This window comes from Hevea brasiliensis, chromosome 16 (genome assembly GCF_030052815.1).
Source record: "Hevea brasiliensis isolate MT/VB/25A 57/8 chromosome 16, ASM3005281v1, whole genome shotgun sequence".
Classification (NCBI taxonomy): Eukaryota; Viridiplantae; Streptophyta; class Magnoliopsida; order Malpighiales; family Euphorbiaceae; genus Hevea; species Hevea brasiliensis.
The window spans coordinates 67,981,207-68,100,576 of NC_079508.1; the positions used below are offsets into that span (position 1 = coordinate 67,981,207).

Below are 119,370 nucleotides of genomic sequence, written 5' to 3' on the forward strand. Positions count from 1 at the left end.
TCTGCGATAGTAAAAGGAGCTATCGCTAAGTATAAAAATACTCAGTGGTGCACAATAATATGTAAAATGCGTAATATAAAATATTTATAAACAATTCACAATTCAAAAATCTCGCAATCACATTTCACAATTTTTCAAAGCTCATTATAGAACAGTTTTGGTTAAATAATTTAATAAATACAGTATTACCAATTCATACACAACTTAAGCCATGACACAAAATTTTCGATCAATGTCGTATTGCACACTACGACAAAACAATCTACAACCTCACTAATCGAAATTAATGAGGGAGGTGGCTAGCTAGCTAATGAGTACTCATCCGATCTCGACCTCAACCGATAAACCAGAGAGGGAGGAATATAAACGATCTCAACCCCATAAATGGAAGAGGAATAATGTGGTACTATCATGCTAAGTGTGAATACAAAATCAATTCAAAATAATTTATTCAAATAATTTGTGAGAAATCTGGTCAATTTCCAAAGTCATATTCACAATCATAAATGGCAACACAATTCATAATTAACTCAAAAATCAAATTTTCAAGAATCATATATTTAAATAAAAATTACTTTGCACAGACCTGATATGAGTTGCCTCTAGGCTTTGACTCAGTCCCTTATCCCTTTCAGGTCTTTTTCAACTGAAACACATAATTTATAGTATCTCACTATCTTATCTCACAATATGTCCAATAATTAAATTCATGCATACTCAATTCTAGTCCTAATATGCGTAAACTAACTCTCTTGAAAATTTTCATTTCGGGGTTACTATCATGGTACTATTCAAGTAAAAATATTGACTTTCTTATGCTTAATAGGTATGGAAAATCCAATTACACCCACATACCACATTTTGGGTGCCTAATTTATTGGTTTTGATTGTTTCTTTAAATTTTAGGTCTCCTAGGCCCAATTGCAAATTTTCAGATTTGATGTCCTATTTTGCACTATTCTATTGGTCAAGTTGCTGTTAGAATTTTATAAAGTGTTCTTCATAAAACTTGTTCCTTACTGTCTTAGCTTTAATTCCCTTTTTAAATCACTCAATTTGGAGTTTTGTAACCCAAGATATGGCCATTTAAACATGGCTGATCGGATTGGTCTAACCCAGATTTTTGGGCACCTACTTTGGTTCTGGCAGTTTTGAACCACTAAATTTAGGTGGCAAAAAAACTGGGTTATGAGAATTTGGGTTAGTTTTCTTATGAAAATTGTAGTGCTAAGTCATACTTTTCCAATGCCACAAAAATCAGGTCATTTGGACCTGTATAGCCCAAGTTATGGCCAAATGAACAAATTCATTTGGTCATTTTGGTATAGTGGCAGTGCACTACACCCGGGTTTGAAATAATTGTTCACTATCCTAATGTAATTTTCTGAGCATGGTATCTAAATGAAAAATGTGTCATTATGTTTCTCTTTTCGTTCCCAATTGGCCTTATACTAATTGGGTTGGTAAATTTTCAGTTTTGATCCCTGAAATGGACTTAGGTTAAGCTGTCAGAATAAGGTCCTAACTGATCTGAATTGCAATCTCATTCTACCAATTCAAACATATCACAAATGGTCCTAATTGACTATTTCTCACCTCAATTAAGGTCAATTGCATCAATTGACTATTTTTCCAAAATTTTTCCCAATTTTCAAAATGCTCAAGAACCCTAATTACACAATTGTGTAATTTAATGCAATTAAAGTTTATGCTCAACCTCTATACACTCAATTCAACTTAACTAATGCTTCAATTCCATCAAAATCATAAAATTCCAATAACCTTATAGGCTGGCAAAAAATCCTCTTTGGTCCCCCAAATAGTTTTCCTTGAATTTTAAGTTAAAATCTAAGTTACTTGAACTAAAAACATAAGTGTTAAACAAAGAAATTTCAATTTAAACTACTAACCTCAACCTTGAATTTCAATCACCAAATTTTCTTCACTTTCATCTTTGCTTTCTTCTTCAATCTCCTTCTTAAGTTGGGATAACAAGTTTTAATGGAAATTTTTGGGGGATTTAGTTTTAATTGAGTAGAAAATCAAGTTTGTATTCAAGCTTTAATGGAGGTTGCACATAGAGGAGAGGAGAGGAGAGAGGAGCAAGCCGGCCAAAAATGGAGAGAAGACAAGAAATGAATTTTTTTTTTCTTTTTTGGTTATTTTATGTATAATTAATTTAATTTGACTTAGTCAAAATTTGTGAGAAAATAGTTATCACTTTTGACACCATATGTGGTGTCATAGGTATGATGTAATAAATCATATTTTCAATTCTTTTTCTATGATTTTCTCTTTTCTATTGTGTTTGCAGTAGTTCTTATGACCGCGGCGTTACAATTTTCGGTTCGAAATTAGGGTTTAGACTGACTTCGCAATCACTTCCCGGGAAGGTCACCCATCGCTGTGACTCCCGGCTCATTTAACCTTTTCTATTATATTTTTCTTATTTATACTTACCTATCAGGTAGTCACTATTTATTTTCATTCAATGCTTATCTAGGTGTCTTAAATGTGGTTCTAATCCCCTTAATTGTCCGGACCGACACTGGTCACTGGAACAGTAAAATATACCAGGCCATGCAAATAGGGGTATTACAATTATACTATAAAAATTATCACATGGAGTTAAATATTTTGTTATCCTATCACATAAAGTTAAATAATTTACCCTCTATCTTTTTTTATATATTTAATAAAATTTAACTTACCTTGATTTTATTTTACTTTAACACATATTTAATAAAAATATATTTTTAATTATACGATGAATGTTATATATATATATATATAATAAATTATGAAAAAATGAAATAAAATTTTATTTTCATGGTAATAAAAAATAAGAAATTTATGTTAATATTCAATTTTCATTATTTTTTGATATTTTTTATAGTATAATTAATAAATAATTAATATTAGCATTAATTATATTATATTATTTCATTATTATTTAGAAAAATTATATATATATATATATATATATATGCACACCTGCCCCTACCCCCTTGAAGTTTTATTTTTTATTAATTAATTATATAATTTCTTTAAATTATGATTAAGTTATTATTTTTCTAATTATGCATATATAAGTTACAAATTATTTAATTATTACACTTTAATACTATAATAAATAGCTATTATTATTATTATTATTATTATTATTATTAATTAATTAATTAAACTAATTTATTAATTTACCTAATAAAAACATATACTAATTTTATATGTATATTATATTTTCACTTTCTAATAAAGAAGTCGTCTGTATTTTTATAAAACAAATTCAAAAGGATGTAAGATTTTAAATCTATCATATTTATATTTATTGGTAATTTTTTAATTAAATTTATTGAATGACTATTTTTCTATATTTTCTGAAAGTTGTAATATATAATTTTATTTTCTAAATACAATCTTTATATATATATATATATATATATATATATATATATATATATATATATATATATATATATATATATATATATATATATAAGGTAGGAATGTATTCACAAGAAAATGACATGTAACACTTTTTTTAAAAAATTTGTCATGTGTCACTTTCTATAAATATTCTCTTTTATACTGATTACTATTTAATTTTTTATTTATCTTTTAATTATCATTATTATTTAAAATACTACATTAAAATTTATTATTTAAATTATTATTTTTTTAAATTTAATTTTTTAAAAATTAAGACATTTTATAATTAAATACAATATTTATAAATTATTTATATTATTCTGTAAATACTAATTATTATTTAGTTTTTAATTTTTCTATTAATTATTATTATTTTTTATAATACTACTTTAACATTTATTAATTAAAATATTATTTTCTTCAAAATCTAATTTTTAAAAAATTAAGGCCTTTTATGATTAAATATAATACTTAAAAATTATTTATATTATTTTTTTATAAATTTATTTATATAAAATATTATTTATCACATGTTACGTTTAATAATAATAATAATAATAATAATAATAATAATAATAATAATAAAAGTAATTAATGACCATTAATTTAAAAAATCTTGGCTATTAATTTATGATTTTATTATTAATCATAAATACTCTTCTTTATATTAATTATTATTTAATTTTTTTTATTTCTTTTTTAATTATTATTATTATTATTAATATTACCTTAGCATTTATGATTCAAATTACTATTTTTTTTAAATTAAAACATTTAGTAATTAAATGTGATATTTACAAATTATTTATATTATTTTATAAATACTAATTATTTTTTTTTATAATAATAATTATTATTATTATTTATAATATTATTTTAATATTTATTATTTAAATTATTTTTTTTTATTTTGATTTTTTAAAATTAAGATATTTTATGATTAAATATAATATTTAAAATTATTTATATTATTTTTATAAATTTATTTTTAAAAACATTATTTACCAAAAATTTCTAAAATCATTCAGAGTGGAGAAAGCAAATTCATATAGCTGACCCCAAATTTTTGGGATAAAGGCTTAGTTGAGTTGAGTTGAGTTGAGTCATTTACCAAAAATTTCTCTTTTAATTATCATTATTATTTAAAATATTGCCTTAGCATTTATAATTCAAATTACTAGTTTTTAAAAAATTAAAACATTTAGTAATTAAATGTAATTTTTACAAATTATTTATATTATTTTATAAATACTAATTATTATTTTTTTATTTCTCTTATAATTATTATTATTATTTATAATATTACTTTAATATTTATGATTTAAATTATTATTTTTTTATTTTGATTTTTTAAAATTGAGATATTTTATGATTAAATATAATATTTAAAAATTATTTATATTATTTTTTTATAAATTTATTTTTGCATAAACATTATTTACCAAATGTTACCCACTATAATAATAATAATAATAATAATAATAATAATAATAATAATAATAATAATAGATCATTGATGACCATTAGTTTAAAAAAAATAATCATTAATTTGTGATCTAATAATCAACTATCATATAATTTAATCTTAAATTATTTCATATCTTTAACAAATATTTTTATTGCATTGTTATATTTTTTGTTATAAAATTTTTGTTAAAAAATTTGAGAGAAAAAAGTGTATACATAAAAAGTTATAAAAATAAAATATAGGATTTGACTTATTTATAATTCCCACAAGCTCAAAGGAGCATAGATTTTGATGATATCAAAACTCAACTAGAATCAAACTAACATTGTTTTAAGTGTTGTGCATCTCAAAGAAAAAGACTCAAGGATTTCATGATGGATTCGTGCTTTTGAAGAAAGGATGACATTCTAAGGATAACACAGGACGAATCAAAGGAGATAAAAGAAGCAAAGATTACCTTCTAAGGCTGCGCTGAAAATCAAAATTGAAGGTACATATAGTATAGAAGTTAAGTTTTATTTTTACGATCACTTGTGAAAAGAATTGAGGAGTAAAAGTCAATAATGCTTATTTTCAATCCCTCAAAAGATTTTCTCTTTTAAATATCATTATTGGCCTAAAAAGTGTTTGACTATGATTTGGTGTAAAGTTTTATAGTTTTGAAAGTTATGCAGAAAAGTTTTCCTGGTATGCTAACTGGTTTGCTACTTATTTTAGTATGCTAACTGGTTTGCTATTTTCTCAAGTATGCTAACTGTCTCAACTCTGCACAACATCGCAGAAAACGACAAAATAACGGCTATTTTCTTGAAATTCGTATCTGTAAAGTTCAAATGAGTTCTCCAATGGTAAAAAATATTCCAAAGCTATAAATACACCTATCTTTGGCCATTTTGCACTTAATGAAAGACTCTCCACTGTTCAAAATCATAAAAGCTTTCATTCAAAGTGCTCAAAGTGTTTTATTGCTCATCATTGGCTTATTTACTCAACTCTTCTTTATAGATTCTGTTGTATTGAGTGAGAGTGAGTTTTAAACACCTTATTATCTTTTATGAGAGGTCATTCAAGCATCTATTGAAGCTTGGTTGTGAAAAGTGTTTGGGATAACACTTGGTACAAGTGTGAAGCTACTTGTAAAAGCTTTGGTGAGAAGATTTGTAAAAGGCTTTTTGTCTCTTGCATTTAAAAGAGAAGAATAGTGAAGTGAACTCAAAGTGGGATCTTTGAGAGAGTGGATGTAGGCTAGTTGAAGCCGAACCACTATAAAAATTTCAGTGTTCATTTTCTCAACCCTTGCTCTTTACATTTATGCATTTTAACTTTATGATTGATATGTTTTTGCTGATATGAAAGTTGAGGCCATTTGCTGTTAATCTTGCTGCAATATGAGAAAATCGCCATCTTGCTAAATCGCTTCATCGCTAAATCTGCGATATCCGATTTAATCGCTTATTGTTTAATCTTGTTAGTTAGTATATCCGTATATCGCTCTGGTTCTTTGTGTTAAAACTTATCCAGACATCGATATCTCTCTTTGAATGCTGATATAATTTGTTAGAACAGTATACTGATTGCATATAGCCTAACTTTGAATCAACTTGTCAATAGAGTTGTATTGTTCATATTTCACATTAGTTAATTGAGTTGAACCTAGCTGCAATTTTCAAAGGTTTTGAGCAAGAATCGAAAATTGTTTTTAAAGTCCAATTCACCCCCCTCTTGGACATATTTTGGGACATCAAGTATATATTATTTTTTATGTTAATAATTTAATATTATTTTTATTTTATTTTCTTAAAATTAATTAATTCTTATTATTAGGATTATTATAATCATCATCATCATTATAGCCAACTTATGGCCATTTAATTGAATGGTCAAGTAAATAAGAAATATTTTATTTTTAAAAAATTGAATTTAAATGTTTTTGTTACCATTTTTCAATTCAATAATATTTAGTTACAAATTATTTTTTAATTTAAATAATTTTCATTTGTTTGTCAATATATAGTATCATATGAGATTTTTGATACACATTAAGCACTTTTTTTTCACTAAGTATTTTTATTTAACCTAAATGTGCTTAAATATTTTCTATAATTTATTATTTCTTTCAAAGTTATTAGTTATCATTCTCAAATTTTATTTATTTAAATATATCTAATTAATATTTATTTAATTATTAATTTTTTAAAATTTCTTATTTAATATTTCTTAAACTTTGAATATCTTATTTCATTATAATTATATATCGAATAAAATTATAATTAATATTTTGATTATCTATATTTTATTATAATTAATTTTCATCAAAATTATTTTTAAATTTTAATTAAATATCTATATCTTAATGCATAAATTATCTCTTAACTATATTTTTATATCGAAATAGAATTTTAAAGATAAATTGTAAATATAATGACATTGAAAATTTAGCTACAAATAAAAATGATTAAGAATAATTAAAGTTACAATATTATAATAATAAAATTTGCCTTTTGAAAAATAGTATGTATTTATAGTATTTATATTAATAATAGAAAATTATTACATTTTAAAATTATAACTTTTATGAAATATATTTATTTTATATTACAAATTTATGTAAGGTGATAACTATTTTTGTCAAATAATTATTTTATAAAAAAAATTGAGATTAATAAAAAAATTTACATTTAGATGTAGCAATTTTAAAAATAATATAATAGAATATTATTTTTAATTTATAATAATATTATATATTTTCATTATTACTGAAATTAAACAATTCAATTCATCATTGGCAATTTGATAATTTTTTATATTATTAATAACAAAAAATATTATATTTATACATTTTTAAAATAATATTATTTTCTCATTAATTTAATATATTTTCTATAATTTATAAAAAAATAAATATCGATTTCTATAAATTATGAGATAAAATATAAAAATTTTATAAAATTTAAATTATGTTTTAAATAAAGTACTTTAATTACATTTTAAATAAAATAATCATGAAATTACTCTTAGTAAATGTATAAAAAGAATTAAATAAGTATTTTAATTAATTATAATATAAATTAATTAAAAATTTATTATTATGACAGGTAAAAATTTATTCAAATTAAATTAAATAAGAGAGAAATTTTAATTTAAAATTAATTTAATAGTAATAATTTATTTTATTTAAAATATAATTAAAAATTAAATTAAAAAATAAAAATTATAAATTACCCATGCCTAGTAAGTAATAAAGTAATGAGTAGGATATTATTTCCACGAGGACCGTGTTGAGTACCAAACTATAGTGATTTTAATTATCTAGATGATCGAATTGTATAGAAATAGTAATTAAATCTAAATTAAAAAAAATAAAATCTAAAACAATTAACTAAACTTTAATATTAATGGATAAAGGCATCTAGAGCTGGGGGTTCACACTTCAATCAATTATAGAATCAATCTAATTCATTCAATAAATGTGAGATTATTACATTAATTGAAATTAATTCTAAGTTATCTTAAATTTTTTCTCAAGGCACTCAATGTATATTTTAATTAACCTAAACCCTACTTTTGTGATGATTAAATTAATTAAAACCCTTTAAGATATTTGATTAATTTTGAAACTCCATAAATGTCATTAGTTTATCTCTAAGTCAGATTTCGTAAGTTCAAAATCTTGATTTTCTACTACTAACCTTCAGCTTTCAGTTCTTCAATTAGCATCTTAGATCATAGCTAGGGGATACCAACACATAGCATGCATTAAGAATACAAGAGATTGAATAAAAGAATAAAATTCCTAATGTATTAAATAAAATCAAACAAGATCCATAATTAAATTGAGATTGCTATACCCTCACCCTAGAATAAAGAAACTATTCATACATAGTGAGTTTTATGATCAAGTTTATAAAAATATAAAGAGAAGACATGATAAGAAACTAGAGTGAAAAAACCTAGAAAGAGAGTTGCAGCCTTGGATTTTTGAAACTTCAGCTGAAAATTCCTTCTAGCAATATTGCAGATCTTGTTTCTCCTTCGCATCTTTTAAAGTTGATGTATATCTTGAATGTAAATTCTCTTTTTTTCTTTTCCCTCAATTATCGACTTGTTATATTTATATTTGGTGTAAAAACCCTAATTTTAGAGTACTATAAGCCTTAGGAGTCTATCCGGATCGGGTTGAAAGCAAAAAAAGCCGCATCAGAATTGATGTCATGGGACTTTACATGGGTGTGTAACCGTGTAGTGATACACACCCATGTAACTTTTTATCACTTTGTTTTTCAAGTTTTCTTTAGTCCAAAGAGTTGCACGGCAAGTTACATGGCCCGTGTAATAATTCTGGCACTGTATTCTTCTGGCACTGTATTCTTCACGTTTCGACCTCCAAATCTCTTACACACTTATATTTGATTTTAGAATCACATAAAAATACCTGATAAAATATAAAAATTAATGAATTGAGTTGGATTAATATGTTTTCTAAAATAATAATAAAAACATATAAAAATAACAATAAAATGAGACTAAATGCTAACAAAATGCAATGAATGTTAACCTTAAATGTCTATATAATTTGATTTAATCAAAGGGTTCAGTCAATTCAGCTCAATGGAAGGCATTTCTGGGTAGACGCAGAAATTCTATGCTTCCAATCAAGGCCACTGCTGACCAACAAGGTTTGGATATAGTCTGTTATAACCCATCTTTAGTTGGTGTTAGATGTTAGTGTTTGAAAATGATTTGCTTGTTCTTGTAGAGATTAATCAAGTAATTGAAGAGTTAAATTTAGCATGTACTGATATGGATTTTCTTATTATTTTTTATGGTGTATTTTTCATTTTATACTGAAATGGATTACTCATAAGAGTGTTTATGATCTGAACTAATTCATTTCCGAACCTTGAATATTACTTGCTCTTAACATCTGTTATTTCTCTTGTCTCATTTCCTCAGAAATTTAATTTTCTTTCCAGGTAAGGTTGAAGAAGATGACGTTGTTGAAAGTAAAATTCTGCAATATTGTAGCATAAACAAGAAAGACAAAAGGTCAGTTGGTGAAATGGAGCAGGAGGTTCTTCAAGCATTACAAGTATGTAGATACCAATCTTTCCATTTTTTTCACTCTAAAGCATTGTTTTGGTGAATACATAATAATAATTCTACCAAAGCACGAGTTTCTGTTCATGAAAGTTTGTTTCTATTTTCTTCCTCAGGCATTTTATTATGAAGGAAAAGCTATAATGTCAAATGAAGAATTTGATAATCTCAAGGAAGAACTAATGTGGGAAGGAAGCAGTATTGTTATGCTAAGTATGGGTTAATTTATAGAGTCTAAACAACCTATATGTTTATGACATTTGTCAATTGTTGAATTATAAAATCTTATGTCCAAAACTTCGATAGTATTCCTATTTCAACTCTACAGGTTCTGATGAGCAGAAATTTTTGTAAGCTTCAATGGCTTATGTATCTGGGAAGCCAATTTTGAGTGATGAAGAGTTTGATAACATGAAGTTAAAATTAAAGGTTAGCACTCGGTCTTGAGGGATCCTCTCATTTTGACATATGAAGTGATTGCCGCTAAGTTAAATGAATATCTGTGTTAAAATTGGTTTCGATAATTTGATCTTATGCATGCGAGTTTAAGTTGAATCCGTGCCATAGGTAGTTTAAGGTTAAAGCCATATATATTAACCATCATACTATTTGCCTGTGTATTCTTTTGACCATAATTGTTCTGCAGCAAGAAGGCAGTGAAATTGTAGTTGAGGGTCCACGATGCAGTCTCCGTAGTAGAAAGGTATGCCTCGATCTAGATTTCTATCCTCTTATTGTGCTTGTATTTATGTACGTTGACCTCACACAATTTTGAATTGTAATTGTCTGGTCTCTGCAGCATTAGTTTTTCTGATGCTTAAAAATTATTTGCTGGTGCTGTTATATTATATAGACTCATGTTTAAGTATAATGACCAGAATCATAAGCATTTATAATTCTGACCTCCTCATGGAATATATTGCCGAGTTTAACCACTGTAACCAATTTTCTCTTCAATCTTCTACCGTTCCCCACATTGCAGTTATCCTATACGTTGCAGCTAATGTGTTTTGTTACAAAAACTTGAAAAATCAAGCTTAGCTTTTTCCAGGATTTTTAAGAATTTACAATTTAGTCAAAATCAACATTCTGTCTGATAGACTTTTCATTTCCAAGTTCTTGAAGACTTCCATCAATGCATGTGAAATGTTATCATTGCTTATCAACTAGTTTCTATAGTTATTATGTAACATATGGAAGACATTTTTTTGGGAGATCAGAAGATGTTATGTTCGATTATTATCAGGAATAATCAAAGATTCAACTAATCATGCCAATATATTAAGAATTAAATAGAATTATCACGTTATCAGATATTACAACAGACCTTATTTGGCAATTTTGTTTCCATTTTATCAGCTGCAATGTTTTACCACAGGCACATCTTGCTCTGTTGAAGTTTATGGGAGAACAACATATATACTATTACGGTTCAATCAATTTATCTGATTCCTTCTTGTTTTTGTTTTCCCTTTTTTTGCTGACTTGAATACCAACAACCCGCCCCATCTCCCTCTTTTTCCTCTTATGGTGGAATCTGCTTCTGCAATTCAAATGGAATGTAGATGTTAACCTAATTTGTGCTGCTCAACTGTCTTCCCTCAGGTTTACAGTGACCTATCTGTTGACTATTTAAAGATGCTCTTGCTGAATGTCCCTGCCACTGTTGTTGCACTAGGCTTGTAAGTGATTACTTTTCTCACACTAGTGCAGATTATATGTTCTTGAAGCTTTTGGGGATTATGAAATTTCGTTGTGAAACTTCTTTTTAGTTACTGGTTCTCTATGAATTCTTATTTAGTGCTCCCTGATAAAAGTTACCAATACCATTGTGACAAATCCTTTCCTTTTATTTGTTGACAACCTTTAGTGAAGGAGACTCCTATCAAACAACTGTAAAAGTCTGTAACTTGTTGGTTATAATCTACTTTGCCCACAGATGCTGAGGTTTGATTTTCATGTGTTTGTTCTAATAGGTTTTTCTTCTTGGATGATCTGACTGGATTTGAAATATCATATCTTTTGGAGGCAAACAACCATCACTGCTCTTTTCCTTCTCTTCCCTTTATGAAGCAGTATAACATATAAATGCACTATGCTCAAAATGTAAAACTTGATGACATATCTCCATAATTCACTAACTATTCGGTATTGATATCAGCACAAAGGAATGATTTTTCAATTCATTGAAGGGGTTGATCAATCATATTGAATTTACCCATTGGCAATATTGTTCATACTGCCAGTGAGGCCTGATAGACAATAAAACAATCATTACTAGGAGCTTCTTCGATACTATTTACCTTTGCTCTTTCAGTTTTAGTCATAGACTTTGTTCACTTGCGGCTTCCAGAGCCATTCAGCTTCATCTTCACATGGTTCGCTGCAGTGCCTCTCATAGTTTGGTTATCTCAATCTTTTACAAGTGCAATTGTAAGAGACTCTTTGATCTTGAAGGTAGAATCTGCAATTATGTTTCTTCTAAGCCTTTAATGAGCAAGCTCCTTGACGTTTACATCTTTCTAAACTGACAGACTAATGAATTACATCATTTTCTAGGGCCCCTGTCCCAACTGCGGTACTGAGAACCAGTCCTTCTTTGGAACCATATTGTCAGTTTCAAGCGGCGGTTCCACCAACAATGTCAAACGCTCGAAGTAAGTTTAAAGTTGGTCAATAACCACATTTACTTGATGGACCTTGTGATCTTGCATGATTTTGCATAACTGCAACATTTTGCTGCAGTTGTGGAACTGAAATGGTTTATGATTCAAAGACACGATTGATTACACTACCAGAAGGAAGCAATGCTTGATTTGAGGCAGATAACTTCTTTATCCTAGAGTCTGTCTGCTCAAACTAGCAAGTGTCTTGTAATTCTTATGATATAATTGGTGCTTCACATTTTTTTATCTTCATTGCTTTAATAAAATGATGTTTGCTAAAATATTCGACTTGATTCTCAGCAACTCATTTGTTGTTGTGTAACTGGCTGGAAAGTTTTGATCTAGTCTCCCAGTGTCTAGATTTAATACTACAATGCTCAATTGATAATGGCTATTGAATGCAGGATCAATTCAATTTATGGGAAGACAAAAAATACAACTGCAAACTAACTCATAAATTTGGAGTGAGAAGTGTCACCTCATGCATAACTTTGGGTGATCAGTAATGGAGGGAAAGGAAATTTTCGGATCGTGTACTCTATAATGCATTTCCATGGTGTGTTAATATTGTAACTTAAGCATACACTTAATAGTAATACATCGACCCATTACAGGCTCGTCCCTAGAAGATGAGAGCAGAATTGTAATTATGTTGTATAGCCAATCACAAGCCACTTATGAGTAGCCGTGACACCTATGTAATCATCATCACTGTATCCTTGATGATAACTCGAAATTTGCATTAATTTGCTCCCCATGACATTAGCACGGGCAATTAGCAATATCTGAATCACTCAAGATATTAGAAAATTATTTGGCACTGATTGCAAAAGTTGAGTTTCCTGGAATAGCTAGAGCCATCTGTTGTTTGGGATCAGGGTTGGGCATCTTGCATGACCTATTCAATTCTCTCTCCCTCGCATTTTTCATCTCTTTCCAAGAGCCCAAACATATGAAGAATGGCAAAACATTATAAGCATAAATTTAGCAATATCCATAACAATGACATTCCTACATGTCATTCCAGTATTCTAAGGAGTTCCAACAAAAGGAAGATAAAGCAAACTAAATAAAAAATTTTTTTAAAAAATGCTGGCAGGCCTCTCCAAAATTAACGAAGCACAGACCACTGTCCATGCACCAAAATTGACACTCCAGTCACCACCAAGCTTCCCCTCCTAAAGAATAGCCACATCCAAGTAATCTCCAATCTGTGGATCAAAAATGTGAGCGCAACAACTAAAGAATTTGAATGATGCAAGAGTCAAGAATGCCTTGATTTTACCTGGAAGCTGAGTTCACCCAATGCCATGGCATCATCTGGTCGTCTTGCACTTGAATGAGTCAATCCCACCTAAAAATAGAGTAAAATAAATAAAAATCTATAAGATTAAAAACTTTTAAAAGCAGGTGGAAATTTTGTCCATGCAAGCATTGGTGTGTAAATTAGCAACACTTATTTCTTTTTTGTTTCTTCTAACTATGGATGTACAATCCCTCCAGAGAAGAGCAGCACATACCACTCTCAACACAAAACGACCATGTTTATCAGGATATACAAAAGCAAATGATAGTCTTGCATTTCGTCTTCTTGCCTCTGGAGCGACCTCTTTGACCTGACAGAGCGCTAGAGTTAGCTACTAGGTAAATAAGGTAATTTTATTTGGTTAAAGATGGAATTGTTCTTGGGGATGGCAGTGGGGCTAGGGGGTGAGAGGGTGAAATAACATACAAGATCAGTTAATTCACGAAGCGTTGCATCTTTCCATGTATAAATTTGAACCTCATCTTTGGGTTCTTTGCCTCTCACTGCAAAGTCTTCAACCTTGTGGTGACTTCCAATCTGCAGAAGATTAAAACAGCAAATCAGATGAAATGTATGAAATTTTGACCCGGAGAGTGTTCAAGACTATTAGCATGGTTCAATTGTTAAGCTCGGTGTTGCCTTCACCAAAATGGTGTAAGCCAATTAGATTTGGCTCTCCCTTGCTTATATTATCTTTTAACTTGTAACTTTTCAATGTGGGACACTAACAAAATGTGAATTTAATCAATCTAGTCAGCAAAAATGGTCTTTTGTGCATTCAAATAAAGAGGAATAGATTTTTGAAGATGCACAATGACTTCTCATTTAACTTATGACATATAGGAAGAGGAGCATGGAGAGGATTCGTGTGGAAGATGGTAGAAAACCAATCAGCAAAAAATTTAGTTCCAGCTTAAATGGATCCGCACGCACCCTTCCACCCAATCTTGATCCAAGTAATGAGTCTTGGCTGTGATATCCTTTTAAAGTTCTCCATCTTTCTGGATTTACCCAAAATTTTTTCTTTCTTTCAGTAGAAGTTACCATCAAAACCATCATGAATACATAACAGTTATTTTTCAAATTTATGAACAATTCCTTTTCTAATATTATTTTCAATAACGACTTTCTAATAGATTTTTCCTTAAATTTACTGTTTAACGACTTATTGTATTAGTGTTATGATACTGTTGCCTGATATATTTAGAATTTAGTTGACTGAATTGCCAAAATTTTTATTGTTTGAGCACTTAATTATATGAATTTATTGTTGACGGCCACATCACAAGAATGTATACTTGAAGAAAAATTTTGGACTTTGGCTGGATTAGCAGATTGCCACCCTCAAGGTCAACCATAGGAAATCTTGCTAGAATTCACATGTTATCAAAGATGTTAGTAGAACACAAACTGTGCTATTGAAGTGAAATACAAGGGAATCAAGTTGTATCGTACGCATTAGCTTTTTAATTAATTCATTGAAATACAAGGGAATCAAATTGTATCGTACGCATTAGCTTTTTAATTAATTCATTGAATATATAAATTATTAAAACAAGTAAGGAATCCACTTGAACAAGTGCATACAATTTTGCAAAGAAGAGTGCATAGACAGACGAGGGGAAACAGAAATCAGAATTCCAAGCATAATCTAACATTACGTTGCATATAGAAAATGAAACAAAGTGCTAAAAAAGAACCCAAAGATTGTCGACGAAATAACTAATGACGCTGAAAAGAAGGGCACCTTTGTGAAAACTCGAAGCAATAATGGGCAAGTCTGCATTCAAAAGCAAAATATCAGCCAGAAATTGATCTACAATTTACAATGTACAAAAGTTTCTAAAACCCTAAACGCAACTGAATGAAAGGGGATGTGTATAAATGTAGTAGATATTACATGAGTAGGACAGGACCTTTTCGCGATCGATTAGTTCGGGAACGGAACGATGACTGGAAGGAAGGGCTCGGCTCGGAGGAGGGAGGGGTCTGTTATGAGGTGCTGGTGGTGGTGGTTGTGGTTGGCTGCGATGCTGGGTGGCCGCTGCTGCCATTTCTCCTGTCTCCTGGTCGCGCTTCTTCTCCATCCCCCGACTCGCCGCCTCTACTTGCTTTTTTTTTTTTTTTTTTTTTTTTCAGAAAGGCATTTGCTTGCGGGTCCACTAATATCTCTTACTGGTGGACCACGAGCCAATAGATTTTTTTGGCCCAGCAAAAAATACTGAACAATAGATGTTTTTCAAAATTGAAAAATTATTATTTAAATTTAATTTATTATAAATTTAAAACAAAATATATATAATGATATATGTTTATGTCTAAAATTTATAATAAAATAAATTTTAAAAAAATCGTTAAATATATGATAAATTCAAATTATAAAAATACATTAAATTAACTAAAATTCCATAAATGGGAAAAAGGATAAATAAGAAAAATTAAATATTCCATCCATTGTACATTCTAATTAGTCAGCCAAACGAGAACCTGCCTGCACGACAACCACCATAAATAAATCAGATAGAAACCTTTGTATTCCTTTTTTTAGAACACATTTGACTTCAAGGAGGGAGGCACTATCTTCGTGCTCTCACGAAAGCAATTGTTTTTGTGCAAACTGGAACACTATATAGGGGAAACAAATACAAGTCAATGAGGCATTCTACATTGCCATAAAGGCATTAGAAGAAGCTCAGCAATACACAAAAATCCGCCAAAAAAAGAATCATGGGTTCTGTTTTCCATTCATGGAGCATTAGCTTCTTCTTGGTAACATTAACATCAGCATTCGTCGGTACATCCATGGCCACAGGCTATACTACCGTATTCCGGCCAAGCCAATGGTCTCTTGCTCATGCCACCTTTTATGGTGATGAGACCGCCTCGGCAACTATGGGTATAAGCTAAAAGTTATTTGAATTTATATCATTGAATTATTAGTAATTCGGTATAATATATGATTTAGATTGTATGAATTCTCATTATTATTATTATTATTATTTTTATAATGGATAGGAGGGGCTTGTGGGTATGGAAACTTGTTTCAAAATGGATATGGAACAGATACAGCTGCATTGAGCACAGTATTGTTCAACAATGGCTATGCTTGTGGGACTTGCTACCAAATAATGTGTGCACAATCCCCATGGTGTTACAAAGAGGTATTCGCCACAGTGACTGCTACTAATCTTTGCCCTCCAAATTGGAGTGAGGATTCTAATAATGGTGGCTGGTGCAACCCTCCTCGTGTTCACTTTGACATGTCCAAGCCTGCTTTCATGAAAATTGCCCAATGGAAGGCTGGCATTGTTCCAGTTATGTACCGTAGGTGTGTCGTCTTTATTTCTTGGCTTTTCAATTCTTTCCCCTGGAACCCTCTTTTCTCTTCCACTAACCTTTTCAGGGAAAGATAAAGTTTTTACTGAAGTATATGTGGGCCAAATAGACTAATTAATGTGTTTGACCAAGTTCTTTTTTGCTAAGCACGTAGCTTAATAACTTTTTTTTTTTTTTTTTTTGGAGGAAGATGAGATTTTGTTGTTGCTAACGTGTCTTTGGAATCAACTTCAAGGACCTACATATGACTCAAAAGGCTGCCATAAAGATTCCTAAATAGCATTCTTTTTTACTATAAAGAAGAAGGAAAAACAGAGAGACAGAGAGAATTTCTTCTAGGAGATGATGATGAATAATGCTCACATTCCTGAGATGAATTTTATTATCTAAGAAAATGTTTAAAAACGAATCACTTTCTCATCTCATCATGCGGCCGGTATATTCTTGCAGGGTACCATGCATAAGACCAGGTGGGCTTAGATTCTCATTCCAAGGAAATGGGTACTGGCTGTTGGTGTATGTAATGAATGTAGGAGGAGCTGGTGACATTGCCAACATGTGGGTAAAGGGAACCAAAACAGGATGGATCTCCATGAGCCATAACTGGGGAGCTTCTTACCAGGCCTTTGCTAGCCTTGGAGGACAGGCATTATCTTTCAAGATAACTTCATATACAACTAAGGAGACTATTTGTGCTTGGAATGTTGCTCCTGCAAACTGGAATGTGGGGTTGACTTATAACACAAATGTGAACTTCCGTTGATTATTCACTAACTACGACTCTTCTCTTATGTTGTTTTTCACTTCTTTTTTTGGTAATTTTCTTTGTACTTTATGTCATCCTTAATTATTTGCTGAAAATGGAATTTCACCTACCATAATAGCATAAGATGCCATTATCATTTGAACCATCTTTCTTAACGCTATACTTGGTTCCCCCTCCTTTACTTGGTTCCTCTTTTCACTTTAATCAGATTGAAATCCACCAAACAAGTTCGAAGAAAGTAATCATTCATTGGTATATATAATCAAATTAATTATGTTATATGAACACAATTTCCAATTAAATTTTATAAGAACGCGAACAAAGAAAATGCTTATTGGTTGAGCTCCCATGTGAAATTTGGGCCCATTAGTAGGAGAAAACAATAAAATAAGTGTAAATGCTTAATTACCATCATGGGAGACCCACAAAGGCTGTTGAAGTGGGAGACATGTCATCAACGCAGTTAAGATCATTGAGCCCTTAAGAAGGACTATCACCTCATTTCATCTCATAAGCACGCCAGTCCCCTTTTGGTATGGAAAGTCATCATAAAACCTCGCCCCAAATCATTTATTCCAAACGTTCCCACCACCTTTTTACTTCTTCAAACTTTACCTTCCAAGCTTCTTCAAAAATCTATAATTGCATTCAACATATACTTCAAGTCTTCCTGTGTGTTGAGGCTTTTTATCCATTTAAATTCAAATTTTGAATGCTTAGTTTGTCATTGAATAGAATAAACTTTTCATTTTTCAATATATTTCTCAAGAAAAAAAAATCTTTATGGGAAATAAGATCACAGTATTACTCAAATTGCACCTATCGTATAAGAGTACTACATTCTATGGAAAGCAAGACAGGAACTTTCCTTTCCCTCTTAACTTTCTTCTTCTTTTTTAATCCACTGAAAGCTGTCTTTTCCCCATCATAAATTTCCCTGAACAGTCTCAGCTTTCTTCTTTGCAACTCCTTTCTTGTTACTTATCCACAGGAAGAGAAGTAGCTTCTCGGTGGAACTATTTTCCATAGAAATCATTCCCTTTTCCTTTAATTTGCAAAACCACTCTAGTCCTGACCAGCTCCTTTTATACCAAGTTCACATTCTCACATGGGCTTCCTCCTCTCTTTCTCCTTGATAACTCTACTGTCCTTGGCATCCATTAGAAATGAAGCTCAAGGGATCAAATCTGCCCGTCTTCTCGATCTTGTCATTAGAGATTACACATTCAAGTCCTATGACATAAACAACAAGACAGGTATGATACACACTGTACATTTACCTGCAAACTTCTCCGGCATCGAAGTGGATACTGTGAAGTTCCGATGTGGCAGTCTGAGGAGATATGGCGCTCAGGTAAAGGAATTCCATCTTGGTATTGGTGTAATTGTGGAGCCATGTGTGCAAAGAGTCATGGTAATTAGACAAAATTTAGGGCATAACTGGTCTTCTATATATTATGCCTGCTTTGACTTGTCAGGATATCAGCTTGTGTCCCCCATTTTAGGCCTTTTAGCATATAATGATGGTAGTGATGTGAATTTTAGCAATCCTGTCGAGCTTGGAATCCATGCTGGAGAAAAACCAATCACTATAGACTTTACCAATACAACCAGTATAGCCCACCCATCAGGAATTAGGCCACTCTGTGCTAGTTTTGAAAATGACGGCAAGGTGAAACTGAAAACCCCAGCATCGCATAATATTTGTGTAGTCACAAGGCGTGGACATTATGGTTTGGTGATCGAATCGCCCCCACCATCAGCAGGAGCACCAGGGCAAGCAAGAAAGAAGATCAGCCTATGGAAAGTGGTGGTGGGGAGCACGGTTGGAACTGCCTTGGGCGTACTCCTTTTGGGTTTGCTTTTGGTGGCAATGTTTGTTAATGTAAAGAAGAAAGCAAAAATGGAGGAGATGGAAAGAAGAGCCTACGAAGAGGAAGCTCTGCAAGTGTCAATGGTTGGCCATGTGAGGGCACCTACAGCAACTGTTACTCGGACCACGCCTGCAATTGAACATGAGTATATACCTTATCATCCTTCTTGAATTGTTCATTTCTCATTATGAACATCATTCTTTTTGTAATAATGTTTTAAAACTAAACGAATTCGTATTAATTTAAGAAGAAGGATAGAATCAACAGGTTTTTTTTTTTTTTATTAGGAGCACAGAAACAGGACAAATCTGTGTCACTCTGTTTTCCCTTTAATTCCTTCATTCCTTTTTGTAAACTGTCTAATTTTGTTTTTAGATTAAAACTTGGAATGCTTCATTCTGTGTAATTAGAATTTAGAATTTCCAGGTTCATTAATGACATTCAATTTCTTGTAATCAAATTAAGCAATGAGCCAAGAACCCAAAAACTGAAAAAAGAAAAAAAAAAGTTTTGGTCAGCATTTGGTAAAGGTGGAGTTGAAATCCAACTAAGAAGAAACCAAAAAGATATGATTTTTTTTTTTCTAAGAGAATGTCTGCTCGCTTGAAAATGAGAAGATTTAGTCCAGGAAAGGCATTAGCAAAATTCAGTATTCAAAACTCAAAATAAGAATGAGAGATTCTCAGACAATCTGTTTCTATCTTGGTCTTTCTCGTGGATTTTAGCCATTTAATGCACAAGTTGACAGGTGAAGAAGAGACTCACAGTAGACATAATCCAAAACATTTGCCTTTCTCCCCTAAAATTCATCTTGTTTTATCTTCGTTAGAGCCAAATCAACTTTGGCTCAATGCACTCAAATCATATTAAAAACTACGATATTATGAATTTTAATAGAAACAACTTGTTACATTAATTTTTAAAACATCAATCACGCCATGTAATATCATGAATTTTTTAATATATATATGAATTTTATAAATTTAAATATTATTTTACTAGTTTACAATTTTATAACACATTTTTATAAGAATTATATTAGATATTTATTTAAGTATGACATATGATGGATATGGATTAAATGGGTAATCGCGGTTTGAACTAATCTGACTATAACCGAGTCTTTATGGATATGAAAAGTCAGGGTAAGATACAATTTTGAGTTGATCTTGTTAGTTCCAGCACTTAGATTTAAGTGAAAGTCTAGCTTAAATTGATGAAAAGTAAATTGATGGAAAGTCAAGGCAAGACGTAGTTTTGAATTAGTCTTGCTAGCCCTCGCACTTGAATTTAAACGAAAGTTCGGTTTGAATTGAATTCACTAGTAGAATTTAGATTAAAACAGCTATACAGGGAATTAACCGCATATTTATATATTAATGAGATATACTAGATGCATGCATAATTTTAAATTATCTTCTCGTATAATTTTTATTGAATTATTTATTATACGTGTTAGATGTATATTACATGATAAGATTACACATTTTAGATAGTTATAAAAATTGCATCGATAATCAATATATAAACTTAATGAATCGAACATTCACTCTTTTTCCCATATTGCAAGAGGAGAAATTTTATTTTAAAATCTAACTTGCATTTTTTTTTGGTAAATTGTTGTAATGTTTAATTGCTAATTTTAATTTTTATTGTGTTTATTTATTTATTTATTCTTAAAATTTTACTTTGATATTAGTGTATAAATATATTTTATTAATTAATGATATTAAGGGCCTATTTAGTTTAACTGTTGAATACAGCTGATAACTGTTAACTGATAACCGTTACTGTTATCAATATCTAAACTCAATGAATCAAACATTCACTCTTTTTCCCAGATTGCAAGAGGAGAAATTTTATTTTAAAATCTAACTTGCATTTTCTTTTATAAATTATTGTAATGTTTAATTGCTAATTTTATTTTTTTTTTGTTTATTTATTTATTCTTAAAATTTTACTTCTATATTAGTGTATAAATATATTTTATTAATTAATGATATTAAGAGCATATTTAGTTTAACTGTTGAATACGGCTGATAACTGTTAACTGATAACTGTTACTGTTAGCTGATAGTTAGTAACTGATTTATGTTAAGTGTTTAGTAAAACTATATTTAGCTGTTACTGTTGATATATGAAATACCTAATAAAGGTATATATTATATAATTTATTTTATTATTAAAATAAATATAAAATTATAAATTTATTATATTATATTATTTATTTTATTGTTAAATTAAATATAAAATTATTAAATTAATATATTATATCATTTATTATATTATTAAAATAAATATATAATTATTGATCTATTATATTATATTATTTATTTTATTATTTAACTAATAAAATAATTATTTTTTTAAATAATTAAATAACTTTAAAAATATATATAAAATAATAAAGTAATTATTATTATTGATAAAGAAAAAACTTATAATTAATTTTAATGTTTTAGATATAAATAAATATTTTATATTATATTTTATTAATAAAAAATATTTTAACAAAGTTGAAATGTATTTATTAAAATGTTAAAATTATATTTAAAAAATATAAAAGTATTAATAATATTAACTTTTGAGTTAAATAAAAAAGGATAATATGGTCAAAATAAAAAAAATATAATCAAATTAGCTATCAGTTATTGAGAAACAACTCTAAAAATAGAGCTAATACAAACTGTAGCTGATGGGTATCATATCAGCTACCCATCAACTATCCTCTAAATGAATTATGAATATTAAGTATCAGGTTGAACCGAACTCTTTTAGTTTCTGTATTATTGATTAAGTTGAATTAGACTCTTAAAATTATATTATAATATTTTATATATTTGATTTCAGTTTATTTGGCCTAAAATTTTAGACTGATTATGGGTTTAGAAATATTAATACTTATTATAATTTTCAAGGGTTTTATGTTAATTAAATTTTAATGTTAGTTCGGTCCTTAGAATTGAGCAGTGATATTCTTTTTTTTTTTATTGATAATAGCCAAATTTTAATAAAACTTTTTATTTTTATTAATTGATTTTAATTTAAATAAAATTGACCAGTTTCAATTTAATTAATATTAATTTAATAAATTAAAATATGATAATTTTGATTTAATTTCATTTTTAAATTAGATTGATTCAATTTTAACTCTATTTCAATTTCAAACCAAATTTCTAATTCTTCCCTTCACATTTCGTAAGCTTTTTTTTTTTTTAATTCATCTGGCGTTTGTTTACCATATTTCAAGCAATGATTTTTTTATAAAAAAAAAAATTCTATGAATTTTTAAAAATAAATATTTATTATAATGAGAATTTGCAGTTTGAATCATTATAAAGTTATAAATAATTCTTTAAAAGATAGAATAATTTATTTTTTAAATTGGGAGAGAAAAAAAAAACCAGGATCCAGTACCGCCAGGCCTAGAGAAAGCCATTCTCCTTGTCCGAGATGGAACAAAAAAATTAAGGGGTTGTTTGGTTTACCTGTTTGGTGCAGCTGATAGCTGATAGACACCTAAACAGGTAAATTGTGGTGTTTGGAAAGTTTAAAAAAATAGAGTTGATAACTGATGGGTAACTGATATAATACCCATCAGCTGCAGTTTGTATCAGCTCTATTTTTAGAGCTGTTTCTCATCGGCTGATAGCTGATATGATTTTATTTTTTATTTTGACAATATTATCCTTTTTTATTTAACTTGAAAATTAATATTATTAATATTTTTATTTTTTTATTTATAATTTTAATTAACGTATTTCAATTTTATTAAAATATTTTTTATTAATAACATAAAATATAAAATATTTATTTATATCCAAAAACTTAAAATTAATTATAAATTTTTTTATTAACAATAATAATTATTTTATTATTTTATTTATATTTTTAAAATTATTTAATTATCTTTAAAAAATAATTATTTTTTTATTTCAATACTAAAATAAATTATATAATATATTAATTTAATAATTATATATTTAATTTAATAATAAAATAAATAATATAATATAATAAATTTATAATTTTATATTTATTTAAATAATAAAATAAATTATATGATATATACTCTTATTAGTCATTTCACATATTAACAGCAACAGCTAAATATAATTTTACCAAACACTTAATATAAAACAATTTATCATCACTATCGCTATCACCATCACCTAACAGAATAAAGAATCAGCTAACAACTATCAGCTGTATTCACCGGTTAATCCAAACAGGCCCTAAAAGGGGCTTACAGCCGAACGGTGCATATTTTCTACATATCATCCTTTATATATACTCGCCCACATGCAATTACCACTCTCATTTTCGAGCGAAAAAATCAGGCAGCTTAGCGTAGGTTGACAATTATTTCCCGGGAAAATTAACAGCCTGACACCAAACCCAATCTCACATATCTGTACGCTATACCCGCCAGCGCCTAAGCCCAATCCCACCCATCTTCTTCAACCTCAACCCCTTTCTTTTTATCTCTCTAGGGTTTCTGTGTTGTGCAGTGTCATAATCTCCAATGGATGATCCCACGATTTCACCATTGACTGTCCAATCAGTTCCTTCGTCCAAGCTGAATGTTCCTGCCATCATGCCACGCCCGTCTCTGAATCTCGAAACCCTAACTCCATCTGACCACGTGAGCCGCTTGATCAATTCCAACCACTATATATCTCCGTCAAGAACGATTTATTCCGATAGGTTTATTCCTAGCAGATCCAACTCCAATTTTGCCCTATTCAACATCTCGTCGTCTTCGCCTCCATTGTCGACGAATCCTCCGGCGTCTGACGGAGGAAAGGAGGACAGCTCCAGTGCCTACGCAGCACTCCTCCGCTCTGCTCTTTTTGGATCCAAGACGCCGGATAAAAGGGACTCGCCGGGACGCAATATTTTCCGGTTCAAGACGGAGACGAGACAGTCAATGCACTCGCTTTCGCCTTTTGGTTATGATGACGAGAGACCTGGCGTTAGCCATAGCCCTGTTAAGACTCCGAGGAAGGTCCCAAGATCACCTTATAAGGTAATTTTAAATTTCTTTTGAATATGGGTCTTTGAAATTTTTCGGAATATTTTGTTCTGGATTTATCGTGATTGACTTTCTTTTAATTGTTGGTTCGTTTAGGTATTGGACGCACCCGCATTGCAAGATGATTTTTATTTGAATTTAGTGGACTGGTCGTCGCATAATGTACTAGCAGTGGGTTTGGGGAATTGTGTGTATTTGTGGAATGCTTGTAGTAGCAAGGTCAGTACTGGGTTTTGAAGTTTGCTGCTGTTTGAGTTATTTTGGTGCTTTTCTAGTTATTGATTTTTTGCATTTTTACTCAAGTAGGTGACAAAATTGTGTGATTTGGGGATTGACGATAGTGTGTGTTCAGTGGGATGGGCTCAGCGTGGAACACATCTAGCTGTTGGAACTAGTAATGGGAAAGTCCAGGTTAGTGTTCTCTTTATATGCATATTGAATTTCCTTGTAAAATAGACTAGCAACAATATCTAAAATGAATTTGGGTATTGTTTATATCAGGCAAGAATCAAGTTAGTGCATTAACATGAAACAACTAACCTTCAAGAGTTTCTGATGTTACTAAGTTGGTTGTGTTCTTTGCTCCTTCGCAGCATCAAGGGAATATAACATGTTTATACTACACTTGTGCAAAACACTTCCATCAGTGTTCTCATTGGATTTTCGCTTGTTTCAATGACTGGCATTATTTCACTAATCCGTCTAATCATCTTGTTTATAGATTTGGGATGCATCTCGCTGTAAAAGAGTAAGAACCATGGAGGGCCATCGATTACGTGTTGGGGCCTTGGCCTGGAGTTCATCTGTGTTGTCTTCTGGTAGCCGGGATAAGAGTATTCTTCAAAGAGATATACGTGCTCAGGAAGACTTCGTTAGCAAACTCTCCGGGCACAAGTCAGAGGTTGGACTTTTAACATTTTGAGCCCAGAACTTCTAGACCAATTAATTTTACTCTTTTCATTACTACCTTGGACTTCACTCAGAATATTTATTCTGCTTTTGCATGCTTCTCTGTTGATTTCATTTTACCAATTACGATTTTTTAAATTTTTAGTTAGAAACTATATCTACTACCCATCACTGTACTTTGAATTTGACTATTCTTCTTGACCTAATAATAATGGGCTGTGGTTTAGGTCTGTGGATTAAAGTGGTCTTATGATAATCGTGAGTTGGCATCTGGTGGGAATGATAACAGAGTAAGTAATGGCACCTTTTTCATATATAGTGCTCATTGTTGAGATTGCTGAAAAGTATTCATTTTCCTCAATTGTTTATACTGCTGAAAGGTATTGATTTTTTTTTCGTTATTGAAGACTAAATTTTTGTCATCCATATGCAGCTTTTTGTTTGGAATCAACATTCAACTCAACCTGTGCTAAAATACTGTGAGCATACTGCGGCCGTAAAAGCAATTGCTTGGTCACCCCATCTTCATGGACTTCTTGCATCTGGTGGTGGGACTGCAGATCGGTGTGTAAGGTTCTGGAATACAACCAGTAATTCACATCTCAGCTGCATGGACACTGGCAGTCAGGTGAAGTACTTAATTCTTATTTTATATTTTCTATGCCCTTTTGGATATAATATATGCATGGCAAGGGAAACCGTAACAAGTAAATAAGTTATCATATTTATTTTCTTGTTCCTTTTTTTTTTTTTTCGCAAATTGATTCGTGCTGCTGATCTCAACTAATTTGAGAATAGTGCAACAAGTTCTCTTCTATTCATCCTCAACTAGTTGAGTTTGGTTTCTAGTTAACTGAAAATTAGTGAAAGATGTGCCATGAGATGCAGTTGCACCATTTACTTGAAAAAAATGTCCAGTGTTTCAAGTAATTACTAGAAAAGAACCCACAAATAGTATAAACTTTGAATTTCAATAAATTTGCCTTTCCAATAGAAGAAGAGAAGTATAGAAAAGTAGATGGGATGGGGGATGAGCAACCATGTTATGCTCTAGCTATCTCTTCAAGGGACCATAACACATTTTCAAGAGCCTATTTTAATAACTTTTTTTTTTTGCACTGTCCATAATGAAGCATTTCAACATGACCTAGAAGCATTACACATTTCTGAGGATTTAACCCAAAATCGTTCAGAGTGGAGAAAGCGAATCCATATAGCCGACCCCAAATTTTTGGGGATAAAGGCTTAGTTGAGTTGAGTTGAGTTGTCCATAATGAAGCATTTCCTCCAGTTTTACCCATAACACATTTTCTAGAGCCGACAAATAGATTTTTGTGTGTTTTTGTGCATGATTATAGAATTTCTAATTATGGTTCATTCCTGTGCTATGCATGTTTTATGATATTTTTTGTTGTGTAGTTTTTTCATAGTTAGTACCTAGTACCTCTTCTGTGAAGTAATATGGAAAAGAAGCTGCCATAAATATAGAACATTGCCTATTCAAAAGTTGCCTATTTCTCTCTCTATTTCTTCAAATTCTTAGATGTACTGATATCCACCTTGTAACTGTGGCAGGTGTGCAATCTTGTGTGGTCTAAGAATGTCAATGAACTTGTCAGCACTCATGGGTACTCTCAAAACCAAATAATAGTATGGAGATACCCCACCATGTCAAAGGTGCTAAATTTGTTGTGTTTTTTATTATACTCACAAAATTATCTCTTGTTAGCTGTGTCTTTAACTCTTAAGATTTATTCTGCTCTTCCAGTTGGCAACTCTTACTGGTCATACATACAGAGTACTTTATCTTGCCATCTCACCAGATGGACAGGTAGTTCATCCTCCATTAATTAACTGTAGTTGTTCTTTTTCTAGATATATAAGCAGTCATGCAAAGTATTTATTTTATGTTAGTTCTTATTCTTTCCTAAGCTATATTATATGCTTCAGACCATTGTCACGGGAGCAGGGGATGAAACTCTACGGTTTTGGAATGTGTTCCCTTCCCCTAAATCTCAGGTAAATTCTTTGTGAATATCATTAATTCAATCCCACCACAACAGCAGCTATGTTTGATAGTCCAATATGGTCTTAGTATATTTTACGATTCTCACCCAATTCTCTGTTCTTATGGATGTTTCCTCTAATACACAAAATTTATAGTTTCAGTTTATTTTCATAGGATGGGTGCAACAATAACTTTGGTAAAGAAAAACAATGGTTGTTTTTTACCAATAAATGGAATTGGAAGTTTCCTATAACTTTATTTGCTATCCCCCAAAATATCAGCTTACTGTATCATAGGTGCGGTTGTCAGAATTGGACATGATTCTTGTTACATGTGCTTAGAAAATCAAATTCTTTAATAATATTTTAGTTTGTATTTTTTTTTTTCTATACTAACTCATGTAAGGATGAACTACTATTGCAGAACACTGACAGTGAAATTGGAGCATCATCTCTAGGAAGAACTACAATCCGGTAATTAATGGAGACTTAAAAGAATCTGTGGCTGTTTCATCGGAGGAACAAAAGATCGTAGATATGTCTTCAGCTCGAAGATTATTCTACAAAATGGAGCCTCATCAGATTGATTTTCTTGAAGCAACCCTTGACCAGCGCGGAAATTTGCAGGGACCTGAAAGGGCTGAGCGTGTGAATGGATGTAATGATATTTCTAGTGGTTCCTGCAAATTATTAATTTTGTGCTGGCCCCTTTGTCCCTTGATTTATAAAGTGTATAGTGGGAGGTGTTTTCTTTGTATCATTACTAAATGCTAACATTTTGGTCAGCAAGTCTTCATAGTTTTGTAAATAAAACGGCATTTGTATTATTGTTCTATCCATGAGTAAAAGATCTGTAGTATTCGGGAAGGTTTGAGTAGTCTGGTTGCAACGAGTACTCTTTTTGAGTGCTCTTTGTTATTATCACAACTCCATTTTAGAATGGTAAATGACTTTCCATCGTCTGGTAATATATAACTCGCTCTCCATCATTCTCTGAGAATATTTCCCCGTTTAGGTTCTATTTGTTTTGCAGAAAGTATTTTATTTGAAAATATTTTTTATATTTTTTTTAATATTTAGAGTATTCAAGTGGTGAATCAATAAAAAAATATTTTTCGATTGAAAAGAAAAATTATATGATTTTTAATAAAAATAGGAGTATTTTTTTTAAGATTTGATAATTATAAAAAAATATAAATATATATAATTAATAAATAATAATAAAATATATTTTCATGAGCCGCAGGATACACATTTTTAGCCATTAAACCTTCTCTTTGCATTAAAATGTGCTACTAACCACGTTCCCACCCTATGTGACTCGTGGGTGGTAGAAGTAGCCATAGCTTCAAGTGTTTTTCTTTAATGTTTTTAATTCACGGGGCAAGAAAGACCCCATTTCTATAAAGAAAAGAAAATATGAAAACGATGTCAAAGATTTTTAACCGTGCCATAAAAGAATGTTCAAATCCTTATTAGGAGTAATGTTAAATTTTTTTTTGTCACAAAACTTTTAATTTAAACTCAAAACTGCTTTGCTCTTATTAAGTGAGATACATATGTGAAATAAATTAAATATTTATTCATTTTTTTATTTTTAAATAATAAAAATATTATATTTATATTTTTATGTTAAAATTAAAATTAGTTATGATTAATTAAAATTAAAAATATTCGAATATGATTTTTATATAACTAGTTAAAATTATAATTATAATTAATTGCAATTGAAATTATAATTTCAATTGCAATTGAAATTATATTTTCAATTGCAATTAATTAATCAAGTAAATTTTCGCTTGTTCTTCCATTAAATTTATTTATTAAATCATTTATATATGATTACGAGTAAAAAAAATTTATATATGATGGAACCACACTAATTATCACAAATTCTTCAGGATAAATTCGACACACATCCTACAATAAAACTAAAATAATTCCAATAAATACAAAAGAAAAACAGAGCTTGGAGTCTAAATGTATCCCAAGGAAGGCATACCATTTTCAATCCCTACATACAAATATACATGAGCAATACCTTCTGATAGAAAACAATCAGGCGCGACAAGACGTTAGGGGCAAATGGACAAACCATTTAGGGTTTTTGAGCTGCTTGTTGAATGCTCTGCTGGGTCCCTTCAGCTCTGTGGGGTGGTCTTTGTGACCAAGGGATTAAGCTCATTGGTGGGAAACAACACTCGCAGTTCTCTTTACATGGCTCGGGCAAGTCCCAATTACTTGCTGGGGTTGCCTGCTGGTTGCTTTCATGGGGTCTATGGACCCCAGAAGAAGGTGCTCCAGCATCCTTTAAAGGGCCCCAACACTCTGCCCTATTGAATTCTGGAATCTTTGAATGGAAATAAACCCAAACCAAAGCTTCTTGTAATTCTGGGTAATTGTTAAACAAATTCCCATCTCCGTGGACAAAGGCCTTCAACACCTATTTCATAACAAAATTAGAAGGAAAAGAAAAAAAAAATGATGATATGATCAAATTAGAAGATATTAAATCACTGATTAACAGAAGTTAATGGTAGATTTACCACAGGGAGTTCTTTGCAGAAGATGAAATATCTGAGCCTTGCACATAAATCTAATAAAAAATGGCCTCCACTTATATGACAATGAACATGAAGAGACATCTTTCCCTTCACTTTCTTCCATTCTGCCACAACTTCATCTCTGTACAATTTGTTGGACCATCCCTGCAACTGCAACCAAATCCTCACTAAAATTTCTCTTTCCTCTTGTTCAAGAATCAAAAGTTCTGATCAAGAAATCAAGCAGCAAATGTACATTTTTTAATACCCTGTTTTTCCTCTGTTTCTTCTATACACATCTTATTACCTTACATGAGATGCCTTTTGTTTTCCACTTCCTATTTCTCGTTAACCAAAAAGATTAAATAAAAAAAAAATTCCCTTCTTATTTGTTTATTTTAAGATTGAATAGAACTCGTAAAGTGCTCTGTTTTCTCTGTAAGATTCCAGCTCAATCAAAATATGATAACCACTTAATCAGACTGAAAAACCATGATTTAGCATCTGGGTATAGCAGATCAAGGATTACCTGAGAATTATTTATTGTCTGTGAGATGGCTAAAGTAAGCCTAGCAGTAATATCACTATGTGTTAGTGTATAAGTCCTCGGCAGCTTCGCCGGATGCTTCTCCTCATCAACCCCTACAAACAACACCTTCAACTTTGAAGCCTCAAAAATTGATGGCCCAAATAATCTTGCCACCTGATCCAGTCAAGACCCACTAATCGAAATCAATCTTAAAGCATGAAAAAATTGCAACCTTTAACTGAAAAAAGAAACTCACAGGACTGATTCTCTTCTTGGGTTTTCTTCTGGAGGGGCAGAGAGGGCTGTTCTGCTCAAACACAGATGGTCTTCGCTTTAAAGGAAGCAGAGAAACAATAGACAAAGCACCCATCTCTGACCCTTTCCCTGTTAGCTCCCAACTTTTTTGGGCATCCAGAAATAGAACTCAATTATGTTCAAGTCTAATTTTGGAGACTTGAAAACTGTAGGAGAAGAAAGGGGGGGAATATTTTATTACTTTCTCTTTTGCCTTTTTTTTTTTCACCCTCTTTTTTCTTCTATGTTTTCTCCGCTTTGGTTTGCTTTGCTTGTGTGCTTAGACTTGAAGACTTGGAAGATTCAGGTTAGGACCATAGAGAAGCAAGAAGTTGACGTTATATGGACTTGCAAGCTCATGAGGTTTCGATGCGTGTGGGCAATAGACTAATGGTAGTTTTCCGAAGGGGTTGGTTGTTGCTTCAAGGAGTTGCCTTCTTGACTGAACCAGGATTACAATTGGACACGTAGTGAAATTTTGCATTAAGCACATCTGTTGAGATGTTACTCTCACATGCATGTTGCACCTTCTTCACCTCTCCCTTTTGCTTCCCTAGGAAGTGGGGGCTTCAGGCCTGCAGCTTTAAAATTATACAATAAAACCAATTCATGTTCCTTCAACGATTAAATTTCACTATAATTAATGATATTACATTAAATAAAAAATCAAAATTTTTATTACTCTGTCCTCAGTTGCACAAGATCAGAAATGAGGGGATTTTTTATTCTTCCTTTTTATTTTTTTTCTTTAACATTGTTAACAAGGGGAGATATTTAAACTCATATCCAAATGACCTTTAATTCAGTATTTTATCACAAGCTGTATTTTTTAAAATATATTTCAATCATAAAATGTGTTTAAATTATTAATTAAAATATATAAAACTAAATAAATTTGAATATTATTTATGTATTAATAATTAGATTTAAGATAAATTTAAATAATTTATATGATAAATTTTAATTAAATTCAAAATAAATTCAAATATTAAATTATTAATAAATTAAAATATAATAATTTTTACAAGTACCTTATATATTATATATTGATATTCTATAATATAAATTCTATTTCTCTTAATTATAGCTCTAAATTTAATGAAATAATATAAGTGAAAAATACATAAATAACTCAAAAAAGAAATAAGGGGGAAATATTATCATAATTGACATAATGCCAAGCATTAATGATAGTAAATCCAAGAAAAATGAAAGCATAATATGAACATAAGCAATACAATAGCATACAGAGAACCCCAAACAAAATTCTCAGAATCAATTATTTTCATCCTGATAACAGAGCAAGCCAAACTATCGTGTGGTTGCACAACTCCTCTGCAGCTTTTCCTGTTGCCTCGTTTCGCGCGCCACCCTAAAAAGAAGATCATCCTCTTCGAAGCTTCAAAAATGGCCGGTCAAAGTAGTCTTGCGACCTGATAAATCCAGTAAAATCCACAAAATCAGAGGGAAGAGAAAGAAATTATTAAAACATCTGAATCCTGAACAAAACATATGTGAAAACTGATAATGCTTACAGGAACAAGAGATACGTTCTTCTTGATGGGTTTTCTTCTTGGAGGAAAGAAGGAAATGTTTTGTTCAGAAAGAAGAGGTCTTGGCTTTGCAATAATAATCAGAGAACCCATGTCTCTCCCTCGATCTCTCCTTCGTGCCTCTATTTTTTCATGTGACTGCAAATTTTCAGATTTTATACCCCCAAGAATCCAGATTTTTGGAACACGCCAACCATTTTAAAGAGCTCAAAACTGAAGTTATTATTCTTGATTATTTAAATATAAAATTTAGTTACGCTAACTATTTTTTTAATAAAATAAAATTACACATCAGAAAACTTAATTATTTTAACTTATAATTAAATTAGATGAAGGGATTAAAATAGAATAAATTATTTTAAAATAAGAATAAAATTTTAAATTATAAAATTTAATAAATCTTATTTTTTTAAGAAATAATAAATTTTAATTCAATAATAGTAATAGAATCTCATTACAATTATAAAATTTTAAATTTAAATTATATTCATAAATACATATACATATACATAAGAGTGGTCAAGGTCTGGTTTTGAATCGGAATCGAATTGAAATCGGTTCGGTCAAAATCGGATCAAAACCGATTAAAATCAGAATCGATTTCAAATAGGACCGAAATCGTTCTGCTGTTTGGTTCAGGTTCATATTTTTTAAGAATCGTGAACCGGCGGTTTCGAATCGGATTAAATCGGCGATTTAAATATAAAAAAATTCAATAAATATGTTATCTCATTCCTAATTCATTTATATATATCATTAATTCTCTATACAATTATTCTCTGCATTTTCTTCAATTCTTAATATTTTCTTAATTTTTCTTAAATTTTCTAAATAATTATTTTCTACACTCATTTTAATTTTCAATACTCTCTCAATTTTCCTACTTTATTATTTTATATACTTACTAAAATTTTTAATACTATCTCAATTATTTTGTTATTACTTTAAATCCTCAATAAAATTTCCAATACCCTCTATTTTAATTTTTTTTTCTCTTTTATACTTTTTAATTATTAATTATTATATAATTTTTAAAAAAAGGCAAGTAATAGAACTAAAAATTTTTATTCCTCTAAATCATAAAAGGATATTTAGGTAAAATTAAGTTCATACACTTTTTACTAATTTCATTAAAAAAAATTAATTTTATCTCTAATTTTTTAATCAGGTTCAAGTCTTTATTTATTAAATTTTTTTTAAAAATAAATTATTTTCTTTCTTTTTTTTTCTTATTTTATTTTGATTGAAAAATTTCTAAGAAAAATTAAAATATTTTTACAAATATAAATTAAATTTTGAATCAATAAATTTTTCTCTAATTTTTTTTTGTCTAAACTATCCTTAAAATAAGAATAAAATTTTAAATTATAAAATTTAATAAATTTTTTTAAATAATAAATTTTAATTCAATAATAATAATAGAATCTCATTGTAATTATAAAATTTTAAATTTAAATTATATTCATAAATACATATACATATATAATCAATCTGGAAAGATTAGCCACTCCTGTCATTGTCAATGCCGGTTGACGAGGTGTTTTCTATTTCTACTCCTCTTCTTGCTATGAAGCTAAATTTACATACCATGCCATAAAGTCTTCATCTTGCCCTTCTTCTTCTTTTCTCTCTCTGTCGATATGGGTTTGTAAAGAACGAAAATTTTAACTATCAGCTCCACATTTGATGTTTTAGCAAAGAAACTTTCAACATTAATGGAGGACAACGGTGTTAATAAAAATATTTGAATTATTTTATTTTTTGATAAAATTCTGACTTATCTCTGTAATGATGTGTTGTAATTTAAATAGTTTGATATACCAGATCATCCCTGTGAGTTGGTGCATCGGAACCATATAAAATCTACCATCAAAAGGTAATCACAATTTATAATTATTATTCTCTCTAGCAATAATATTCAAATATAACTTTTTTATTTAAACAAATCTACATTAATAGAATATATAATTCTTTTTATCAAAACCCACAATTTACTCTTTATTTTCAATTGATATTAGCTTTATATTTTTATGTAAGCGGTGATTGTAAATATAAAATTAATCTATAATTGTTTAAAAATTAAAAAATAAATTAATTTAAATTAAAATAAAAATATTAGATTGTAAATTTCGATAAAATTTTAAATATTAATTTATAATTTATCCAAAAAGTTCTAGCATCATCTGGAGCAAACTCGGAGAAAAAAGGACATAACATTTACACAAGGATGTAAAGGAATGGAGCTGGGCTGGGTTTGGATCGTTCGATGGCAACAGTGGTCGACTTGTCAGCGTGTGGTTTGGATTGTTCCATGGACGTGGAATAATAACAAAAACTCATGTGGGTAGCAGTAGTCACCTTTCAAAAAAAACTCTCAATGAATTCACTTTAGGCTATGAAATCAAATCAATATCAGAAGCACCAAGTTTTGAGAATAATATTATAACACTTTCATACCATAACATAGATACTCACACACAAGTTGTTTTACTCACTTATATTATAGTTTTTTGTGGCTCAATTCAACTCCTTTGGTTACATTTATGGCATATATTTTGGCAAAATTATTTCAGTTAGATGCAAATCAAAAGATGAGCTTTGTATTTAAGTGAAACTTTCTATAGTTTTTGGGTAGTTCGTGTCTCGGGTGGACGTGGACCTATAAATAATTCTGTCTCCACCTCCATGCTTTCTCCGTCTGCTATTTGTTGCTTCTCTTGTGTTGTTGATAAGTCCAATGGTTGCAACCCACACTATTAATATCAATCATGGACAAACCCATTAACTAAACTCGCAACCAAATCAATCTCATTAGTTGCTCAATTAAGATTTTTATTAAGGTTTTGTTCGGTTAATTTTGAATTAATAACAGTAACATTTGAATTAGAAAAAGAATACCTTGGCCCGCAACCTTGTATTTTCTTCTATCAGGATTTTCTCCTGAGTTGTTTCAAAACAAAATGTAATAGCAATCAGCAAATCTTTGAACACATTATAACCTAAGAAGTCTCGCACAAGATGCAGATATACATGCAGCAAAAATTTACCTCTTCCTTTAGCTTCTCGATCTGTTCCCTGAACAGCTGATTCTGTGTGCAAGCAAAGTAAAAGCGTCCTACTGTCAGTTAAGTTTCATTGAGAGATGCATTGTTCTATCTCCAGAAAACTACATCCCAGGAAGCCACATTAAAGTGTGTTGAACAAACGGGATGATGACATATATACCTTTCTTGTCCTGATTCTGGTTAAGCTTCGCTCCAGCTGATTCTCTAACTGCTGTAGCTCATCAATGGAACATGGTTCCAATTCATCACCTAGGAGTTTTCTGTAAACATATATCCAAACTCCAACAAATTAGAAATTATCCAACGCCAAAATACATGGAACTTCATTTAGGACAGTGTTAAATTAAAGGCTTGGACCTTTTAGAAATTTCAAGAAGCTCGATCTTCTTTGCCAAGCTAAACGAATCTTCCTTCCCATTCTGCATGCAAAATCAATAAAAGTTTTCATGCTAGTCATTTCTTTTTATCATGGGAAAGAGAGTAATAACTTGTCATTTTCATATAAATATTTGGTAATTAGATCACACAGAATAAGAGGTAGCTAGAGGGAAGGAAATTAAAGAACAAGAACCATATATACTCTTTTGCCAATTCACATATATAATCTTACAAGAATGGTTTGGTCCGGCCAACCTTATCAATTGCCATGCATGTGATCATCATCAAAAAAGAGTCTATCCTTTTCAATATATATAATGGAATTTTTAAAATTATTAGACGTAAAAAATATATTGAATGTAAAATCTCAATGTTATTCATAACATGTTAGTCTATCAAGGATATGGATATGTAAATGGAGGACTAACCTGCATGTTTTCTTGAACTGCCTTGATACTGATTCCAAGATCCTTGGCTTTCTTCTGATACCGCTCTATGGTCTTGTTAATACTGAAGCATGTCCCAGGCAAAACAATAACAAATGCGAAGGTGGTGAGTATAATTTAACATAAAAAAGCATACATATGAACCACGCACATCCATTTGTACATAAAATTCTAAGTTTATGATATACAAACAAGAGATTGTTAGGTATATATAAAAGCAAAATATTTCTTATACTCATATATATGTGAGTTTCTCCATAAATCATGAAAAATAATCTTATATTAGTCATATTACTCTGAATGTGTTCCTTGATTAACCGATCATGATATAACCATTGACTAATTTGACTCCATTTATTCTTAAAACAAGTTTTTCTTGAACGTTATTCAAGTTGGGAAAAAATATCTGCACCAAGCTAAATCTGTGAGTCGTATATCTAATCAAGACCATTGAAGCAATTATAATCAGCATTAAAAGCACAAATAAAAGCTTTCAACCCGTTCAACCAATATATGTGAGAAGCCCCTCCCATATTGTTTTTTATTTTTTTATTTTTATATATAATGCAACTACAAAGAGTTGGAACTCGTATGAAAATAAGTTTATCAACTGTTAGATTAAATATTTATATCTAAATTTGTGTATATAATGCACAAATCTAAATATAAATATTTAATCAAATGGTTATTGAACTCATTCTGATATAAATTCGAACTTATATTAGATGCACTTTTTTCTATATTATAGTTAGAGTGCACCAATTTAGGCATAAGTCCTATCAAGAGTTTTTATTATTTTTTTTAATAAGTAAATAAGAGAAATTTTATTAAATTAATTTATTACATGTTAGCTGTATATCCAAGTATTTTACTTCAAATAAGTAAAATATTAAAAGAAAACATAAATCAATTTATAATATAGTATATATTTTCAGTGATAAATCTACTACTACAATAAAAATAGAGTTAGTTGTTCCCAACTCAAGTAATTATTTTCAATTGTAAGTTCTCGTTTTTCACTCATCTATTTGCATAAGCATTTATTTACATTTTTTATAATACCAAAGGACCCATTAATTAGAATCTTAATAATTTTTTTAATCATAATAAGAATAAGAAGTTTAAAATTTTATTTAAAAATTTTAATTATTATAAAATTAGACAATTAAAAAAATATATTATTTGGGAATTTTATTATTAGGTCTATTATTTTCTAATTTATCTTATTTAGTATTCCTAATTAGAGTTAAATTAAGATTTCTATTCCTAATTTAATTAGGGTTATACAAGCACTATATATATGCATAGTGATTCTTATTATTTTTCAAGTTTTGTTATGACAATTTTTATGAGATTAATAATATTTTGAAAATTAGTTCTCTTTTTAAGGATTGATCCTAAGTTTTTCCTAGTTATTTATTCTTCTTTATTTATTCTACATTAATTTTGGTATAAGAGCCTAAAATCAAGCCAAATTTCCATCGCTCTCTGCAAAATTATCAAACTTCCTATTCAAATCTTCTCATTCCTTAGATTCCCACGATGTTTTTTATCCTTCGAAATCTTTCCTTGCTACCTACAATTCAAAAAGAAAAGAAAAAAAGTCAAAAACTAAAAGAACCTAGCAACTCGCCGTTAGCCGATCTGTCTCTTCCCATCATTGGAACTTCAATCCAACACCCTTGGAGCTTTAACCCGACAAATTAGGCATTCGGATCCACATCCACATCTAAAAAGCTCACCTAGCTTTATTATGAGCCTACAAGCAATAGATCAGGCCCAGCAACAACCCACATCAAATAGCCACATCAACTGCTATCACTACCATGTCATCACTGCCACATCAACAAAATTTTAAGAGTTTCTTTCCTTGCTAAGTTCGATGTCATGCATCTGATTTTATAGCCTATTTTCAATGGAAACAACTTTTAAAAGCTGAATTTTGAGTTTTTTCTTCAAGTAAGGTTTTTTTATTTATTTTATTTTTTACTTCAAATGTCCTGGAAATTTATATTGAGAGGCTAGAAGAGGAAATCAATTACTACAAAAATGTTCTCAAAGAAATTAATTATAATATTAGATTTCATAAGGGTCAATTACTATCTCTATATTATTGGATAGATAATTATATTTATGTACATGATTGTGATAGGTGTTCTTTTTTAAATGGTGAATATCAAAAAGTTAGATTTTACTAGATAAAGAAAAGGATTATAAAGATTCACAACAATTCTTACAAGTTAAGGAAAGAGAGCTTGAAGAATGCAGGAAAGAACTTGTGATTTCAAGTGTAAAAAAATTGAATGCACAATTAGATAAGTTCTCCAAAGTAAAGCTTAATAAGTTATCAAAAGTAGCGTTTAATGAATTATTAGTAGCTTTGCAAGGACTTAAAGACGAAATTTAAATTATAAATCAAGAAAGAAGATTCACGTTGAAGATGAACAAGAAGAAGAATTCGAAGAGCAGCTTGATGAGAACGAGGAACAAAAAAAGCAACCTCGAGAAAGTAAACTTGAAAAGTTTGAGATTAAAGAATCTGTAGAATTGAGTTTTAAACATTTACATTTTGCAGAGTCGATTCGAAAGCAAGAAGTTAATCATGTCTTAGAGCCCTCAATGGAGATTGAAAACAATTAAGTCATGGAGTCAACGAAAAATGATGATCCTACTGAGTTAAAGACCCTTTCAACTATTATTCTAATTGATTTTATACATCTAGATGTTTCAAGGAATACAAAAGAGAGTGTAAACTTTTTCAAGTCCATTTTTTTGTTACCATCCAAGAAGATTGTATTGTGTATTCTCCATATTTAGTTTGTGATCATTCAGCACTTCAAAACTCAAGGACGAGTTTTTTTGCAATCAGGGGAGAATAATACAGAATAGAAAGTTTAAAATTTTATTTAAGAGTTTTAATTATTATAGAATTAAAAAATTTAAAGAGTTTTTATTACTTAGAAATTTTATTATTAGGTCTATTATTTCCTAATTTATCTTATTTAGTATTTCTAATTAGAGTTGAATTAGGGTTTTTATTTCTAATTTAATTTGGGTTATACAAACACTATATATAGGCATAGTGATTCTCATTATTTTTCAAACTTTGTTATTACAATTTTTATAAGATCAATAATATTTCAAGAATTAATTCTCTCTTTAAGAATTGATTCTTGATTTTTCTTAATTTTTTTTGTTCATCGTACATCACTTTTTTCTTTCATTTACTACACTAAATCAACTAAAAAGCTAGGGGCATTACTTAAAAGCAAATCAAATACATGCTTCCTTTTGTTTTCAGGATTCTAAAGTAATTAACTAGTTGGCCGTCAAGCCGATCAACAAAAGCCTCAACATTGAAGTATGAGCATGAGGGAACTAATGCATGGCTTAGGTGCCCCACCCATCCCCTTTCAAGTGTGTAAGCTCTAGGACTTAAGAATCAGTTCGTTAATAGTAGCTTATCAATTATTTTACTGGTTATTAAATATTAAATATTAATAGTTAGTTGTTTATATATTAATTAAAGTATAAGTATTTTATAAAAATACTTGTTAAATAAGTTATTAAATGTAAAAATAATGGTATTATATTTTTCACTATAGTCAAAATATTAAATATTATCTTAAAAGTTAAGAGAGTAGCGTTTCATAACCTACTTTCTCAACCTTTAAATGGTAGTATAAATGTTTATGTCACCTAACAATATAAAGAAAAGAATAATGTTTTAACTATAATCAAAACACTAAATACTACCTTAAAAATTGCTGCTGAATAGGACCTTAGAAAGCTAGTTTGTGGCCCTCTCAACCTAGTTTGTTGCTAAAAAAATAACTTAAAGAATTAAAAAAATAGATTTTAGGACTGGTTTGACATTGCATGGAGATCCCTAAAAGAACACTCTTTCGGATATTGTTAAAAAAAAAAGATAATTGGACATAAAACACTAAACATTTAAGTGATTTTATAATTTTATCCAAACGTTTTAATTTTGAATTAAGTATCCCAACCTATACTTATAGCCAAAGATCAAAATTGATTTAGAGAAATTATAATTATGCTCACCAAATTTCATGATAACCAAATACCCTAAACTTTAAATTTTATTACTCAAATCCATAAAAATCTATCTATGTATGTTTTAAATGAGTTCATTTTATTTTTTTTTATCGGTGCGGTTATAATTTTTAAAACAATCAATCAGCTTAATTACTAAATTACAAAATCTTTTTAGGGTGTTTGGTTACCACAATTATAAACTTATAGCATTTGATTACCATATTTATAAATTTAATAGACAAAATTTAAATTTCTCTAAATCATTTTTAGGTTTTGGCTATAATTACACCAAATGTGAAAGATTGGGATACTTAATCTAAAATTGAAACAATTTTCGAAAATTGTAAAATCACGTGTTTTATATCCAATTCTACAAAACTATTCTTCCTTAATTAGGCAAGATATGGCTAATCCCTCTCCAACATAATCCCTATCATGGACACATAAACTAACAAAAAGTTCTTCACTACATCCATAGCACTCCATCAAACGAATGAATAACAATCACTTGTTATGAGTGTAAAGTATTTAAAGACATGTCATTCATTTATTGGCTCATGATTTATGGTATTTGTTCATTCATTTCATGCAGTACTTTTAGTGTAGTCAACTGATTTACTCTATCTAAGATGATGGTGGCAGCACGACTACAATATTAGTTGCTTGATTGATAATGATTGTGAAGCATAGTTATTTTGATAGTTATCAACAATTTGAGAGAGAACAAGTCACTTTTCGTAAGTGTAGATTAAGAGAGTATCATAGTTAAATATATTTGACATGATTAGTTAATCCTGTATGATATATCCTATTAAACTGTTGACAAGACTTAGTAATTAATGTAAATTGCCATGCAACCACTTAGCTAACGTAGTTGATCTAAACCCCAAGGTAGTTTATATAAAACCACGAGAGTTAGCCTAATTGATAAATGAGTTTGCTCCCCAATATCAAGATTCAAACAACACACCAAACTGCCAAAAAAAATACATTTTTTTTTTAAAATCCCTAATCCTGAAATAGATGGTACCTTAATACTGTTAATTAATTAGACAGAAGATGTATGATTAATGGTATGCACAAAGATAGCCTTTATTTATCAAGGTTCAAACTCTTCAATAAAATTTTCCAAGTATATATATCTGCCTAAGATTTAACACTCCCTTAGCATTTATGTTGGCCCTATTAACATTTGATAGCTAGTAACTAAGCAAAATCAAAACAAACAAAACTAATATGGCATAAATGTTAGTCACCATGGCACAGTTGAATATGCTGATGCATGAGGTAACTGAAAGTGCATTGTAGAGCTCACTCCAATACCGTAGTTGAGAATAAGTCTAAGCTGGATATTAAAATGAGAGACCAAGAACATATCCTAATGACCAAGGTAACATATCACAAGGTATGAAGTTCAATTGATGAGTAGTGTCTGCTGCCGATGGCAAGCTAGTTGCATGGACATATTTCTCAAAAAGCTTGCATTTGGAAGAGGCAAGCTGCATATAAGGATCCCTTGGCCACCTATGATTCCATGAAAGGAAATATGAGTGTGGCCATTAAAGAGAAACCTACAATGCAAAAGCATTTAGACTCTCAATAAGTTTCTATTTGATTAGCTGGCTAAGTTTTTCTTTATTTATTTTGTAAAAGTAGAAGAAGAAATTATTTGATTAACTAACAAAAACCAATGTTTAAATTTATAACAATCATTTTGTTATTTAAAAAAAGTTCGCTTTGCATTTTTGCTTTTTATACTTTTCTCATATTAAGGGAAATTCACATATTTATTTCTCAAACATGTTTTCTTATTATCCAATTCTCAAAGAAAAATGAAACACCCCCTTGGTAATTGAGCTTAAATTCCATCAAAATATCAAACACAAATGTGTAAATGGCAATTGGTCGAGGGAAAATATGTAATTGACGCAAATAAAGCATTTTTAACAATCTTAAATCTGTTTCTTGATAAAGCACATTTTCCTTTGTGTTGGTTTTAAACTATTTGTGAAGTCACAGTATTAAAGGAGATTAATAGGAAAAAATTGATGTACTATATGAAATGGAAAAGCATCATGCATGGAGAGCAATGTATTATAAATTTCTATGCGATGGTTGTAAATATAAAACTATTCTTAAAACTTTCATCTATAAGCTTATGTTTTTAGTTAGAATGATTTTTTGACATAATATTATAGCCTCATAAGCAAAAGAGTTCAGAGTTAAACACTTTTATATAAATATTTTAATACAAGGTAAAGAAGACCTATGTTTATTCATGTCTCGAGTCTAATAAACATACACGGGTGGGTGTCTATCAGAGATTTGAGCTCTCAACGACAGCCTTGAACTTTAAAATTGAGTGATTTCTTGACACCCATAATCAAGCAGTATTTTGCTAAAAATGCTATGACTTCACAAAATCCTCTTCAAATAGAAGTCGGATATATACTATTCTCTTCTCCCAAGAATTAAAGACGAACCTAACAAGACACCAAAAACAATGTAGAACAGAGATGTGTCTTACCCAATTTGCTTGTGGGATGAAAATCCTAATGTTTCTGTTGTGCACCGCAAAAACGTATAAACTATAAATAAATAAAGTAAACATACAAAATACTAATATTTACGTGTTTCACCCTCTCAACATAGAGTTACATTCACGAGCATGCCATCTTCCACTATCAACAAATAAATAATCATCATTACAAACTTAAAACTATACTACCCATAAATCTAATTACACCCAAGAAAATTCATATTACATCAAATTGCTTATAGTAAATATATTAGTTAGTCCATCTCAGTCTCTCTAGACATAACTCAATATATTTACTATTATAATACTATACCACAAAGAGTGTCTTCAACTATATGAGAAAAAGCCTTCTCACCAATAGACAAAAATTCCTTTCTCTTGAATTCTATATCCTTTCTCCATTTTAGGTCAAAATCTCTCTCCACTGCAATAGACAAGTATCCCTCATCAATGGGCAAGTATCCCTCATCAATGGGCAGAGTCAAATCCTCAACAATTGTTAAAGCTCCTCTCCATAATGGGCTACAACCTCACTCTATGAGCTGAAAAGCTAAATAAACCTTTTCACTATTCTTCTATTAATTCTCTCAATCGTAATCTGATTAGGAGTCCCACTCAATTTAGAATAACACTAAAATAAGAATTTTACTTTATCTAGGAAATATTCCTCTATCCTACTGAGGAATATTCTTCCCACTCAAATTAGGAAAAAGTCTCTCCAAATCTCACTAGGATTTTGAGTCATAATTCTAACAGTTTCATAGTTTTTCTTCTCATGACGATTCCTAATTAAGCAAGAAATGTTATGAATATTGAAGCAGCCAATATATAATTAGGCATTTTGAGATCTAAAGGCGTGAAGCAGCTCATTTATTTAATCATCTTAAATAGAAAGAACATGAAATTTGTTCTATTACATTTCGTTAGTTTCCTAAACCGCTCTAATTAGTTTTAAAACATCTTATAACAATGGTTTATAAAATTTTGTTACACTAATCTTACGAGTTAAAATGCAACAAAAACAAGGTTTGTGATTAGAAACCGAAAGCAAACAGCAATGTGTAGCGAGTCATCAGCCAATAAATTCAGCAAAGTTAAAGATACTTGGAGAAATTAAAGAAATGCTCATTAAGCATACGTGTTGCTTGTCCCGAGTTTTTGGGAGTAGGTATTAATTATTTCAGTTGATAACCTAGTTGCAAGATATTTTAATGGGGTTCAGTTAATCATGTGGTCACAAATCAAGAAATTACACTTCACATTATCATCAAGAACAAGAAAACTCTCTTACCAATGGATGGTGGTTGCCTTGGAGAAAGGAGTACGTTCCTTTTCAGAAGCAGTATTGTAATTTATAAACATACAAGGGCAGTAGACCATACAAGATATAAAACCACCACCTCGATCTATCTCAGAATATACCCCCGCAACATAGTCAGCCGGATTCCAGGTTCCTTTTTCTTACTAGGTTGAAATGAAATCCTTTTTTTTCTTTATTAGTAATTCTACTGTCATTCATTAACACCTTCCGATTAGTTCTAACTATCAAATGCTAAGTTTCAACAACTTATATTTCTTGTTATCATTAAGAAAATATGTTTATTGTTTTCTTTCACTTACTTGAAAATTGTGTTCCTGTTAGGGTAAACAGGTTATTACTCTTTGAAGAGTACACATAGAATAGCTGAAGTGCTCTAGTGATTATTTTGTTTCTGTGAAGTAAATCAATTGATCTAACAAATGAACCCTAATGGAAGAGGACTCTCTCTTTTCTTTTTCTGAGCATGCACCGAGACCTATGGACCCAAGAATTTGAATAGAAATGAAAACTGAAATAAGACGCAAAAAATACCAAGATTCTGACTAATCAACATGAAAACCAAACAGCACAAAATCACTATGTTAGATATGGTACCAAAGGAAAAAATAAATGGAAAAAGAGGAGAGATCAGACCCTTTAATTATAACTGATAAAAGCCTGAAAGCTCGTACTCTCTTCGTACCATCGCCTTTTTTTTTTTTAATCTAGTTAATGGGGGGCTTTTATACACAGATTTAATCAATATTTTTCAATAAGCTCCGATGGTCAATTTGATGCAGCATGATATTCATAGATTACAAAAAAATTATTAGAAAAGAGAGAGAAAGGAAAGAAAGATTTGCCATATGTTTGAACACATATCCGTATGGAAAGATAGAACTGTACCTGCAGCTGGAGAACTCATAGAGCTTTCCCCTGGGAGAGAAAATGATAAGTGCAACTTCAGCATCGCAGAGAACTGAAAGCTCAAAGGCCTTCTTGAGGAGCCCATTTCTTCTCTTTGAAAAGGTTACTTGCCTACTGGTTGCGTTTTCTATTCTCTTCATCTGAGTCCTTCCTCTCACCATATTTGCATATACCTGCAGGAGAAAAGAAATCCAAAGTATATTTAAGCAAAAAGGAAGGAAAATACGCTGGAAATAGCTCAAGATGGAAAGAACCAGAAACCAAATGGTAAATTTTTTGTTTCTAGGAATATGAAGAAACCTAATATCAGAGACTACTATACCAACTATGCAAGACCCAAATAAGGTTTCCAAAAATAGAAAGGAAAATAACAAAATTTTGGACAAATTTGGAAATGCCTGACAAGAAAACTGAAACCTTTATGTGCAAGAGTAATAGAAGAGAGAATGAGGGGAAAAAAAACAGAAAATTGCAACTGAAGGGTGCTGAAATCTTGGATACCCAGAAAAAAGAATTGAAAGATGACAGAGAAACCCTAGAAAGATAATGAGAAGAGGATGAGCAGAAAAAGATTTTGATTAAAGATTACCCTAGCGCAGTGGCTATAACCCTAGTAGAGGAGCATAAATAAATTGAAAAGAGAAATAATAAAGAAAGAACAACAAATCAAGAACCCAATCTCTTTCTCCTTTTGGTAAACTGAGAAAAAAAGCACGCCCCTCCCAAAAAAAGAAAACAGGGAATATGACTTAAACGGGTGAGCTAATGCCAATATCATGTGATTCCCATTATTTCCCCACCCAAGCAAAGCGACATCAGGATGCACCATAGCTTTGATGCCCAATCCTCCTTCTCTTGACACCTGCCCTTGTAGACTGACAACTTCTTTTTCCGGTATCCAGTTGAGAGGCAACACCCCATGTGAAGGCTAAGACAGCGAACATTCCTGTCGGTTGCCAGTTCCCCCCAGACAGCTCCCAAAATAAACAACCCCTCGAAGGTTGTATGTAAAATCTGAGCACTCTTCGGACACTTTAAAACAAAGTTTTGGTAAATAGTGAAGAGGGGGAACTATCTGTCCGTACAAGGTTTCAAGACACGTCGGAGTTTTTCCGTACTGTGAATGGAGAGTGCTGAACCAATTATGTCATGCCATCACGTACTGTCACGTGTCACCTCCTTGTTTGATGCATAGGGGTTGTTTGTCTCTCTATTCTCTAAAGCAAACTAAAAAGCAATGAAGTACCCAACTACTCACGGGCAAACAGGTATTTCAACCGTTGGATCAGTACTTTCTCTGGATTCAACGACAGAGATTCGCGGGTGCATGTGACCTTGCTGACCCATGATAAATTAACCCGATTTGTCATATGAGGTTTTTATTAGCTGGTTTTGCGTCAGAGGGTGCACCCATGGAGTTTTTAACTAGTCTTTTCAGGCAGAGGTCTTGCTGGGACCACCTGTGCTTTTGGTCTGATGATGGAAACCCCGATGATGGTGGCATTCCTTTTATTGATAATGGTGCTTCCCATTTTGCTCCTAATATTTATTTAATAATAATAATAATAATAATAATAATAATAATAATAATAATAATAATAGCCCTAATTATTCTTCTTTTTTACTGATGATCACAGATTAATTTTTACATATTTATATTGTACATGCGAATTGTTAAATTAATAATTATCGATTAATAAATTATTCAATTAGTCTTGTCACTAAATACAAAGTTGATGATGCTATTCCCTCCTTATTTAGTGTTCTAATTAATTAAGTCCATAATTCCCAGTTTGGGTATATGCTATTTATGAGAAAGTTAAGCACTGGTTATAAGAGGAAAAGCATTGAAAATCCACCATACAAAATTGTTAGCTTATGTAATCATACTATGTATGAAGTTGATATATATAATCCCCATCCATTCTCTCGCTGTTCAGAGCAGTTCCAGGCTCACCCATTGTACCATTTTGTATTAGATTGATGCTGATGTGGGCCTCACCACTATGATTAATAATTTTTAATTATTCGAATTTATATATATAATGATTTTTCAAAGATCTTTCTTTAATTTATTGGATGAAGTTAATTAATTGATAATTGAATTATACTTCATGTCCATTAGTATTTGATTAATATAATTGTCTAAGTCTTATATGTAAATTTTAGAAGAAAGAATATTTTATTAATAATTTGATTATCGCCCTATCAAATATTAGGCTTTTTTTGGGATATGATTCCATCTTCAAACTTTTTTTTTCTTAGAGAAGAAGCGCATGAATTGACTAAATAATAATATTTTGTGAAAGGTGTGATTAAATTTATTGAGATAAGGATACCTTTTGTTTTGATCCTTAATTGTGTATATTTTAAAGAAATTCTATTATTAAAAACCAAATTTAATAATATCTTTCAATATAATTAGCATTAGAGTATCGATAGCATATGTACGTTACTGTAGTTCATTTAAGGCCAATTGGAAGTTGACCAGAACAGCTCCTAGGGGAAAGCAGTTTTTGGTTTAAATCAAAAAATCGAATCGAACCGATTAATTAAGTTTAATCGGTTCGGTTCGGTTTATAATTTTGATAATTTCGGTTATTTTCATAAAAAAATAAAAAAAAAACTAATCGAACCGAACCGAAATTATTAAATATATATAAGAAATAAAAAAAAATAGAATCAAATTGAATCGAATCGAACCGAACTGAAATCAAAGAAAATCGAACCGAACCTTTAGATTTTTGAGTTTTGATTTCTAATTTTTTTTTGTTTTTATGTTTTTATTATTTAGATTTAATGTTAAAAATATGAAATTTTATAAATTTCGATTTGATCGGTTTAAAACCGAACCAAACCAAAATTCATCGATTTGATTCGGTTCAGTTTTCTCTTCTCAATCGGTTCGGTTATGTTTTTAAAATTTTTAATTTTTGATTCTCGGTTTTGTCAGTTCAGTTCGGTTTGAAACCGAACCGACCGTTTGCACACCCTGATGCATGTCCTTTCAAGCACAAAGATGCAAAGAAAGTGTCTGCCTTGCGTACAACTGCTAGGTTTTAGCCTTAGCCTTTTTAATTGGTATCCATGATTGTGGAGCTTGTGGACTCCCCCATGTGGTGGAGGGGTTCATTCATCTCTGTAAAGACAATGTTTTATACTCACAATTTTTTTTTTTCCCCACGTTCTTCAGTGAAAGAAATTACAAGAGTTTTTGTAATTGAAATGATACCAGTAAGCTACCAACACATCAGGGCCAGGCAGCTTAACATAGGAAAATTTCATGTGGGCCATCAAAATGTGGCACACTGTGGACATGGTCCATGAATTCATTATGATAGTCACTGCTTGCTTTTGCTCCAGCCTGTTTTCCACTTCTCTGACCCCCAAGTCCAACCAATGCTAGGCCATGGGCTGACATCTCCTAGACAAGCTTGCTCCCTAATCCAAATAATGCTTGGGTTTTGGTCCTTAACATCTCCTAGCACTCCTTTTTTTTTTTTTTGGAACGCCTAGCAGACTGATTGCACTATGTTTAACAAATGCAGTTGATTTGTAAAATGATAAAAATAATTCATATCTTAAGTAATAAAGTAAAAATAAAATATTAAAAAAATAAAATAATCATGAATTTTTTTTAATTAAACTATTAACCCACAAAGAGAGGAAAAAAATAATAAAAATTACTCTTTTGTCTTGAAGTATTATTAGTATTATTTTGTTTATGTATTTTTACAATTATATTAATTCGGTTTTAAGTTTAGTATTTGATTCTGTTAATTAAATTTCATTCAAACTCAAAACCAATCTCATCTCTGTATTTTTATATAAATAAACAATAATTCCTCTGAAAATAATACTTTTCTCCAATCCAAACGACTCAACTCCCTCCTTCATCACTACTATTTACTTTTTTGTTTTCCTTTACAGTGGTTCAATAATTGAATATATATATATATATGCATAAGAAAGCTTAAGAATGCACAAAAAAGTCTATCTCTAAAATAGAAAATGCTCTCAACTCTCTCTAAAAAGGGGGTTTATTTAGTGCCCCAACTCTTCCTTTACTTACGTTTTCTTTTGGGTTATTTTGGCCTTCTTTTCGTTCTTATTGTCTAGTTTTTTTTTTAATCTATGGCTTTGGAGTTCTGGTGCCCTTTTTAGATGGGGATTTAGTTAGTGTTCTACGAGATTGTTCTTCTTGTTGAAGGCGTCTCCCTTATTGATGCAGTTTATCAGAGTAGATTATCGGCTGGCAGTTTAGAAGTTTAGTGTCAATGTGGTCACCATATCTGTCGAGGTTACACAAGCATGCAAGGTCCTGGCACTGCTAAGCTTTTCCTGATTAGTCCGACATGATTATGGCCCTTAGTCTCATCCACTGTGAACGTTTGGTCCTCTGCATGGTTGTGCTGTCAAGCCTTTCCTTTTCAGAGGCAAGTGAAGATGTTGATGAAGGGAGAGGTCAAGGTGGTTGTTGCATAAGAGAAGAACGTCATTCCCATTTTAGTTTAGGGCTCATTGTTTTTGCAAGGGTTTAGGCCTTTTCCTTTGAGATTGGGTGGTGTTATGCATTATTTTACTTCTAATGGATTTAGGCCTTGTATCTCATTTTCATCCAATAAAATATGCTTTTCTTTTCACTAATTCCCTCGCTCCTATAGAAATAGACACATTCGTATATTTATATATATTTTTATAGTTTAAAAAAATATAATTAATGTAATTAAAATAATAAATATTATATATATATTTTTTAATATACTTTTGACTTATATTTTTAATTAAAAAATAAATAACTCATAATTAGAATCAATATTGATTTATGTTTTTCAATTGAGATAGATAAAAAGAAAGAAAATAAATTTATCTTTATGAGATGAGCCAAAAGCAAACTGTAACAGTAGTTAAGGAGTACATAGTAATTTACACAGGAGGCCAAAGCAAACGGCATTGGTGAGACCCTCGACGAGGGGGAAAAATGAAAACAGAAAATAAACTTCCCGTAACCGTATCCATCTTCATCTCCCTCTCCGTGCATCTGATTCTATAAGTCTCGTTTACTGCCTACCTTTCCAAGTTTTTCTTTTTTCCCTCTCTTTCTCTCGCTCGCTCTATCTCTGGATAGATTAAACGAGCCGTCTTTTAAAACATCGCAGGATCAAATTTCCATGGAAATGGCGTCTACTTCTTCGGTGAGCGAAGAACAAAGACAAGAACAGAATCAACAAGTGGCAGTGAAAGAGGAGTGCGTCCACAAAACGAAGACAATACAGTTCTTGGGTCGCACTACTCCTATCGTTCTTCAAAACGACAATGGACCTTGCCCTCTTATTGCTATCTGTAATTATCTCTCGCTTGCTCCCTTCCTAGGGTTTCTCATTTTCTTTAACTCTGTATCAAATGAAATCTTCATGCTAGGTTTAGGCCTAGTGCTGGTTTGGTTTCGATTACGTGAAAGCGCCGAAGGATGTTTTAATATGTAATTTAGCGAATTAACTCAAATAATCGAATGGTTAGGACTCCGTGTATTTATAGATACACGTTTTGCGCGTTTATGTTGTCTTTCAGTAGCCAAACAGAGCTTTGGTTTAATTTCTCGGAGATGTAAATTTTGTTCCCTAGAAAGTGTTAAATTTCGTTAATAGTGATTTAGGAAATTGATGCAAATTAATCAATTAGATATAGCTAAAGATTATGGCGCTTAAATTAATGCAAATTAATCAAGATATGGCAAAAGACTATGATGCTTACTCGTTAATAATGCAAATTTGAAAAATATGGTAATTTGATAAATTTCTTCCCCATTTTTAGGGTTTGAAAAAAGTTCCAATTTAAATCCAAAGCTTTTCTTTTCAAATATCATTTTTAAGATATCAAAGGAAGATTATTTGTTATGTCAGTTTCTCTTGTATATGTAAGTGGAACAGAAGAAAAAAAAGTTCAATGAGGATCTAGGAAAAAAAAGTTCAATGAGGATCTAGGAATGCTTTGGAGGAAGGAGAAAAAGAAAGTTTGATCGAGGATTGTGTTTCATGGTTTCTGGTTGTTTATAGATTACTGATTTCGTCTCTCTGTCACTAGTACATTATCATTTCATCTTGAATTGTCTCAAATGATTACTGGGAAAGGAGTTGTAGTTTATTGTAAAATGAGCATTCAGGATATGAGTTTTTTAGATACCAAGAGAGCTAGATTTCATCACTATGAAGCCAAGTGGTATTTAGCAGTTGAGTATTCAAACATTATAATTAAGGATTACACTAAATTATAGATAGTCCATTTCAGCAAAGCCAAACAAATGTTGTGCAGGCATAGTTGATTGGATACTTTGTTTTGATAATAACTGTGTTACTTTCTTGCTCGGTTTTGTACCGATGACTTTTTTTCATTATGTTACAGCAGTTCCCCTTAAGGCTGGACTACTTAAATAAGCTCTGTACTAATAGCATCTTTCATTCCAGTGGTTCCACTGAGGATGAAAAATAAGGGTTTATTTGTGTTATCATTAAATGTTGTATCAAGTGAAGATTACATTTGAAATGGAAAGATTGTGCTACAAGTTGATATTTGTTTATTTTTCGGACTAAGTTCTTATCTCCTGTTGTCTTCTCTATTTTCTTTCACTTGGTTGTTAATTTTTCAAAATATCTTTTTGCTATTGAAAGAAAACTAAGTGAACAGAAAGTGACTTTTGAATCTAATGTCAAACGCTTTCATTTGGTATTTGGAAATGCAAATAATATTAACTCAACTAAATGTTTGTATTTAATTCTTCTTTTAATTAATGCTTTATTAAGTTTCAAATTATTAAGAGTGAAATATTCAAATATAATTTTTTCTAAAGTGTACAATATTCTGTATATTAGTTAAAGTTTGATACTATGAAAATGATGTGGTTTCTTATTTATATATTTTTTTGTATTATAATATCAACCAACAGTCGTTTGTGTAACTTCCCTTTTTTTTGTTTTTTCAAAGAGGGGGGGGGGGGTTGGGGTGTGGAGTTTCCTTTTTTTTTCACCATTGTTTTGCAATATAGCACTTCGTAAAATTTTCAAACCAAGATTTAGAGGCGGCAATTCGGATTGATGGGTCGTGTTCGTTTCATGTTCGTGTCGTGTTAATACGCGACACAAGTATGATTAAGAGCGACATGAATACGAGACGAATAACAAATCATGTCAAAAATTTAAACACGAGCACGACCCTTCTACTATACAAGTTATACGACACGACATGATACGATTAATATTAAATTGTATCAGGTGTACAACATGATACGACCCATTTAACACGAAATAACTCATTTAACATGGTTTGACACAACTTAATTCATTTAACACGCTATATAAGTGGTTTTATGAGTCATAGGGGATCAAATGAGTTAGTGGGTCACGAGTTTAACACGTGACATGAATATTAAATCGTGTCATAAACGTGTCAAGTCGGGTTAACCCGTAACACGACACGATTACAACCGTGTCATAAATGGGTCGACACGAACACGAATAAGCCTAACCCCAAACCCTATATTTTCGTGTCATGTTCATGTCGTGTTTGCAGGTTGTGTCTAAAATTGTCAACCTTACCAAGATTGCATATGTATTATGTAAAGGATTACTCTTATCACTTTTTGTTGAGAATTAGAATTAGAGTTTTGTCTTCATCATCAACATGTGGGTTTTTGATAGGTAATGTTCTTTTATTGAGGAACCATCTAAATTTGAGCCCAGATATAGCCGAAGTTTCGCAGGAAAAACTATTATCTCTGGTTGCAGAACGCTTGATTGATTCCAACAGTAATGTAAATGTAATAACCATCAACATTCCTTGTTGGCTGCATCAAGAAATTCTGTCTTTGTTGGTGTAAGTTGATTTCTTGGCTGTTACTGTTATGCAGAATAAAGATGCAGGCTATGTTGAAAATCAACAGCAGAATATTGCAGATGCTATTGATTTACTTCCGCGTCTTGCAACTGGAATTGATGTAAATATAAAGTTTAGGAGGTTGTACTTTCCCTTCCTCTGTGTCTGTGTGCACATGTGCTAGTGCTTGTTTCTTACTTTTTTTATAAATATATGCATGATATGTGCAGGATAGACGATTTCGAGTTCACCCCAGAATGTGCCATATTTGATTTGCTCGACATCCCTTTATATCATGGTTGGATAGTTGATCCTCAAGTATGCTCTTCCAAGACCTAAATATAATTTTGTATTAGTTTAGTTAGATTCCGGTTCTTTGTGTCCTATTAGTGACAGTAATGCCTAATCGATCATATGATAATTTGACACACGATAATAGAATGTCTTATACTTGTTCCAAATGAATTGAATTCTTGCAAAATCACACACTTTTAGAGTGATTTCTTATTCTTGAAAATTCAATAAAATCAATTTGTATAGTGTTGAATTCTTGCATTTTAAGACTTTCCAAATACACTCTACTGCTTTTTCCTTGTAGATTGTAGATTAATCACTTGGAAAAAAGAAGAAGAAGAAGAAGAAGAAGAAAAAATGATTTTCCTATTTTGGTTTCAAATTATTTTCTAATTTTTCACAACTGAATTCTGTGAACCAATTGCTGTCAATTAAATTTGTAGTTACCTTCAAATTAGTTTGTTTTGTCTATACTGTGTTCATGTTGCCTGATTTGAACAGTTGTTTTGGAATTTTGCCAATGGTTGTGGGAATACATGATGCAATAGAAAACTCTGAATTCTATATGGAAAATTCTTAGTTGGAACTATCACTATCAGGGTATGCTGCCTGCTATATTACCTTTCTTGGTCCCTTGCTGTCCTGATTTCCATCAGAAGTAATGCACTCTTGTATGTCTTGATTTGGATTTTAGCATCTACTAATTTAGATGATCAATTTCATGTATGCGTGTGTACTAGGATTATGATACTGCAAATGCTATTGGGTCAAAGTCCTATAATGCTCTTATGGGAGAGCTTGTTGCCCTGGAAACACGAAACATGGAAGGTGAAAGTAAGAATAACCCTGAGGAAGATTCTGTTGATTTTGCAGCTGCAACCACTGCAACTCTGGGTGTTCCTTCTCCCTGTCTTTCCAAAGCGAGATCTTTTGATGATTCTCCACGTCCAGTATCTGATCACCAGACATTGAGGAAAGGGGACCTAGAAGAAGAAGCAGAGCTATTGAGGGTCTTAAAATTGTCAGAGAATGAATTGCCCACTTCTATGGGTGATGCTCTTGTAGCTGATGTTAGTGAAGGAGTTCTGCCTACTGATTCGGATGAACATACATGTGCAAAGGGGGCTGTGCCTATAAATTCTGTAGACTTGTCAGAGGGGCATATTGCCATTGATAATGGTCATAGTGTCTTGAGCAGTGATCACAGTAATCTCATGCATCTAGGAATTCTTCCAGGGGAAATGACATGTTCTGCTTCAAAGATTGAGCAGAGGAACCCTTCAGAAACTCTTCCTGGGGAATCGCTATGTTCTCCCTCAAAGGTTGATCAGATTAACCTGGCTGATCAATCAACTTATAAAGAATCCAGAGGTCATGGTTCTTGTAATGCTATAATTGAGAATTGCAGTGGTGAGACATCAGTCCAGATTGCAGGTGTACTGTTCTTATCTGGAGGAAAAAATGTCTTATCTCGAGGAGGTGAAGTGGTTGAGAGTCAATTGGCTTCCATAACTGATGTTCATGAACCAGCAGATATTTCTGGCAGCCATGACACAGCAGAAGTATCAGGGTTATCTACACCAAATCTGGGTTCAGATTCCTCTAGTGGCAGAATGCAGAATTTAGATGTATCTGAAACATTTACTTCGAGTGTTGATGGCAGTGAACCCATTTATGAAGGAGAAGAATGCATATTAGATTCAGGAGCTGCAGTTTTTGAACACCGAGAGCCTATGTATGAAGGAGAGGTGATTCTTGCAGAACAGGCCGATAAAACTATGAGGTCAAATGATGAAATCACACCACAAGAAGGTAAGTCAGCATTGGATATCTGTCATAGACTTGCTGCACATCAAGTGCATTTATATTTGTTCAGTGAATATGGTATTTGATTTCAAACGTGTTTTCTCATTGTTCGTGAATCACATTAGGGGAACTGATAAGGAACTTCTTGAAGAACAATGCTAGTCAGCTGACCTTTTGTGGGTATGTTGACACATTAATTGGCTATCTAATCTCCTATTTTGTTCTGGATTTCTCTTGTTCCCCTTTTTTGTGTTGGGTTTAGTGAATTGCTTTGCCTAGTTGGTTCTCTTTTGTGCTGGGCGCATATGTAATTCTTTTGAATTTTTCATTTTCAGCCTTTTTTGTTTACAAGATGGGCTCAAAGAACGTGAACTATGTGTTTTTTTCCGTAACAATCACTTCAGCACTATGTTTAAGGTTAGTTATGAACTAGGGTCTACTTTTGCAATATGCAGTATAGCTGTCAATACTGTGGTACTGATTTTCCCACCATTTTTATTATGCATTTCCAGTTTGAGAAAATAAATAGTCATTCTAGTTTAGTTTCCCTGTTCTTCTTAAATGCAATTATACAATAAATTTACTCATCTCTTTCGCAGTATGATGGTGAACTTTATCTTTTAGCTACAGACCAAGGTTACTTGAACCAGCATGATTTGGTGTGGGAGAAACTAAATGAGGTAAAACCGTCTATTAGAGCATCTTCTTGTTGAGGGACATGTCTTTCTTGTTGGTCACTGATTTCAGTTCTGTTGGAAAACAAAATGCAATAGACACTGCACATACAACATAAAATAATAGAAGAATTGAAATGTTTAAGCTGTTGTTGTTGATGGTCAAATGAAGAAATCTTTCTGCAATTTGGTTAAATATTTTGCTTAAAAAACTAGCATTTTATTGAAAGATAAGAAAGTGATACTTTTCCCTTTTTGTTTTATTAACAGATAATTATGGCTGTGCCATTAGTGGCAGTGTGTTGATAGGATTTTTTTTTAAATATTTGGCAATAAATCTTTTTTTTTTTTTGGGTTAACTTTCAAACGGCAAAGAATAAAATGCCTTTTCTCTGTTCCTTTCTGGCTATCTTTGTGACGTCCAAATAGAAAATAAGAATAATAAGCAAGATTGAGATTTCAAGTCTTGAATGTTGAACACTTTATTATGATTACTTATTAAATCTGTCTCTTTCTAGGGATAGCTTGTAAAGTTTGGTGTCCTAATTTTAACCTTCCATTCTGTTCAGGTCAATGGGGATACATTGTTCATGACTGGCAACTTCAAGGAATTCAAGGTGGAAAGTCAAGCAAATGATGCATGGGATGAGCACAATGCCATGGCCAGTACTGCTGTATGTATTTCTTTTTGGTCCAAAATATTTTTTATTTTTTCATTTTGTCTTTACCTTTACTTAAACTTGTATTGATTTTATATTCCTCAGGACTATATTGCCAGCATCGATACTGCAACACAAGCTGGTTTGGATATAAAGTAATTGTTCCAACTTTTCACTGATGCATAGATTTAATCTTTAATCGGAAAGCATATGCTATAGGAGAACTTACTAATTTTAACTCTACATGTAGCTTTTTAGATTTTTTTTTCCTTGTACTCAGTCCATAGTTTGCTTAAAGTCAAGAATTACATTCATAAATGCATTGTTGTGGCAGTTCTGATCTGCAATATGCAATAGCTCTGCAACAACAGGAGTTTGAGCAGCAGCAGCCGCAACGCCATGATGTGCAGCAACCTACTGTTAGTGGCAGTTCTGGACTGATTACAGGTCCCCAGGTAGGCTGTTAAAAGTGTTACTCTTGGATGTTTGGATATTCTGCTGATGCTTGAAATGATCAATTGCTGCTGTTAATTATTCATTTGATATTAGATGTCAACTTAACTTGTGCCTTGAGTTCGATTTCTTGGAAAGAAAAGGGGGATAAAAAACACATGGGTAAATGTCTATCCATAAGGGTCTGCAAGTATGAATTATATAAATGCTATTATCCAAGGAAAGTGACAATTTCTATAAAATGTAATTTCCACATTATGATGATGCATTCAAATAGGTTTAAAGAACGATGATTGTTAATTTGATGTCACATAACCATTAAATAATTCAAAGATGCTTTAGATTTACTGCAAGCACTGTGCTTGCAGACTTTCTTTTCTTTTTCTTTTTTTTTTTTGTCGACTGCTTGCAGACTTGATTGAGGTGTGAATTTATCTTTTGTCACTCATCAGGTAGATTCCCTATAGAGGAGACGGATTTGAATTTAAATTTCAGAATCTTAATGTCTTTTTTCGTCTAGGAATGACATTTGTGCCTGCCTTAAGCTTCTGCTAGCATTCCCAGTGTGGCGGAGCATGATTAACAAAAATAAAAATAAAAATAAAAATAAAAATCTTTAACAAAAAATGAATTTGTGCAGGTTGCTAGAGCTAGTGGGAAATATCCATCTTCATCTTCCAGGCCTGAAGCAAAATCAAAGGATAAGTGCATTGTGATGTGAGTTCTGCTTTAGGGCAACTTGGAAGTCTGCACTGTAAATGTTTTGTGCCTTGGCTTCATTTTGTCCATGACACTAATAAACTTAGGTAATCAATCATACATGTGATTTAGATAAAGTTTTTTTATTGCAAAAAATACATAGTACCATGTTGGTAGACTTTTAACTATGTTTCTCTCTCCATCTCTTTTGCTCCTATCTATGCAAGCTGCTTTATTTTGTTGGAATGGTAGATGGATAGAGGTCCGTTTATTTTGCTGCATTAGACAAAAGTGGAGGTTCCACTGTGGAGCAATAATGGGTCTAGTTAAGTGAATTGTCTTTGGAAGTGGCATGGGTAGGACCAGTAGGCGTTGCATCGACCTTATAGGGCCTGTGATCCCGATCCTGTTCTATAAGCCTATCCATGCAACTTTCATCTGTGTGAGAGCCCAGCGCACGCTTGAAAAGTTATGTAGGGATGTTGCTTTCAAATTGTTGTTGAACATGAGTTATGTCCGCATCGAGTGGCCATGGACCTGACCTAGAAACCTTTCGGCAACATTTTGACGTACAAAATCTAGAGGCTATGGGCCAAGAGATGATTTTGACTGGGAAGATAGCCAGGAAGCCTTGATTTAAATTTATCATCAAATTTTAATGCTGCGAGTTGAACACTAAAAAGTCCAAGGCGTAAACATTTGTCGTTTTTTAAAAAGCACACTGTGACATGGGTGTCTACAGAATTTAAATCAAATTTCATGTTTTTGTCGTGTTTCTCTGTTTCCATATGAGAGTTTCCTCACTCCCCTTTCCTAGAAAATTCCTTTGCTTCTAAGCACTTGTTTTGTAGACTATGTGCGTGGTAATACTTTTGTCCCTGCATCAGTTGCGGACTAGTTAGATATCTATTTCGTATTATATAGAAATTAATTATTTGTTTAAATACTTCATTCTCCTAAAAAAAATTTGGAAAAATGCTAAAAAAAAAAAAAAAAAACAATTTCATTCTTCTTACATTTCAGAATCAAGCCATTCGAAAAGCATCATTTTGAATTTATTTATTTATTGGTGTAATGGATTGTGATTGAAATTTGAATTTAAAAGTTCACATGAAAATGATTTCAATATCACATGAGATTAAAGTTGTATTTATTAAAATAAAATAACCAATACATCGAACGACGTATTGGAATTGTGGACCAGCAAGCTGTGTGAAGATCTGGGCAAGAGTGGATCCGACGCAGCACCGACGATATTACTGTGTTTTGTTATCCAATTATTCTCCCAAATGAATTATTTAGTATCGTAATTTGGATTAAATAGATGTTTATTTAATAAGCGGCGTGGCTAACATGATTATATATTTGATTGACTGAGGAAAAATGGAAGGGAAGAAGGAAAAGGAAAAACGATGAGAGAGAAAGAAGAAACAGAAAAGTCCCCATGTGTGGGGTTGATGAAAAGGACTACACCCTATTATATTATCACCTCCCTCCCTCTCTCTCTCTCTCTCTATATATATATATCTACGTATTTTGTAATTTTTATTTTTCTTTAAAAAAAAAAAAGAAAAAGAAAAAATCTAAAAGGGACCACGCTAAGGCTGTCTCAATCTTAGGTTGTGGAAAGAGGACAAAGAGACAGCTGTGACGGCGACCCCACCTCTACCTCTTCAACGACATTGCTTCTCTTTTTCTTGGAAATTACGTTTTTCGCGTTTTCTGCATCTGGCTCGGCTTCACCTTGCTTCTCTCTCTGTTTCTATTTTCCCTTTTTCTTTTCTTTTGTTATTATCCATAATTTAATTACATTATTTTTTTTTATCTTACTTAATAATGAGAGAATCAAAATTAATCTAAAAGAATAATTAAATATTTTTATTAAGATTTTTTTCTTTTTAAGGATTTTTATTAATTTAAATTAATAATATATTTTTAAAAAATTTACAATACGTAGTTGTAAGCTAGTTTTCACTATTTTTTTTTTTTTAAAAGTTAGTTCTCACTATTCGTCCTGTAGAAACTCTTTTTATCCATTGATTGACGGTTTGAGGGCTTAATCTCATTATTCTAACAATTTAAAAACTATTATTATTATTATTAATTTTCCCATTATCAGCATTATTATTAATTATTTGCTATATCATGATCCCTCAGTGATGATTAATACACAACGAAATCAAACTGCATGTATTTTTTAATATTTTTGATGGTTTTCACTTGAGAAATTAAATTTCACAAACTTCTTATGTAAAGTATTATTTAATTTTGTAAAATAATTATTTTGTATGAAATATATTAAATTATTTAAAAAATTCTAATAAATATTTAAAATAATATTTTTTTTTAAATTGACATAATAAACATATTATACCATGATAATTAATCATAATAATAATTTCTTAAATCTTTCATAAGTAATGTTATATATCAAATTTATTGTATGAGAAATTCAAATATTAATTAATAACCTCATTTTCTTAGAGTTTTATTTTTCATATACTAGAGGTAGCCAAAAATTCAAATGGAATACCATTTAAAATATGTAGCGTAAGCTTGTTTATTAATCTTGAATTAAGCAGGATTTATAATCGTAACAATATGCTTCTTACGTTGGGTGTACGAGGCTGCGTCTTTCTGATTTGAGTTGAGTTTTTTTTTTTTAAGACTTTTTTTCTTTAATAAAATTATTAATTTTGAATAAAAAACAGTAAGCTTCCTAGTAAATATAATAGCATGATATATACTGTTGAAAAGAATAATAATTGATTGGGAAAGTTGCATATAAAAATATATATATATATATATATATATATATATATAATAAGAAAGTTTGTTCTTTTAATGATTCTTTATTATCCATGTTTGGTTAGAAACGTAATCAATTGAAATTTTGCAAGAACAGAAGAAAAAGAAAGAGTGTAAGAAAAAATAAGAGAGAGATATCCCTTCACAGAATCACTTCAACTTGTGAAATTGCATACAAGTACAGATAAGAATTTCTCTAAATAGACATAGTTTTTATTCTATAAATTTTAGATATTATTTAGAAACTCTTATCACATGATATTTAATAATATATGGTTTCTTGCTTCCAACGTAAGAATATTATTAGTTCCACCTAAAACAAAAGGAATACATATTATGATATAAAAGAAATATAAATACAAAAAAATATATATATTTTTTGATTCAATAAAAAGATATTTACATATATTGTGCTCATTAAATTACTTAAGAATTAAATTTTTCTTAGAATATATCACAAGATATGAAATTCATTGCTTTATGTCTATAAAAAATATTATTTTTTAATTTTTAATATTTCATATGCATATTAAAATAGATTATTTTGTTGCATATGCCTTCACGCATACCCCAACAAATCTCTAGAAACATAAATATATATATTTTGGTATGGAAATTATCCATGCAATGCAAATGAAGTTTTCATAGTAGTTGTTCATTAAATGAGAATGGACTAATCAAACGGTTGAAATCATCCCATCATAGGTCAGGTTCAAGCAGCTCCCCTTGTTGTTAACTAGCTACTAGTGGACCCCAACACTCACCCATACCTACATTGCCCACATCAAATATTATTTATATATAAAAAAATATTTGGTGGTTAGTCATTTTGTGTCTTAACAAATGGGAGTCTTAATTACATCTTCTTCTTCTTATTGCTTCTCTGTAATAACAAAATAATAAATAAACGTAGAAAAGAGAGCAAGAACTGAAAAAGAATGCACCAGCAATGGAGGCTCAACACTGACAGCTCAACCCTCTAGCCGACTTCCTTAAATAACAAAATACAAATAGTTTAAAAAGGTTGGTGATTAATGGGTTGCCTTTATTTTTTCTTCTTCTTTAGAGGAGCACCCTATTTGGTTTGAACCTTGTCTCTTCTCTGTTTTATTATATATATTTTTTATTTTTTTAGCTAATTATTATTATATAAAATTATATATGCTGATTTTTTAGAATAATAATTTCAGAATTTACAAAATAATTGCACAAAATTGGTAGAACTCGACCCAAGTTCCTACGTCCCCTATTGGTACAAAGATTGATGTGAGACAATAGTTTAAAACCATTTTGTTTAGGGATTAGAAAGATACTTGGCAGCAACAGATGCAGACCTATTACCCTAAAACTTAGTTTTGCACGGCTTTACTCATCCAATTGTCAGCAAAAAAAATTGTAAACAGTGATTGCCAAATGGGAAGGGTGTTTCATTTATGAAAAAAAATATTAATTTCAGTGTCCAAATCAAGGCTTTAATCTTTTAGATAAGGGCACATAAGAATCCTAATCTCCTGATAACCCAAGATTATTACCACCTAATCCAATTCTCTTCTGATATTACCTAGACATCAATCAAACCCCACTTAAGCTTATGTCAAAAAAATTCCAAGAAATGGAATAAAAAAGGAGCAAAAAAAGCAATCAAATTTGTCAGGCCACCAGAAGCAGCTTTATCTGATCTCTCTCTCTTCTAACCCTTTCATAGTAATGATTCCACAGCTTCTCTCTCCAAGTCTTCTTCGCTATAAATCCAACCTTCAATATAAATATTTCTCTCTCCCTATCTCCCTCTCCCTCTCCCTCTCCCTCTCCCACCTGTTTCATGCTTGTGCATCTTTTTAGCTTTCCCTGTGTATGTAAAACTTCTGCAACATCTCAGCACTGGTGCAGAAAGTTTTGTGTCTCAGATCCCAATATACTGCCCTCCGGCCCCCTTTCTATCTATCTCTCTTACACCACTAACAAGAAAGCACTGTTCTTTCTCTCTCTTTCCCCCTTGCAGCACCCATTAAACACTGTATCACTCTGAAACACAAGGGTCTTTCTTGTGGTCCTAAAAACCCTCTACAGATACCTAACCTATCTATCTTTGCTTTCTTTATAATTTCCCTTTTGTTTTTGTAAACTTTCCCTTTTTTACTTCTCTCTCTATATATACATAGATATATGCAAACATAATACGTATTCTATTAGTCCTAACATACAAATGCAAGAACCAAACTTAGGCATGATGGGCAGTGATAGTGGTAGTGCACTTGGTGGTTTAAGCAGTGGAAGAGAAGTTTCTGTGTCTCCATCCGGTGACCAGACTCGCCAACTCAAGGCAGAGATAGCTAGCCATCCACTATATGAGCAGCTTCTAGCAGCCCATGTGTCTTGTCTCCGAGTTGCTACACCGATTGACCAGTTGCCTCTTATAGATGCTCAGTTATCACGGTCTCACCATATTCTTAGGTCTTATGCTTCACAGCATAACCAACATGGCCATTCTCTCTCTCCCCATGAGAGGCAAGAACTTGACAACTTTTTGGTGGGTTCTTGATGCCTTACTTGAAGACCCTCAATTTTTTTTTTCTTTTTTCTATTGTTTTCTAAGTTGTTATTTTTGCAGGCCGTGTTTTTGAGATTTTCTTGTTTTGTAAACTGTTAAATTCTTGGGTTTTTAACTTATGGGTGCTTTTCAGGCACAGTATTTGATAGTATTGTGTAGTTTCAAGGACCAACTTCAACAACATGTCAGAGTCCACGCCGTGGAAGCAGTCATGGCCTGCCGGGAAATTGAAAACACTTTACAAGCTCTCACTGGTTTGTCCTTCTTCCTATCTCCTTCTCATGTGTGTTAATGCTAATCCCTTGAAAACTAATTCTTACCCTCATCAACTTAATTAGGTGTTAAATGCTCCCATGAAAATTAAGAACAATTAATTGTTCTTCCCAAGTAATTATTTTGTTTGCTTGGGACATACATACAAGTTAATACAAGGTTATGATCATCACTAGAAGTAGCAGCTTTCTTTAGAAGATAAGATTGAACCTAATTAAGAAAGTTTTCTTGTATCATTTTTGTTTATTTGGGATTTGGTGAATGATGGGTTTGGTAGGCAAGGAAGGATATGAATAGCCTGTGGGTTTCTGGTAAGTTTGAGAATAATCCGTGAAGGAAGTGGATGCAATGCAACAGTGAGCTAGGGACCTACCAATAGAAAAATTTTATAATTAGTAATTTATATAAATAGTTTGAAGAGTAGTTAGATAGGCCGGTGGAGGGTCTCACCACCATCGCCACCACTAACCCCCAACAACCGGTAACGTTGTATTGGAAGGATTCTGAATATCATCTGTATTCTACTTCTAGCTTTGTATGCATGAACCTTGTTAATCATTAATTATCAGTATAAATTTATGTGTTAATCATAGAAAGGAAAGGCAAACTGATCAGATTCTTGAATATTGTACTTGAAGGGTTTCATAATAGTCGTGTCAGTCCTGTGTAGCTAGCTGCAGCTTGTAGGGTTTGGTAGTACCCTCCTTGGGCAACTTGATATTTTATAATTTTCTTGTAGTGTTCATTGCCATGCCTGCATTACAATTTCCTGGAAAAAAAACTCCCTAAAATTCTGAGCAGTTTGTCTCAGTCCTACCTTATGAAATCGTACAAAGCTGTAATGCAGGAGATATCATGATAGAATTTATCTCATTATAAGATTTTATAATGGAGAATATTATCAATACCTTCAGAATTTATCAAATCTGTAATGCAAGAGCCATTTATCTAACTATAGTTTTGATTTAATTAGAATGCATGTTGAATCAATTTAGACAATATATATGTTAATTATTGACATTTATTAGTTTTTAAAATTTTAAAAAATGAATTAATTATTAATTTAAAATCAGATACTAAGGCATTTTGAAAATGTTCACTTAAATATTATATTTTTTATTAGTTGTATAATTATTAATATGCAGTATTATATAATTATGGGGGATGAAATTTTGAAATATCAAATTATTAATGAGTTTCCTCATTTATTTAAGTTGTTTTTTTTTTTTAAAAAAAATAGAAGGTGGAATTTTAAAACCTTAAAAATGAGAGATTTTTCAAATTTCATGGATTTTGTCCTTCTTTACAACAATCTAACAGTAGATTTCAGTGAAATCCATAGATTTTAAGAAACCTCTCTTTCAAAAATCATCACCATTAGCGGCCATTGTTGATTGCAGACACTTAGGGATAATTAGGGTGATTGATAGACAAATAGATTTATATATAGACAATTGTAATCCTAAATACCTTCAAGTTATTTTCCTCCCTTGTTTCTACTAGGACATCTTTAGGTCAGTCTTTCAATATCTTAAACCATTATATATATTTTCTTGAAAAAAATAGTTAGGCATAGGCAGGGGCGGAGCCACGTAGTGATCAAGAGGGCTGTGCCACCCAGAAGTTTTAAAATGGCTGTGCCACCCAGAAGTTTTAAAATTTATAATTTCACCCACAAATTTTAATTATTTTTCTCATAAATTTACTGTTTGCCCCCTAAAATCTTTAAATTTTAATTTATTTGTTTACAAAAATACCATTTGTCCCTCTAATTTTTTTTTTCAACCTTTGTATTTCTATATAAATTTTATTTATATTTTTATATTATTTAACTTTGATTGATTAATATTTTTATTTTTATTTTACTCCATACATTTTTATTAAAATTTCATTTAGTTTCATTTTAATATTTATTTTTGACTTTCCTAAAGATTATTTTCTAGTTCTCCCCCTCAGTATAGGTATAGGAGATGATTTAAGCGTTTTCTGAAGATGCATTTGACTAAGTAGACCATAAACTACATTATTCCAATCTCCATTACATCTAAGAAAGGTCTAACTGATATCTTTCCTCTTAAGAATTTGTGATTCAAAAAAAAAAGGAAAATCTTACAAAATATTAACAGGTGATAGTATGATTTTATCTCTCGGCAGAAGTTTCTTTGGATTTTATGGGGGACGGGCTAATTTTGGGTGGGCTAAGCTTCAGGGTGAGCCTGTGGTAGCTCAAAATCCCCTAGCTCCAGGGCCAAACGTTTCAGCCCAACCCCAAGTAGCCATGACCCTGCCCTGCCAAGTTTTGGGTCAAATATTAAGGCAGGCTTGGCCTGACTAATTGCGACAGCATCCCCCTCTCAAACTGATGCAATCTTTCCTTACTTTCGCAATAGGTTTGAAGGCCAATCACTTTCAAAAGAACCATAATTGGTGAGTAAATGGTTTTGGAGTTTTTATGACCATGGCTTCGTTTCGTATCTCTGTTTCAGGAGCAACTCTAGGTGAAGGCACAGGTGCAACCATGTCTGACGACGAGGACGATATGCAAATGGATTTCTCTTTAGATCAATCTAGTGCTGATGGGCATGATCTTCTGGGATTTGGTCCTCTGCTTCCAACAGAATCTGAAAGGTCCCTGATGGAGAGAGTTCGACAGGAATTGAAGATAGAATTAAAGCAGGTGTGCTCCAAATTGAAAACCTTTTAGGGTCAGCTGTTAAAATAAGTAATTTAGAGGTCAGAAATCTTGAATTTGCAAGCAAGAAATTATTTCTGTGATCATAATACTCTTATCATTGCATTTGCAGGGCTTTAAATCAAGAATTGAAGATGTCAGGGAGGAAATATTAAGGAAAAGAAGGGCTGGAAAGCTTCCAGGTGATACGACCACAGTACTGAAAAATTGGTGGCAGCAACATTCGAAGTGGCCATACCCAACCGTAAGCTGCCATTTTCAGAATTCTACTTGCTTAACATTTCTGGTAACCTTATCAAGCATGATTGGATAGATTCAGTAAAACCGAAGATGCCATGATTTCTGCCAAATACCTGAAAAGAAGTAGCTTCTTCTAACCATGACTAGTTTTAGCAATTGCCGTGAAGTAAATTTAAAAAGTTGTTTGTAAATGATCTATGCAGGAAGATGACAAGGCAAAACTTGTGGAGGAGACAGGCTTACAACTCAAGCAGATCAATAACTGGTTCATCAATCAAAGGAAGCGAAACTGGCACAGCAACTCTCAATCTGTGACATCTTTGAAGTCTAAGCGCAAAAGGTAAAGGAACCAAATTTATTTGGCTCCTGATGAAGACTCCCAAAGAAGAAGAAAGTTAGTTTTATGTCGATATAGTTGTGATGTGATGTTGGGGTAAATAGTACTTGCTAACAACCAGGAAATGTAATAGATGAACTTGACATAGCTTACACATATTCTTATCCTTAACAGGGTAATGATATTCTATGTTTCATCTCTCTTTTCACCCTTGCTGCTTTCTGTAATCTATTCTCACTCTCACATTTATGGTTGTTGCTCCAATTATAACCCCTTTGAGAAGCCTAAGCGGAGAGGGAGGCCATTTACCAACAGAACCATCTTGAGCATGAATCAAACAGTTCTGGATCTGCAATAGCTGGCTTATTCAAAAAGAAAAAAAAAAAGGCCTTTTGTTTTATAAATACTAATAAGGTTCTCGTAGCAATGGAAATCAGCAAATTACACAAACATTTTCAAATAGTTAATTGATTACCAAGATATAATTAACCCCATCCCCTCCAAAAGGAAATCAGCAATGGAAAAAGAAATATATATATATATATATATATATATATATATATATACAAGGCAACAAGCTAGTCCAAAAGCTAAATGAGATATCTTGAGACACAATAATTATATTATTTTTTCTATAAAAATAATTCATCAAAGCAGATTTTCTTTTTTTGGCAGTAATTTACAAGGTTAGTGTTGTAAAGCAAGGAATTGGTTGCCATTGTTAGTCGTTGAATGATAACTGTCTTATAATATAAAAAATTTAAGAATTTAAATTTTTATTTTTTTTAAATGGAAAACAATATCATTAAAACGGAAACAATTGCTACATGTACGGCACGACCAGCCGAAAAAGCCTCAGTTACATTCAAAGGAAAACTAGAAACAAAAGACACAGACCCATTAACACCATCAGCCCTTGCGGCAAGGAGATGGGCCACAACATTATTGCACATACTTGAAGCTGCTGTTAGTTATGATAAAGGATAGGATATACGTCAAAATTAGCCTATTTAAATTTAAATTTTATTATAAAATTAAATATAATTATATGAATCTATGATAAAATATTTAAATTTATTTAATTTTATATATTTTAATTAATAATTTATATAAAAATTTATTTTTTATTAATCATTTATATTTTAAAAATTTTAATAATTTTATAAAATATTAAAATTTTTTTATTTAAAATGATAATATAAAATTTATAAATATTATTTTAAAAAATATATATTTTATATTTAATTAAAAATTTATATAAATAAATTTAAATCATAAATATTTAATATATAAAATTTAAATTTAATATAAATATTATTTTTTAAATCTAAATTAATATCAAACTCAATCGTATATTATCATAATTTATTTAATTAAATTGAATGCTGGCTAAAATTCGACCTATTACCATCTTACCCGATGATGGAAGCTGGAGATAATTAAATTTGACACGTTCCACAACTAAACCGAAAGGACCAGGAGGAGCCACTGAAGAATTAATAGCATTGATGACTTCCAGAGAATCGAACTACTCAATAGGGACGTGGGATGCGATTGGACATGAGGGCCCAAAATTAAGGATAATAATTGTTTTCAACTTCAATTTAATTCATTATGCACTATATCTCGATCTTGAAATTGCGTGGGCAAGAACAGAGGAGAAAGTCTTCCTGTATTGAATCATCGAAATCTGCCTAATAATAATAATATATTATTATTATTTTTATTAAAATAATAATTTATTTTCATACATTTAAAATTTTTCAAAAATATGTATTTAAGTATTTAAATATTATAATTTTAGAATTTGATTTACAATTTAAATAATAGGTAAAGAGATATCAAAGAGCATGGGTCAAAAAGTAAATTAAGTAAAAAGAAATAAAAAAAACATACACCTTAATTATCAAGCAATATATTCTTTAGCTATATCAAAATAAAAGGTGGGGTGCCCACTTGGGCCAGCTCATACTAAAAAATAATTAGTTTAGGCCAGGATCTTTAACACGAATTAATCTTAATTATTAATTAATTATGTAATTTAAACCACTGATTTTGGGACAACTAGACTTGTTAATGGACTCTCCATTTCAAATGTGTAAGGAAGTATAGATACCAAATGCCACTTGATACTGGGTTGGATTGAGATTTTTGGAGCGTGATGATAATTTATCATAATTAAATTAATTAACAAGATTAGCCTCTTGAATCCTTAATTAATTTAGTATTGCCACTCTTATTTTGCCAATTGATAATTGATGAAATGTGTTACTAATTGTGTCGAACACTTCTTTAGATTTTCTAGTTATGTGGTTCCCTACAGATTAGATACATGATGACCTGCTGACCATTGAATTTGAGTGCAGATCTATGGATATGGGATGTCACTATGGACAGAGCACATTGGAGGTGTCGAGGAATGTTTTGAGCAACTAGAGAGTGTCTTGAATGCATAAGACGTGAAGGTACCTGAGCTTAGCTCAACTGGAGACGGTATGTAGCTGATAATGTGACAGAAATGAAGGGGTCATCTTTTGAAGTATCCTGTCGAAGTTGATCGCACAGGCAAGGTTAAGGCTCTTCCTGGCTTTGAAACATTTCCAGATGTTGGTTAGTGCCTTAGCGGGTTCATTTGGTAAACAAATTTTATCCCTCAAATTGTATACATCTCTCTGTTACTCTGAATATCAATGTCTTTGGACAGCTTTCAGGGCGTATGACTAATCACTACTACTAGTTAACTACGCTCATGAAATGCCCTTCAATAATGAATATAAATCTAAAATCCACACTGACGAAATATGACGACTGTAACAAATCTCTGTTTTGAGAGGAGGGACGTTTTGAAGATGAAAATTGAAAGCTACCCTACCAAAACTGGCAAGTAATTTTTTTTTTTCTGAATCTCGTCAAAGTAGGGTCGACAGCTCCCTTGAACAATAATAAAACGACAGATCTGCACCTCTACTGTAACGACAAGTCGTTCCTTTTTCCAACACTTGATTTAACTACATTCCACTCCAGCAATCCGCTTGAGGATATCTTTAGATGAAGAGCATAAGTCAATGGTTCAAATGACGCGTATTGCGATGACGTTGATTGAACTTCTCAACCGTCGATAATTATCCATCCAACGACCATCATATTCGCTGCCCATTTGGCGCTTTAAAATTTGGCGATTTTTGAAAATGGTAAATTGAAGAGGCTGGCTCCTCGATTCCCAACATAAGCCCTAATCCTGCGGTCTCTGATGGTGCTTTCATCCTTCGCTATTCTGTTGAATTGAGAAAGAGACAAAAAATGTCTGGGAGAGGAAAGGGAGGCAAAGGGAGGAGCCAAGAGGCACAGGAAGTTTTTGAGGGATAACATCTAGGGGATCACGAAACTAGCAATTCGTCGGCTTGCTTGTAGAGGAGGCGTGAAGCGTATCAGTGGCCTCATTTACGAAGAGACCAGAGGCGTTCTCAAGATTTTCCTTGACAATGTGATTCGCGATGCTGTAACTTACACTAAACATGCACAAAGAAAGACCGTAACCGCCATGCACGTTGTCTATGCTCTCAAGAGGCAGGGTCGGACGCTTTATGGTTTTGGTGGTTGATTTTGTATTTTTTTTTCCCCTTTAATTTTACATTTCAGCTTGTATTTGATGGAAAGGTTCTCTGTTGGCACTGTGAATCATTCATTTGTAAATGAAGTGATAGATCTGAATGTCTAATGAACTTTTTTGAAGTTATATGATTTGCTTTCCATGTTCTTCCTTTATTGGTATCTCACGTTCTTTTGCTTGTTCAACTCAAGTCTTTCCCCTGCTATCCTGTTACGTACCTGTCTCATTCCATGAAATCCAGGACCTTCCTTTTGTTACCATTCTGTTGTAACCGAGAGGACTCTTGTAATTAGCAATAGCGAGAACTGGGTATGGTTTGAGCACCTAAATATTCCTGTTGCATTACTGTCAAATGCAGTGTTGATGTTGATTCGCAAAATGTAGGTGTTTGGGAATTGAAGGCATGTTCCCAAACCCTGTCGTTAACCGAACAATTCAGCCTATCCAGGAGAGAAAATAGTCAATTTATAAGCATGAAATGAATAGACTTAGGTCCTGCCTATTAGATTCTGGCCAGATTCCTGCAATATAAAGAACACGAAAGCCTAAAATTAGTAGAGCATCACCAAGAGAACTTTTTTGCTGAGTGTAATGGCATTTTACTCTCAAGAGTCACCTGAAACGTTTATGGCCACTTGCACAAGTGAAACCCAAAAAGAAAAAAAAAATCTTAATCACGCCAGAAAATTTTAAAATTGAAATTAGGGAATGCTTCACATGTGACATTTTTATATAATATATAATAAATAATTGAAAAAAAAAAAAAAACCCTATTCTTTCCACTTTCTTTTTCTCTTCCCTCTCTTTTCACTCTCTTTTTCTTCTCTCTTTCTCGAAACATGATTTGCACTTCTTGTGCGTGTGGATCTTTGGATGGTGAGTTTTCTTAGCCTTCATTGCAAGTGTTAGCAAGGACATTCATTTGATGGGTTTGACTAATGTAGGACTTTCAATCAAGATTTTTAAATCCAGCCAGCTCAATAAACCGATGAAGATAAAGAGTTTAGATTTTAAGGTTTAATTGGAGTTTAATTGATATAATATTAAATATACTATAAAATTATTTGTTTATTTAAAAATGATAATAAATATGTATTATTATAATTTGTACTATAATGTATTGTATAAATAATAATTAAAATAAATTTATTTAAATTTTATATGTAAGTAATTATTTAAAATTAATTTTTAAATGATAATATTTTATAATAAAAATTTAGAATAAAATTTTTATAATAATAAAAAATTAATTTTAATATATTAAAATTTTATAGAACAATAAAAATGAAAAACTAAAATAAAAAATAATTATTGTTAACACATAAATAATATAAATTATTAGTGATATTAATTATTTAAATTAGAAGTTAGCAAAGTAAAGAAACTTTTTTTTTCAATTATATATGTTGGGAGATGTAACATTAAAGCATTGGGTGGCTGAAGTGGTAAATGCTTTGAAAGCATAGTCTCCAATGAAGGATCGTCGGTTCCCAGTCAAACTGGTCTGGTCCGGTTCTCAAAACCATGCTTTCAACTAATGCAAATTAGAACAATTGGATGGGTCACTCATTTTTTCTGCCACTTTTACCTATGTTCTCTCCTTGAGCATTTGTGTTGTTCACCCTGCTTTTTTGTTAAATGCAGGAAGCCATCAACTCTGCTTCATCATTGACTCAAAACATTCAGTGGGGAATTGGCTGAAAGGAAGCTAGTAGATTTTATCGCAATTTTGAAATCAACTTGGATAAGCTAGTTATTTAATTTTGCCTCTGCTTTTGCCAGGTTGATTTGCGCGGGATCTTAGCAGTGCTTCCTCTCTCGTTAAGCCTAGGAGTACTGCTCTTTCTCCTACAGCAGTTGGCCTGTGATGTTAGCAAGGATACAGCTTGAAAGCTGGCATGGATGACAGACGTGGCAGCCGCCATAAACCCAGTAAACCAAATGATTGCAATGCACGCCTGGCTTATCTTTAATCAAGTATCTCAAATCATACACCATCAACGGAGCTCACCAACAATCAATGGTGTTGAGCTCTCAACCATCCAAAGAGAATGCAAATCATGTTTATGGAAAAAGAGAAAAGAGAGTGCAAATCATGCAAGAGAGAGAAAAGAGAAAGAGTTTTTTTTTTTTAATTATTTATGATGTGTGACGTGGGATCTATATGTTTAGAAAAAAAAAATTGTCACATGTAATCTTACATCATTTTAGGGCATACTCCCTCTAATTTTAAATTTAAAATATGATAAAATTTAATTAAATTTTTAAAATTTAGTTAATTGATCTAAAATTAAAAAATTAAAATTAAAACATTAAAACTTATAAAAATTTATATTTTTCGTGTCATTAGGAAAAAAAATGTGAAATTTATAAATAAGAACTATAATTTTGAGAATTTTGGTGGCATGGCCCTCCAAATTATACTGTAGGACTGCTCACTAGAAAAGTACAAGGGAAAGAACATTTCGAAAAAAAAAAAAACTCTACCCTCTTTGGTATCTTGATGTCCTTTTTGAACGATGGGGCCAGGAGGAATACCATTGTAATTCACAAAAACTAATCTCCTTATATAATAAATATAAATTTAAAAATTTATCTGTGTAATTACAAAAAATAAAGGCTAGCATTATTTTTTTTTAATTGCGATAGACTTCAAAACATTTTTTTTTCATAATTAGATCAAGATTAGATATATGGTAATTTTATGTTTCGTAAATTAACTTCATTGCATTTAAAATTCAGACTAAGTTGCAATTTGAAATAAATTAAGTTGAGAAATATTATTACATAATAGCACATTTTAAATAAAATAAATTTTCATATTTTTATATTTTTTAAAAATCGAGGAAGTTGTAGAAAAGAAGGAAAAGAGTAATTTAAGTTCTTAATATTAATATTAATAAAGGTATATAGAGTACAATGCTATATAATAAAAAATACCATAATAAAAAGTAGCAAAATTAAAAAAATAATTTAAGTATGTTAATGCTATAAAAATATATGATAAAAAAATGATTTTAATATTTCACATCATATATTATAATAAAATAATATAAATTATTTTTGAAAGATCAATAATTAAAATAAAATAAATTTATACGTGTACGGAAAGAAAATAGTTTTTTGTTAAACATATATATAAGGAAATCTTGGAAGAGTTTTGAGGGCAAGGCCCCCGCTCCTTGCCCCTTTCCCTCCTCCACTAGCTGTACCTAATGAAAGCGGTCCCCTCTTGGACATGCCATTGCTTTCATGACTCCGATGGGCCTTTCCTCAGACCACCAATTCTTTTAGCCTTTTGGAATTAGGACAGGGAGATACGGATTTGTCTCCTTTTAGCTATGAAAGAGGATTACAATTTATCTTTTTTTTTTAACAATTTATTTTGTTATTTGACATGATGAGATCTTTACTTTTAATTGCGCCCAAATGTTAATAATATATATAAAAAAATTAATATTGAAAAATAAGTTAATTAATATAAAAATAAAGCGAATTAATATGTATTTTTTATATTTAAAAAAATATTAAAAAAATAAATTTAAGAAATATAAAAAATAAAATAATTTAATTTTTTAACTTCTCCTCCTTACATTTCAAATTAAAATGTAAGAAATAAGGCTCATCCTTACGTACACAAGTTACCACCTGCTTACCCTTATTTACCCTCTACAGCCTCATCCAAACAGAGCCTTCAAGAGAATCACACACCATCCGACCCATCACTGCCCACAACACCAAAGACAAGGAGGCAAGGAGAGAACGACTAATATCTTTCGTTCTTTATATATTACTCACTGAGAGATTCCATTTTCATCAAATCAAAATTTCCCAGATCCAAAAATCGCTGCTCATCTCCCCACTAACAATGGGATTCCCATCAAACGGCACCGCATCAGATACCAGCAAGCCACTCAAGTTCCTCATCTACGGCCGCACTGGATGGATAGGTGGTCTCTTGGGGAAGCTCTGCGAGTCTCAGGGCATCGACTACTCCTACGGCTCCGGTCGCCTGGAAAACAGAGTCTCCCTCGAAGCTGACATCATCAACGTCAAGCCTAGTCATGTATTCAACGCTGCCGGTGTCACTGGCCGGCCTAACGTCGACTGGTGCGAGTCTCACAAGGTCGAGACCATTCGGACCAATGTGGTCGGGACGCTCACGTTGGCTGACGTGTGCAGAGAAAAGGGTTTGATTTTGTTTAATTATGCTACGGGCTGTATTTTCGAGTACGACACGAATCACCCTTTCGGGTCGGGCATCGGGTTCAAGGAGGAGGATACCCCGAATTTCATCGGATCCTTTTACTCGAAGACCAAAGCCATGGTAAGTAAATGCTGTGATTGTTTAATTTCATGATCTAATAGCATGAAACGTTAATTTGATTCGTAGATTTGTAAGAAATATTATATACTATTAGTTTCAGTATAGCAATGTTCTATGTGATGTGCTGGATCTAGCAATTTCATGGCGGATCTAGCTAAGTTTGATGATCACTGCAACTTTCTTTAATGGGAGATCTATGGATGATATGTAGATTTGACGTAGAAATGCACATTTGCAACAATTGTGAATAGACAATGATGTTATTTCTCTCATGTTATTAATTGTGTAGTAGTTCTAATTTGAGTCCTTTTTTGCTATGTGAAAGGTGGAAGAGTTGCTCAAGAATTACGAAAATGTCTGTACCTTGCGTGTCAGAATGCCCATTTCATCTGATCTATCTAATCCCCGCAACTTCATCACAAAGATCACTCGATATGAGAAGGTTGTTAATATTCCAAACTCTATGACAATCTTGGATGAACTGCTTCCCATTTCCATTGAGATGGCAAAGAGGAACCTCACTGGAATCTGGAACTTTACAAACCCTGGTGTGGTCAGTCACAATGAGATTTTAGAAATGTATCGGGACTATGTTGACCCCAACTTCGCTTGGAAAAACTTCACTCTTGAGGAGCAGGCAAAAGTAATAGTTGCCCCAAGGAGCAATAATGAGCTTGATGCCACCAAATTGAGTAAGGAATTCCCTGAAATGTTGCCAATTAAGGAGTCCCTTATCAAGTACGTGTTCAAGCCAAATCAGAAGACTGCTGCTGTTTGATACGTTAAAAATCAAAGCCCCAAATTCCTGTCCATTAAGGGATCTCTTGTTAAGTATGATTCGAACCAATGAAATGCCACTGGCTAATAGGTTTGAATATTTGGTCTTCCCTTTTGCTATTTTATTACATCTTGTTCATGAGGGTGGATGTGATGTATCACAGGTTGCTCTTCCCAAATGACACATAATTGCGCCTATTAGTATTTGAATGTTGTATTTGTAACTTGATCATGAATAAATTAGTTGCAAGTGATTTATCAGGTTATAAATATAATTTTGATAGTTCATTACTATTGTATGGCATGAGCAGCCTTAATTACTTTTGGAAAAAATAATCGTATTTGTTTTGGTTTTGGAGTTTTCTTATTGGTTTGATCCATTGTCATTGCTTTAGACAGTAGGTGTTAGAGGAGCATTTTCTAACAATTTTTCGAAGCTCGATTAATTATTAGATTGTCATCTCCACAATTATATTGTTTTTATTGCAAACCATGATTCATACTCTCCTTTTTATTTAATTTTGTGAGTGCGAACTTCCGAACTAATATTTTCTGATTATTTTGTTGAAGGATTTATCGACTTGGGGCAAGCAGATATTAAGTGTATGATCTAACTTTTTTTTTTTTTATATATATACTTTATGTGTGTGAAATGATTTGGTCCATTTGGGAGTAGAAATTGTGTAGAAAAACTGTATGGACGTTGCTATACGCTCATTTTGCAGTGGTGTTGTTCCTTTTGGCACTATTTGAATCAATATTTTCTTTCCCGGTTAAAGAAAAAAAAGGAAACATGCTCTGTTCTTTATCTGATGGCTGGAGCCTGCTGGACGATTTTTAGAAACTGTTTCTGCTAATTGGGTAGATTCCAAGTCTTTCATCTTCAACATTTGGAGATAAAGGATTGCTTGTTTTCCGTGCTGTCACCTATTTCCTTGCTACCTGTTGCAGGCCTCTTTTTTTTTTGGCAATGGACCATCTGGCCTACTGGTTAGCTGGTTTCGTGCGATTTGCCGCCAGTGTATTGTGATAAATGACTGACAAGCTGCAGAGAAAAAGGTGATTTAGACCTTATTTAATTTAATTTTGTAATAAAATTTATTTTATTTATAAATAATAAAATTTATTTATAAATAAATTTTTATATTTAATATATTTTATATTAAATATAAAATTTAATTTAAAAAAATAAAAAAAATAAAAAAATATATAATAAAAAGATGATTTTATCATTTGAATATATATGATTTGAAATTTAAAATTTAGTTATAAAATTTATTAATTTTAATAAAATTTAGTTTAATTTTAATAAATTTTATAGAATTAATTATTAAAAATTTTAAATAAATTTTTATTTAAATTAAATATTAAAAATTTAAATTTATAAATAAATAAATTTTATTTATATCAAATAATATCATAAATATAATTAAATCGATCATAAAAACCAGAGATAAAGCCCAAGATTTACCAAATAAAGTATTTAAAATGATATTTCGACATAATTTCTTAGAGGGAAGTTCAACACATCATCTTCGCTGAAAAAAAAAAAATCAATTTTACTCTTCAATTTTTGCTCATGTCTAAATAAATTTATTTTTAAATTTCTATCTCAATTAATTTATAACTTTGTGTTTAAATTTATACAAGTTCAATTTTTTGCCAAAAGTTAAAATAATAAATTTTTATATTTTAACAATAAAATATTAATACGAATGTATTAAAAAATTATTATTATTAATAAGAAAATAATAAAAAAATTACGTTGTTTAAATAATGAATTTATTTGGATATAGATAAAAAATTTGAGGGTAAAATTGAGTTCTTCAGTATGTGTTTTATAAAATATAGTAGTTAGAGATGTAGGGTTCATTAGGGAATATTAATTATTATAATAATTATTTAATTATTTTATTAATAATTAATTATTAAATATTAATCGATAATAATTTATTTATATGATAATTTAAAGTAGACATTAATCAATTGAATTATTTACAAAACTTTTGTAGATGTATTTTTGAGTATTCTTTTATTATTTCATCTAAGTGAATATTTATTATTATTGTTTTTTTAAATTTTGCTCAGTTTAATTACTTTATTTATTATTATTATTATTATTATAATATTATTATTATTATTATTATTATATTTTATCATATTAATTTTTATTCTATCTTTTTTGAAATTATTTTTTTAATAAAAATAATTATTAAATTAATTATTAATATACTTTTTTAAGCTTCCTCAACATATTAATATAAATACTCATACCGTATAAGAGAATCAGTCAAATCATTGAATACCATAAAGCTGTTATTGAACAGTGCCGTACACGTCGGCGCCACAAAGGCTGGTGAATTGGGTTGTTGTCTTCATAGGCAATAATTTTCCTCCGTCTAGCCATCAGAATGGGGGAAGACAGAATGAATGACCGGGAACTGAGGTCACAGGGCACCCTGAAATTGTGATTGTAATTCCTTCTTATCCATGAATTGATAATTCCACAAAACGACAAAAACAACTTCAAAAACAGCAGTAATAGTCATTTGTCAACAAAATCTAAGAACAAATATACTCAAACTACAGCTAAAATAGAAACTGCAGACACATTACAAATGGGAAATGCAGTTTTAACTAATAATAAAAAAAAAAACTCAAATAAATATAGAAATTCTTGACCAGGATTTAGTTCCATAATAATCTCACTGCAGTTGAATTTTAGGACCTACCTTGCACATTCTCAAAAGGCAAATTTCGGATAAATATCATTCATAGTCATTCAATTTTATTAGTACTTTTATATAAGTTACTAAATTTTAATTTTATTTTATTAACCTCACTAAATTTTAATTTGATTTTATAAAAATTATTGTAATTAAAAATTAATTATTTTCAAACTAATTTACTGATTTATTAACTATTTTATAAATAAAATTATCTTGTTTTGTTAGTTTTTTAAAGAAAAAAAAAAAGATGTATAAAACACATCCAGTTACCCCATCTCATTAAATTTCTCCTCTTTTTCCCCTTTTTTTTTTTCACCAGCAACCACTAACTTTATTTATAAAATAGTTCACAAGTCAAAAGATTAACTTAAAAATCTTTAATTTTCAGTTGCAATGATTTTTGTGAAATCAAATTAAAGTTGAATAAATTTTATAAAAAAAATTAAAGTTTAACGACTTTTGAAGTGACTGCGTGTGATAATTTCTGGCCAATTCAGCTTTTTGTTCCATGTTTACTTAATAACAATTTCACATAAAGCAATCACAACTGCAGACAGATACAGGCCAAACCATCTGAAAAGCAACGAAATTCTTGTGCAGAATTTAGTTGCGTCCAAGGATGCCATTCTTGTGATACATAGAAGGACCATCGAATTTGGTTGTTTTCCAAGGAATGCCATGGGAAGAATTAGCAGCTCCAGGGGGAATATTGAACACAATTAATGGGCTTCTCACCACATGAACCCCATCTTTCCATGTGATTGCACCTGACATGATTGGTTGCTGCATTAGCTTTGGGCCGTTCACCTTCACTGTGAAGCTTCTCTTCTCTCCTATTGCAGAGAATGAGAGAACAGGAGGCTCCACAGTGACACTAACCATGCTTGGCATGTACATGTTGAGAATGTAGGATGAATTTGGTGTGCCAACATTGGTAACTGTCCTAGTAAAGACTCCCTCAACGGGTTGGCCATCTTCCACAGCTAAAGCAAATGTGGGGTAATTAAGGTCCCAAGCTCTTCCAGGCTCTGAGCTATTACAAACGCTACTGTTGCTGCCAGTAATCCATCGGACGGTGGTACTGTTGTAACCCTGCTTGCAGAGAAAGTTAGTGTAGTCTGCTTCAGATGCATCGTAAACAAGTCCAGGTTCTACCGCTTGCAATGGATTGATGTGGCCAGACCCATAAGCAAATTCAAGGTCCCTGTGCTTCCTCGAGTCCATGATGTAAGCTGTTTGTAGAAACAAAACAGTTTAGATGGGGAGACCAGATCAAATTCTCTGTAGTTGTGTTAGCAATATCTTATCAATACAAGAAAATAACAAAGTTTTCTACCTGTGGTCATGAGGGCGGACTTAATGGCAGCAGCAGACCAGTCAGGGTGTGCAGCCTTAACATAGGCGGCAGCACTAGTGGCGTGAGGGCAAGACACAGATGTGCCTGACACTATGTTGAACTTCACACTCCTTGAGTCCTCCCAGTAAATAGAAGGTGGTGCCAAAGGAGACCAGGAAGCAAGGATGTCCACACCCGGAGCAGTGAGATCAGGCTGTGTACATATGTAAAAGTTCGAGAAAAATACTCAAAGATAGAAAGAAAGAACTGTTGTGAATCAAAGCTTCCAAATCTCTTGATTACCTTGAGAATGTCTAGGGTGATAGGGTGGGGTCCTCTCGGAGAGAATGATGCAATGCAAGGGGCCATGACATCCTTCCAAGTCTCACCAACCAGAATAGTTGCAATAGGATTGCTGAAATAAAACTTGTAAGAACTAACTGGCATGTTATAATTTATAAAGCAGGCAACCAAATAAGAAACTGTATAATGAAGTTGTTTTTACTCTGTTGATCTGATGTAATCCAAAATCTCAAGACCATCTTCTTTGCTGATTTGTGTTGCAGGTAAGGGATAATTGAAAGCAACATCAGTGATAGATGAATCAGCCATAATGGCACCAACACCATTAGCTAAAAGAATGCCAGAACCATCCCAAAGGGTTTCACAGAAGACCATTTTCCCGGCTACCTTGTATGAATTCATATATCCAGGTATGCAATATCTTGAAATGTCTGAGTTTGCACCTGCTGAGTAGTTTGCTGCATCTCCTCCCCAAATCAAAGGATATGAGGTCCCATTAAGCTCAAAGCTATTAATGGAGAGTCCCTTTTTCATATCATCAAAATATCATTTAAATTACTTGTGGAATCAGCCAAAGATTAATGAGAGATCTATTTTTAACAATCTATAACTTCGCTAGTGAACTCACAGAGTAGATTTTTCCATTTCCAAGCGCAGCTTTTGCCACAAATTTCCTGTCAATGGTGCTAGCAGCAACCGTCAACAGCCATGGTGCAGAATTGGAGACTGTATATGGATAGGGTCCAGTATTGCCAGCAGAAGTTGAGGTCAGTATGCCATATCTCATGGCATGGAAGGCTCCAATGGCGATTGGGTCTATGAAGTATGCTGACGCCCAGTCATCACCAAGGGATACAGATATAACGTCAACACCATCAGCGATGGCATCATCAAAGGCTGCCATGATATCCGTGCTAGAACATCCAAACGACCAACAAACTTTGTAGACAGCAATCCTTGCATTGGGAACTCCACCTCTTGCAATTCCTTCAGCAAGCCCCAAGTAACTTGCTCCAGGCACCTCTCGTCCTGCTGCAGTAGAAGAAGTGTGGGTTCCATGTCCCTCAGAGTCTCTAGGAGATTTGATGTCAATCACATCATACTGGTTCAGGCTGTTGTAGTACCGGGCTCCTATGATCTTGCTGCAATAATTTTGCATATGGATATGTCACTAGTTGAGTGAAGCATCAGAGTTAAATACGTGTTGTGTGTGTATGCTCTTCAACCTTCATGGTATTAAATAATTATTTATAGAGATGAAGAAGCTCACTTGTTGCAGGTGAAGTTAGCACCCTGGCATGTTCCTTTCCATTTAGCAGGAGGAGCACTCATTCCTTCATCATCGAAGCTCTCAGATTCTGGCCATATTCCTGTAAGATAAAGAATCCGAAAGCTCCAATTAGTAGCACATCATCAATCACATTTTTCTGCAGAGTGATTGAAGAAAAACCTGTATCCAGAAGACCAATAATGACACGTCCTTCTTGAGAAGGTCCAAGTTTGCCTTGGGAGAAACCCATGAAGTCCCAAGACCTTGTAGTGTGAAGCTTGAGTATGCGGTTTGGAATTACAGAGATCACACCTTCCATTTCTGTAGCAATTTTGAATTTTTATTTAATACTAGACACTAATCTGCGTTTTGCACGGGTATATTTTATATTTTAAAATTATTAACAAAATAAATAATAAAAATAGTATTTAAATTAAAAAAAATTAGAATTATAAAAAAAATTTAAATTTTAAGAACATACCTGTAAATATTTATAGAAATTTGTATTTATCATCTCCACATGTTTTTTCTATTATAAATTTCAAAATGATGATGAAAATTTATAATTATTTTAAATTTACATTGATTTTTTCTATTAATATTTAATAAAATTATTTTTTCAATAATAATTTTACATGGTATTCATTCATGAATATATATTTGCAACTATGGCTTTTTATATCCCACTATTATGTTTACTAATCATTTTCACTTGTTATTAGCCCATTTATCTTCATATTATAACTAATTTTTATATTTTGTAGAATTATTTCATAACTTAGCTTTATAATATTTATATTGATGTTATATTAAAAATTAGAAAATCAAAAGGTCACATTAATAAGTGATTAGTGATAATAATACGACCATAGATTTAATAAAGCCAATAAATTTTATTTAATATATATAAATTAGTAATTAACCATTATTGATAAAAGATAACTAAAACACATAAAAATAAGATGCATTAAAATTAAATATAGATATATATATTTATTTTATTTAAATTTTAATATTAAGTATTAATAAGCTAAAAAATACATATTAATTAGTGATATTAATAAGATTAATGAGCTTTAATTAATTTTTTTACAATTATAATTTATGAATATAAATATATATTAATTTTATTTAAATTTTTATGTTAAGCAGTAAAAAATTAAAAAGTCACATAATAATTAGTAGTAATAAATACAACTAATAAATTTTATTTAATTATAAATATTAATTATAATTAATATAAAAATATATTATTATTATTATTATTAATGAATTCTATTTATTTTAATATGTACGCAATAGAAATGATAAATATATATTTTTTAATTATAATTCATAAATACAATTATATATTAATTTTATTTAAATTTTTATATTCAGTATTAAGAAAAATCACATATTAATTAGTAATAATATTAATACTAATAAATTTTATTTAATATATACTTATTAATTATTATTAATAATAAAAATAACAAAAATATTAAGTATTAACAAATTAAAAATATTATATTAAATAATTGTAATAATAAAATAGGGGTAAAATTAGCGAATGCGAAAAAGCTAATAGAGTTCCACTTATCAGATAAACTTGTTTTGGAGATCAACTTTATTATATTTATATAGATTATATAGATATTGATTAAAATTCTGTACAAGATAAAAATATTATGAATTTCCTAGAACTTCATATGCTTTTCAGAAATTCTCACCAGAGATTCTTTCAACTTCTTCATCTGATAACTTAGCGGCAAATCCATTGAAACTCCTCCCGTAACTATAGATCAGCGACTCTTTGGCTGATGAAATGCTGCAATTGGAAATATTATGCTTAAAATTATTCTAAAGTCCAGTTTCCTGATTTAATGGTGACCCTTTCTTATGCAATTTGTAACTTAGAGCCCTAGTAAACAAATAATAAAAATCTGTGGTTTTGAAAATCTTAAGAAGAGAAGCAGAGTAGCTTTAACCTTCCAAGTACAGTTTCTAGCATGGAATGGTGCATTGATGCAGCAGAAAAATCTCCCCGAGGCCGCTCTCCCATGTATACAATGTGAACCTGTACATGAACGCATAGAACTCATAGATACTCATCATTCAAAAGAGTGCCAAGAAAAGCAATTTTACCTTCCTCTCAGTGCCATGGCAGTTCAAAACCAAAGCTGCAATCAATAATGAGTAGAGAAGAGGGAACAGCCCTGCCCTAGCCATTGAGACTGAATTTTGATTTTACACAAAGTTATACATATTGGATGTTTAATGCACGGTTTTCATGATATTTATAAGAGCTAAAGTACTTGTTACAGTAGCACAATCTCTTGATTGGGCCTAGAGGCAGGTTTTTGTGATTATCGCCAAATGCAGAGTTAAAACAAATTAATTTCTTGTTTTTGCTCTTATGCGAAGTTGCCAATTGCCATTGTTTTCTTGTTTTTGCTGTTTATTTTCCATAATATTCCATTGCATGAATTTGTTTTTGGTTATCAATTTTTATTTTGGTAGCATGTTTTTCGCTATCAATTTACACTATGTTTTGTTGGAAAGACTATAAGATATGAATTTTATAGGGGCATTGGGGGAAAGGAAACTAAACTTGGCACCTATTGGACAATATGAACTTTTAAAGTAATAAATATATAAGTAAATTATTTGAAAGTAAGAATTTTTTTAGTTTCAAAATCATCAAAATTTTCACTTTTTCAGTCCATTAAATTAGTGGGATGGGTTTGGAAGATTTTTAATACCTTATGCATTGAGGAATGGCGCAGTGTGGCTTTTCCACAACAACATTCTCTGCCGGCTCCAAATCCTTCTCTTTCAGTTGGCTCTCGTTTGTGGTCACCTCCAAGGTTGGGTATGTTCAAAGTAAATGAGGATACCTCTTATGATTATAATTCATCCCATGCTGGCGATGATATGATCGTTCGGAACTCAGCTGGAGTTTTAATTGCTGGTTTATCGGTATCCTTTGTTTCTTTGTCCCCCTTGGCAGCTGAAGGATTTGTATTACGAGCAACATAGTGTTTTGTGATTGACAGATTGAGACGGACTCCTTGCAATTGGTTAATATGCTTTCCTTTCCTCTATCCCCCGCTATGGAAGCTAGAGGCAATTATTTTTAATGTTAAGAGCCTGCTATTGTAGTGTCCTTGATTGAAGTTGCTCATGTTCATAGGTTAGCTAATAATTGTTTAAACTGGATTGCTATCAAAGCTCGGGAGGGTATGTTGTATGACGGCTGGGTTTCAAACCCACCTCAGCAGCTCCTTACCTTATAGGCAAATGGCAGTGATGTAACTTCTTCTTTTGAATGAAATTATCTCTTCTTAGGGAAAAAAAATCCCTATACATTCATCTATCACACTGTTAGTATTCGTCTTTTAAGGAAAAATATTCTTTGCCTGCCTGCTCTAAGTTTTTTGATTAGTTAATATTTTATTAAAATGAAATAAATGTTAAGTAAAAAATCTGCCAAGAAACAAGAACACCATGACGAAACACTGCCAGACCAAGCACTTCTGCTCCAAGTTGAATTTCTGCTAATCTATGGATTAAATGATTCCAGTTAATATTTCAACAGAAAAGAAAAATACGTTTCATCTTGATCTATTTTTTATCAGACAATGAAATGCAATTTTTTTACAATTGATTTTCCACATTTAGAATTATTTTACCATGGGAGATTTTTTAGAGCAATCGGGATTTTGAGCCCATATCGATAAAGAAGAATAGGCATATTCTTAACAAAGATAAATTTCCCTTTCTAAAAAAAACATATTAATACATCCATCATTATTGATGGAAATCTCGTATAGAAAGAATATAAAATAAACAGATAAATAAATGATTAGATATTAAAAATAAATTGATTAATCATTTTAATGTGTAAAATAAATTAATAATTTATATAAGTTTAAAATAAAATAAAATAATTTTTTTTACTAGCACTATTATCGAATTAATTTTTCATCAACTAATTTTTTGAATGTCCTAAATGCAGTATATAAACAAACATAAGCTCGATAGATAGATAAGAGAGAGCCTACCACACATATAATGAACTCATGCTATGCCTCTTCCCTAAATATATTTTTTAGTAAAATATTTTCCGTAAAAAAAATACATCCTTTATGTTTTTATCATAATTTTTTTAATAAAGTAAATTTTCCACACTTACTATTCCCCTTCTCCACTTTCATCTATGTTTAAAGTTTTTGTAAGGTTATTAAAGAAGTAATTAATTCACCCAAGTTACAATAAAATAATTCATAATTTGATTAAATTACTCTTTATCTCACTTAATAAAAAGAGAGATGTGAAGGAGTTAAGATGGGTTTTAAAAAATTATACAAATAGTTATATGATTAATAGAGGATAAGGGTAAAATTGAAAAAGAAATATTATTTCAATCCATTTCTATCTATAAGCTATCATTTAAGACTTTTACACGATAATTATGAAAATAATTAATTTTTGAAAAGCCACCGATAAAAGTAAATGTATTTATTTCTTAATCTTCTAGAAGCAGACAAAATAATTTTTTTAAAAAAATAAATAAAAGTACATGCAGGTAACATTAACTAAACGCTATCAAGCAAAATTAAGTAGCTAAAAAATATTGGAATGGAGATTGAATCTTATTTTTATTTTATTTCAACCTTGAAGTTGTAGGGCAGTACAAAATTGACATGCCATTTGAAGTATAAACATGGGTTTAATAAAATTAATAAATAACATTAAACGTCAAATTTCACTTATATTAATTTATTTTTTTTATTTATTCTAAGTATTTTAAACTTATATAATTAATATTAAATTATAAAATTACTATAAAAATAACTATTTAATTAACATAATTATAAAATTATTATTGAAAAATAACTATTTAATCAAATAAAAATTTGCATTTATATCAATAATTATTTTATTTATTAAAATTTATAGCTTTTTTTTTAAATATTAGTAAAGGATAGTTTTTATATTTATACACTCTATATTTTTGTATAATAAGACACAAGTTTTAATTAACTTTAATTTATAATGTATTTTTTCTTCACTATATTTTTGTGTGCATTTTTTTCTTCAACTCGCAAAATCTATTTATAAGTCTTTAAATTTTTTAAACTTTTATATATCACAAGTATCGTTCTTATGAGAGTAGTTATACATGAATGTGATTACCGTAATTTTTTTTATTATTTTCAATAACAAATGAAATCAATATTGTTATAAATTTAATGATATTTATATAGGTTAAAAGTAGATTGATTTTCTTTTTTTTTTTATGTTTAATATTAATGCATCTTATAATATTTGATATGATTAATATCATTTTTATATAAAAAATACATTTTACATGTGATTGTATGAGATTTTATCTATCTATTTAGTTTAAATATAGATTAATTTTAATTTGTTAATTTTCTCTTGCTTGTGAACACATTTTTTCCTTTTAATTTATTAGTAAATATTTCTTGGACGGTTGATTTTGACTATAAAATTATAAGAAACACTAATTATATTTCTACATATATTTATGTGAAAAGATATGTTCCTTTCAATATTAATTTTAAATCGTTATATTTTAGATTTTTAAAAGAATAAAAATAAGAGGAATATATGAAAAGGAAATACTACTTAATAATATTAATTATATATTAATATGAATTAATTAAAAATACATAATTAAATTTATATTTATATTTTTAATCTATAACGTGTATGTATAATATGTATAATATATATAATATAGCCTATAATTTAAAAATAAAAATACTTATTAAATATATTAAATAGGTTTTAAAATTATTTGTGTTAAATAATATATAACATAAAATTTTAAAATATCAATATAATGAAAATGAAAATTTTATAATGATAATAAATTAAACTACAAATTAAATAAATTTCTCTTACATTAATCAAGCTATATAATCTCATTATGCAAATTAATATTATTTTAAATTATAAAAAAATATAATATAGGTAAATTAAACTTATTTTTTCAAAAAAAAAAAGTAAAATAACAAAATTTGAATAAATTTAATTCAATGAATTAACTTGCATTTTTTATTAATTTATTTTAACTTTTAAACAACTTCACCCATTTATATTTTTAAAACCTATTATTATATCAATTTTTTTTTTATTTCATTACATTTAAGTTTATAATTATATTATTATTACACATAACTTTCATAAAAATATGATCCAATAAAAATATAATAATTTTAAATTAATTAATATTAATATCTATATAATTAATTAAAATAACATTAAAATTAATATTTAATTTATATGATTATGTATAATATTTTAATTTATATGATTATATATAACATTTATAATACTATGATAATTCTATATGATATATAAAATGTTTACATGAAATTATGTATAAAAAATTAAATTATGAATATATATAAGCAAAAACGATAACTTGAAATGCACATTACAGAAATAACTAATTAATTTAAAAATATCTCTATATATACTTCAACTCAGAATTTTAATATATCTCTGTCTTAAATTAAGTGATAAGTTAATAAAGGACATAATATGACTATTTAAATTTTAGCCACCCTCTGCATTTAATCCTTTGTTTGCCCTTTATATATCCATGGAATTGAATGACAAAATTAATTATTTTCTCAAACTTAATTCTTTTTCATATATGAATGCATAAATCGTTGACGTTGGCCAGCATCTTGACGGGTTCCATCTTAGACGGATGAAGCGATAAGTTTTATGTTGATTCTTGATTAAAAATCACAATATTTGGGAATAATTTGCTTAAATATGTGAATTTTATTTATTTTAAACGTAAATTTTGTAGATAATAATTTCTAAAATGTAAAAGAATATATATGATGCGTTTACATGAGAATGAATCAGCTTAGCATTTCATTTTTCTGTTTTTAGGCTTTACCATTAGATTTTCCTGGCTTCTCATTTTTTTTTTTAATTCAATCCTAATATATCTGTTATTAGCGGTGAATTCAATCCTAAAATCCGAAACTCCATACCAAAATCCAATTTTTGAACCAGATAAACACTACCGAGCTAAATTAAGTAGCTAAAAATATTTGAATGGAAAATCTCTCCCTCTAGCGGGAGAAAGATTGATCTTATTTTTGTTTTATTTCAATCTTAAAGTTGTGGTGCATTACAAAATTGACATGCCATTTGCAGTACAAACATGGGTGTAATTAGTCGCGTCCGAGGATGCCGTTCTTATGATATACGGAAGAACCTTCGAATTTGGGTGTTTTCTGCAGCTTGGTCATGGAGTAAGGAGAAAAATTAGCAGCACCAGGTAGTATGTTGTACACAACTAGTGGGCTTCTCACCACGTACGTTCCATCTTTCCACATTATTGCACCTGACACGATTGGCTGCTGTGCAATTTTTGGACCGGACACCTTTATTGTGAATGTTTTTGTCTCTCCAATTGCAGAGAATGACAGGACAGAGGGCTCCACAGTTACACTAACTGTGCTTGGCATGTACATGCTGACACTGTAGGTTGAATTTGGTTTCCCAACATTTGTTACAGTCCTTGTAAAGACTCCCTGAATTGGTTGCCCATCTTCAACGGCAAGAGCAAACGTCGGGTAATTAAGATCCCAGGCCCTTCCAGGCTCCGTGCTGTTGCAAACGCTACTGTTGTCCCCGGTGATTAGTCTGAGAGTAGTGGTGTTGTAACCCTGCTTGCACAGAAAGTTAATGTAATCTGCTACAGATGCATCATAAACAAGTCCAGGGTCTGTTGCGTCCAGTGGATTGATGTGACCAGACCCATAAGCGAATTCAAGGTCTGGATGCTTCCTTGAGTCCATGATATAAGCTATTCAATGGAAACCAAAAACTAATTTATGAGGATGCTAATTGAAGCCAAATAATTTTAGCCATTTCAGTTTACAAGGCATCACCTGTTGTCATGAGGGCGGATTTAATGGCAGCAGGAGACCAATCAGGGTGGGCAGCCTTGACATAAGCAGCAGCAGCACTAGCGTGAGGGCAAGACATGGATGTACCAGAGATAATGTTGAAGTTTACACTCCTGGTGTCCCCCCAGTAAATGGAAGGTGGTGACACAGGAGACCAGGAAGCAAGGATGTCCACACCAGGGGCTGTGAGATCAGGCTGTGAATCATCCAAGTAATATATTTCAGTACAAGCCCTCAAACGAAGTCACAAAATAATTAGTGCTGTACAGTTGTCTTGATGATTACCTTGAGAATGTCCGGGCTGATAGGGTTGGGTCCTCTAGAAGAGAATGATACAACGGACGCCGCCATGATATCCTTCCATGTCTCACCAACCAGAATAGTTGCAATTGGATTCCTGAAAGTATATATGTACTATTAGATATTTATACCAATAAATTGGTGAATAATACTACAGGAGACCAAATAAAAAAGAACGTCAATTACTGTGTGGATCTGATGTAATCTAAAATTTCCTGGCCTTCTTCTGTAGTGATTACTGTTGCTGGTAAGGGGTAACTGAAACCAAAATCTTTGCTGTACTCAGAGTCGGCCATTATAGTGCCCACACCATTAGCAATTAAAATGCCAGAACCATCCCAGATGGTTTCACAGAAAACAATCTTTCCTTGTACTATGTATGAATTCAGGGAACCGGTAACGCAATAGCTAGCAATTTCAGGGTCAGCACCAGCAGAGTAGTTTGCTGCATCTCCTCCCCAAACCAATGGATATGTACCGTTGAGTACAAAGCTATTAATGGATAGTCCCTAAATTATCAAAAAGAAATACGAAGTCAGTCAGAAAAATAATCGAGACATCTGTTATTAATCAAGAGTATAATTGCGATCGTAATTCGTAAACTCACCGTGAAGACTTTTCCATTGCCAAGCACAACATTGGCAATGAATTTCCTGTCAATGGTGCTGGCAGCCACAGTCAATGTCCAGGGTGCGGTATTGGAGGCAGAATATGGGTAAGGTCCAGAATTGCCAGCAGAATTTGAAGTCAATATACCATATCTCATGGCATGGAAGGATCCAATAGCAATTGGGTCCTCCATATATGGGAATGCCCAGGGAGCACCAAGGGACACTGATAAAATGTCAACACCATCGGCTATGGCATCATCAAATGCCGCAAGGATATCTGCGGTAGCACATCCAAATGACCAGCAGACTTTGTACACCGCAATCCTTGCATTTGGAACTCCGCCTCTTGCCACTCCTTCAGCCAGACCATAGTAGCTTGCTCCTTGCACCTCCCGCCCTGCTGCAGTTGAAGCAGTATGGGTTCCGTGTCCCTCAGAGTCTCTAGGGGATTTGAAGTCAGTCTCATAATACCAGTTCTCACTGTTGTAGTACCGGGCTCCTATGATCTTGCTGCAATTTCAAATATTTCATGAGCTAACCTGAAGCGAAGCATTGCAATTTAGATATGTAGAAAGGTAGAACATAGACTGACTTGTTGCAGGTGAAGTTGCCTTCGCCTTGGCATATTCCTTTCCACTTAGATGGTGGAGGACCCATTCCTTCATCGTTGAAGCTCTCAGATTCTGGCCAGACCCCTGGAATATAAAGCCATTGAAAAGCTTCCAATTAGCACCTCATGTTGAATTTGTCAGACCGATCAATGTGGCAACTACTTAAAAAATAGGAAAAAAAAAAACCTGTGTCCAGAAGGCCGATAATGGCATTTCCTTCCTGAGACGCAGAAAGTTTTCCTTTGGAGAAACCCATAAAGTCCCATGACCTTGTTGTGTGAATCTTTAGTATGTGGTTCGGAATCACTGAGATGACACCATCCATTTCTGCGGCCAATTTCAGGTATTGTATTTAGTATAGAACAAAGTAATAAAATGTCAATTATCTTGTAAAATCACTAGCTTGAGAACTGACCTGAGAGTTTTCCGACTTCTTCATCTGATAACTTAGCTGCAAATCCATTGAAACTCCTCCCATAACTATAGACTAATGACTCTTTGGCTGATGAAGTACTGCAATTGGAGGAAAAAGAATTCAATAATGATTTCTTATGCCCCCGGAATGAGCACAGAACCATTGCAAAGGTGAATCATTTCTACAACAAGGAAATTATCAACTTTTATCTCATCCCATTGCTTGAGTTTTTGGTTCAGTTTCATAGTAGCCAAATGAAGTAGCACTAATTGGTGCAAGAATGTCTACTTAATTGGAGAAATATTGTAAAGTGTCATTTTCAACAATATACACATAATACTATAAATTAAAAAATGCTAGAAAGTAATTTCTATTTGTTTTTCAACATCGCAATTGAAACAACTGGAAAATTTTTAAAAATATTGAAATATTATTTTCACAAACAAATTATTTTTCTCAAAAATGAATAGATTAAGATTTAAGAATAGCAGTGAAGTAAGTATTAACCTTCCAAGTACACTTTCTAGCATGGAATGGTGAGTGGATTCAGCAGAAAAATCTCCCCGAGGCAGGTCTCCCATGTATACAATGTGGACCTATAAGCATGGAAACTCTTAGATATTAAAGAAGAGATGTTTCAAATAGAAAAAAAAATAAAATAAAACTATGTGTGAATGGAAAATAATTCTACCTTCCTGTCATTGCCATGGCAATGCACAAAAAGTGCAGCAATAAGCAATGGGTAGAGAAGAGAACCCAGCCTCCACTTGGCCATGAAAACCAAATTTAATTTTGACCTAACCAACAGGTTTTTGATTGATGTTTTGAAACTGAGTGATGATCATGGTATTTATACAAGTAAAATTAACACTTGTTATTAACGTACAGTCTCTGATCTTAATCGGCAGGTGGCCGGATCTTGTGGTTTTCGCCAAAGTCAAATTAGTATTGAATCGTGATTAACAACACCCATTGCCGTGGTCGTCTATTGATTGTCTTATTGCATTTATCATTTACATTCTAACAAACTCTTATATTAACACGTCTATTTGGATGCAAAATATTTCATAGACATTTCAATAAATATTTTAGGTTAATTTCTATTCTTTGAACTGGACTTGAATGAATAATTGAACTGGATAAGAGCCTTGAGACTTATGCATTTTGAGCTGAAAAATTACTTGGATCATTTTATTATTTAATTTTATTGATTTTAATCGATAAAAAATCGAATCGAATAAAAAATCGAATATACTAAAAATTTTAAATCGAACCACACTGATAGAACTAAAAAATTAAATTAATAAAATCGAAATAATTCAGTTCGATTTAATTTTTTAGTTCATATAAAAAATTGTTCAGATCTAGTTAGAACCCTGTTATTAAAGAATATGTTTCATTTGCATGGGAAGGAATGAGCTTAGTATTTCATTTTTTTCTATTCTTAATTGGGCTTTACCATTATACTTCTACAAATTTATATGATTATATTTATTTATGTATTATTTTTGTATTAATTTAATTTATCATTTTATATAATATCAAGACTTTAATGGTGAATGAACATCGTACTTGCTGAAAGTGGTCCCATAAGATTAAGATGAGGTGGATCCTATTGCCCGGATATAAAAAGCATTGCTTATTAACATTATATATAATTTAATTTTATTATAATTTTTAAATAATACATTAATTATATCGTTGATTTGCTCATCGTCAGACGAATTGGACTTGTTGTCCAGCGCCTCGTCGGAAGATTTCTATTGCTTCGAGGGTTTCGCCACCAAATTTGTTTGCCTTTCCGTCAGATCGAGGATTTCGTCACAGGCTCCAGCTCTGTGGTGTCAATGACATAAGCGAGGTGAGGGGAAGACTCAGTCCATTTCGATCATGTAGCCCAGTTTGATCCCGGCTCTCCATGATTAATTTTAACATGAATTGTTAAAGATTTAATATGTTCAATATTAATTTCTTTAGACATATCAATTAGGTAAATGCATTCACAATGATTAGGGTGGATATCTTATTTCATTTAGACAGCTCTATTCAATTGATTGAGTACCTATATTTGAAAATTTTAAATTATTTTTTTAAATAAAAATATAATTTTAGATACGATTAAAATAATAATTTAAAAAAATTATTTTATTATTTTAATATTTTTATAATTAAAATTTATTAAATTTAATTTTAAATTATTTTTTAATACTATTTAACTAGTATATTTAAAAAAATTATTTTCTCAATAATAATTTTAACAATAATGGTAAACAGGTTTTGAGACGGTGGATTGAATTTTTTTTAAGTATTTATCTCGATTAATTTTTATTTTTTAATAGATTTAAATAATATATAATTATATTTAAAAGTTTAAAAAATAATATTTAAATTGAAATCAAATATATACATTATGCACTATTATCAGAATCTATTAAATATAAAATATATTTTTATAATAATATTTCTAAATTTATATATATTATATTTTAAATAAATAAAATTTAAATATTTTATTAGATTATTTTTTAAAATATAAATTATTAATAAAATATAGATTATGTAAATATTAATTAAAATATATAAAATTAAACAATTTAAAAATTATTCAAAGAATTATAATTGAATTTGAAAACGAGTATGAATAATTTAAAATAAATTTTAATCAAATTTAATATACATTCAAGCCACTCTTTTTACACTAACAATAGATTACTGATAAGACTAGGCATGTGCATTAGTCGGTTATAATCAAATAATCAAATTGAACTAATGAAATTTGATTTTTTCGATAAGAGTAAATTCAGTTTGGTTCGATTTGATTTTTAGTTAGTAATAATAAAAATTTTCGATTTTTGATTATTAGTTCGGTTATCTTTGATTTGATAATCTAAATAGCTGAATTTTAATTAATTAATATATTAATTATAATTTTATTAATATTATATTATTTATAATTATTATTTTTATGATTTTATAATAATATTTAACTTATATTTATTATCTTATTAATATTAAATCATATTTATTATAATAAAAAAGAATACAAATATATTTTTATTAATATTTTATTAAATAGTTAATAATATAAAATATATATTTTTTTTTTTTTCAGTTAATTCGGTTATAACCAATAACTGACCGAATATTTTCGATTTTTGTTAATTTCGATTTTCTCTTGATTTCGGTTCAGTTGAGTTAATAATTTTAAAATCAATTAATATTTCAATTAGTTAAAAATTCGATTCAGTTCGATTAACTGAATGCTCATTCCTAAATAAGACAGTCACGTGTTGAAGCACTTCTTGTTTGAATTGCTGTTGGAAACACATATATTTTTAAAAATATTTATTAAAAAATTTAAATTTTAAGTTAATATATTTTAATTATAAAAATTTTAAAATTAACAAAACTTTTATTATAGCACCAGCTAAAAGAATATTTCTTTAAAAATAAGCAGTTTCAAAATGATTTTTGGAGAGGAAAATAATATGCTATAAGTAACGAAATAATGAAAAGACAATGAACTAATGCAGTTGATAAAAGTAAAGAGACGTTAAGAGGAATTTTTATTAAGGGAAAAGAATATACTGGTAACACTTGCTGCTGAACATGCTATTTGCTTTAGAATACCAACTTAAGGGGAACTCATATGTCCTTGGGACTGAATATCCAAAAACATACGAGCTGAATTCCTGGCGTGTTACATTACTTCACTTTGCTATCAATGACCATTAGCTAGCAAGCCATTCTCAACTGTATCGCCAACAGCCTTCTGGGCATAGAATCTTCGATACATGGTGTCAACTTCTGTGAGATAGTATGTTCCAGGCGCCAAGATGCTGCAATCCTTGCTTGTCACAAAGTCTTTAGCCCCGTATCGATGCTCCATTAGCTTCATGATAACTGCAAACTTCTCTGGGGGGAACTGCATGAGAAGTGCATCAATTAGTAGCATGCATTTAATGACAGCACCTTTATAATTAAATCAAAAAAAAAAAAAAAAGATCCTCCCCCTTTTTGGGTGTACCCTCCGAGGATTCCATGAAAGGTTATAAGCTTACAGGGTTAGATGATATTTTCTCAAGTTATCATTCCATCAACACCATGAGGAATCATAAGAAATGCCAGAGGTCACTTCAAAACCATGCTGAGGCATGCCAGAAGTTCAGTAGACCAATCAAAGAGGAAATGAAAAAAAACAGGTGCTCTTACGTTGCCATTTTTACCAGATATAAAAAGTCATTGTCAATTGTTCATATTTATCCATTAAACATGTGGAGTGACACTTACAGGAAGGTTTCTTCAGGTTTAGGTGAGTTGACAATCATGTTCATAGATAAATGGTAATTCTTGTGCGACTAGCATATCCAACAAACACATCTTTGAAATTCATTCCATTTAAGAAGAAATTAACATATTACCTCGTGTCTTGTCTTCAACTTTCCTGCAACATTCATCACAGTTGCAATGTTTGACAAGCTAAAGGGATGTTGGCCTTCATGTAGTCTCAATGAGAACATCGTGGCTGTCAAACCACTCCCATATGAGAATAGTATCACCCGCTTACCTGCCTGCAATTGATCAAATGAAACTGTGTAAGCACTACCAGCATGAAGCAGCAAAGGTTCGTGCAAGTTATTTTAACCATCAAATAAATCAGGAATACACATTTAATTCCTGGAGCAATGATATCAAATTAGAATATACAGTAAAAATAATTACCAATTCAGTGTGTTTATTGTGAAGTAGGGATGCGAATGCTGCATACAAAGATGCAGTGTACATATTGCCAACTTGCTTTGGTATCAAAGTGGTTGGTTGCACCTTTGCATCATAAAGGGGCTTGGCAACTTGTTGGGACACCTATAGATGAAAGACATGAAGTAATCAGTTGGTACAATGCTCCAATCTAGCCAACTAAAAAATCTAGGACTAAGCCCTTATGTTGCATTTGGATAGAAGATTAAAATCCTAACATTTGTACTTTAGTTGTGCAATGCTTATTTTATATATATATATAAAGCATTGCACATAAATTGGTATTCTATATATGAATAATAGTAATAATATCATCTTCTTTGTGCTTTTGGTTGCTTTTCCAAATACTTTAACTGTGATAAAATGTTCAAAAGATACAACAGAACATTTTTATTATGACTTAATAAATCCCATGAAAATTATGTATATTGAGATTTTTATCAAAAACCATGAAAATAGGTTACAACACCCCCAGCCCTTTCACATGAGAAGAAAGAGGGGAAAAAATCTTTTTCAAAAAAGTAACAGTTAAGTGTTCTAAACAAACCTTTTCAAGATCCCGGTTTTGGTAGCTTTCATCACCAGATAAAGTTGAAAATGGTGCCAGCTTTTCTTTAGCAGCGTCATCAATAGAGCTGAAAATAAGAGTAAATATAGTTAATCACAGGACACTGGTCCATCAAATAGTTTCTCAAACCAACATATTTAAAATTCTTTAATGATGAAGAGGCAAGAACCTGGCATTCCTCACAAAGTCATTGAACACCAAACGAGCAAAGCTTTTCTGTACAAGCTGCAGTAGGTATAACTTGTAGAGTTAAAACATACTTACTTTAAGCATGTTTAAAATTCCATTGTAAGCTGAAAAAAGATAGCAATTACAGGATCGCAATACATAATTTACCTTGTTGTAAGGAGAGTGAAATACAAAATATTCAGCATCAGAAATAGAGAATTGTTTGCCCTCCAATTTCTCATACCTAAAGAGAGTAACATAGTAAGCATCTGCACAACACTTCATTCCAAACAAAAAAATAAACATCATAATAACAAAAATGCCTTCAGTACTTGTATAGTCTTACTTGGCACAGAAATGTTTGTAGCAGGAATCAAGAGCCATGAGGTAGCATGTTTGAGAAAGTTTGCCGTCCACAACCTAAAATAGCAGTCATCAGCATATGCAAAAGATAGTGTAATAAAATGAATAAGCTACATCCAAGAATCATAGCAAAAGACAGTGAACAAGGATGGATTTTTTTCACCTTTCAATTAGATTCAAGTAATTGTGTTGGTTCAGCTTAGCACCTTCCTGATAAGGAGATCTGGATACTATCCAAAACCTCAGGTCTTTTCTATTATTATGATTTTGGGGAATATGAAATGGCTTATAAAAAATTCTGAACACATATATTTGGTTGGCAGCTTGACGCTAACATCATATATGTTGTAACTCCTAAGTACTCTAGCTATTTTTGTAATTTGCAGGTGTTGTATCCATATTGATAAAACAGAATCACATGCAACACATTAAAGAGGAAAGAAAATAAGTCAATCACATGGAAAACCCTGCTCACTCATGTTTCATGCACTTAATTTACAATTTCATCAACGTCTACTACAGTCACCTGATGACTGGGAATCGCTGGAGACATATATTCACAATTTAGCTAAATGCCTATCTATACTACAAAACAGAAACTCGTGGGTTTAATAGCACACAAGCAAATAATAATAAAAATAATAATAAATTCCTACTTAGACCACCCCTCCCCCCTCTCCTCCTAAAAAAAAAGGGCAAACGATGACAACTCTGAGGAGAACAATATTTGTAGTAGCAAAACAAGAAATATGCAGAGGGAATTGGGATGGATTACTGGATATTCGCTAGCCAGGTTGGGCTTGTAAAAATCGTAAGCATGAGACATATGGCTCCCCCTAAATTTGCTTTCAAAAGCAATAGGTGCCTCTGGACCTATTAGCATGGCAATGGCTGCAGCTCCTCCAGTTGGTCGGGCTGGACCCTCTGCATAGACCTGATAAAAAAAAGAAAAATCTCCCAGTAAGTAAAAAGAGGATTGCAGTGATTTGATACCAGGTTACCTGGCATCTGAATCTACACAGTACACAAATACAAATGCATCCAAAATTTCAGATATTTTGCTTCTATTCTGTTTAATTAATAAAAGAAAACACAGAAATTCTACAGTAGTTAAGGATATGATCATACCGCACTGTCAGTACACACTACAAGTCCATAGCGTCCATCCCATGAATTACTCTCTACCCAGTTGACACAGTTGAATAAAGCTGCAGTCCCCCCATAACATGCATTGGCAGAGTCAACGCCTTCAATGTCAGTGTTTCCGAATTTCTGCTTGTTTTGCAAGAGAAAGAAAATTTAGTGTATGACAGACATTTGAAGGAACAAGAGGAAAATAAATGTGCATTGAAAAAACTGCACAACACAATCTCTGTCAGGAAAGAACTTCACAGCAGAGCAATTATAAACAAACCCCAGAAGTGACTCAAATTGTTGAATAGTGAATTTAATAAGATGAAGAAAGCAAGAAAGGTATGTGATCAGGAACCAAGGTCCAAATACCAAAAGAAAATCCAATTTTGCTATAGGCCGCTTATTTTTTCCTCAAAATTACACAAATTCAACAGATAAGGTATAGGTTTCTATAAAACTCATCACAATTTGTTAAGGTTTAACCAGGAAGTTTCTACAGCAACTCAGTATCCATCCCAATAAAGGAATGGAGCTACAACTAGGACTGCTTAAAACATTCTCAGAAGAGAAGCCAAAGTTAATACCAGCATCATTCCACAGACTGAATGTTCAGTTTATATGTCTCAGCTTTCTACTTCCACTACCTCCATTTATTGAGGTTTTAAATCAATATTTTCAGCAAAGGTTACAATCTCGTACAACCAGAAAACAAGAAACTATCAAATAAGAAGAACAATTTGATTTAGGCAAAAAAACCTCGAAAATTTGCATCAAGAAGGTCTTAATAGATTTGCTCTTGTCGATCACAGTTTCACTGCCAACTTCCAGACGACCGATTTGGTTAGGATCAATATTATACTTCTCGAGGAGTGAAGTAACAGCAGTCAAACTGAAAAATCCCCAGAGCAGAAAAAGATCAAAAGTTAGTAATTTGCTTAACTAATAGCAACCAAAAAATCACAAGGCATAATTATACTAAAAGGGAGTATGTATAGAACAAGCAACCTCATAGAGATGACATCTTCCACCTCAGTACAAAATGCCATGCAATCCTGTCCAAGACCAATGGTATACTTCCCTTTGCTTGCACCATCATGAGCCTCCAATGCTTCCTGTTTCAGGAACAGAAAGAAAATCACCATATTTTTAAACCAATGCAGTTGGAAATTATTTAAAAGCAGAGAAAGAAGAAATCCAAGGTTAAAGAAAGAGAATTAAAAAATAATATTATTATTGAATCCCAATAATCATAATTAGAACTACAAATCCATCAGTTTGTTGCTAAAAACTTTTAAATTCCTGAATATTTCATGAGAAAAACGACAGCTCAATCGAGCTCAATTCATGTTACCGAATTTTTTTCCAAACCATTCTTACATTTCCTCCATTTTCTCAACAAACAAACAGAAAATCAAACCACTTCAAACAGTAATAACAATATAATAACGAAAAAAAAAAACAAAAAAATGAATCACCTGCTGAACATAGGTAGGAGGGAAATAGATGTCCATAGCGAGAATTCCCACATTCTTTGCCATTTTTTTTCGCCTGTCGAATTCCTCCTCGAAACAACAGCAGCAAAACTAAAAGAAATCAAATAGAAAAAACAGAAGCAGCAATTCTCTTTGTACAGAGATTTAGAAGTTTCAGGGAAAGAAGGAAATAGATGGAGAAGAGAAACAGTGTATTAACGGAGGGCTCCTTGACCTTGAGAGCAGCGAAGAGAGAAAGGGGATTATGGAGGCTCACATGAAGATTGTTGCGCTTATATAGGAAAAAAAAAAAATTCTCCTCCGCTGCTCTGCTCTCTTCGAGTCTCGCCTGTCAAAAGCAGGCATTGGGAGCTTGTGAGTTGTGGCAGACGCGTGTGTTTTCCCTTTGGACATTAATTTTACAGCTATTTACTTTTTCTGCCATTTTCCAGAATTAGCCAATTAGGCATAGCCAAGTGTCGATATCAAACTGATTAAAACTAAAATTAAATTAATTAAAAATAATATTTTTTGAAATAAATTAAAATTAATTAAATTAATGCAAGAAATTTTTTAGAAAAATTAAATTTAAATAATTATAACTAAAATAAAAATTGAATTGGATTATTAAAATTAAAAAATTTGAAAGATTGTTTTTTTAAAATCATTAATTTAAACTCAAAATTGGATGAAACCGATCATCCTCAACCAGGCTTAAGTTGAACAGTGGAATCTTGGGAACCCTTTTTTGTGTTGTTATTGAGGTGCCATCCCATGTCTTTTTTCGCTCATCCATCATTTCTTCTTTATTTTAATTTATAAAATTAAAATCTTAAGATAAAATTATAAAAAAAAAAAAAAAAATTTGTCTGAATGGCCTTTAAAAAATTTACCTAAGCCTGTAAGAAAAATTAACTGTCGCTATAATTAGTTCAATAACTATGGGACAATAATTTTAAAAAGAATAATAATGATACTTACCATAAAATATAATTTATTTATATAAATACAAAATTCATTTTTCATAATTTTGAAAGATATAATGCATATATAAATAATATATATTATTTAATAACATGCTAAAAATATTTGTTTGATAATTATGTATTTTTCACAGCGTCGTGTGACAAGATTCACACGAAACATCAGATTAAAAAATAATTTAATTAAATAATTTTGGTTATATAGTGTGACAGGCCAGCAAGCCATGTTACATAAAGTCTGCCAACGTCTTTGTTGTTTGCTAAAAAGTAGACCCAGCCAGCGATGCATCCAACCCACTTCTACCCGTCATTAGGACTTTCTTAATTTTCACTGGATTTGGGGTGAAAACATATTTTGGCAATGCTAATTGTTGTAATGATTATTAACTATTATCAGCTGATTTATTAATTATTAATAATTAATTATTTATATAATTATTTTAATAAATATTCAATAAAAATAATAATTAAATTAATTATTAAATATAAAAAAATAATGTTAAGTTTTTATCATAACCAAAACATTAAAAAATAAAATTTCTAAACTCTTATACTATCTAATGGTATAAATAGAATAGATAGTTTTTTTACCACACAAAATACTATTTTCAAAATTGTTTGTGAGTATAGTTAAATAAGTTTTTTAAAATATATTTTTTAAAAATTTTTCATTTTCTAATATAAAAAAATATATTTGTAAAGTATTTAAAATTTTTTAATATATAAGAAAACCTCCGCTAATTTGATTAATTGAAAAATAAGAATTTTAAAATTTTTAAAAATTTTTATTTTAAAAATTATGAATTCTTTCAAACACATAACCTCTTGTTATTTTATAAAACATTTAAAAAAAATTAAATAAAACTGATAAAATTTTTAAATTAAATTGGACAACACATTATATTATCATTTTATTAGTTATTCATCAATTTAACGACTTCTCCAATCCCACACTCTTTTTCCTCATTTCTCATTTTTTTGCAAATAACTATAGGATTAATAATAGAAATAAATTGTTATTGAAATTATAATAATTTTAAATTGTATCAATTTAATTAATTATTTTTTTAGTTTAATATAATAACTTAAATCATTTTTAAAATTAAGATATTTTAAAATTAATTATTTATAAAGTACTTGTAAGTAAGAGAGACTAATCTAAAATTTTTTGTTAGTGAAGCATTATATGTAAATCTTAAATTTACATATAAGAGACTTAAATTTAATTTAATAAATATTAAATTATTATATACCCAATTATATTTAAAAATAAATATTTAAATCATAATTATATTTAATAATTCATTTTAAATAGACTTACTATATATATATATATATAAATGTATTATGTTCATATTTTATTCGTTAAATTTTTTTAAAAAAATTATTTTACATTAATACTCTTCTCTCTTAGGTCTTAGTTTATTAATATAAACATGATTTTAAACATTATTCAAAAAAAAAAAATTAAATACTGTCTTTCTATTTTACCGTTGGTTCGTCATCATTTTCATAATTTTCTTGCATAATTAAAAAAAAGTAAAATTTTATATTTCTTTTATAATTTTTCAGATAACAAAGATATTAGAATTAACTGTAAAATAAATGATAGAGTATAATTATGATAAATTTAATAATTCATTGTATTTTTATTTAAAAAAATAATTATTGTACAATTATAAAAAATTGCATGAGATTTTTTTTTTTTTGTTATACTATCCCATTTTAATTAGGAGAGTTTTAAATTATTTTTTTCAAACATGTATTGGAAAGGGCATTGATTCTCCACCGTTGATCTCCGTTCATCGCTAGGTACTAGGAAGCAGGCACGTACAAATTGTTTCTGCTTGTACACAAGTAACAACGGGATAACAATTAACATTTCAACATACCTGCCCAAAAAATTTAAACTATTTATTAATTTTAATATTTAAATTAATCTTAAATTTTAATATATTCAAATTCATACACTTTTTATACTAATTTAATAATATTATCTAAAAAAAATGTTAAAAAAAATATATTTGGAATTTAAATAATATTTACCTAACGTATTAAATTTACCTTATCTATATTAAAAATAAGTAATTATTTTTAAATTTATTAAATAAACAGGATGAGATATTTGAAAATAGTCCCATCAATGATATCCGAACTAATATTTTGACTCATATTAGTGCCTCCATTATTAAGCCCACATTCATGTATCTAAATGGTATCTATGTCTAATTTAATTTAATTTAATAATTAAAAATATATTATTTATTTAATAGATTTAAATTTTAAATTTATGTCTTAATTTTAAATAATTATTAAAAAATAATAATAAAAACAGTGCAACTCTATTGAACTGTTGCATCGGGACGATTTTATGCGGTTCCCCATATCCCTCAACCGTTGGATGAGTCAAAAGCATGCTTCCTTCCCAGGTAGGTGCCTCTTGGGCAGTTGAAGAAGAGGAATTGATGGAGAAATTATTTAGTACTTTTTAAAGTATGCATTTATTAAAATTAATATTAAAATAAAATTTTAATATTGAAAAAAGGAGTTTATTTAAAATTAATTAATAATTCATCAATTTTAGAAATATAGAGTGAATTTGGAATTAAAATTGTGCTATATTAATAATTTATATGATTAATTATAATTAATGAAAAAACTATTTTCACTTGTAGACATTTGACCTGGTAAAACAATAAACAGAGACATAAATCCAAACTCATAAGAATTAAAATAAAAACACGTGGAAAGAATCAAAGCACTTGATCTTTCTTTATGTATTATGGTTCTATTTGTTCTTAGTTTTGTTATTTTGCAGATTTTTTTTCCTTGAAAATGTTGGCCAAGTCTCGATCATGCTTGTCCATTCGCTCAAATTTAGATGATATATTGCCCATTTCGGTTTTTTTTGTTGAATAAATTATTTGAAAGAAAAAAAAAAGGATTTTGGTATACTTTTCCTCACTAATTTATCTTAAGATGCTGACCCGTACTAATTAATTTGGATTTTTTTTTATTTTTTAATATTAAAATTTTTAAAGGAAATAGTTTACATATTTGAATCTATGTTTTATGAAAGAAAAATTTTATCTCTATAAATTATAGAAAAATAAATAATAAGGAGAAAATTCAATGAAGATGAGATAAAGTCCACTATATTGATAGTGCTCTTATATATATATATTCTCTGCAACAAACATTTAATTGTATTGTAACAACAATGCATAAGTAATTAAATGGAGATTTGTCTTGATTTATTTATGTTCGTCGTCACCTACCCTCTTAAAGGATCACATGACGCCCCCTTTCCATCACACTCCCAAGTCAAGAAAATCATTTTTTTTTTGTTATTATTTTTTTTGGATTTTTTTAGTCAAGTTGCACATGGTCAGAATGCCAACAACAAGAAGGACCACTCGTCTCATGTCATTCCAATTCACAGCGAGATATTGAAAATGTGCGGTGCAATTCCATTCGTTTCCTTTTTTTTCTTATTTTACATATGTTGAATAAAATTAATTATTTTAATAATAATTAATTATTTAATATTAATTTTTAATAAATAATTATTTATATAATAATTTAAATTAAAGCATTCAATAAAAATAATTATTATAATTATTAAATATAAAAATAATAATATTTCAATCACCTTCTTTATGGGATAATATTTTATGTATGAATTATTCTCTTAATTTTTAAATATTAATATAAATATTATATTATTAAATAATAAAAAAATAATTAAAATATTAAAAACTATTTTAAAAGCTATTATTGAATAAAATTTTAACAGTGCCATAAGCTTTATCCAATTGAAAAGTCAAGTACTAATTAGTAAATTTATGTGTGTTAGGGGAATGGCATTAATGGTTTTGAGGACCAAAATATTTATATTTAGTTTTAATTCCCTAAGAATTTCTAATCTAGGTGGTTGTATTTATTTTTGTGTAGGTGTATATGGCAGAAATTTAACATATTAATGCAGAAAAGCAGATTAAGTAGACTTTCCTTTGATTGGAGAGCTAGAACAACTATTACTGTACATAGCAAATTACAAATTAAATATTTTCTTAAATTTAGAAGACTTTATTATTGTTTACAGAATTTTTTTTTTAATTTTTAGGTTCAAAAATAATTAAATTGATTTTTTTAAATTAATTGAATTATTTTATTTTATTCATTTAATTAATTAAAGTCTTAAAGATAAATTAATAGATAATTATGAATGGTTAAGAGATAAATATTTTGGTAAGTAATTGCTAATTTTTTTACATATTTACAAAGAGAGCTATAAATATTAAAAAAGTAGCAACGTGAAAATTTTCAATAATTCAATTCAACAATATAAATCAAAATTTAACGGTTTATTTTCCTTTTACTTTTTTTATCTCTTAATTTTTAAAATTTTTACATTTAATTCCAAATCTTATTGTTTTCTGGATGAAACATTTATTTGGTTTTGAAATCCATATTATATATGCAAATTTAATTTGATTTGAATTTTTAATTTAAAACTACTTTGTACATTGATTTTTTAAGTTAATATATTTGATTTTTTTAATTAATAAGATATAAATCAATAAATGAGTCAAAATTTTGATGTGATGATCCTCCAATATTTAAAACATTGATTTTAAACAGGAAGGCTATTCCGTAGATGAGATCACCATAATTATGAATTGTTAACCCTTGGGTTGTTGGTAGCTTGCTAGGTGTTTAATGATCCAATGGGCAGATGGTTATAATTAGTTGTAAAATTATATGGGTCAATTATTTGTGAATAGGCCAATCTTGAAATAATTGATTTTGCTAAAGTAGTTGTGATTATTATTATTATTATTATTAAAAAAATTAAATAATTATTATTGCTAAACTATTTTCTTATAACAAATTAAATAATTATTATATAGATATGTAGATTTTAATTTATTAATATCAACTTCATAAATTTTTTTTTTGAGTTATTTAGTCTATAAAGTTGAGGTTTTTATTTTTATTTTTATATATATTTAAATTCCATTTATTTAAAAAAGAATTATATACAACTCAACTCAACTAAGCCTTTATCCCAAAAATTTGGGGTCGGCTATATGGATTCGTTTTTTCCACTCTGAACGATTTTGGGTTAAATCCTCAGAAATGTGTAATGCTTCTAAGTCATGCCGTACTACTCTCCTCCAAGTCAATTTAGGTCTACCCCTTTTTTTCTTTCTATCCTCTAGCCTAATGTGCTCTATTTGTCTAACTGGAGCCTCCGTATGTCTATGCTTCACATGACCAAACCACCTCAATCTCCCTTCTCTCAACTTATCTTCAATTAGCACCACTCCTACCTTTTCTCTAATACTTTCATTACGGACTTTATCTAGTCTAGTATGGCCACTCATCCACCTTAACATTCTCATCTCTGCAACTCTTATCTTAGATGCGTAGGACTCTTTCAGTGCCCAACACTCACTACCATATAGCATAGCCATTCGTATGGTCATGCGGTAAAATTTTCATTTTAATTTATTTGGAATCTTACGATCACTTATAACTGCCGTGGCACGTCTCCACTTCAACCATCCGGCTTTAATCCTATGACTAACATCCTCCTCACATCCCCCATCTACTTGAAGGACTGAGCCTAGATATTTAAAGTGATTACTTTGGGACAGTGCCACTCCATTCAAACTAACTCCTTCCCTATCACCAGTTTGGCCTTCACTGAACTTGCAATGCATGTATTCTATCTTCGTTCTACTTAACTTAAAACCCTTTGACTCTATAGTACTTCTCCAAAGTTCTAGCTTCCTATTGACTCCTTCTCGTGTCTCATCTATCAGAACAATATCATCCGCAAACATCATGCACCAAGGAATACTCTCTTGTATATGTTTAGTCTTCATCTAAAACTAATGTAAAAAGGTAAGGGCTTATGGCTGATCCTTGGTATAATCCAATTGAGATCGGAAAATCTCTTGTGTCCCCTCCCACTGTACGCACAATAGTAGTTGCTCCTTCATACATATCTTTCAATACTTGTATATACCTAATAGATACCCTCTTTTGTTCTAACGCATTCCATAAGACCTCTCTTGGAACACTATCATAAGCCTTCTCCAAATTAATAAAAACCATGTGTAGATCTTTCTTCCCATCTCTATATTTCTCCATCAAGCTTCTAATGAGAAAGATCGCTTCCATAGTTGAACGACCAGGCATGAAACCAAATTGATTGAGAGAGATAGAAGTATCATGACGTAGTCGATGCTCCACAACTCTCTCCCACAACTTCATAGTATGGCTCATGAGTTTAATTCCCCTATAGTTTGAGCAACTCTGTATGTCTCCCTTATTTTTAAAAATAGGTACTAAAATACTCTTCCTCCATTCATCAGGCATTTTCTTTGAGTTTAGAATCTTATTAAATAATTTAGTTAACCATGCCACTCCCATATCTCCCAAATACTTCCACACTTCAATTGGTATTTCATCGGGTCCACAGGCTTTACCTAATTGATTTTGCTAAAGTAGTTGTGATTATTATTATTATTATTATTATTAAAAAAATTAAATAATTATTATTGCTAAACTATTTTCTTATAACAAATTAAATAATTATTATATAGATATGTAGATTTTAATTTATTAATATCAACTTCATAAATTATTTTTTTTTGAGTTATTTAGTCTATAAAGTTGAGGTTTTTTTATTTTTATATATATTTAAATTCCATTTATTTAAAAAAGAATTATATACAAAATATATTTTTCATAAAAATTATTTTTTAAAAATTATGTTTTTCATAAAAATATTTTGTATTATGGGGTTACAATGTAAATTGATAGTATGTGTTTTATATTATATATGTATAAGTATTTTTATTTTTTAGTAAGATTATTAAAATTTCAAAAATAGTTTTTTTTTTATTTTATTTATTTTTTTATTTAATAAAAAAAATATTTTTTATTGATTATTTTCAATATCCAAATGTCAGAAAATACCAAAACATTGTACGCAAAATAATGGAGCCTTAATTAAAGTTTGTTTTGAAGTCAAATTGAATCAGTATAATTTTAAACTGAAACTAGATTGAAAATGGTTGGAATTGGATTGATTAAATTGACTTTAAATCCAACTATTTATTCGTTTTCAAATCAAAATCATTTTTTTTTTCTGAAAGAAAAATTTTTCAAAATTTCAATAATTTAATTTAATAAAAAATGAAATCAAAATGATATCTAAATCAAAATCAGAATTAAAACCTGAATTGGGGCGAGAAGACCTAGGATCTGATTCCTGAATATTAAATCCAATTACAGACTTTAATCAGAAATCGAGCCGGATTCACCGGGCCACACCTACTATTTTATACGTGTTAGTAACACCATTTGAGATTTTTTTTTTTTTTTTTTGTCAAGACCGTTTGAGATTTTGAACTGATTTTCTTTGTGGATAGTTACTTAGCCCAAGCCGGCTGGAAGGCTTATTTGGGCTTATGTGTTGGGCTAAATTTCTAAACTTTTGTGGATTCAGCTCAGTTTACCGAATCCTGCCTCCTGCTTTTGAAAGTCTCTGCGGCCGCGAACTCGACAACATAATGATCTTCGGAAGTTGGAAGTTATGGGCAACTGGATATATTTCCTTGTTGTTGTTGTTGTTTTTTTTTTTTTTCTTCTTAAATTATGATTTTCATTTTTCAAAGGAATACTTCGTGTTGTGTCAATTCTATTCAGATGTGTATGCGTGAGTGTTCATTCTGATATTTGTTGTGTCTGTTAAGTGATTGAATATTGTGAATGGTTGAGAGCAAGTTTATGAGTGATTATATGCATATGTTACCATTGAAAGTATTATGATAGTTTCAGGGTTCATGGATTGTGGGAGTTTTTACTTTTTGTTTACTTCCAGATGATGAATGAAGATCTTTTAATCAAATGCATCATCACATATTATCTGAAATTGAATTGGTATAAATATAAAATTCGTTAGTTATAGCAGTCACTGGAATGGATTTGAAATTGAATTGGTTTACATATGAAATTGGTTAGTTATAGTAATCACTGGAATGAATTTGGGTATGCAATATGCAAGTCGATACTGTCAAGGTGATTTCAATTAATGCAACACTGATTTGTCAGTCCATGCTATTGTTGGAGCAAATGAAAATATGCAGAAGATACATCTTTTTGGAATTTTACTTTATTTTTAAAAAATTTGGTCATCATCTCACTTACATTTTACATTCTGTTTTCCCTGTGACACAATTTACTAAATCCGACATAACTCAGTGTTATTCTCTTTACTGTAGAGAGAGTTGATTCTATGTTTTTATATAAGCCTATGCGTTGATAATGCAGGAAAAATAATTGATCCTAATGATATGAAAGAATATAAGAATTGAGTGTAAACTAAACTTCAACTATCTTCTGATCAAGAGCTTTGTATCTCCATCTCTCTTTTTCGACAAAATCTGCATCCAAGAATCGCGAAACAAATGCCCAAAGCCTGTAAACATCCTCAAAATTTGTCAAGAATCCCAGAGCAGCTGTGACCACAGAAATACCAGAATGGGGTTTATCCCTCTTCTCATTTAAGATTGATCCTCCTCCGCTTTTTCTTTTGTCCAATGTCCAACTCTCTTCTTCATGTTTGTCTGGGAGCCAGATGTTGTGCAAAAATCCGTAACTTAAAGAAATGTTGTTTCTATCAGCAAGTTTCTGTACTAGTGCAGGATCAATTTTTTCTCCTTTCCAATCAAATACATTGAATGCCACTGCTGGTCCTCGGTCAAACTTTATCTTTGGTCCATAGATGCTAATTGGGGGTTGCCCATTTTCGGAATGTGGATGCTGGAGACTCATTAATGCATTTACCAGCCAGTTTACGAGGAACCTTGCTCTGGCACTGATTAGTATCAGGCCCAATGAATCTGCATGATCCAAGCCCCTGTATTCAAGTTCTGGGTTCCCATTGATGCTGCTGTCAATCACTTTAAATCGGGAGGATTCAGATGCTGCCAATAATTCCTCAATCTCTGGTGCTTTATGTTTTGCAGTGATCTCTTCAATTTCATGCAATTCAGAAGTTTTGCTGCTCACGTGTTGACTCAATATTGGGTTTTTTGAGGATGAACCTCGCAAAATATCAGCAAGAGAAAGCTCTAGATTTGCCTTTGACCCGGTTGCTATATCAGCAATAGAAGACTCTTCAGAGTGCTGAGATGGTTTAATAGCTGGAACAAGCCTTACTATTCCTATGCTTGAAGCAGTAGTAGTATCATTTAAAACTGAAGTACTTGATTTTTTCACGAACAGACACCCAAAACCAGATGGGTTCTCGCCAAAAACCTTGAAGAAAGAGCAAATAAGAAAATCAGGCTTGAAGAGGGAGAGGCCTAAAGTCTCCATATACTTAGGTCCCAATGCAGTTGCATCAAGCAAGACATGCCACCCATTTTCCTGAGCCATGCTCATCCAGAAATATGAATACCTAGCTCCTGTCAACCTTGACTGAAGTGGGAAAACAAATAGCCCTCTCTTCCTCTTCTTCTTACTAACTATCTTCTTCTGTAATTTTCCTGACTGGATTCTCAGTGTAGGCCATGAGAATTCAGCTGTCCTCACTTGTGCTCCTTTCTTTTTTGAGCTTTCAATCATCACTTTCACCGCTTCGTTCTCATAGTCATAAAGCGTAAGGAGATTTCTATGGGATTCAAATGGATAAGAGTCTGCAAGAAGTTTGAATGCAGACGACTGATTGGCAGTGAAAACCATGTTGTAATCATCTTCAGATATATTCATGAAGGCCATAATTCTTTTATGGATCTTGTTTTCCACGTCTGATTCTGGGTCAGTATATTGTAATTGAGAGTTTAAGCTCACTGACTTACAGGAAATATCAAAAAAGGATGGTTCAAAAGCAGTACTAGAATGCAGTGGTGGAGAAGTTGAAGTTGAAGCACTTGAAGAAGCCTCACAGTGACTCTTTTGCTGAGAGTACGAGAAGAGGCCATGGCCAATATAATCAAGGCAAACATGTTTGGACGGAGAAAGATGGTAGTATTCTTGTTCCCGGATTTTGTCAGCCTTCTCAGTCAGAGAATATTGTGGAAATGCTTTGATGAAATTGGAGAATGATTCATGTAATGAGGGGAGGGACTCATGGTTGGTGAATTGAGAATTTCTGTATATAGAGGAAGCCATGGCAATTTCAAAGTCACAGCGGGATGCAGCAGCACTGGTTATGGATGCCACAGTTTGGGGTTCTGGCCGGCCACAAAATGGTGTTGGACAGCAACCATGAAAGCAGACTTCTGAGGCTTCTCTGGTGCAAGGTGAATACATATTTTTTCCCTTTTTGTCGCCACCACCTGATTACTTTTCCTGGTTCTCCTTCTATTTTCTACTTGTTGATTTCATCCAATATGCTCCCGTTGTTTGCAAACTCCGATTGTGGGGTTCCGCCTGGTTGTCTGTGGGGGCATTCCATGACGGAACCGTCACAAAGTTGGAATTCTTCAATTACTCGCCAATAATGATGGAAGTAGATCAAATGTGTGGCTTACAATTCTGTCCTACTTGTCCTTTAGCCTCTTGTCCTAGAGTTCTTACGATCAATTGCGTCTGCGCCATGGCAGGGGACCTCTCTGGCTGCTTTCTGAATGGTAAACCAACCAATTAAATTATTCAAATTCAGCAGACTGCAAAAGAATGGTAAACGTTGGAGTTAACTAACAATTTCAATATTCTAGATCATCGTCACACGCACCTTTTCCTTAATGGCAGCAATATATTCTTACCCATAGATCAAGTGATTGTGATGCTTCTAAGGAAGATAGATAAAAGGCTAATTAACATAGAAATGTTTGTCTTGCACTTTTTGTAATAGAAAATAACGAGCAGAAAGGAAAGGTTAACTTTTGTAGTGGCAGGCAAGGCAATAATCACGGATGCAAGCCAGAAGTTTCTTTGGAACGACCCTCGAGTGTCAACTTGATTTTTGGTCCAGATTTTTGTTACCCAGCTTCTTCAGGTCATTTTCAGTCTCATATGAACGCCCCCACAACGAGGACATTTTGTCAACATTTTCATTTTACTTTTTGGAAGAATAAGAGAAATGTCCTCGAGGTTTCTCAAAAGGTTTCAGGGTTTACCAAGTTATCAGCTTTCTTCAAACAACTTCTACACTAATTTGCAATGTAATCCGTGTTTCAAGGTAGACTTGCATTTTACTGCGCCTTATGCAAAATTAGATTTTTGGTAAATGATAATGGTCTGTCTTATGGATAGTGATCCTTGTGGTTGTCTTATTATTTGTCCCCTTGGTGAAGAAGAAACGTTATGTTTCCACTTGAAATTTAAAAGCTGAGACCTAAAACTGGACGAAATTTCAACAATTCATATTCAGAAGCGTTAGGTTTTCCAAGTGGAATAGAGGGAAAACAAAAAAGCAGCAGCATTAATGGATGCCTCAAAATTTCTCCAGTCAATGAATACTATGGAATCGATATGACAAAACATGTCCTCCTTGTTTCTCTTTTTCTACACGAGACTTATTCAAGTAAATTACAATTTCATCCCTGATGTTTAATAAAAATCAATAATTAATTTTTTTTATTTTTTAATTTAAAACAATTAGGTCTCTCATCTTTCATCTCTTAACTACTTAGACTTTCTGTTCGAATTCAACTCAATTTACTGTTAATCACTCTCTCTCAAGATTAGATTTAATGTGCTCTATGGTTGATAAGAAGGAAAATTTCCCAATCAATTTCATCAATTCACTCAAAATCTAATATTAAAGATGTTAAAATTACTTTCTTAATTTCGCGATCAAGATTAAAGTCACAACAAAATTTACACTGATTAATCTCATAATCTTTTTAAAAAATCCTAAATAAAATGAAGGTAATTCATCTTCCTTCAAATTCAATTCTATTTCCTTCTTTTACAATATTTTAACTTTCACTTCCATTTTTCATCCCTTCTAAAACTTCCATGCAATTCAGATACTTCAAATATCGGTGCAACTAATCCATGTCATTACCCTCTTATATTCTCCTTATAGCTAAGAAATCCAAGATCAATGGTCGAGGCTTTTCGCAGACAATATCTTTATTTTAATATTTATTTATTTTTTTACGTACGCATACTAAAGAGATAATCATCTAGTAGGCATGATGGTATAGAAGTAAAGGTTTTGCACACTGTGAATGTGATAGTTGTAGTTTAATAGATGCACCTGTAATAAAACATACGAGCATATATTATAAGTAAAGGTTTTGCATACTATACATATAGTGAGCTTGCTTACCTAATTGGCATGAGATGGTTGCTATTGCTAGCTCTTGAGAATTATATTAAGTTGAAGAAGTTGCAGGGCAACTCTCCTTTGGCGGATCATCAAAAAAATAGAGCAACTAAGTTACCATCTATCATATATGATAATCCGTGCCAGAGGAGAGAAGCCCTACAACTAGTTCACTTACTCTTTTAGCTTGCACACAGAGGTGCAGGCAATGAAGCAGGAGCTTTATAGGGGTCTTCCTGGAAGGAATAAGCTGTTGAAGAAATAGCATATGCCTTATGGATATCCTTTATAGTGCCTGCTTTCTACGCATTCCATGCAATGCGTTTCCTTTTATCTGATAAAGGGCTACAACTAATATTTGAGAGATTCTACTTTGCATGATTTAGACCCAACCCCTGTATGTTTTTTTGTTCATCTTTTTTCTCTCTCTTTATTGCTTCCCTGTCCATGTATTGGAGGTGGTGAAGGGAGCGGGAAGAAAAAAGCAGTGATGAAGAAGGAGATGCCTTCTTTTGCCTAAGTGAAGGTGGCAGCAGCAAAGTCTGGGCCTGTAGGTATATCCTTTGTCATATTCCATGAGGGATTATATGAGCAACCCTTGGATTAGATTTTTATCTTTGTCCACTCAGAATTATTCCCTTCGACTTTAATATAAATTGATAATTGAATAAATATAAATTAGTAAAAAACCCTAGCACTAGTCTTTGAAGTGGCAAGGCAAAGGAAGGACACATAGTAATTGAACAATTCTTCACAAGAAATTAATGTCTCATTGTTTTTTGTGGATCGATTTCCCAATCAATAAAAGCTTCTCAAACATACATGAAATTCTAATCATGATGAACTACTTTAATTTGATCCTTCACTTGCCATTCTCTCACGCAGTATTTTAACTCCCATATACCTGCACCAAAGTAAACCCAAGAATCCTCTTAGTTCATCATGCAAATTATATCACAATCAATTCCAATGAGGGTTCTGAAATTTTGTTTACCTTCCAAGCATCATAACAGTGGCTTGAGGATTGGTCCCAGGAGAGTTATTAAATGTGGATCCATCTATAACCCTTAGGGCATCCACTCCAAGAACCTTGTAATTACTGTCAACGACGGCATCTACTTGGCAACCTCCATGATAATGCCATATAGTCATTACAGTGTCCTTGCAAAATTGTTCCAGTGACGTCGATGTATTGTAATGTTTAGGTAACAAATTTATTGGGGAATTTGCGGTCATATTCATCAGTTGTGGGACTGATAAATAATCATATCTAAACTTGGAGAAAGGCTTGGAATCAATTACTTTCTCTATGATTGAAATGCCCTGCACACATCTTTGCAAGTCTTGGGGTTCTTTGAAATAGTTGAATGTAACCGATGGATTATCATTAGGGTTTCGAGTTCTTAGCTCTAAATGACCAGTGGAAATTGGACCCATGATTTTTTCGAGAATGAAGCCTCCTCTAAAAGCTGCTTGGTCAAGATTGTTCATTAGTTCAATTGCTTTGGCTATGGCTTCTGGGGTCCGTTGTTTTGGTGGCACTGTTGAGAGCTGACCAATCTGCACAAGTCAACAGAAGCTCAACTAAATTTCTTGCCTGAACAGTGGGCAGAACAAGAACTGCTCAGAATGTGGGATGGGCTCAAAAGGCTAAAATATTTTTTGTGGTAGATATTATGGGCTTCTAATTCTAAGCGAAAACAAAATTATCTTATGGGTTCAAAAGTTTCCTCCCAAGAAGAAACTTTAGCTTGTTTACCTTAGGAGAGAACATCCCATAGTCTCTCGGAGAGCCACCGGCGAAGTTTGCACCACTTGCAGCTTCAATGTAGCTTCCAAAGTGCGTGATGCCGACGACTTCAATCAGCGAAACCTCCACGGGAATCGGCGATGGGATGAAAACGGCATTCATGGGGTTATCGGACATAAGTTGGCCAACCATGGGCTGATCCAATACTACTGTAATATTGTGAGCCTTAAGTTGGGCTTGGGGGCCCACTCCACTTAGCATCAAGAGCTGGGGACTTCCTAGTGAACCAGCTGATATGATGATTTCATTTTTGGACCCTTTCTTTAAATAAGCTCTGTGTTTAGCCCCTGATGCATCTCTAAACACCACTCCATGGGCGACTGGTCTTGGTTTTCCTGAGAAATTAGAGAAAGATCCTATGAACTAATGAATTTCATTAGAAATTTATATAAAAAATCAATAATTAACCCACCTTTAGTTCTAAACAAGATCTTATGTACAGTAGCATGCAAAAGAACAGTAAGTCCACTTGGATTGGCTTGCTCCAACAAATCGGCGGCAGTGTGCCTATGCCCATCTCTATCAAATATTGTCCCACCAACCTTAGTCCCATACATATGGTCGTACGTGAACCCATTGTTGGGCACCACCCCAACCTCCACCAGCCCATCCCTTACAGCCGATTGCCACTGCCCCATTTCAGGCTGGAAAGCAACTTGTTGCTCCACCCACTGGTATGACTCATTCACAAGCCGTCCATCCCACCCCACATCCCTGGCATCATAAGTTAATTAGTCCTATAATGTCAAACTACTACGCACATCGAAGATTCTTAAAGTGAATTTTGCTTCGACGGTTTGAAACATGAACCCTCATTAAAGCTAATTCTTGAGGCAACTGCTGCACGTACCTTACATAGTCGGTACTAGCACGGGTGTAGAAGCCAGCATTAAGGCAACTGCCTCCGCCCAGAACCCTCGCACGGGCATTGATGACGCCGTCTTCAGAGATGAAGCGTTGAGATGGGGAAGTAGGGGAGAGATCAGATAATGCAGCACCGAAGTTGGCCAAGTTGATTATGTCAGGGTTGCCATAGGGAGAGCCGCCACGTTCGAGGAGCAAAACGGAGGTGTTTTGGGAGAGAGAGGTGGCTAACGGGCAGCCAGCGGTGCCGCCACCTACAATGATGTAGTCATAGTAGGATATTTCTGGAGCCAAAGTTGCATTGTGCATGAAGGAGTAATCTGGAATTTGGCAGAGAAGATTTTAGTTAAGAATTCTTCATCAAATGATCTTCTATTTTTTTTTTTATTTGATTTAGATTGGATATTTTTAAATTCCAATTCAATATTTTTAAAATTATTAATTAAAACGAATGAGAAATTTAAATTTAAAATTATACAATTAATTTTTTTTTTTTTTAATTTAGTTTACCTTAGAGTTACAAAATATTATAAAAATATTGATTGGAGATAAAGAAAGGATATCACAAGTGTAAAATGTTGATTAGAGATAAAGAAAGGATATCACAAGTGCAACCATAAAAAGGGCATTAACCAGTGGCAAATTAAATTACATCATATATAACAGCACTCCGTTCAAAAAAAAAAAAAATTTAGATGGTACGTCTATTTCTCATCTTCCTAATTAATGGTCCTTCATGTGAAAAGAGCTTTGCAAATGCATGGGGACAACGACTCCATTGTCAATCTCTAATATTTTCTATTTACCAATTTAGATGAAAGAAAATGACCCTTGAGTTTGTATTCCCTCTCTTATTCGAAACTGCGTGCGTATGTCTTAAAGTTCTTTTATAATCAAGCTAATAATATTTTAATTATTTTCTCCATTAAGGTAAAAACTATTACCTGCTATATATCTCCTCTTAAAATGAGAAGGCAAAATAATAAATGATGCTTGTATATGGAAGGAAGAAGTAGGATTTTGCCACCGTTATTATGCTAAATTAAATATCTTGAATTTGTTGTCTCATTAATTAGAAGAAAAGAAACAAAGTTGAAAACTGATGGAATCCAATCACTTCAATTTCATGGAAAAAGATTGTAATGAACGGAAGAAGTGAATAGCAGCTAGTAAAAGAAAGAGCAAAGAAGATTTTGATACCTTTATCAGAGACACAGAAGCCATGGAAAAGGACAAGTGCAAGTAAAGAAACACCTGCCAAGAATCTACACAGTCCAATGAGACCCATTTTCTGAAATGAAGAGAACTCCATGAAGGGGATACCGTGGTGAATTGTTGTAGTACAAAAGAAGAAGAACCAAAGCTTTGGTTATATGTGTTAGAGACTCAACAATTTCGACGGCTATAACTTCTGTAGGTGCAAAGATTTCTTGCTCATATAGTCGGCGATAAAAGCCCAGAGAATGTGATAATGATTAAGCTTTTATAATGCTTGATCACCGAGATTCAAGAAATGAAGAAAATGCGTGTGGTACCTACATAGAATGAAGTAGATGCTTGGGCGGGCGTCTTGGTTAATTCATAAATGAATCTTTATGTACAAATGAGAGAGAGTTGGAGGAGGTGGAGGTGGAGCCATGGAGGAAGAAGGGAAGCAGTTAGATACCTACGCTTGCTCATTAATGCTCCCTCCCAATTAGTCTCAACTGCTAGTGTCCCTTATTTGTAGCTATGATTTAATTCGATAATTTTAAAAATATATATTTTTTTAGTTCTTAAACAAAACAAATTATCATTCTCCTCATTTTCCCTTGATTATTATCAAATTTCATTCAACCCTCCCATTTTTTCCCCACCACCTTTTTCTAAAACGAAGTATTAGGTTCTGTATTAAAGTTTGATGAAGTGGTCACTTTCATGAAAGATAAGGGATTAATAACGAAATCCAACTACTTACGTGAAGTAGTTCAGCTTCGCTAATGCATATATATATATATATATATATATATATATATATAGGGCCTGTTTGGATTAACCGTTGAATATAACTGATAGCTGTTAGCTGATAGCTGTTACTGTTAGCTGATAGCTGATAACTGATAGCTGATAATAGCTGTTTCATATTAAGTGTTTGGTAAAATTATATTTAACTGTTACTGTTAATATATGAAATGACTAATTAGGTTATATATCATATAATTTATTTTATTATCTAAATAAATATAAAATTATAAATTTATTACATTATATTTTATTATTTTATTATTAAATTAAATATATAATTATTAAATTAATATATTATATTATTTAAATAAATATATAATTATTAATATTTTATCATTTATTTTATTATTGAAATAAGAAAATAATTATTTTTTAAGATAATTAAATAATTTTAAAAATATAGATAAAATAATAAAATAATTATTATTGTTAATAAAAAAATTTATAATTAATTTTAAGTTTTTGGATATAAATAAATATTTTATATTTTATATTATTAATAAAAAAATATTTTAATAAAGTTGAAATACGTTAATTAAAATGTTAAAATTATAAATAAAAAATAAAAAATATTAATAATATTAATTTTCAAGTTAAATAAAAAAGAATAATATGGTCAAAATAAAAAATAAAATCAAATAGAGCTGATACAAACTGCAGCTGATGGGTATCATATCAGTTGCCCATCAGCTATCAGCTCTATTTTTTTAAGCTTACCAAACACTACAATTTACCTGTTTAGATGTCTATCAGCTATCAGCTGCATCCAACAGGTAAACCAAACACCCCCATAGTGGGGAATGAATCTGCTACTTGTGTTCCCAAACAAGCCCTCCAATTGCTGCAATAGCATTCTTCCATAGTTGGCTTTGAAATGGATTTATTTTTTAACACTTATTGATGAGATTAGATTATACACACTCATTTGCATTGGATTAAAAAGGTAAAAAATAGAAAAACTTGACCTGCTTTTAATTATTGTAAATTTAATATATAAATATATAATTTTATTTATTTAATACTAAATATATTGTAGATTGAGTTCTACCCGTATGATTTGTAACGGCAGGGGGGCTAATGTAAAAATAAAATGAACCACAGGTAACACAATGGGGAAATGATAATTTTTACTGTATTGATATTAAAATCTCTAAGCTGTAATTATTCTGTTCACAGAGCACAACCATATATGTGGCGCATTTATTGCAGCCTTATCTTGAATTACATGGGAGATTGATTACTGTTTTTTTCTTTCTGATAATTAAAGCTGTACTGTTTTAATTTTCTCCTAAACCAATATTTCGGTGTTTTATGACACAGGACATGGTATTGTATCCTGTGAATCATTTTTGAAATCAACTTTGATAATACAGAGTTGAAAGGGAAAGGATTCTACTGTGAAATTGGGACTAATTCAATTCAAAATTAAAAATGAAAACTTGAGTCTAGAGAGAGATATCTTGTAACGCCCCAATTTTTGAAAAAATATTAAATATGTTTATTATTTGAATGAAAATATAATTTATAAAGTTTTGAGAAGAATAGTTTAATTTAATTTTGGATCTAAAAGTAAAGTTTTAAAAGTTTTTGAGTGAAAAATATGATTTTTGGAGAATTTAAGGATCAAAAATGAAATTTGTTTAAAAGAAGACAACTGGCGGCACCTTCTCCATAATTATAAAAAACTAAAAAAAAATGGAGAGTAAAAAAATCTGCAAAGAGAAAAGGAAAGGAAAAATAGAGATAAAAGGAGAAGAAGAAGAAGAAGGGAAGGAGGGAGATAGTGACTAGATTTTTGAGATTTCTCAAGTAAAGATGGACGCTGG

The 119,370-nt window shown here is 31.1% G+C and overlaps 14 protein-coding genes, 1 long non-coding RNA gene and 2 pseudogenes across 18 annotated transcripts; 8 read left to right on the forward strand and 9 right to left on the reverse strand.

Moving 5' to 3' along the window:
* Positions 1 to 9,839: 9,839 nt before the first annotated feature.
* LOC110640004 (PGR5-like protein 1B, chloroplastic) lies at positions 9,840 to 12,816 on the forward strand (annotated as a pseudogene).
* A 797-nt stretch (positions 12,817 to 13,613) lies between these two features.
* Positions 13,614 to 16,106, reverse strand: LOC110639999 (histone deacetylase complex subunit SAP18). 2 transcript variants are annotated; one of them, XM_021791133.2, is made up of 6 exons: positions 15,883 to 16,104; positions 15,714 to 15,746; positions 14,393 to 14,503; positions 14,181 to 14,276; positions 13,946 to 14,014; positions 13,614 to 13,871 (listed from the first exon to the last, which is right to left on the reverse strand). In XM_021791133.2, exons 1-6 carry the CDS (start codon positions 16,051 to 16,053, stop codon positions 13,839 to 13,841), a joined length of 513 nt encoding a protein of 170 aa, XP_021646825.2. In that variant the 5' UTR covers positions 16,054 to 16,104; the 3' UTR covers positions 13,614 to 13,838. The 2 variants fall into 2 exon arrangements, with proteins under 2 accessions (XP_021646825.2, XP_057994651.1); XM_058138668.1 differs by lacking the exon at positions 14,181 to 14,276 and having other exon boundaries at positions 15,883 to 16,106.
* Positions 16,107 to 16,693: 587 nt separating this feature from the next.
* Positions 16,694 to 18,065, forward strand: LOC110640024 (expansin-A7). The gene is made up of 3 exons (XM_021791157.2): positions 16,694 to 16,862; positions 16,982 to 17,294; positions 17,753 to 18,065. Exons 1-3 carry the CDS (start codon positions 16,694 to 16,696, stop codon positions 18,063 to 18,065), a joined length of 795 nt encoding a protein of 264 aa, XP_021646849.2.
* Positions 18,066 to 18,875: 810 nt separating this feature from the next.
* On the forward strand, positions 18,876 to 20,309 carry LOC110640022 (uncharacterized). Its single transcript, XM_021791156.2, has one exon. It carries the CDS (start codon positions 19,177 to 19,179, stop codon positions 20,110 to 20,112), a length of 936 nt encoding a protein of 311 aa, XP_021646848.2. The 5' UTR covers positions 18,876 to 19,176; the 3' UTR covers positions 20,113 to 20,309.
* Positions 20,310 to 24,291: 3,982 nt separating this feature from the next.
* LOC110640020 (B-type cell cycle switch protein ccs52A) lies at positions 24,292 to 28,760 on the forward strand. Its single transcript, XM_021791153.2, has 10 exons — positions 24,292 to 24,971; positions 25,074 to 25,196; positions 25,284 to 25,388; positions 25,699 to 25,878; positions 26,114 to 26,176; positions 26,320 to 26,514; positions 27,462 to 27,563; positions 27,655 to 27,717; positions 27,837 to 27,905; positions 28,318 to 28,760. The coding sequence occupies exons 1-10, from the start codon at positions 24,468 to 24,470 to the stop codon at positions 28,369 to 28,371; spliced, it is 1,458 nt and encodes a 485-aa protein (XP_021646845.2). The 5' UTR covers positions 24,292 to 24,467; the 3' UTR covers positions 28,372 to 28,760.
* Positions 28,761 to 29,735: 975 nt separating this feature from the next.
* Positions 29,736 to 32,000, reverse strand: LOC110640007 (protein STAY-GREEN, chloroplastic). The gene is made up of 4 exons (XM_021791140.2): positions 31,222 to 32,000; positions 30,966 to 31,139; positions 30,440 to 30,607; positions 29,736 to 30,336 (listed from the first exon to the last, which is right to left on the reverse strand). The coding sequence occupies exons 1-4, from the start codon at positions 31,333 to 31,335 to the stop codon at positions 29,992 to 29,994; spliced, it is 801 nt and encodes a 266-aa protein (XP_021646832.2). The 5' UTR covers positions 31,336 to 32,000; the 3' UTR covers positions 29,736 to 29,991.
* A 387-nt stretch (positions 32,001 to 32,387) lies between these two features.
* Positions 32,388 to 33,000, reverse strand: LOC110640009 (uncharacterized). Its single transcript, XR_002492001.2, has 2 exons — positions 32,795 to 33,000; positions 32,388 to 32,692 (listed from the first exon to the last, which is right to left on the reverse strand). It is a non-coding gene; the product is annotated as an uncharacterized LOC110640009 (long non-coding RNA).
* Positions 33,001 to 35,227: 2,227 nt separating this feature from the next.
* On the reverse strand, positions 35,228 to 46,283 carry LOC110640008 (agamous-like MADS-box protein AGL19). 2 transcript variants are annotated; one of them, XM_021791142.2, is made up of 8 exons: positions 45,944 to 46,283; positions 45,506 to 45,699; positions 36,684 to 36,765; positions 36,235 to 36,296; positions 36,038 to 36,137; positions 35,860 to 35,901; positions 35,711 to 35,752; positions 35,228 to 35,565 (listed from the first exon to the last, which is right to left on the reverse strand). In XM_021791142.2, the coding sequence occupies exons 2-8, from the start codon at positions 45,685 to 45,687 to the stop codon at positions 35,431 to 35,433; spliced, it is 645 nt and encodes a 214-aa protein (XP_021646834.2). In that variant the 5' UTR covers positions 45,688 to 45,699; positions 45,944 to 46,283; the 3' UTR covers positions 35,228 to 35,430. The 2 variants fall into 2 exon arrangements, with proteins under 2 accessions (XP_021646834.2, XP_021646833.2); XM_021791141.2 differs by having other exon boundaries at positions 46,116 to 46,281.
* Positions 46,284 to 50,455: 4,172 nt separating this feature from the next.
* LOC110640019 (uncharacterized) lies at positions 50,456 to 58,226 on the forward strand. Of its 2 annotated transcripts, XM_021791151.2 has the most exons (12): positions 50,456 to 50,869; positions 53,221 to 53,339; positions 53,430 to 53,536; positions 53,626 to 53,713; positions 54,430 to 55,501; positions 55,621 to 55,675; positions 55,831 to 55,912; positions 56,095 to 56,175; positions 56,739 to 56,843; positions 56,934 to 56,983; positions 57,163 to 57,283; positions 57,922 to 58,226. In XM_021791151.2, exons 1-12 carry the CDS (start codon positions 50,698 to 50,700, stop codon positions 58,000 to 58,002), a joined length of 2,133 nt encoding a protein of 710 aa, XP_021646843.2. In that variant the 5' UTR covers positions 50,456 to 50,697; the 3' UTR covers positions 58,003 to 58,226. The 2 variants fall into 2 exon arrangements, with proteins under 2 accessions (XP_021646843.2, XP_021646844.2); XM_021791152.2 differs by lacking the exon at positions 53,221 to 53,339.
* Positions 58,227 to 62,254: 4,028 nt separating this feature from the next.
* Positions 62,255 to 67,089, forward strand: LOC110640014 (homeobox protein HD1). Its single transcript, XM_021791146.2, has 5 exons — positions 62,255 to 63,318; positions 63,473 to 63,593; positions 66,099 to 66,289; positions 66,417 to 66,548; positions 66,748 to 67,089. The coding sequence occupies exons 1-5, from the start codon at positions 62,995 to 62,997 to the stop codon at positions 66,886 to 66,888; spliced, it is 909 nt and encodes a 302-aa protein (XP_021646838.1). The 5' UTR covers positions 62,255 to 62,994; the 3' UTR covers positions 66,889 to 67,089.
* Positions 67,090 to 69,058: 1,969 nt separating this feature from the next.
* On the forward strand, positions 69,059 to 70,617 carry LOC110640023 (histone H4-like; annotated as a pseudogene).
* Positions 70,618 to 74,063: 3,446 nt separating this feature from the next.
* On the forward strand, positions 74,064 to 75,886 carry LOC110640010 (bifunctional dTDP-4-dehydrorhamnose 3,5-epimerase/dTDP-4-dehydrorhamnose reductase). The gene is made up of 2 exons (XM_021791143.2): positions 74,064 to 74,818; positions 75,144 to 75,886. Exons 1-2 carry the CDS (start codon positions 74,360 to 74,362, stop codon positions 75,594 to 75,596), a joined length of 912 nt encoding a protein of 303 aa, XP_021646835.2. The 5' UTR covers positions 74,064 to 74,359; the 3' UTR covers positions 75,597 to 75,886.
* A 2,975-nt stretch (positions 75,887 to 78,861) lies between these two features.
* On the reverse strand, positions 78,862 to 81,600 carry LOC110640011 (cucumisin-like). The gene is made up of 7 exons (XM_058138481.1): positions 81,414 to 81,600; positions 81,234 to 81,333; positions 80,592 to 81,123; positions 80,200 to 80,488; positions 79,964 to 80,100; positions 79,661 to 79,874; positions 78,862 to 79,556 (listed from the first exon to the last, which is right to left on the reverse strand). Exons 1-7 carry the CDS (start codon positions 81,550 to 81,552, stop codon positions 78,928 to 78,930), a joined length of 2,040 nt encoding a protein of 679 aa, XP_057994464.1. The 5' UTR covers positions 81,553 to 81,600; the 3' UTR covers positions 78,862 to 78,927.
* A 6,730-nt stretch (positions 81,601 to 88,330) lies between these two features.
* LOC110645067 (cucumisin) lies at positions 88,331 to 91,894 on the reverse strand. The gene is made up of 10 exons (XM_021798080.2): positions 91,811 to 91,894; positions 91,627 to 91,715; positions 91,120 to 91,217; positions 90,891 to 91,031; positions 90,686 to 90,788; positions 90,090 to 90,603; positions 89,669 to 89,991; positions 89,468 to 89,579; positions 89,165 to 89,378; positions 88,331 to 89,079 (listed from the first exon to the last, which is right to left on the reverse strand). Exons 1-10 carry the CDS (start codon positions 91,892 to 91,894, stop codon positions 88,442 to 88,444), a joined length of 2,316 nt encoding a protein of 771 aa, XP_021653772.1. The 3' UTR covers positions 88,331 to 88,441.
* Positions 91,895 to 94,656: 2,762 nt separating this feature from the next.
* On the reverse strand, positions 94,657 to 99,961 carry LOC110645064 (hydroxymethylglutaryl-CoA synthase). Its single transcript, XM_021798077.2, has 12 exons — positions 99,586 to 99,961; positions 99,116 to 99,222; positions 98,867 to 98,999; positions 98,105 to 98,248; positions 97,752 to 97,910; positions 96,960 to 97,033; positions 96,782 to 96,857; positions 96,615 to 96,670; positions 96,425 to 96,512; positions 95,842 to 95,982; positions 95,541 to 95,690; positions 94,657 to 95,044 (listed from the first exon to the last, which is right to left on the reverse strand). The coding sequence occupies exons 1-12, from the start codon at positions 99,646 to 99,648 to the stop codon at positions 94,841 to 94,843; spliced, it is 1,395 nt and encodes a 464-aa protein (XP_021653769.1). The 5' UTR covers positions 99,649 to 99,961; the 3' UTR covers positions 94,657 to 94,840.
* Positions 99,962 to 108,740: 8,779 nt separating this feature from the next.
* On the reverse strand, positions 108,741 to 111,474 carry LOC110645055 (molybdenum cofactor sulfurase-like). Its single transcript, XM_058137761.1, has 2 exons — positions 111,356 to 111,474; positions 108,741 to 111,256 (listed from the first exon to the last, which is right to left on the reverse strand). Exon 2 carries the CDS (start codon positions 110,898 to 110,900, stop codon positions 108,966 to 108,968), a length of 1,935 nt encoding a protein of 644 aa, XP_057993744.1. The 5' UTR covers positions 110,901 to 111,256; positions 111,356 to 111,474; the 3' UTR covers positions 108,741 to 108,965.
* A 2,128-nt stretch (positions 111,475 to 113,602) lies between these two features.
* Positions 113,603 to 117,234, reverse strand: LOC110645069 (protein HOTHEAD). The gene is made up of 6 exons (XM_021798081.2): positions 116,741 to 117,234; positions 115,527 to 115,860; positions 115,089 to 115,390; positions 114,626 to 115,011; positions 113,861 to 114,426; positions 113,603 to 113,770 (listed from the first exon to the last, which is right to left on the reverse strand). Exons 1-6 carry the CDS (start codon positions 116,850 to 116,852, stop codon positions 113,716 to 113,718), a joined length of 1,755 nt encoding a protein of 584 aa, XP_021653773.2. The 5' UTR covers positions 116,853 to 117,234; the 3' UTR covers positions 113,603 to 113,715.
* Between the last annotated feature and the right edge of the window lie 2,136 nt (positions 117,235 to 119,370).

Coding starts and splice junctions, on each gene's coding strand:
- LOC110639999 (XM_021791133.2), bottom strand. CDS start 16,053: ATGGAGAAGAAGCGCGACCAGGAGACAGGAGAAATGGCAGCAGCGGCC. Junction 15,747..15,882: donor AACTAATCGATCGCGAAAAG/GTCCTGTCCTAC, acceptor TTTTGAATGCAG/ACTTGCCCATTATTGCTTCG. Junction 14,277..14,392: donor TTCGTGAATTAACTGATCTT/GTATGTTATTTC, acceptor GCGCTCTGTCAG/GTCAAAGAGGTCGCTCCAGA.
- LOC110640024 (XM_021791157.2), top strand. CDS start 16,694: ATGGGTTCTGTTTTCCATTCATGGAGCATTAGCTTCTTCTTGGTAACA. Junction 16,863..16,981: donor GACCGCCTCGGCAACTATGG/GTATAAGCTAAA, acceptor TATAATGGATAG/GAGGGGCTTGTGGGTATGGA. Junction 17,295..17,752: donor GTTCCAGTTATGTACCGTAG/GTGTGTCGTCTT, acceptor ATATTCTTGCAG/GGTACCATGCATAAGACCAG.
- LOC110640022 (XM_021791156.2), top strand. CDS start 19,177: ATGGGCTTCCTCCTCTCTTTCTCCTTGATAACTCTACTGTCCTTGGCA.
- LOC110640020 (XM_021791153.2), top strand. CDS start 24,468: ATGGATGATCCCACGATTTCACCATTGACTGTCCAATCAGTTCCTTCG. Junction 25,197..25,283: donor GGAATGCTTGTAGTAGCAAG/GTCAGTACTGGG, acceptor TTACTCAAGTAG/GTGACAAAATTGTGTGATTT. Junction 26,515..27,461: donor GCATGGACACTGGCAGTCAG/GTGAAGTACTTA, acceptor TAACTGTGGCAG/GTGTGCAATCTTGTGTGGTC.
- LOC110640007 (XM_021791140.2), bottom strand. CDS start 31,335: ATGGGTGCTTTGTCTATTGTTTCTCTGCTTCCTTTAAAGCGAAGACCA. Junction 31,140..31,221: donor CCAAGAAGAGAATCAGTCCT/GTGAGTTTCTTT, acceptor TGACTGGATCAG/GTGGCAAGATTATTTGGGCC. Junction 30,337..30,439: donor TCTGCAAAGAACTCCCTGTG/GTAAATCTACCA, acceptor GTTATGAAATAG/GTGTTGAAGGCCTTTGTCCA.
- LOC110640008 (XM_021791142.2), bottom strand. CDS start 45,687: ATGGTGAGAGGAAGGACTCAGATGAAGAGAATAGAAAACGCAACCAGT. Junction 36,138..36,234: donor CTTCTTGAAATTTCTAAAAG/GTCCAAGCCTTT, acceptor ATATGTTTACAG/AAAACTCCTAGGTGATGAAT. Junction 35,902..36,037: donor CCAGAATCAGGACAAGAAAG/GTATATATGTCA, acceptor GCTTGCACACAG/AATCAGCTGTTCAGGGAACA.
- LOC110640019 (XM_021791151.2), top strand. CDS start 50,698: ATGGAAATGGCGTCTACTTCTTCGGTGAGCGAAGAACAAAGACAAGAA. Junction 50,870..53,220: donor TTGCCCTCTTATTGCTATCT/GTAATTATCTCT, acceptor GGTTTTTGATAG/GTAATGTTCTTTTATTGAGG. Junction 56,844..56,933: donor ATGCCATGGCCAGTACTGCT/GTATGTATTTCT, acceptor TATATTCCTCAG/GACTATATTGCCAGCATCGA.
- LOC110640014 (XM_021791146.2), top strand. CDS start 62,995: ATGCAAGAACCAAACTTAGGCATGATGGGCAGTGATAGTGGTAGTGCA. Junction 63,319..63,472: donor AAGAACTTGACAACTTTTTG/GTGGGTTCTTGA, acceptor GGTGCTTTTCAG/GCACAGTATTTGATAGTATT. Junction 63,594..66,098: donor CACTTTACAAGCTCTCACTG/GTTTGTCCTTCT, acceptor TCTCTGTTTCAG/GAGCAACTCTAGGTGAAGGC.
- LOC110640010 (XM_021791143.2), top strand. CDS start 74,360: ATGGGATTCCCATCAAACGGCACCGCATCAGATACCAGCAAGCCACTC. Junction 74,819..75,143: donor ACTCGAAGACCAAAGCCATG/GTAAGTAAATGC, acceptor GCTATGTGAAAG/GTGGAAGAGTTGCTCAAGAA.
- LOC110640011 (XM_058138481.1), bottom strand. CDS start 81,552: ATGGAAGGTGTGATCTCTGTAATTCCAAACCGCATACTCAAGCTTCAC. Junction 81,334..81,413: donor TATTGGTCTTCTGGATACAG/GTTTTTCTTCAA, acceptor TTTATCTTACAG/GAATATGGCCAGAATCTGAG. Junction 80,101..80,199: donor ACAAATCAGCAAAGAAGATG/GTCTTGAGATTT, acceptor ATAACATGCCAG/TTAGTTCTTACAAGTTTTAT.
- LOC110645067 (XM_021798080.2), bottom strand. CDS start 91,894: ATGGCCAAGTGGAGGCTGGGTTCTCTTCTCTACCCATTGCTTATTGCT. Junction 90,604..90,685: donor GGCAACTTCACCTGCAACAA/GTCAGTCTATGT, acceptor TTGAAATTGCAG/CAAGATCATAGGAGCCCGGT. Junction 89,379..89,467: donor TCAGCCCGGACATTCTCAAG/GTAATCATCAAG, acceptor GATGATTCACAG/CCTGATCTCACAGCCCCTGG.
- LOC110645064 (XM_021798077.2), bottom strand. CDS start 99,648: ATGGCAAAGAATGTGGGAATTCTCGCTATGGACATCTATTTCCCTCCT. Junction 98,249..98,866: donor TCTTGATGCAAATTTTCGAG/GTTTTTTTGCCT, acceptor CAAAACAAGCAG/AAATTCGGAAACACTGACAT. Junction 96,671..96,781: donor TTCACTCTCCTTACAACAAG/GTAAATTATGTA, acceptor TACCTACTGCAG/CTTGTACAGAAAAGCTTTGC.
- LOC110645055 (XM_058137761.1), bottom strand. CDS start 110,900: ATGTATTCACCTTGCACCAGAGAAGCCTCAGAAGTCTGCTTTCATGGT.
- LOC110645069 (XM_021798081.2), bottom strand. CDS start 116,852: ATGGAGTTCTCTTCATTTCAGAAAATGGGTCTCATTGGACTGTGTAGA. Junction 115,861..116,740: donor CTTCTGTGTCTCTGATAAAG/GTATCAAAATCT, acceptor GCCAAATTCCAG/ATTACTCCTTCATGCACAAT. Junction 115,391..115,526: donor GCTAGTACCGACTATGTAAG/GTACGTGCAGCA, acceptor TTATGATGCCAG/GGATGTGGGGTGGGATGGAC.